General features: G+C 43.0%; 4 protein-coding genes and 1 long non-coding RNA gene across 6 annotated transcripts in view; 2 read left to right on the forward strand and 3 right to left on the reverse strand.

Annotated features, from left to right (window-relative positions):
- The first annotated feature begins 28,332 nt into the window (after positions 1–28,332).
- On the forward strand, positions 28,333–43,944 carry LOC118946519. The gene is made up of 2 exons (XR_005041390.1): positions 28,333–28,490; positions 43,128–43,944. It is a non-coding gene; the product is annotated as an uncharacterized LOC118946519 (long non-coding RNA).
- A 7,895-nt stretch (positions 43,945–51,839) lies between these two features.
- Positions 51,840–55,127, reverse strand: LOC110488126 (ADP-ribosylation factor-like protein 4A). The gene is made up of 2 exons (XM_021560156.2): positions 54,967–55,127; positions 51,840–54,168 (listed from the first exon to the last, which is right to left on the reverse strand). The coding sequence occupies exon 2, from the start codon at positions 54,057–54,059 to the stop codon at positions 53,451–53,453; it is 609 nt and encodes a 202-aa protein (XP_021415831.1). The 5' UTR covers positions 54,060–54,168; positions 54,967–55,127; the 3' UTR covers positions 51,840–53,450.
- A 2,120-nt stretch (positions 55,128–57,247) lies between these two features.
- On the reverse strand, positions 57,248–71,954 carry LOC110488128 (adseverin). Its single transcript, XM_021560157.2, has 16 exons — positions 71,646–71,954; positions 68,455–68,609; positions 67,409–67,570; positions 66,630–66,779; positions 66,342–66,434; positions 66,137–66,269; positions 65,921–66,009; positions 65,567–65,782; positions 65,169–65,290; positions 64,970–65,060; positions 61,915–62,085; positions 61,494–61,671; positions 61,036–61,154; positions 60,823–60,900; positions 60,667–60,727; positions 57,248–59,150 (listed from the first exon to the last, which is right to left on the reverse strand). Exons 1-16 carry the CDS (start codon positions 71,836–71,838, stop codon positions 58,981–58,983), a joined length of 2,181 nt encoding a protein of 726 aa, XP_021415832.2. The 5' UTR covers positions 71,839–71,954; the 3' UTR covers positions 57,248–58,980.
- Positions 71,955–78,963: 7,009 nt separating this feature from the next.
- On the reverse strand, positions 78,964–90,299 carry LOC110488129 (transmembrane protein 106B). 2 transcript variants are annotated; one of them, XM_021560159.2, is made up of 8 exons: positions 90,138–90,299; positions 85,976–86,167; positions 83,332–83,395; positions 83,029–83,188; positions 82,593–82,733; positions 82,269–82,318; positions 81,612–81,665; positions 78,964–81,300 (listed from the first exon to the last, which is right to left on the reverse strand). In XM_021560159.2, the coding sequence occupies exons 2-8, from the start codon at positions 86,157–86,159 to the stop codon at positions 81,159–81,161; spliced, it is 795 nt and encodes a 264-aa protein (XP_021415834.1). In that variant the 5' UTR covers positions 86,160–86,167; positions 90,138–90,299; the 3' UTR covers positions 78,964–81,158. The 2 variants fall into 2 exon arrangements, with proteins under 2 accessions (XP_021415834.1, XP_021415835.1); XM_021560160.2 differs by lacking the exon at positions 90,138–90,299 and adding an exon at positions 89,037–90,123.
- Positions 90,300–129,895: 39,596 nt separating this feature from the next.
- Positions 129,896–144,179, forward strand: part of LOC110489408 (thrombospondin type-1 domain-containing protein 7A) — a 169,279-nt gene continuing 154,995 nt past the window's right edge. Inside the window, exon 1 of the mRNA XM_036971022.1 lies at positions 129,896–130,549. Within this exon, the coding sequence (XP_036826917.1) occupies positions 130,393–130,549 (157 nt within the window). The 5' untranslated portion in view covers positions 129,896–130,392. The remainder of the gene's footprint in view (positions 130,550–144,179) is intronic.

The raw sequence follows: 144,179 nt of genomic DNA on the forward strand, positions 1-144,179 counted from the left end.
ATGCCAAATGGTTGTGTTCCACTTCTAGTCTAATCTGTGATTATATATATATATATATATATATATATATATATATATATATATATATATATATATATATATATATATATATATATATATATATATATATATATGTTTCACTCCTCCACACGAGTCCTTGGCTTAGTGATGAGCTTTGAGGGCACTATGGTGTTGAATGCTGAGCTGTAGTCAATGAACAGCATTCTCACATAGGCACTTATTTTGTCCAAGCAGGAAAGGGCAGTGTGGAGTCCAATAGAGACTGCATCATCTGTGGATCTGTTGTGGCGGTATGTGAATTGGAGCAGGTCCAGAGTTTCTGGGATGATGGTGTTGATGTGAGACATGACCAGCCTTGTGTCCGACTTACTGAGAATTTCCTCCAAAGCCTCTTACTTGGTATACCTGGCTTTAGTCCTATGTTGGCTAGTATGCTTGGTTTTGGCTATCTTTACATCCCTGAGAAGACATTTTTTATGCCAAAAATACTATACTGCGTTCTGGGTGCTTTCTCTCGAAATGCCATAGCAATGGTTCACATTATGTAAAGGAACTACTCAGTCCTATACAGTCCCCCCCAGGGCATATGACTGCCCTTATGAAAGAAGATCGCAGTCAAAGTGCAGTTTAACTGCAGTATGCTACAAATACTGCGTCCAAAATAACACGTTTTTTTTACTGCAGTAATTTTACAGTGTAACTGTAGTTAAAGTGCAGTTACTGCACTTTCACTGCAGTTTCAAAACGGCAATCTTTTTTGTAAGGAAAGGTTATTTTATTGGCTACATGACTGTCCATCTTTCATCTTACCTGCTTCCCAGTCTAAGGCTTCACAAAAGGTTGAATGATAAAAACAACACACTTTTCGTGATCAAAAATCTAGTCAGGCATACATGCAGAGAACATTGACAACAGGCTACTTTTGTTTGTGATAACCTAACGCGTCATTTGACATGTGCCGCCACGTAGCTCTAGCTCAAACAAAGTATAAAATGTACTCCTTGACTCTCTGGGCTGTGAATCGATAATGGTAGGTCACAGGCCAACAAAGAACATATCCTTATTATGTGTGGAGTCTATGCTTTCACCACCTACCAACGTTGTTCTTGATGTACACTACCGGTAGAACACCTACTCATTCAAGGGATTTTCTTTATTTTTACTATTTTCTACATTGTAGAATAATAGTGAAGACATGAAAACTATGAAATAACACATATGGAATCATGTTGTGAGCAAAAAAAGTGTTAAACAAATCTAAATATATTTTATATTTAAGACTCTTCAAAGTAGCAAGCCTACTAGATGGGCTAAATGCCTTTTATACTCGCTTTGAGGCAAGTGACACTGAATCATGCATGAGAGCACCAGCTGTTCTGGAAAGGAACACCTATGTGAGAATGCTGTTCATTGACTAAACACCTCCCTCTGCAACTGGATCCTGGACTTCCTCACGGGCCTTTTGTCACGCTGATCCTCAACACAGGGGCCCCTCAAGGGTGCATGCTTCGTCCCCTCCTGTACTCCCTGTTCACCCATGACTGCGTGGCCAAGCACGACTCCAATACCATCATTAAGTTTGCTGACAACACAACGCTGGTAGGCCTGATCAGAGACCTGGTAGTGTGGTGCCAGGACAACAACCTCTCCCTCAACATGAGCAAGACACAGGAGCCGATCATGGACTGCAAGGAAAAGGAGGGCCAAACACAACCCAATTCACATTGACGGGGCAGTAGTGGAGCGGGTCGAGAGTTTCAAGTTCCTTGGTGTCCACATCACCAACAAACTATTATGGTCCAAACACACCAAGACAGTCGTGAAGAGGGCACGGCAATGCCGTTACTGCAGGAGACTGAACATATTTGGTATTGGTCCCCAGATCCTCAAAGTTCTACAGCTGCACCATCGAGAGGATCCTGACCGGTTGCATCACTGCCTGGTATGGCAACTGCTCGGCATCCGGCCGCAAGGCACTACAGAGGGTACTGCGTATGGTCCAGTACATCACTGGGGCCAAGCTTCCTGCCATCCAGGACCTCTATACTAGGCAGTGTCAGAGAAAGGCCCAACAAATGGTCAAAGACTCCAGTCACCTAAGTCATAGACTGTTCTCTCTGCTACCACATGGCAAGCAGTACCGGAGCACCAAGTCTAGGTCCAAAAGGCTCCTTAACAACTTCTACCCCCAAGCCATAAGACTGCTGAACAATTAACCAAATGGCCACCCGGACCATTTGCCAATGACACCCCCCCCCCCTTTGTTTTTACACTGCTGCTGCTCGCTGTTTATCATCTATGCATAGTCACTTTACCCCTACCTACATATACAAATGACCTCGACTAACCTGTACCCCTGCACATCGACTCTGTACCGGTACTTCCTGTATGTAGCCTTGTTATTGTAACTTTTAAAAACTTTTGTTTATTTAGTAAATATTTTCCTAACTCTATTTTCTTAAAACTGCATTGTTGTAAGTAAGCATGTCACGGTATTCAGAGCATGTGGCAAATGTGATTTGATTTGAATTTATTTCTAAACCAAATAGACTTCAAATCAAATAACATTTTAATTTACACATGCTTCCTAAACAGCTGTAGACTAACAGTGAAAGGCTTACTTACAGGCCCTTCCCAACAGCAATCATAATATTTGCAAAAACATTTAAACAGTGATTACTGCTACTTTCACGTGTCTTGCGCGTTGTGCTAAACTTTGACACTGAGCATCACACAGCCATATCAGCTTGGTCCTCCACATCCATCTTCAGTGTACATTTTGGCACTCTTTTTTGAGATTTAATTAATCTTAGTCACTTTGACTAAAATATCATTTAGTATTAGTCACATTTTTGTCATTTGAATAATACATTAGTCTAGTTATTGTCAAAATGATGAAAACGGTTATTTTAGTTAACTAAATGTCCTTTCATTTTAGTCACATCACATTTGTATTGCCTCATTAACCTATACTAAACATATACCACTGATGTCCATGTGCTCAAACATACATAGCCTTGTCCTACCAACATATTTTTCTGCACAACGTCCTATTCCCAACAGCAGAAATATGACAAACATACTGTATATGAGAATATATAACAATTATCTTGCCATGTAAATTCCTACACAGCCTATACAGCAATTACACATTACATTTAAAAAAAACAGACGCACACGCTTGAGAGTAACACAATCACCAGTGTTACAGACTTTGGTTTTCAATTTTATATTTAGAGGTCGGACGTTAGCACGTGGTGGCGCACAGATTGGTGTCACCTCGTTAGTCAGTCTATTAGAGAGAGGGAAGGTGTTTCACCTTGCTTCCTGTCTTCAAGTTTGGTGTGGCTTTTTCTTTTGTTTGCCTCTTCTTTTGCAAATTTAGTGGGCGCTCATGGTGGGTGTCTTTTAGGTCCCAGTTGTTGTTGCTAGTCAACTTTCCGTGGACGTCCCCATGAGTGTCCTTCCGAACCCCTCCTAAAACTCCACCTGTTTCTTTTAGGTTGTTGTCAGTGACTATTTGTTAATTCCCCTTTTTATTTGAGCAACAATTTTTGGTTCTTGCTGGGGAACGTAACACCAGATGGTGTCTCAAAGTATTGGCAAAGATTGTACCGCCATCACTCAGTCACGTCATTCCCATTGTTATCAACGTTCCACCACAGACGCAGCAGCCACAATGAGGTCCAGGAGTAGAACAGGGGCTAATGACTGCTTTGACAAGTGATGTGGTCGAGTCACTAAATCTTGAGTCCGAATCGAGTCCCAAGTCCCCTGTTCTCGAGTCAGAGTCCAAGTCGGAGTCACCAATGGTCGAGTCATGAGTTGAGTTACGAGTCCCTATGGCTGAAGACCCCGTGCTCGAGTCCTGGTCCAAGTGTTCATGTCTGAATCACTGGGTCCACCTTAACTCAAAATAGACATATAGTGTCGTGGCAAGAGGGATTCAGTCATTAAATAGTTTATCCATTTTCAATTCTTTCTGTGCCACAAAAGGTTTGCATATATGCTGCTGGTAATGTTCCCAAGATAGGCCTGTCTGATCACTCTCCTCGCTTGCTACCCCACAGATCACCAGTGGTGTAGGCTAGGCTACATGTGCCAGGTGTGACAAAGGCCTGCACAGTGGCCTGCACCATTGAGAACAGTATAAACATTGTATAAAGTATTGTTTTTACCCATTGTCCTCTGCAGGCTTGAGACTGACGCTCAGCTCGTTCTCTACATTCTGCTTGCCAGGTCACTAAGCAGACAGACCGACAGACCGACAGAGAGACTGAGGGAGAGAAAGAGAGGAAATGCAGGGTTTTGAGTGAAACACGTGGACCATAACTAAAGAATACCGGTAGTTATCGTGCAAATAAGTTATGACCTTAACACTGTCCTCTGGCGGCACTCTTTTTAGAACATTGACATTAAACAACAATTAAAACTGGACGGCGCAGGAGGGAAGAGCCGCCGTTTTACGGGCTCCTGACTAATTGTGCTAATTTGTCAGGTTTTCTTGCATTGATTTTAAATATTTTTGTGTGACCGAAAATAACAACTGGACATTAGAACAGCAAGTTCCCACTTTGATCTGGTCAAGGATATTTTTTCAACGAGTCGGTTGCCAAGGACATCCTGCTCTTCCCGGACCATACCCAAATTGCAATCATTCGTAAGAAGAGGCCGGTTAATGGGATACCTGATGAGTGGATAATCCAGCTTTATCTACCGTTCTGCTGGCAAACATGCAATCACTGGAAAATAAACTGGATGAGCTCCATTCAAGACTATCCTATTAACGGGACATTAAAAACTGTAATATCCTATGTTTCACAGAGTCGTGGCTGAACAAGAACATTGATAATATATAGTTAGCTGTGTTCTCTGTGCATCGGCAGGACTGAACAACAGCCTGTAAGATCAGCGGGGGTGGGGTGTGTGCCTTTGTCAACAGTAGCTGGTCCGCGATCTCCAATATTAAGGAAGGCTCAAGGTTTTGCCCGCCTTAGATAAGTGGTCAGATGAAGCGGATGCTAAGCTACAGGACTGTTTGGCTAGCACAGACTGGAACACACAGGCACACAGAGACATATGCATATGTTCTGGGATTCATCTGATGCCATTGAGGAGTTCATAGGCTTCATTAATAAGAGCATCGACAACGTCATCCCCACAGTGACTGTAGAGGGGAAAAGGGGAACCCAGTCGCGAGCTGCCCAGTGACTCGAGCTGCCTCGAGTCAGTGACGCGAGCCAACCAAACGAGCTAAATGCCTTCTATGCTCGCTTCAAGACAAGTGACATAGCACCAGCTGTTCTGGACGACTGTGTGATCAAACTCTTCGTAGCTGATGTGAGTAAGACAGGTTATCATTCACAAGACCGCAGGACCAGACAGTTTACCAGGACGCGTACTCAGAGCATGCGCTGACCAGATGGCAAGTGTCCTCACTGACATTTTCAACCTCTCCCTGACCCAGTCTGTAAAACCTACATGTTTCGAGCAGACCACCATTGTCCCCGTGCTCAATAACGCCAAGGCATCCTGCCTAAATGCCTACCGTCCTGTAGCACTCACATGAAATGCCTTGAAAGGCAGGTAATGTCTCTCATTTACAGCATCATCCCGAAACCCTGGACAACTCCTATTTATATACCACTCCAACAGATCCACAGATGATCTCACACACACACACGTCTGCAACGGAGTACAACCACTGCCCCCTCACTTGGCTTGGGAGAAGCCTGTGCTGCCTTTACTACAGCAGTAGGCTGATGGGCGTAATGCAACAACAGCTCAACATCCCAGTCAAACTGATGACCTGCAGCCAAGCAGACCTGCAGTCAGAACAACATTAAGATGAAGACAGAGGAGTCTGAGAGGGAATTGAACAACTATGGAGGATTCTGAGGGTTCATGGTGTTAGTGAGAATGCATACACACAGACATACTGTACACACACACAGACATTGATACATTAATACTGTATATATGTAAAGAAAAACACTTACACATGCATATGAACACACACATGCATACAGACAGACACACAGTGCCGTGGCTTAGGTTTTCTCTGTGTTGAGGTAGTTGAGGGGACAGTTGGCCTCTACTTTAGAGATGGGTCGAGGGGACGACGAGCGGGAACAATTCACCTGGGCACTGCCACCACTACCACTTAGAGAGAGATGGGGTGAGGGATGTAGGAAGGAGAGAGACAAGGAGAGAAGAAAGGAGGAGAAAGAGACCTACAGATTATGATGTTTTTGTTCCAGCCCAGCACTAACACACCTTTCAACTCGTCCGTCATATAGTCCAGGCTGACAGAGGCCTTCCCCCCTGGAGGCAGACTACCTACACGTCTGGAACATGTCTGGACTCTTATTTGTTTCCTCCAATAGGAAGGACTGCTGGCCGGAGCTCAACACATCATCATACTGCTCCCGCACCCGAGAGGGGACAGAGGAACACCGGTACTCATCAGACACAACTTAGTACAGAGGCATTCATACAGGGGAGGGTGTTGTCTGACTGACACTCTAGTCAGGTCAATTTGGTTCACTGGGCCTTCGACAACGCAGTGGGTGGGGAACAGAGGAGGCTGATAGGAGGAGCTATAGAAGAACGGGCTGATTGTAATGCCTGGAATGGAATCAATCTCCTTGCCAAAAACCTCAAAATTAATGACAGATTTCTGGAGTTATCTTCAATTAATTCGGACTATTTTGAGACTGGCAACGTCATCTCAAGATGCCTGACTGGTCCTATCTGGCTGGCTGGCCGGACCGGACCTATCTGGCTGGCCTCTCTCTTTTTCTTTCTCTCTCTCTATTGCTCCTCTCTCTCTCTCCTCTCTCGCTCTTTCTCTCGCTCTCTCGCTCACTCTGGTTTTCTCACTCTATCACTCTCTATATCTCTCTCTCTTCTTCTCCCGCTCTCTCTCACTATCCCTGTGTCTCTTTCTCTCTCTCTTTTATCACTTTCCTTTATTTTTCTCTCCTTTCTCTGTCTCATTCTCTCTCTCTCTCTAACTCTCTCTCTCTCCCCGTCTCTCTAACTCTCTCTCTCTCCCCGTCTCTCTTGCTCCTCGCTCTCTCGCTTCTCTCTCTCCCCTCTCTCACACTCCTCTCTCTCCCTTACCCTTTCTCTCCCTGCCTCTCTTTCACCGTGTCTCTCTCGCTGTCTCTCTTGCTCTCGTTCTTCCTATCTCTCTCCCTATCTCTCTCCCTGCCTCTCTCTCTGTACCTCCCTCTCTCTCTTCTCTCTGTTAGCTCTTTCTCTCTTTTCTTTCTCTTTCTCTCTCTTGTTCTCGCTTTTGTTTAGCCTGTCTCTCGCTCGCCCTATGTCTCTCTCTTTCTCTCTCTCTCTCTTCCTCTTTTTTTCCTCTTTCTCTCATTCTCGCGCTCCCTTACCCTTTCTCTCGCTCTCCCTATCTCTCCATGTTTTTCTCTCTCACTCCTCCTCTCGCACTAGCCCTCGCTCTCCCTGTCTCTCTCCATCTCTTTCTTTCTCTTTTTCTCAGTGTAAACACATTCTGGCCAGGCCACAGCTCCCCTCATTCTCTCACATCAAGCTCCCCCTACAATTCTGTGTTAACATTCTCACTTTGTGATTAGAGAGATACACTTCCAGGGCCACCCACGCCCAACTAACACCACACGCCATCCCCTACATAGAGTGTGATGTGTGTGTGTTCCACATTCAGCTTAAAATCAGACTTCACAAAACCACATTTAATTCCACACAGTGTGCTCTCAGGCTTTAAATGAATGTGTAATCACGTAGCTAGCTGTCGAGTCCAACTGGGAAACAAGACTGGGTTACAGTGAGCCAGGTTGTAGGGTATGTTTTGTGTTTTTTATTCCCTTCAGTCTGTGCATGGCTCTCATCACTACGATCATACAGACTGTGCTAAATTGACAGCAGATAGATCATGTTCCTGACCAAACAGATTTGGGGTTTGGTTTGTTATAGCTTGTCTTGAAATCTAAACTGTGTCAGAGTTAGAGACACATGTGAACTGACCTCAATTCAGTTAAGTTGCGTAACATGTAATTAACATACTCTTACATGTATAATTACATATGGTCTATTTTGTTTCCGTTGGCGTGAATGAAAGACAAAAATATATGAAATAAACATGTGATGACGCAGACTATGATCAATAAATAAATCATGTGAAATATTTGATAAGCGGTTGAACCTTGTAGGGTCTGGACGCAGATTATCTAGGGCAGAGTACTGTGTTATGGTTGCAATGTGTTTATCAGGTCTGCACAGTGTGGCCAAACAAGGGGAGTGTCACCATTATGGTAAGTATGCTCCCTCTATGATTATCTCTCTCCCTCCCTCCTGCCAGGGCTGCTGAATACGTTAGCAACTGACTGTCAGCGGTGTAAAGTAGTAACTAAGTCAAAATACTTCCACACTCTGTAGTATCCGTTGATCATGTAATGCTTCCCTTGAATGTTGTAGTTAACTGTGTAGAATACTACACTACACACTGTAGTATCCCTTGATCACGTAGTGCTTACTTTAGAACGTTTTGCTCAATTGGACTGCTAGCTAGTTACTTCTAGCTTCGTCAATGACGTTTTGATTTTAACTTGCTCATGCAGGGGACTTCCTCTGAGTGTCCCACCTCGATCATGTCGTGCTTACTATAGAATTTTGTAGTATACTTTAGAATTCTATACTTCACACTGTATCCCTTGTTTGATATATATATATATTAACCTTTATTTAACTAGGCAAGTGAGTTAAGCACACATTTTTATTTACAATGAAGGCCTACCCCAGCCAAAACCTCCCCTAACCCGGACGATGCTTGGCCAATTGTGCGCCACAGTATGGGACTCCCGATCACGTCCGGTTGTGATACAGTCCGTGATCAAACTAGGGTCTGTAGTGACGCCTCTTGCACTGAAATGCAGTGCTTTAGACCACTGCGCCACTCGGGAGCCTTTACATTATTTTTTTTACATTTATGTCCATTGTTGTCTTAATTCAAATATGTTTACACATTTACAGCTAACCCACATAAACAAATTCTATGGTCTAAATGCTTTACTATTACTATATATATATATACTATAGTAATGACTGTAGTGTTTTTTCAGACTTTACTATAGTAATCACTGTAGTGTTTTTTCAGACTTTACTGTAGTATTCACTGTAGTGTTTTGCGGACTTTACTGTAGTTTACTATGGTATTCACTGTAGTGTTTTGCGGACATGACTGTAGTATAGTGTAGTATTCACAGTAGTGTTTTTGCAGACTTTACTGTAGTATACTATAGTATTCACTGTAGGGTTGTTGGGACATGACTGCAGTATACTATGGTATTCACTGTAGTGTTTTTGCGGACATGACTGCAGTATACTATAGTATGTTGAACGCAGAACGAGGGAGAGCTCGGTTTACTGCTTTGGAAAGTTTGTTGTTTTGAAAATGTATTGAAAAGTTTCTTAGTAGCTGGCTAAATGTTGAGTTTGGATCAAACTTGTAATGTTTGTGGTGTACCGCAGGTCATCTCTCAAGGCCCTCTACTCATTTCTATGTTTACCAATTACCTGCCACTGGCATAAAACAAAGCATATGTGTCCATGTATGCTGATGATTCAACCATATACGCATCGGCAACCACAGCTAATGAACCCTTAACAAAGACCTTCAGTCCATTTTAGAATGGGTGGCCAGAAATTAACTGGTCCTGAACATCTCTAAAACTAAGAACATTGTATTTGGTACAAATAATTTCCTAAGTTCGAGACCTCCGCTGAATCTGGCAATGAAGGTGTGGCCATTGAACAAGTTGAGGAGACTAAATTACTTGGTGTTACCTTAGATTGTAAACTGTCATGGTCAAACATATAGATTCAATGGTTGTAAAGATAGTGAGAGGTCTGTCCATAATAAAGAGATGCTCTGCTTTTTTGACACCACACTCCAAAAAGCAAGTCCTAGTTAGTCTGCAGCTGGCCAAGAACAGAGTGGCACGTCTTGCTCTTCATTGGAATCAGAGGGCTGATATAAATACTATGCATGCATGTCTCTTTTGGCTGTTGAGTAGAGACTGACTGCATCCCTTCTTGTTTTTATAAGAAACATTGTGTTGAAAATCCCAAATTGTTTGCATAGTCACCTTACACACAGCTCTGACACACACATGTACCCGAACAGACATGCCACCTGGGGTCTTTTCACAGACCCCAAATGCAGAACAAGTTCAAGAAAGTGTACAGTATTAAATAGATCAATTATTGCACGGAACTCCGTTCCATCTCATATTGCTCAAATGAACAACAAACAGACAGCAAAGCTTCACGGCACAGCTCCTCTCCCCTATCTGACCTAGATAGTGTGTGTGTATGTATTGATATGTAGGCTGTGTGCCTTTTTTTATTATTGATGTAGTTCTGTCCTTGAGCTGTTCCTGTCTATTAATGTTTGGTATTATGTCATGTTTCATGTTTGTGGACCCCAGGAAGAGTAGCTGCTGCTTTTGTAACAGCTAATGGAGATCCTAATAAAACACTAAATAGTATTCACTGTAGTGTTTTTGTGCTAAAATGTCACAGCTACCAGACTATGCCAGTTAGTGTTTAATGAGGGGAACACCTCAAACATAACATTAGACACACAGGTTCATGACAGGCCACCTATTGGGTGAGCCAACTGTTCTGAGCAATGCAATGGACTAGACAACTCCGTAGCAAAAATATACCATTTTTATTACAATTCTAACATGTAAATGTTACAGCTTCCAGGCCCATTAAAGACAATACAGAGGAAGATAAAGAAAAAGGTACCTTAATTGAAGCTTAGACGATTAGGTTTGCTTGTGACACATAACACGTTAACACCAAAATCACTTCTTAGATATATTACTTCCACTAGATAGCGTTCTGAAATACAACAGTATTTTAACTGAGATTCAGCTGACCAAGTTCACAAGATGACCAAAAACAGTGCCAAACAACACTTCCCATGGTAGAATATAACAGTTAACGACTGCATGTACATAAATAATTATTTTAGAAGTACAAATGACTTTAGTTAAAGACAGTCACCTTATTGGAGGGCACTGCCAATAAACTGCCTGGACCTCAAACCAGAAAACCTTCAAAATGTAACAAGTCCTTTTGGGTATTATGGAAAATGTATGGAGTAAAAAAATACATTATTTTCTTTAGGAATGTAGTAAAGTAAAAGTATATAAATAGTAAAGTAAAGTACAGATATCCCAAAAATGTACTTAAGTACTTTGCACCACAGCTGGTCAGTAATCATTCAGTTCAATTACTTTCCCTTTCTTCAGCACTGGGATGAATAAAGTCACTGATGGTCAAACTCAACACAAACCACTCAGGACAATCGACCACAACTCCAGCATGGACACAAAAGAGTTGCTCACAGAAATAAACCAACAGCAACGACGCCATACAACCTATACCCACAAAGGACATTCCAAGTACGAAGCTCTCACCTGAACATGACCAAGGAGTGCTTTTATACATTTCCTACATTTCCTGCATGTCTTCCCCTAATAAAGGTGCACAGGGAAACACTGACGAAAACATTGGTTACCAGCCTGTCGCACAATATTCTTCAGTCACAATTTATTGATTTTAGGTGAGGGTTATGGTGATGCCCATCTACTGTGGGACTACAGCTAAAGAACAGGCGGAGGCAGAGATGCAGTTCAGTTTAAGAGTCTATGTAGATTCAGGTAATGGAGATGATACATGGTTGACAGTTGACATGAGATTCGTCTTGAATTGAGACTTGGTTGACTTTGTATGGAGAATGGTTTATCTAAAAGGAGACACAGAAAGGTGCAAATAACGGGCAATAATATATATAATTAATTGGCTGTAAATGGCAATAATCAATGACAATATGCAAATGGGATAAGCATATAAATGTATACATATAGCAGCACTTAACAATGAATGGCCAGAAAGGGGGTGCAATAGCAGGCTAATTTATCAATGTCTACATAGCGTATCATAGCATGGTAAGCAATCAAACGATATAAAACGAACAGAAGTAGAAAGCATAGCCATGAAGCAGGCTTAATAAGCATAATAAAGGGAATGCACAAAAAGTGCAACAATTATTAACATCTGACACTACCATTGACACTACAAGTACCAAAGGTAATAAATCAATATACTCAAAATGGCTGTTTGACTGTGCCGTTAGCATTTCACAGCTATTAGAGCCTGATATCACCTACACAAAAAGCACAATGGTGAAGGAGTCCTCTTCTTATTCTTTTCTATAAGGTAAAAGGTTTGTATTTCCATTTCAATGACGCCTACTGGTTGCTGTTTGTGGGAGTTGTTTGTCGTGCTCAAACGAGTGATGCTACGTTTGATACCAGAGATCTGAGGTATGCGTCAAAATCGCTAAGCAGCTAACTTCCAAGCAGTGTGCTGATGCGTGTTTTATTTGATCAGAAGTATGTTATTAATGACATCTGAAGCTTCGTTTGATCCCACCGATTTTGCCGTGAACCGGTGCTGCTTTCAAACAGTGACCTGTATTGGACACCATACTTACAAATATGGTTAGTTTCATCTGACTGGTAGCTTAGCATGTAGAGTAGGGACATATGGAACATTCAGGGACTTCAGGGTATGAAGGCAAATCCTGTTGAAGGCACACTATTTAGAACATTGTTTTATGTGAAACCACACTTTCTGCACTGTTGTTCAAATCATTTGTTTTATTTAGTATAGTAAACTCAGCAACAAAATAAATGTCCCTTTTTCAGGACCCTGTCTTTCAAAGATAATTCATACAAATCCAAATAACTTCACAGATCTTCATTGTTAAGGGTTTAAACACTGTTTCCCATGCTTGTTCAATGAACCATAAACAATTAATGAACATGCACCTGTGGAATGGTCATTAAGACACTAACAGCTTACAGACAGTAGGCAATTAAGGTCATAGTTATGAAAACTTAGGACACTAAAGAGGCCTTTCTACTGACTCTAAAAAACACCAAAAGAAAGATGCCCAGGATCCCTGCTCATCTGCATGAACATGCCTTAGGCATGTTGCAAGGAGGCATTAGGACTGCAGATGTGGCCAGGGCAATAAATTGCAATGTCCGTACTGTGAGACACCTAAGACAGTGCTACAGGGAGACAGGACGGACAGCTGATCGTCCTCGCAGGGGCAGACCACGTGGGACAGGTACAAGATGGTAACAATAACTGCCCGAGTTACACCAGGAACGCACAATCAGTGCTCAGACTGTCCGCAATAAGCTGAGAGAGGCTGGACTGAGGGCTTGTAGGCCTGTTGTAGTAAGGTAGATCCTCACCATACATCACTGGCAACAACGTCGCCTATGGGCACAAACTCACAGTCGCTGGACCAGACAGGACTGGCAAAAGTCTCAGATTTGTCTCATCAGGGGTGAGGGTCGGATTCGCATTTATCGTCGAAGGAATGAGCGTTACACTGAGGCCTGTACTCTGGAGCAGGATCGATTTGGAGGTGGAGGGTCCGTCATGGTCTGGGGCGGTGTGTCACAGCATCATCGGACTGAGCTTGTTGTCATTGCAGGCAATCTCAATGCTGTGCGTTACAGGGAAGACATCCTCCTCCCTCATGTTGTACCCTTCCTGCAGGCTCATCCTGACATGACCCTCCAGCATGACAATGCCATCAGCCATACTGCTCGTTCTGTGCATGATTTCCTGCAAGACAGGAATGTCAGTGTTCTGCCATGGCCAGTGAAGAGCCCGGATCTCAATCTCATTGAGCACGTCTGGGACCTGTTCGATCGGAAGGTGAGGGCTAGGGCCATTCCCCCCAGAAATGTCCGGGAACTTGCAGGTTCCTTGGTGGAAGACTGGGGTAAGATCTCACAGCAAGAACTGGCAAATCTGGTGCAGTCCATGAGGAGATGCACTGCAGTAGTTAATGCAGCTGGTGGCCACACCAGATACTTACTGTTAATTTTGATTTTGACGCCCCCTTTGTTCAGGGACACATTATTCCGTTTATGTTAGTCACATGTCTGTGGAACTTGTTCAGTTTATGTCTCAGTTGTTGAATCTTGTTCATACATATATTTACACATGTTAAGCTTGCTGAAAATAAACGCAGTTGACCGTGAGAAGACGTTTCTTTTTTTGCTGAGTTTATAAGCTTCTGTCTTAAGCATCCTAAATAATACATATATTCCGTTTTTGAAAAATGGTAAACTTGAAGGATAGAAAGGGAAGCATGATGTAAAACTGGCATTCTGACTGATTATAAGCTACTAAAGCTGACGACTTACCTCTCTGCACCACAGTTTTGATGTGAGCAGTGGAGGAAAAACAATGTCTATCTGATAGTCACACGCTGGTATTTATTGCTGACCAGCAGGTATCACTAATGTGCATTGTGAACTGATAATGAAGCTCCGAGTAATGAACCGTCTTTCGGCACAGAACGCCATGGTTTCCCATCACTAGCTCAACTATTCAGCTCTGTCTGGGTGAAGGACCCGGATTGAAAGGAGGCACCCTCGAAACTGCCCATATAAATATCCTGCCAAAGTTATGTAGTGCCCTCTGTCCCCACATGAGCATAGAGATGGGTAGAGGGCACACCTGCCTGAATGCCCTCCACCGCATCCACGTCACCGAGCAGGAAATTCTGTACAAAGATTAAAAACCAACTGGCGGTTATCTTTTGGCTTTAACAGTATAAATAATCAACATTCATCAGACAATATGGTATGATATGGTATGATATGGCATGATATGGTATGTTACTTGAAGTCCTAAGCATTATGATTGTCTGAATAGAGCAATATGTATTATTAGTTCTCTGATCTGATGTGGCGGACCCACTAAACACAAATACTTGAAAATTATGTTTGAGTGTTGTAGTGTGCCTCTGGCTATCTGTAAGTAAAATGTAAATCAATAATCAACAACATAGTCATGCCATGTGTTTTGCTTAATATATGGAATGTGAAATAATTTAAGAATATTTAAAACCACATACCTTTAGACTTTAACTCAAGTATTATTTTGCTTGGTGACTTTCACTTGTACTTGAGTCATATCTTACCTTTTAAGCAAGTTTGACAATTGGGTACTTTTCCACCACTGCTGACTATACAAATCACATCATCTGCTTCATCCTATGTTCATATCTCTCTCTCTCTCTCTCTCTCTCTCTCTCTCTCTCTCTCTCTCTCTTGTTTGAAGAAGAAGCAGGGGAGAGTCTGTCTTGTTTGCTCAGTCTGATTGCATGGGTGCCCATTATTTCTATATTTTTCCATATCTTTGTGGATGTTTGGCTTTTCCCAGAACAACAGAACCTCCTATATGTTTTGATATGGTTTTGTTTTGGTATCCATTACTGGTCAGGAGAAGATGAGACAACACGGGATAAATCTTTCTCAGATTTGACCTAGTTCCTCTACCTCTGCCCAAACGTCTCTGGAATAAATAGTGTGTGTGAGAGAGAGAGAGAGAGAGACGGGGAGGGGAGGGGAGGGGTGGGGTGGGAGAAAAAAGATATAGATTTTCCTTCGCTTTGGCCCTCCTGCTGAGAAACAGCTGATGAGATGAAAACACAGGGGTAAGAGAGGGGAATTGACACAACCAGGTGGAGGAGAATTCATGTTGCACACAGACCTCTGGCAGAAGGTCATAGAGAGTTAAAATACAAAAATAAATGTTTTGAATAAATAAAAACATTATATACAAGACTTCAGACCTGATGTACCTTTTCTTTGCCGCTACTGACCTTCATGTGCCCAACCAGGGTTTCCCTTACTTCAGAAGGACATATAGACAGCTACTGTATGTGGGCCATGTGGGTACAGTAGATGATAGATCTGCATTTCAAGTGAGCTCATGTCTGTTACCAGGCTGTTTTTGGCAGGCAGGCAGGTGGACAGGCAGGCAGGCTTACAGATGGGCGGATCAACGTGAATAAAGTTCCATGGAGAATCAGATTACAGTAAGTATTTACTGTATGTAGACCTCGTGTTGATTTCACTCTCACATGCCACCCGCAGAAGAGCTACTTTAACACCCCCCCCCCCCCCCTCCCCCCACCCATGCACACACACATACACACACATGCACACACATGCATACTGCACCCACGGCCACACCGCCATGCACGCCTGCACGAACTCTGAGTTGTTGATCCAAATAGGATCATCAACAGTCAGTCGTATAAATACCACTGGTTTTCCCATCCTTTGGAACTTTCCCTCCCATCAGCCAGCATCAGGGAATATATGTTGAACTGCATTAGTAGCTAAAATAGAAAAGTCAATATTAAAATATGCACTTAAATCTTTTTGTGGACATAAAGATGTGTTGGAAATAAAACATGCTGTGACTTTCAAACAACAAATGCATGTCCGTTGGTATGTTATTGCAGGCTTTGACACGTTCCAGATATTTCCCTGCAAAAAATGTATTGAGTTTATTGGTTGCTGTGTTGTGCTCCAGGGTGGGTCACCCTATACTTGTTGTCATCATTGCTATTAATATCTGGAGTGTGACTTGCTGGTGAGGTCTGTGAGGTGGCGTCAGCGCTCGTGACCTGTCAGACAGACAGCTAGCTGCCGTCACTCAAACTGTGATCAGCAGATCTCCAGACCTGGGGCAAATACACACCTCAAACACTTCCAAGCACTAGAGCTGCACGTGGAACCGTTGGAATAGACCTAAATGTGCAAACTAAGCTTAATCAATCACATACTGTACGTCAAAAATATTTGCAACATATTTGATTACATTAAAGTACTTCAAACTTTCCAGCCTTGCATCGGTACCACCTGCCGTGCAGTAGCAGAGAGAAATGTCTACGACTAGGGTGGCTGGAGTCGTCAACAATTTTTAGGAGCTTCCTCTGACACCACCTGGTATAGAGGTTCTGGATGGCAGGGAGCTCGGCCCCAGTAATGTACCCTACGTACCTTTTAAGTAAATACCTGCTCATGTCTGCAACATAGAGTTAACCCTGTTGCTACCCTCATGTCTTTATGATACTGGTCCTTTTATTGTTTAGAAATATGAATAATACTTCTAGAAGTTACACATTATCCCTCTGACCACAGAACCTACTGTGAATTCAGACTGGAGGATTTGACCTCATTTGTACTCTGGTACTGTTTGCTGTAAAGCTCTGTCAGTGATAAATCCCAGTGTGTTTGTGTGTGTGTGTGTGTCAGTGAAACTCCTGCCTATCTGCCATCCTCACAGTCTGGGTGATGGGAGCGACATGTCGACGGCGCCAGGCAGTCGCTGGGACACACACACGCGAGCACACACATACACACGTGTCAGGTGCCACGGCAGAAAATGTTTGTTTCAAAGATGTTTGTTTGTTTGACAACAAAAGGTTTTTCCTTCATTGAAGAACCTTCACGTTCAGAAACACACACAGACATGCATGCGCAAGCCTGCACAGACACATATGTACACACACAGAGACGCACGCAGGCACACACACACACACACACACAGACACACAGACACACAGACACGCACACACACACACACACACACACACACACACACACACACACACACACACACACACACACACACACACACACACACATACAGCCGTCTGGTATTTCAGTGAGGACCCAGGTACAGACTCAGACAGACAGAGCCATCCAGTGTCAACAGCAACCACCGCTACCGCTCTCTCTCTCTGTTTGTGTGTGTGTGTTTTTGGTTTTACAATCCTTGTGGGGACCAGAAATCCTCACAAGGATAGTAAATGAAGGAAAATATTTGGACAAGCGGGGACATTTCGACGGTCCCCAAAAGGAAAAAGGCAATTTTAGGCTTAGGGGTTAGGTTTAGGGTTAGGTTTAGGAGTTAGGGTTAGAATTGAGGTTTAGGGTTAGGTTTAGGTTTAGGTTTAGGTTTAGGTTTAGGGTTAGGGTTAATGTTAAAGTTAGGGTTAGGTTAAGGGTTAATGATTCAGGGTTAGGGAAAATAAGTTTTTGAATGGGAATCAATTGTTTGATCCTCACAGGGATAGTAAAACAAGTGTGTGTGAGTGTGGGTGTGCGTGTGCATGCGTGTGTGTGTGTATGTAGAGAGAGATGGAGAATCATATCATCTCAGATTCATCTTTTTTCACATGAAATATTTCTTGGATCATTGAAAAGGCCAATAGTTCAGAGCTGTAGAGCAGGTCTGAATGATTACATTTCTCAAACAGCATCATTGCATCCACATGTAACATTTAGTAACCAGGTCAACAGAATTACAGACATCAGGAAGGTGAGAAGGACAGTAGAGGCTTGTCTAAGCTCAGAAGTGTGAAAAGGTTACTATATTCCAGAACCAGTGTTTCCCCCTGGAAGCCTCTAGCTGTGTCCGAATGGCATCCTATTCCCTGTATAGTGCACTACTTTTGATCAGAGCCCGATGGGCCCTGGTCAAAGTAATGCACTACTTAGGGAATAGGATGCCATTCGGGGCGCAGCCTCTGTGTGTGTCAGGAGTGAGAAGAACTCTGCAGCACATTTCCTCTGGTCTGATTGACTTCCTGTCTCCGTGCCATTCTCCTTCCTCCCATTCAAGTTCTTTATTTAAGTTCTTTATTTTCAGGCCAGGTCATTGTGTTCCAGAGACCAGTCTGACCAACGTTTTCAGACACTCTGCGTGGTAGTGGACAGGACAGTGGACAGTGTAAATCCAATGCAATTTTATTTGTCATATGCTTCGTAAGCAACAGGTGTAGACTAAGAGGTACATGCTTGCTTACAGGCTCTTCCCAACAATGCAGAAAAAATAATAACAGGAGGAATAAATACACAATGAGTAATGTGGCTATATACACGGGGTACCAGTACCCAGTCGATGTGCAGGAGTAATTGAGGTAGATATGACTAGGCAACAGGATAGATAATAAACAGTAGCAGCAGCATATGTGATGAGTCAAAAGAGCTAGTGCAAAGAGGGTCAACGCAGATAGTCCAGGTAGCTATTTGATGAACTATTCAGTAGTCTTATGGCTTGGGGATAGAAGCTGTTCAGGTTACTGTCGGTTTCAGCCTTTGTGCACCGGTACAGCATGCAGTGCAGTAGCAGGGAGAACAGTCTATGCCTTGGGTGGCTTGAGTCTTTGACAATTTAGGGCCTTCCTCTGACACCGCCTGGTATAGAGGTTCTGGATGACAGGGAGCTCGGCCCCAGTGATGTACCCTCTGTAGTGCCTTGCGGTCGGATGCCAAGCAGTTGCCATACCAAGCACTGATGCAGCCAGTGGTGCAGCTGTAGAACCTTTTAAGGATCTGAGGGCCCATGCCAAATCGTGTCAGTCTCCTGAAGGGGATGAGGTGTTGTCATGCCTTCTTTACGACTGTGTTGGTGTGTGTGGACCATGTTAATTCCTTAGTGATGTGGAACTTGAAGTTCTCGACCCACTCCACTACAGCCCTGTCTATGTGGATTTGTATTTGTATTTATTAAGGATCGATTTGTATTTGTATTTATTAAGGATCCCCGTTAGCTGCTACGAAGGCAGCAGCTACTCTTCCTGGGGTCCAACAAAAATATTACAAGACATTACATTTCACAACATATTAAGTGTATTGTAGGCCACTACTCTACTACCACACATCTACAATACAAAATCCATGTGTACAGAGTACATATGTTTTTTTTTAACCTTTATTTAACAAGGCAAGTCAGTTAAGAACAAACTCTTATTTTCAATGACGGGTTAACTGCCTGTTCAGGGGTAGAACGACAGATTTGTACCTTGTCAGCTCGGGGGTTTGAACTTGCAACCTTCCGGTTACTAGTCCACCACTCTCACCACTAGGCTACCCTGCTGCCCCTGTGTATGTGTATGTGTGTGTCTGTGCCTGTGTGTGTGTGTCTCTTCACAGTCCCCGCTGGTCCGTAACGGGGAATTTTTTATCCGTTTTATAATCTTATTCTACTGCTTGCATCATCTACTTGATGTGGAATAGAGTTCCATGTAGCCATGGCTCTATGGAGTACTGTGTGCCTCCCATAATCTGTTCTGGACTTGGGGACCGTGAAGAGACCTCTGGTTGCATGTCTTGTGGCGTAGCCATGGATGTCTGAGCTGGGTGCTAGTAGTTTAAACAGACAGCTCAGTGCATTCAGCATGTCGATACTTCTTAGAAAAACAAGTAGTGATGAAATCAAACTCTCCTCTACTTTGAGCCATGAGCGATTGACATACATATGGGGCAGCAGGGTAGCCTAGTGGTGAGAGTGGTGGACTAGTAACCGAAAGGTTTGCGAGGGTTAACACGTTTAAATGTTTTACTCACGTTGGCTGCAGTGAAGGAGAGCCCCCAGGTTTTGGTAGCGGGCTGTGTCAGTGGCACTGTATTATCCTCAAAGCGAGCAAAGAAGTTGATTAGTCTGTCTGGGAGCAAGACATCGTGGTCCGCGACGGGGCTGTTTTTTCCGTGATTGACTGTAGACCCTGCCACATACCTCTCGTGTCTGAGCCATTGAATTGCCATTGAATGTTTTAATAGACGCTGTGGGTACAACATCACCGATGCACTTGCTAATAAACTCGACCACACAATCAGCATATTCATCAATGTTGTTGTTGGACGCAATGCGGAACATATCCCATTCCACGTGATCGAAGCAATCTTGAAGCGTGGAATCTGATTGGTCGGACCAGCGTTGAACAGACCTGAGCACGGGTGCTTCCTGTTTTAGTTTCTGTCTATAGGCTGGGAGCAACAAAATGGAGTCGTGGTCAGCTTTTCCGAAAGGAGGCCGGGGGAGGGCCTTATATGTGTTGCGGAAGTTAGAATAACAATGATCCAGGGTTTTGCCAGCCCGGGTTGCGCAATCGATATGCTGATAGAATTAAGGGAGCCTTGTTTTCAGATTAGCCTTGTTAAAATCCCCAACTACAATAAATGCCACCTCAGGATATGTGGTTTCCAGTTTACATAGAGTCAAATTAAGTTATTTCAGGGCCGTCGATGTGTCTGCTTGGGGGGGAATATACACGACTGTGATTTTGATCGAAGAGAGAGATAGAGAGATAATGCATTTGATTGAGAGGAATTCTAAGTCAGGTGAACAAAAGTATTTGAGGTCCTGTATGTTGTTATGATCACACCACGTCTCGTTAATCATAAGGCATACACCCCCGCCCTTCTTCTTACCAGAGAGATGCTTGTTTCTGTCGGCGCGATGCGTGAAGAAACCAGGTGGCTGTACCGACTCCGATAGTGTGTCTCGAGTGAGCCATGTCTCATTGAAACAAAGAACGTTACAATCTCTGATGTCTCTCTGGAAGGCAACCCTTGCTCACGTGCCTGAAGGAAGCACTGTGGTCCTCCCGTAACCTGCTGGTAGCGAAAAACGTAGAGACCACCCCCCAGGCAGTGGCCATGGTAGCCACGGAAGCCCTGGGGTGGTACGGAAGGAAGGGGGCCTCGACCCCAGGCGAAGGGTCCCCCACAACACCCTAGGTCCCGGCGGCCACGGCCTGACAGCGCTGCGGCGCCTAGGGCGATGCGCCTAGGGGAGGGATCTCCTCTGGGCCCCGAAGGACGGGACGATGATCTATTCAGAAGAGCAGGATGAGGTGAGCTTGATAAAGACTCACCCCGCTCCTGTACAAGGGACTGAAGACAGCTTTTTAACAAAGTGGCTTTTTAACATGTTTCTCATGTCCTAAAAATGTTTTTACCTTTGTTAGATCATTAGTACACATTTTAAATGGCTTTTACAGATTTGATGTTTTTACAAGGAAAGGACTTTTATCCATGGTTGTTTTCATTGGTTTTAACAACATGTACTTTTTAACAAATTTAAATGTAACTTTCAAATGCTGTGTTTTATGCTTTGTTGCCGTTTTTTATGTGTATCAATGATGTAAAAAAATGTATGAGCTGTTTTTAAAGGAATTGTGTCAATAAAACTTTTCAAAAAAAAAAAAAAAAAAAAAATCGGAAAAATCGGATTTCGTCTACCTTGTTGTCGAGAGACTGGACGTTGGCTAGTAGTATACTCGGAGCAGTGGGCGATACTCGGAGCGGTGGACCAGAAGACCGCTCCGTCTGGCCCTTCTACGGCGCGGTTGTTTTGGGTCGCCGGCTGGGGTCCGATCCATTGTCCTGGGTGGTGGACCAAACAGAGGATCCACTTCGGGAAAGTCGTATTCCTGGTCATAATGTTGGTGAGTTGACGTTGCTCTTACATCCATTAGTTCCTCCCGACTATATGTAATAAAACCTAAGATTTCCTGGGGTAACAATGTAAGAAATAACACATAAGAAAACTAAATACTGCAAAGTTTCCTAGGAACGCGAAGCGAGGCGGCCATCTCTGTCGGCGCCGGAAGAAACTTTGTTTTATCCTATAGAAATGAAGGAATGGGCCAAAATACCAGCAACAGTGTGTGAAAACCTTGTGAAGACTTACAGAAAACGTTTGACCTCTGTCATTGCCAACAAAGGGTATATAACAAAGTACTGAGATAAACTTTTGTTATTGACCAAATACTTATTTTCCACCATAATTTGCAAATAAATTCATTAAAAATCCTACAGTGTGATTTTCTGGATTTTTTTCCTCATTTTGTCTGTCATAGTTGAAGTGTACCTATGATGAAAATTACAGGCCTCTCTCATCTTTTTAAGTGTGAGAACTTGCACAATTGGTGGCTGACTAAATACTTTTTTGCCCCACTGTATTTGGGCTGCAATCTGAAGTGCAGTTAACTCTGGAATTATCCTCTGCAGCAGAGGTAACTCTGGGTCTTCCTTTCCTGTGGTGGTCCTCATGAGAGTTAGTTTCATCAGAGCGCTTGATGGTTGTCATGACTGCACTTGAAGAAACGTTCAAAGTTCTTGAAATTTTCTGCATTGACTGACCTTCATGTCTTAAAGTAATGATGGATTGTCGTTTCTCTTTGCTTATTTGAGCTGTTCTTGCCATAATATGGACTTTGTCTTTTACCAAATAGGGCTATTTACTGTATACCACCCCTACCTTGTCACAACACAACTGATTGCCTCAAATGCATTAAGAAGGAAAGAAATTCCACAAATTAACTTTGAACAAGGCACACCTGTTAATTGAAATGAATTCCAGGTGACTACATCTTAAAGCTGGTTGAGAATGCCAAAAGTGTGCAAAGCTGTCATCAAGGCAAAGCGTGGCTACTTTGAAGAATCTCAAATATAAAATAGATTTTGATTTAAGACTTTTTTAGTTTCTACATGATTCCACATGTGTTATTTTATAGTTTTGATGTCTTCACTATTATTCGTCAATGTAGAAAATAGTACAAATAAAGAAAAACCCTTGAATGAGTAGATGTGTCCAAACTTTTGACTGGTACTGTATGTACTGAAAAACCTATTGAATGAAAACTCCAAGAGACAATATGTTAGCCAGCAAGTAGGGGGGTTTTCAGCAGTTTAATTCAAATTATTCAGCACGTGCAAGGGAAGCTGCAAAGCCTGCACCTGCATAAGGTAAGTTGGAATACCAACTACTGAGAAGTGCGTAGGAAAGGCGTGCGTAGGAAAGGCGTGCGTACATTTCCCACGTCTGAATTGGGCCCCCGGAGAATATCTCTAAGGGAAAGGCTGCTTTGTGGTATTTGCTGAGACATACACATGCTGTGTGGCGTGTGAGCATGGCGTGTATGTGGGTGGGAACTGCCTTCTTTTTGGAAGCCAGTTGTCTGACTGGAGATATTTTCTCTAGGGGCGCTATTTCATTTTTGGATAAAAAACGTTCCCGTTTTAAGCGCGATATTTTGTCACGAAAAGATGCTCGACTATGCATATTCTTGACAGTTTTGGAAAGAAAACACTCTGAAGTTTCAGAATCTGCAAAGATGTTGTCTGTAAGTGCCCCAGAACTCCTTCTACAGGCGAAACCAAGATGATACGTCAAACAGGAAATGAGCAGAATTTCTGAAGCTCTGTTTTCTAATGTCTCCTTATATGGCTGTGAATGCGACAGGAATAAGCTTAGACCTTCTGCCGTTTCCCCAAGATGTCGGCAGCATTGTGACGTATTTGTAGGCATATCATTGGAAGATTGGCCATAAGAGACTACATTTTCCAGGGGTCCGCCCGGTGTCCTTTGTCTAAATTTGTGCGTAATCTTCAGGTGTGGGCATTTTCTCCTGGGATTCAGGAGAGAAAGCACACTTCCACGAACGATATATCATCGAAGAGATATGTGAAAAACACCTTGAGGATTGATTCTAAACAACGTTTACCATGTTTTCAGTCGATATTATGGAGTTAATTTGGAAAAAAGTTCGCGTTTTGAGGACTGAATTTTCGTTTTTTTTTGGTAGCCAAATGTGATGTACAAAACGGAGCTATTTCTAAGACACAAAGAATATTTTTGGAAGAACTGAGCATCTGCTATCTAACTGAGAGTCTCCTCATTGAAAACATCAGAAGTTCTTCAAAGGTAAATGATTTTATTTGAAGGCTTTTATGTTTTTGTTGAAATGTTGCGTGCTGGATGCTAACGCTAATGCTAATGCTAAATGCTACGCTAGCTAGCTACTTTTACACAAATGATTGTTTTCCTATGGTTGAGAAGCATATTTTGAAAATCTGAGATGACAGTGTTGTTTACAAAAGGCTAAGCTTGAGAGATGGCATATTTATTTCATTTCATTTGCGATTTTCATGAATAGTTAACGTTGCGTTATGGTAATGAGCTTGAGTCTGTATTCACGATCCCGGATCCGGGATGGGGAGATCAGAAAGGTTAATGTATCTATTCCACCTGAAGAAATTGATCCTCAAACAGACAAGCTTGAGTCTAAGGTGAAGGCCTGTAGGTGAAAGGTCAGTGTGTAGAGATAGTTGATCTATTTATCTACAGTTGACCTCGTTTTTGTTTTGCTTTATCACTATTGCTCAGTGTGTGTTTAATGACTCCAAATTATCTTTACTGTAATCTTTTCATTTAATAGCCTCATCATTTTTTTTACATAAACAACAAACAAACAGTTTACTTTATTTTGACTTCGGTTCCCTTGATCTGACATCCAAACTTGACAGCCAAACATCAAAGTGCATTGTTGTTCTCTCAAACACAAAGAGAGCTTGGTGGGGTACGATATGAGACAATACACTTGCCTTTGAGTATCTGATGGTTTAAAACAGGATTCCTCCTAATCCAAGACATTTCCCTCCTCTCTTCTCTCTTAGGACAAGGACAGCTCCGATGCACCATCGTATTTCATCTATAAATGGGTGACACAGTTAATGCAACACTGATCACAGATAATGGGCAAAATACTAATTTCCTTAATTAGTTTATTATCTCTATTATTATCTCTGCCTCACACAGAGAAAGTGCTGATTAATAATGATCGCACTTAGGCGTCACATGACCTACAGTAGTATATGTTGAGAGAAGTCATAAAACTTGAGTGTGTGAGGTGTTCGTAATAAGAAGGTTAAAACAAATTCAGCTTTCCTTTGAGCCTCTCTGTCATCACCTGTGATTAAATGAGCACATTCCTCCCTCTCTCTATTCTTTCTTTCAGGGATACCCTATCAGGTTTCCTGGCCTGATTCTGATTCCTTTACTATTATCCAGGTAAGTCTCACTGAAATGAAAATCTCTTCTTTGAGAGAGACCTGATTTAGGGCTGGATTCAATCCGTGTCGCCTAAGTATTGCGTAATCTTATCTTGTATTATTTCTTACTGTTGTTGCATTGTCGAGAAGGAACCTGCAAGTAAGCCCTTCGTTGGGCAATGTATATACAGTGGCAAGAGAAAGTATGTGAACCCTTTGGAATTACCTGGATTTCTGGATAAATTGGTCATAACATTTGATCTGACCTTCATCTAAGTCACAACAAAAGACAAACAGTGTGCTTAAACTAATAACACACAAATGATAGTATTTTTCTTGTCTATTGAGTACATATTTTAAACATTCACAGTGTAGGTTGGAAAAAGTATGTGAACCACTAGGCTAATGACTTCTCCAAAAGCTAATTGGAGTCAGGAGTCAGCTGACCTGGAGTCCAATCAATGAGATGAGATTGGAGATAATGGTTAGAGCTGCCCTGTCCAATAATAAACCCTCCAAAATTTGAGTTTGCTATTCACAAGAAGCATTGCCTGATGTGAACCATGCCTCCAACAAAAGAGATCTCAGAAGACCCAAGATTAAGAATTGTTGACTTGCATAAAGCTGGAAAGGGTTACAAAAGTATCTCTAAAAGCCTTGATGTTCATCAGTCCACAGTAAGAGAAATAGTCCATACATGGAGAAAGTTCAGCACTGTTGCTACTCTCCCTAGGAGTGGCCGTCCTGCAAAGATGACAGCAAGAGCACAACGCAGAATGCTCAATGAGGTTAAGAAGAATCCTAGAGTGTCAGCTAAAGACTTACAGAAATCTCTGGAATATGGTAACATTTCTGTTGATGAGCCTATGATACGTAAAACACTAAACAAGAATAGTATTCATGAGGAGGACACCACGGAAGAAGCCACTGCTGTCCAAAAAAAACATTACTGCATGTCTGAAGATCGCAGAAGAGCACCTGGATGTTCCACAGCGCTACTGGACAAATATTCTGTGTACAGACTAAACTAAAGTTGAGTTGTTTGGAAGGAACACACAACACCATGTGTGGAGAAAAAAAAGGCACAGCACAGCAACATCAAAACCTCATCCCCACTGTAAAGTATGGTGGGCCTGGGCCTGGACTGCCTGCTATCATCAACGGAAAAATACATTCCCAAGTTTGTCAAGACATTTTGCAGGAGTATGTAAGGCTATCTGTCCTCCAATTTAAGCTCAACAGAAGTTTGGTGATGCAACAGGAGAACGACCCAAAACAGAAATAAATCAACAACAGGATGGCTTCAACAGAAGAAAATACGCCTTCTGGAGTGGCCCAGTCACTGACCTCAACCCGATTGAGATGCTGTGGCATGACCTCAAGAGACCGGTTCACACCAGACATCCCAAGAATATTGCTGAACTGAAACAGTTTGTAAAGAGATCCAAAATTCCTCCTGAACGTTGTGCATGTCTGATCCGCAACTACAGAAACATTTGGTTGAGGTCATTGCTGCCAAAGGAGGGTCAACCAGTTATTAAATCCAAGGGTTCACATACTTTTTCCACCCTGCACCTTGAATGTTTACACGATGTGTTCAATAAAGACATGAAAACGTATACTTGTTTGTGTGTTATTAGTTTAAGCAGACTGTCTATTGTTGTGAATTAGACGAAGATCAGATCAAATTGTATTACCAATATATGCATAAATCCAGGTAATTCCAAAGGGTTCACATACTTTTTCTTGCCACTGTATACCATGCGTATCCCATAATGAAACTTGAAACGTATAGCGCGATTGCAATTCAAAGCAACGCTCACGGAGACTGCTACATTCACAGTAAATGCTGCACCTGTCGTCTCAATCGGAAATGACTTTTAGATTTGCGGATCTTCCGCAATACTTCCGCGATATGGATTGAATCCAGACCTTAGACTCCACAAAAGAGGTGGGGACGATATAAAACAAAAACAAAACTCCAAATTCAGTGAAATTACATTTGGAATTCAGAATTGAAAGTTAAAGAGAAGAACATATTGTAAAGTGACATACTTGCTAAAGTGAGAAATTGAACTTTCCCACATATTCCTACATTATGTTTGTGGGATGGTATTTTATTGCTATATTCCTAAAAAACTGACTTGGGGAGAAGCTGTAAAATATGTGTAAAGGGGGATATATTAATCAGGTTGGATTAACGACCTGGTGATATGCTAATAGGGGCCTGGACATGAACTGAAGAGGAGGAATGGTGTTTCCATGAATAGATGAACAGATGAAGCAGTTTCCTAGGTGTATTTATGGAGGACTAGTTCTGGGCACCGTGCTTCTAGCGTGCGTGCGTGGTTTGAATGATTGACCTGTTCCATAACACTGTCTTTGTAATCAACTTTGGCAAGCAAGACAATACACACGTAGACTGTACATGAGTTTTCTATGTTTAGTTTCTGTGGCATCACTGTGACTGACAAATGTGTTAGGAAGATCAATAGAACCCCACATAGAGACAGGGACAAGCTGTTTAAATCAGTTAGCTGGGGCCTGATGTGAGAGAGCGGATTGTTGGTTCAATAGATTCCAGAGCTGAATGGAAAGTTGGTTTGGGATGTAGGCCACTGGCCTCGTTCTATGTGTCGGTTGGCTGGGTGGTGGTTGATGCGCCACAGATGGGCACAGATAGGGTTTTATCTGCCCAGTCACTGAAGGTTTTCTTGTCAATTCAGTGTCATGCCTTAGAACAAGCCTCTCCTACTCCGCGGCTGCATTGCAGTGCTTCTTGGTGGCAGTGCATGGGTGTGTGTTGAATAATGAATAAAAGCCCAGGGATTTGGAGTGTTGAAGTAATTAGAGATGGATCTTTACCAAGGAAGAGCCGCCAGAGGAGAGCAGACACAGGTCCAGAAACACACACACACACACACACACACACACACACACACACACACACACACACACACACACACACACACACACACACACACACACACACACACACACACACACACACACACACACACACACACACACACACACACACACACACACACACACACACACACACACACACACACACACACACACACACACACGTACCCACAGAGTGCTAAGGGCTAGAGAGTAAAAATAACTTGATGTTTTTGCATCTGTGAACATATGTTTGTGAGGTATTTTGGTGCATAGCCACGGGAAGTAGGGTTGCTAAGGGTGCTGCATCTCCCCCTGATAAATAACACAAATAAATGTATAATAATAATAATAAAATAATTTGGGGACACATTTAGTAAACTAGGCCTTTATTACTTCAGCAGACAGCACTGTATGAGCAATAATACTTTTTTTCTCCCTCAAAGTGATTATTTAGGTGTGATATTTAGGGGTTAGGGCTGATTATTTAGAGGTGATTATTTAGGGGTGATATTTAGGGGTGATTATTTAGGGGTGATTATTTTATGGGTGACTGTTTGTGGGTGATTATCTGGGGCTGATTATTTAGGGTGATTATTTTATAGGTGATTATTTTATGGGTGATTATATCGGGGTGATTATTTAGGGTTGAATATTTTATGGGTGATTATTTGTGGGTGATTATTTTGGGGTGATTTTTTCAAGGTGATTATTTGGGGACTTGACTGCATTTTTTGAATAACCTATAAGAGTATCTAGATTTACCCTGTGAAGTTTGAGATTTTCTTTACGCTGCGATGTGTGTTCATTACACACAACTCCAGGCTGTTAGAGAAATTACTATTTTCTCTCTTGGTTCAGTCAGATTGCTACTCTCTGTAGATAACACATGGTGGTAATCCGAGTATTACAGTTGCCGAGCACATTGTGAAGACGTGGGCTCAGCAGCCTCGGAGACATCTGTAAGGTACAGAATTATTCAACGGGAAGAAAGCAGAGAAACGGAAACAGACAGGTCTTACTGCTCTACTTAGACCCTGTCATCATCTCAAACCCTGTTTATGGGTAGGGGAAGGTGGAGGGAGAGGGGAATGATGGGGAGACAGCGAGAGGAAGAGAACACGCTACTCTACATACTCCAGTTCACCTACAGGCCTTCATGAGAAAAGAAGGGAGATGAGAGGGAAGGTGGAGGGGGATCTGTTGTTTTCTCTTGTGATCTGAGCTAAACAACCCTCCTTAGGCAAACTAACCTTTGACCCTTGAGCTCTCAACTCTCTCCCTGTGAGGTCATCCCTATAGGCTATCTCCATCTCATCACACTGTCTATATCATCTCTTCCCTGTCCTGCATCTCTCTAATCTAACAGATATCCAGTTCAAGATATTGATAATATGGGCCATGCCTGGCTCTCCTCACTACATCACACCACTATGTCACTTAATAGTTAATCTCTTAAGGAGGAAACACATTGCACTGAATGATGGTCTGCCTTTTGTTTGACGTTCATTTGCTGTTCATTTGGTGCAGTGTGTTTCAGGGAGCACCTGCCGCCGGTAGCTGTCTGACTGCTGACATTTTCGCCCATTTCTGCATGTGGAATTGGTTTGCATTAGGTTTACAAATTATGGCCGGCACTCTGTTCAGAGGTGCTGAGTATTCCTCGGGTCGGCAAACGCTAGCGCAGTGTCTATGCCTTTATGGGTTTCAAGATTACTTTATGGTTAATTAAGGGTTGGACCAAGTACCGCAGGGATCAGCAACTGCAGAGCTCACCTAGAAAACTGGATGAAGAATCTTGAACGGAGCAATTAGGTTTGATCAAATCAAACGAGATGAGTCATGAAGAAAATACACAGTATTACATGTATGCTCCTGAACCAGGACACCATATCCAAGTCAAAGAAGTTGGAATGAACAAAACAAACTCTCTAAGGTAATACCTTGCAGTGCTTTGGATGACTAACGAGACCTTTGAATAGCTTTGTTTACCATTGTGTTGCTGTAATCTACCAGGGATGTCTTCTACTCTCCCTGAGTTTGACAACTCAATGACTCACAGATATGCTGTGGTGCCACTGCGGGGATCAACACATCCAGATACACACACACTTTCTGTTTTTGTGAACTGGCCTCATTTCTCCCCAGCGCTCCCTCCACTGAGACAACACACTCCAGGCCAGTGTTTCCCAAACCTTTTCGGTTACTGTACCACCAAATTCCTTTTTACCCCTGAAGTACTGCCTGTGTTTTTTTTTTTACCAGTAGGCCTATGGTATCATGAGTCTTTTTAAATACCCCCTGTGGATAAGCCAAGTATCCCCAGGGGGAACTACTACTCTAAGTTACATAACGGTTGAGATGTTATCATAAAGCCAGTATTCACTCATTAAACTCTGCATCATTCATACCACTTAACTCTCAGCACGGTTTTACATCTCAGGTCGGCTGAAACACAAACACGCAAGCACACACACACACACACACACACACACACACACACACACACACACACACACACACACACACACACACACACACACACACACACATACACACACACACACAGCCCCTGTGTGAACCCAGGGCAGATGTGATGTCAGTGAGGGATGAGGTTCTGGTCTTATCACCTTCCCAGAACGCACTTGTGCTTTATCTACTTTTTCCTGAGAGAAGCAGGCCGCTCTGACGCACCAATCCCACTTCTCTACTGTAAGAGATATGAGGGTTCAAATCAAAGAGATGACATCTCTCTCTCTCCCATTCCCTTCCTGTCCCCTTCTCCCTCTGTCCCAAAGCAGTTTCAGTTAATCAACTGCCCCAGGGCCCTGCAGGCAGGATTAGTTCCACACACTCTAAAATAAGATGAAATGTTTTCTAACTCTGAAAATATAAGGAACGTATTAGGACCTACTAATTGTGTACAGGTACCCTGATGAACCAGACTGATTTCAGATTTCGGGGTGCAATGCAAATAGTCTGGGTAGCCATGTGACTAGATGTTCAGTTGTCTTATGGCTTGGGGGTAGAAGCTGTTTAGGAGCCTCTTGGACCTAGACTTGGCACTCCGGTACTGCTTGCCATACGGTAACAGAGAGAACAGTCTATGACTGGGGTGGCTGGGGTCTTTGACAATATTTAGGGCCTTCCCCTGACACCGCCTTCTAAAGAGGTCCTGGATGGCAGGAAGCTTGGCCCCAGTGATTTTACTGGGCAGTTCGCAGTACCCTCTGTAGTACTTAACACGGGGGGGGACATGCTTGGGCCCCTGACTATGTCCCTGACTCGCTGGTTCTATGGCAGCATCCCAGTCCTGCTGCTCCCCTCTTTCCAGTTTTACAGAGGAAAACACTTCCCTCCCCTTCCCCCAGTCCCCTGCCATTGTTCTCTGAGCTCTGACGTTATTAACATTAATATAAACATGCTGGGCTGACGGGGACGGGGGGACAGGGGACGGGGACGGGGGGTAAGCTGAGAGAGGGGGAGTGAGGGAAAAGGGAAGGAGGAGGAAAGTGGGAAAAAGGTTTTATAAAAGTCGGCTTTAGGGCGGCTCAACCATTCAGTTTTGTTTGCAAACATTTACAGTGGATGGGGTTATTTTAAATTGTAGTGTAGTGTTGGTGAGGTCACTTTAAATACTTTTGAGGATATTTGTGGCCGGTTTTTATGATGGAAATACAACTCAGTTGTCCCATTGTAAAATAATAGCAAACACTGTACAAATACACGCAGGGATTACTATCATATTTAAAGCAGATTTATTTGTAAATGAAACTGACTTAATACTCACTCTATGTGTGTTTCCAGCATAAAACATGATGAGATCGTTCTTATGAGTAATAACAATCTGAAGTGACAGAGGGGACTGTCAGTACAAACTAAAGTCCTTAAACATGGCATGAGAATCAGCCATTACTTAATTTAGGCCTTCCAAAATAGTATTCCTCTGAGCCAGACAGTGTGCTTAAAGCTCAGTCTGCACACACACACACACACACGCACACGCACACGCACACGCACACGCACACGCACACGCACACGCACACATACACATACACGCACGCACACGCATGCACGCGCACACACACGCACACAAACACATACACTTACTGTACAATAGCAGGTGTCTCCTGCTGCAGCACGTTCCAGAGCCTCATTTGGACATACCACAGCAGACACTGTGGAGGGAAATGACACAGTAAATGGCCCTGGAACAGATAACACTGTATGCTGTTCTTCTGTGTCATTTTAGGGCCTCCTGATCTAATCTGTGTACACCATCATAGTTCTACTCTGTTTCATGTCCTCAAACACACACACACACACGCACACACAAACACTGTATTGGATAAGACATAGAATGGACAAGCATTTCCTTTTGAGGAGATGTGATGAGGAACTGAATGTTTTTAAGCTGCTGTGGGATGTAATGCTTTCCAGGTGTGATTTGTTTGTGTCAAATACTTGGCAAGATGAAGTTGGATATCTGAGTGCATTTAAACATGTGCTGCTATTTGAAGGATACCTCAGTGTCTTTGTGTAAACACAGGGTATGTTTGAGGATTATGTGTGCCTGTTTGAAGGTGTGTAAGCTGTTGTTCCTCCTGTCGGTGTGTCAATCAGATGTGACAATGGGGTGTCAGTCAGTAGCTCTCTGCAATGCCCACCCTGGATCTATAATTCAATTCAATTCAATTCAAGGGCTTTATTGGCATGGGAAACATGTGTTAACATTGCCAAAGAAAGTGAGGTAGATAATATATAAAGTGAATATATAAAGTGAAATAAACAATAAAAATGAACAGTAAACATTACACATACAGAAGTTTCAAAACAAGAAAGACATTACAAATGTCATATTATATATATACAGTGTTTTAACAATGTACAAATGGTTAAAGGACACAAGATAAAATAAATAAGCATAAATATGGGTTGTATTTACAATGGTGTTTGTTCTTCACTGGTTGCCCTTTTCTCGTGGCAACAGGTCACAAATCTTGCTGCTGTGATGGCACACTGTGGAATTTCACCCAGTAGATATGGGAGTTTATCAAAATTGGATTTGTTTTTTAATTCTTTGTGGATCTGTGTAATCTGAGGGAAATATGTCTCTCTAATATGGTCATACATTGGGCAAGAGGTTAGGAAGTGCAGCTCAGTTTCCACCTCATTTTGTGGGCAGTGAGCACATCTTCTCTTGAGAGCCATGTCTGCCTACGGCGGCCTTTCTCAATAGCAAGGCTATACTCACTGAGTCTGTACATAGTCAAAGCTTTCCTTAATTTTGGGTCAGTCACAGTGGTCAGGTATTCTGCTGCTGTGTACTCTCTGTGTAGGGCCAAATAGCATTCTAGTTTGCTCTGTTTTTTTGTTAATTCTTTCCAATGTGTCAAGTAATTATCTTTGATGTGATGGCTTTGTTATGGAAGGTTTGGGAATCGCTTCCTTTTAGGTGGTTATAGAATTTAACGGCTCTTTTCTGGATTTTGATAATTAGTGGGTATTGGCCTAATTCTGCTCTGCATGCCTTATTTGGTGTTCTACGTTGTACACGGAGGATCTTTTTGCAGAATTCTGCGTGCAGAGTCTCAATTTGGTGTTTGTCCCATTTTGTGAAGTCTTGGTTGGTGAGCGGACCCCAGACCTCACAACCATAAAGGGCAATGGGCTCTATGACTGATTCAAGTATTTTTAGCCAAATCCTAATTGGTATGTTGAAATGTATGTTCCTTTTGATGGCATAGAATGCCCTTCTTGCCTTGTCTCTCAGATCGTTCACAGCTTTGTGGAAGTTACCTGTGGCGCTGATGTTTAGGCCAAGGTATGTATAGTTTTTTGTGTGCTCTAGGGCAACAGTGTCTAGATGGAATTTGTATTTGTGGTCCTGGTGACTGGACCTTTTTTGGAACACCATAATTTTGGTCTTACTGAGATTTACTGTCAGGGCCCAGGTCTGACAGAATCTGTGCATAAGATCTAGGTGCTGCTGTAGGCCCTCCTTGGTTGGTGACAGAAGCACCAGATCATCAGCAAACAGCAGACATTTGACTTCGGATTCTAGTAGGGTGGCCAGGTAGGGAGGCCGGGTGCTGCAGACTTTTCTAGTGCCCGCGCCAATTCGTTGATATATATGTTGAAGAGGGTGGGGCTTAAGCTGCATCCCTGTCTCACCCCACAACCCTGTGTGAAGAAATCTGTGTGTTTTTTGCCAATTTTAACCGCACACTTGTTGTTTGTGTACATGGATTTTATAATGTCTTATGTTTTACCCCCAACACCACTTTCCATCAGTTTGTATAGCAGACACTCATGCCAAATTGAGTCGAAGGCTTTTTTGAAATAAACAAAGCATGAGAAGACTGCCTTTGTTTTGGTTTGTTTGGTTGTCAATTAGGGTGTGCAGGGTGAATACATGGTCTGTTGTACGGTAATTTGGTAAAAAGCCAATTTGACATTTGCTCAGTACGTTGTTTTCATTGAGGAAATGTACGAGTCTGCTGTTAATGATAATGCAGAGGATTTTCCCAAGGTTACTGTTGACGCATATTCCACGGTAGTTATTGGGGTCAAATTTGTCTCCACTTTTGTGGATTGGGGTGATCAGTCCTTGGTTCCAAATATTGGGGAAGATGCCAGAGCTAAGGATGATGTTAAAGAGTTTTAGTATAGCCAATTGGAATTTGTTGTCTGTATATTTGATCATTTCATTGAGGATACCATCAACACCACAGGCCTTTTTGGGTTGGAGGGTTTTTATTTTGTCCTGTAACTCGGTTCTGGTAGTCTTTAATAGTTGATTCTAAGATCTGTATTTGATCATGTATATGTTTTTGCTCTTTATTCTTTGTTATAGAGCCAAAAAGATTGGAGAAGTGGTTTACCGATACATCTCCATTTTGGATAGATAATTCTTCGTGTTGTTGTTTGTTTAGTGTTTTCCAATTTTCCCAGAAGTGGTTAGAGTCTATGGATTCTTCAATTACATTGAGCTGATTTCTGACATGCTGTTCCTTCTTTTTCCGTAGTGTATTTCTGTATTGTTTTAGTGATTCACCACAGTGAAGGCGTAGACTCAGGTTTTCCGGGTCTCTATGTTTTTGGTTGGACAGGTTTCTCAATTTCTTTCTTAGATTTTTGCATTCTTCATCAAACCATTTGTCATTATTGTTCATTTTCTTCGGTTTTCTATTTGAGATTTTTAGATTTGATAGGGAAGCTGAGAGGCCAAGATTTTCTACTGCCAAGTTTACACCTTCACTATTACAGTGGAACGTTTTTCCCAGGAAATTGTCTAAAAGGGATTGAATTTGTTGTTGCCTAATTGTTTTTTGGTAGGTTTCCAAACTGCATTCCTTCCATCTATAGCATTTCTTAATGTTAGTTCCTTTGGCTTTGATGCCTCACGATTGAGTATTGCTCTGTTTAAGTAGACTGTGATTTTGCTGTGGTCTGATAGGGGTGTCAGTGGGCTGACTGTGAACGCTCTGAGAGACTCTGGGTTGAGGTCAGTGATAAAGTAGTCTACAGTACTACTGCCAAGAGATGAGCTTTAGGTGTACCTACCATAGGAGTCCCCTCGAAGCCTGCCATTGACTATGTACATACCCAGCGTGCGACAGAGCTACAGGAGTTGTGACCCGTTTTTGTTGGTTATGTTGTCATAGTTGTGCCTAGGGAGGCATATGTGGGAGGGAATGCTGTCACCTCCAGGCAGGTGTTTGTCCCCCTGTGTGCTGAGGGTGTCAGGTTCTTGTCCGGTTCTGGCATTTAGGTCGCCACAGACTAATACATGTCCCTGGGCCTGGAAATGATTGATTTCCCCCTCCAGGATGGAGAAGCTGTCTTCATTAAAGTATGGGGATTCTAGTGGGGGGATATAGGTAGCACACAGGAGGACATTTTTCTCTGTTAGGATAATTACCTTTTGAATTTCTAGCCAAATGTACAATGTTCCTGTTTTGATTAATTTAATGTAGTGAGTTAGGTCTGCTCTATACCAAATTAGCATACCCCCTGAGTCCCTTCCCTGTTTCACACCTGGTAGTTTGGTGGATGGGACTACCAGCTCTCTGTAACCTAGAGGGCAACCAGTGGGTCCGTCTCCTCTATACCAGGTTTCTTGCAGGATGACAATGTCTCTATTACCGATTTCTTTGGTGAAGTCCGGGTTCCTGCTCTTTAGGCCAAAGGCAGATGACCTCAGGCCTTGGATATTCCCGGATGATAAAGTGAAGGCTTTTTGTTCCATAGAGTGTCCAATGTTGTTGGTCGTGGTTTGGCCTCAGGCCAGTAAGTGTGAGCAGAGCCTGCTGAGCATCTGGTACATACCATTGGCTTGGGCGAGTGTGAGAGTGGGGGTTGGGACTGTTTGCCCGCTCACTACCTGGGCGTATGTGTGGCTTCCATGTTGAGGCCCTCTTTGCAGGGGTGGGGTGCATGGGTTGGGCAGGAGTGGCATAGGTCTGATCTGAGGGGGCCTAAATGGGGTGTAGGCATGGTTGACGTGGGGGGGTGTTGATTGGTTGGGGTGGGGGTGTGGATGTGTCTGGGGGTGCTGTGGTCTGGATGTAATTCCTCTTGGCGTGGGTCCTCTATGTGTAGGTCCAGGGGTGGGTCCTGCAGGTCTGGGAGGGTGTCTCGCTGGTCTGGGTGGGGTGTCTATTGATCTGTTGCTCCTGTGTGAAGTGTTGGGGATACATTTGAGAGCGATGTCCTTTAGAGTTCGGACAAAGGTGGGCACTGCTGCCTTGTAGAGGTGGACCTGGTCATAGAGGCTGTTCAAGTCCAGGGTGGAGTGGTGGGCCAGGAAAACATTTGGTTTTGAGGCACAGTCACGGGAAATATATCTGGGGGGGTATTTTATTAGGACCCCATTAGCTGTTGTGAAAGCAGCAGCTACTCTTCCTGGGCTCCACACAAAACATGAAACATGACATAATACAGAACATTAATAGACAGGAACAGCTCAAGGACAGAACTACATCAATTAAAAATGGCACATGTAGCCTACATGTCAATACATACACACACACTATCTAGGTCAGATAGGGGAGAGGCGTTGTGCCGTGAGGTGTTGCTTTATCTGTTTTTTAAAACCAGGTTTGCTGTTCATTTGAGCAATATGAGATGGAAGATAATTCCATGCAATATAGCTCTATATAATACTGTACGCTTTCTTGAATTTGTTCTGGATTTGGGGACTGTGAAAAGACCCCTGGTGACATGTCTGGTGGGGTAAGTGTGTGTGTCAGAGCTGTGTGTAAGTTGACTATGCAAACAATTTAAGATTTTCAAACACATTCATGTTTCTTATAAAAATAAGTGATGCAGTCAGTCTCTCCTCAACTCTTAGCCAACACTTGGGTGTGTGTTTCCAGAGAAAACATTGCTCTCTGAGCAGCACGTCCATCGCCCTCCAGCAGGCCTAGCTGGTGTGTCCCTGTTTGGGGTGTACTAATAGGCACAGTATATAAACTCTGTGTGTCTACTGTGTCTGTTGGGAGGCTTAACTGTGCGTGTTTTCACAGTGATCTGCCTACCTGGGCTTTGCCTGATCATTGTGCCAACAAGTGTTGCATAACCCAAGCCTAGCCATTTCCCCTCGCTCTCCAATATGCATAAACCTCACACTCTCTCTATGTGGAATAGAATGGTACCAATTGAAGAAGGCGTAAAGGAAATGGGATCTTTGGTAGTCTCTAAATACTCAAAAATCATTCTGCCTTTATCATTGTGAGTTTGAATCATTGTTGCTTTTAAGGGCCGAGCTAGCAGACTTTCTGAGTCACACCATCACGCCAGGGGGAATGTGGAGGGTGTGAGATGTATCCATGGTTGTGAAGGGAGAAGAAGGAACATTAAAAAGCAGTTTGGTACAATGCCTTTTACTACCTGTGACTTTTTACTGTTTGTTTAATAAGTGGCTGAAAGAATACTGTAAACACCTTGAACACACACAGGCCTTGAAAAATTCTTACCAGCAAGCACAGGGAATGATGAACATGACATTATATAAGGTTCGCACTGGGCACACACTGGATGAATCAACATTGTTTCCACGTCATTTCAATGTGGAATAGACGTTTAATTGACGTCTGTGCCCAGTGGGTTTGGTGGAGAGAGGTGGAGGAAGGTATGGCAAGACAAGTCAGAGCATGTATGCTTCATATTATGAAGCCATCACACCTTCAACTAGATTTTTAGATCAGTTTCATTAGTCCGTTTGGCTACTCGGGGTTTAGGGATACCCTATACTGTAGATAGAAAGATGTTGGGCTCAGTATAGCTGGATAGAAGTATATAACAACATCCCTTTGAGCCTCTTCCTCAGAGTTGAACAGAGTTGCAGTTGTAATGGTGGGACATCCAGAGAAAATCTTAAATCCTGTCAGTCTCCTCTCGGTGGGCTGCCCTCTGTCTGAGGAACATGTCAAAGACGTCACCTCCTAACCCCGGTGTTACCCAGTGGGCTGTGGGTGGAGGCCGGGTCGGGACAAAGAGCAGGAAGCTCAGGACATCCCCACACTGTATAGGAATGATTCTGATTCTGCAAGCTCCTGTTATACTGACCTCCTCTCTACCTCCATACTGCTCTACCCCTCGTCCCTCCCTCCATCACCTCTCCCTTCCCCTCTAGCTCTTCTCACCCCTCCTCACCTATCTTTCTACCACTCCCTTCCTCCAGTTCCTCCCCACCCCTCTTAGTTCTCATCACCCATCCTCAAACGTCCCTCCATCCCATCCTCACCCACCCTTTTTCAGCTATTGCTTCCGCCAGCGTGAGGGAGCGCGGGTTGGATCCTGTCCAGACCAGAGTTTCCTCTAATAAAGCTCAGAAATACTCTGACCCTAAGAGTCTGGAGCCATTAAAGACAAACAGAGAATCAACGTCCTGTCCGCCTCGCCCTATTAAGTCATAGAAATATATATTGTATATTATTATTGCATGCATTATGCTTCTGGAAATCAGGTTGGATCCTGAACATAGTGATAAACAATTTAGTTATTTTCCCAACAAAACATAACTTTATTAATTTGTCCATATTATAGTCAATGTTAAATGTATTTATTTAACCAGAAAGTCGAATTGAGTTCAGATGACCTCTTTCCCAAGGGTTGCCGTGGGCATGTCTTGATATCTTAGGTTTGGTTTTGGATTTTCCCCACTAAAAGGAGAGTTGAAAGGGCCCAATGTACTGTACAAATTAAATCATATGCTCTTTTATCACAGGAACAGGGAACAGGACAAGCTGGTGAGTGACCTTACTTCCTGTCTGGTGTGACTCTTCAGAACTCCTGCTCCCAGACCCACCAAAGTGTCAACTGCAAACTCACACAGTCCCTCCAGCTTTAATGTTCATTTTATTTAACCCTAAAAGTACTACGGTCAATTGACTGAGAAGAGAATAAAATCTGATTCACAGCACCAAAGTGGAGGAGAAAAGAGAGCAGAGGGGTTGGATGAGCCAATTGGGAGGTGGGAATAATTAGGTGATGGTCATGATAGTTTGAGGGTCATGTTGTTTATTTAGCCAGGACACCAGGGTTAACACCCATATTACTACATGTTGTTTATTTAGCCAGGACACCAGGGTTAACACCCATACTTATAGTGACTCGGCTTGACATCTTATTCCTAGGACAACACCGTTTGAAGGGTGTAAGTCCATGACTATCGAGCCACCCCCCTCTAACCTCCCCCACCCTTCCCTCCCTCTTTCCCTCCCTTTCTCTTCCCATTGTCTCAAGGAAAAAGTGAAGCCTGCTTTCTTTCAGAAACAGTCAGACAAGTGTCAACGCCTCCTGTTGATCACATTGCATGTGGAGCACAGCCATGTGGTGAGAAACAGACCAAAATAGTATTCAGTAAAATAAACAACGGCAGCACCCTCTTAATGCTTTAAGATTGCCTGTAATTGAAGTTAAATAGAGAGACGATTGCTATTGTTAAACTATCCTCTAAAGAGGGAAAATAATAATGCTGGGACATCCAAATTCAGGCTCTAGTTATGTAACGGAGTAAAGTAAGACTGTTTGGGTCTGAGGTGTTCCTCCTTTCGCTCCACCACCTTTACACACACACACACACACACACACACACACACACACACACACACACACACACACACACACACACACACACACAAGCACACACACGCACACACACCGCATTAGTTGAGCCAGTCTGTTTACTTGAAAGATAACATTCTGCATGTTGTGTTGACATGAGTCAGATGTTGCACTGCCGTTCAACTCAAAATCTAATAAATATATGAGAAAATATCTGAGTTAGGTTTCAATCCCTCAGGGCATTTGAAAGGTTTACCTTGCAGAAAACAGGTCACAGATTCCAGAGCGTATTGCTCCCTGATATTATCTACTCAACAATGAGCTTCATTTCCTGCTATTATGAAAAACAAATTAAAACGCTTCATTGAGCCTTATTATGCAATTTACACAGCCATTAGTTGTTATTAAGGAGTATTTAAGCACAGAAACAATTTCGAATCTGATATTTGTTCACCTTAAAACAAACGAGAGGGGATAATTGATGTTTCACAACATTACACTGTGCTTTTCCAAAAATTACCATGGACTAAAATGTCTTAAATTGTTATTATTGATGCCAGTAAAAAATTGCGCTGATGCATGAGAAAACTGAGGGGAAAGGTAAGACAATAGGCCACATTTGTAAAGAAGGAAAAACATTTCCCTACACTTTGCAAAGTGTGAAAAGCTCTACTGTAATGTCCTGAGTGTTAGCAAGGGCGAGCAGATGTAGGCCTCCTCTCAGGAAAGCCATGCTGCAGGGAGTGGTTACTCTGGTTCCTCTCTTATCAGTGAGTCCCTTCCTCTGCCCGACGGCCTCCCCAGCCACACCCTGGCTGCCACAATTCACACACACTGGAGGTGAGGGAACAGCGGAGCTTCACACACACACCCATCCAACAGGAATGATTCCACTCCAACATTCACAGCTCTGGAGTATTGACTGTGCCAAACCTGAGACAGACAGGCTTCATATGACTGGTAATAGTGATAGAAATACCATAATACAGAGATTATTCTGGTAATACCTGTCCATCTCCTCAACCACAGGAAGCCATCAGATCAGACTTGTCTGTTGGCGGACTACACAAAAAGCCTATCTGTTAACTTGAACATAAAAGTGCTAATTTTGAGTGAGTGGACTATCCTGGTTAAATAAATACAAATGGCATGAAATTAAATGAGGAAGTAAAGGGTGGACATGGTGACTGGGACTTCATGGGAGTGTGAGTTTGTCTCTCGTCATTTAGAACATAGCAGAGAGGAAGGTACAGTAAAACATCTGGTGCAGAGGAAAGCATTTACAGTCCAGATCTGGCTCGCCATTACATTCCTCCACGGAAACACTTAATGACCATGTGCAGAGTGTTTTTTATGGCTTCGAGCTGCTCTTTTATGACCATAGTGTAGGCCTTGTTCAGTGTCACGCAGGAAGACTGGAGGGTGTGGGGGGAGTGGGTCAGGGAGGGGGTGTGACTGGAACAGGGTTTGACATATAGCTTCTGAATCAGCTAGTTCTGAGGGCAGGAAGAAAGCCCATGACGCAGGGACCTGGTCAGCAGGTGCGCTTGATTTATCTCAGAGTCTGCACTTTTGGGACTAATCCATTGGTTCCATCATGCAGGACAAATTAAGCATCCTGACTGGTTGCATCACTGCCTGGTATTGCAACTGCCCGGGCTCCGACCGCAAGGCACTACAGAGGGTAATGCGTACGGCACTGTACATCACTGGGGCCAAGCTTCCTGCCATCCACAACCTCTATATCAGGCGGGGTCAGAGGAAGGCCCTAAAAATGGTCAAAGACTCCAGCCACCCTGTCATAGACTGTTCTCTCTACTACCACACGACAAGCAGTACCAGAGCGCCAAGTCCAGGTCCAGGGCTTCATAACAGCTTCTAACCCCACCCCTATTTTATGCTGCTGCTACTCTCTGTTTATTATCTATGCTAGTCACTTTACCTACATGTACATATTACTTCAATTACCTCAACTATATTGTGCCCCTCCACATTGACTCTGTACCAGTACCCCCTGTATATAGCCTGCACATTGACTCTGCACATTGATAAGTAAAAAAAAAAATGTTGTATTCGGCACATGTGACAAATACAATTTGATTTGATTTCAAGCGCAGCTCAAGTTGAAGGGGCTTGGAGACCATGCTTTTTTATTTAGCCCACTAATAGCATATTACTTACATCAAAAGATTAGAGGGCAAGGGCCCAGGCAGGTGTTGTAGTGGTACAGGGAAGCAGGAAAGTAGGAAGATAGGGAGAATGATAGGATGGTATTGGAACGACTGATCCCTATACCCCAATGTGATAAATAAACTGTGTGTGTGTCTTTGTTTTTCAACAGGACAATGACCCTGTCACACCCTGATCTGTTTCACCTGTCCTTGTGATTATCTCCACCCCCCTCTAGATGTCACCCATCTTCCCCATTATCCCCTGTGTATTTATACCTGTGTTCTTTGTTTGTCCGTTGCCAGATAGTCTTGCTTGTCAAGTCAACCCGCGTTTTTGTCCTCAGCTCCTGCTAATTCCAGTCTCTCCTCTTTCTCGCCCTCCTAGTTTTGACCCTTGCCTGTCCTGACTCTGAGCCCACCTGTAACGGCTCTCGTTGGTAGAAGGAATACTGGACCAAAGCGCAGCGTGGAAAGTGTTCATGATTTTTATTTTCAAAAAACACTCAAACAAAAATAACAAACTTGAAACCGAAAGCACACAGTTTTGTCAGGTACAGACACTAAACAGAAAACAAGATCCTACAAAACCCAAAAGGAAAATGACAATTTATATGTGATCCCCAATCAGAGACAACGATAGACAGCTGCCTCTGATTGGGAACCACACACGGCCAAACACAAAGAAATAGAAAACATAGACTTTCCCATCCGAGTCACACCCTGACCTAACCAAACATAGAGAATAATAAGGATCTCTAAGGTCAGGGCGTGACACCACCTGCCTGACCGCTCTGCCTGCCCCTGACCATGAGCCTGCCTGCTGACCTGTACCTTTGCCCCACCTCTGGATTTGTCACGCCCTGATCTGTTCCACCTGTCCCTGTGATTGTCTCTACCTTCTCCAGGTGTCCCTGTGTTTCCTGTCTCTCTGTGCCAGTTCATCTTGTATGTTTAGTCAAGTCAACTAGTGTGTTTTTTCCCAGTACTCCTTTTTCTATTGTCTTTTGCTAGTCTTCTCGGTTTTGACCACTGCCTGACTCTGGACTACTTTCCCGCCTGCCTGATCATCCTGCCTGCCCTGACCTTGAATCTGCCTGCCCTTCGGTACTTATTGGACTCTGAACTGGTTTTGACCTTTTGCCTGTACACGACCATTCTCGTGCCTACCCCTTTTTGGATTAATAAACATTGTAAGACTCCAACCATCTGCCTCCTGTGTCTGCATCTGGGTCGCGCCTTGTGCCTTGATAGGATTGTTGATCTCTGCCTATCCTGAGCCTGCCTGCAGTCCGGTACCGTTGCCCCACCTCTGGTTTACTGACCCCTGCCTGCCTTGACCTGTCTATTGCCTGCCACTGTTGGAATATGAAACCATTGTCAATTCGACATATTAGACGCATCTGGGTCTTACCTTGATTCCTGATAGACCCAATACACCGCCAGGCTGTGTAAGGGCTATTTTACCAAGAAGGAGAGTGATGGAGTGGAGCATCAGATGACTTGGCCTCCACAATCACCCCACCTCAACCAAATTGAAATGGTTTGGGATGAGTAGGACCGCAGGGTGAAGGAAAAGCAGACAACAAGTGCTCAGCATATGTGGGAATTCCTCCAAGACTGTTAGAAAAGCATTCCAGATGAAGCTGGTTGAGAGAATGCCAAGAGTGTACAAAGCTGTCATCAAGGCAAAGGGTAGATATTTGAATAGTCTGAAATAGAAAATATACTTAGATTTGTTTAACACATTTCTGGTTACTACATGATTCCCTATGTGTTATTTCATGGTTTTGATGTCTTTAATATCATTCTACAATGTAGAAAATAGTAAAAATAAAGAAAAACCCTTGAATGAGTATGCAGTCTAAAACTTTTGACTGGTAGTGTAAGGGATTACAAAAAACGATAACTGTAATCCATTATGTTACCAGCAAAAATTTGTCATCGGATTTATTTTTGAAAAAATATCTGATTACTTAAAATAGCGTGTTTGCGAAAATAAATCTTTGACACTTTGATGACATTGAAATCAGAATTGAAAAAAGGCGCAAGTTTAAGTTTGTTCCACCTGAGCGAGTTAAAATGACACACCAAATGTGTTTGATCGATCGCGGAAAAAACGCAGAAGAAACTTTTGTAGGCTACAGTCCAATGTATGTCTTCCAGTGGTGCGACTGCTGTCGGCATCCAAAGATTATACAATTTGAATAAACGCTTGGAGGTAAGGATGACAGCAGGGGGGTAGTCTACGACGATACGGATATCACTTATTGATATCTACATGGCGCATTGATATGAATCACACTGCTGCTCTATCATTTGTCTATTTGCGATTTACGGATTGTAGTTGTTGTGGATGGCTGTTCACACATCCAAATGTGTATTTGAACCCAATAATGGTTGAATTCAATAAGTGTTTATGCTGCCTATCAAACATTGTTTTTGAAACCAGTGAACAGGCAGTGAAAAATGTGCTCTTGCAACAGCTGCATACTGCGGATCCCAGTTTATGGAATCAAAATTGGGCTTTTATTTCTCAATCTAATTCATGCTGATAAAAAAATAAAATCTATAGGCCTAACGGACATATGCTCAAACTCGCACACGTTTGATAAACTTAAAGGGGTAATCTGTAGTTGCTACATCTATTTTTTTTACTTAAAAATTATATATATATATACAGTGCCTTGCGAAAGTATTCGGCCCCCTTGAACTTTGCGACCTTTTGCCACATTTCAGGCTTCAAACATAAAGATATAAAACTGTATTTTTTTGTGAAGAATCAACAACAAGTGGGACACAATCATGAAGTGGAACGACATTTATTGGACATTTCAAACTTTTTTAACAAATCAAAAACTGAAAAATTGGGCGTGCAAAATTATTCAGCCCCTTTACTTTCAGTGCAGCAAACTCTCTCCAGAAGTTCAGTGAGGATCTCTGAATGATCCAATGTTGACCTAAATGACTAATGATGATAAATACAATCCACCTGTGTGTAATCAAATCTCCGTATAAATGCACATGCACTGTGATAGTCTCAGAGGTCCGTTAAAACCGCAGAGAGCATCATGAAGAACAAGGAACACACCAGGCAGGTCCGAGATACTGTGGTGAAGAAGTTTAAAGCCGGATTTGGATACAGGTGGATTGTATTTATCATCATTGCAAAAGGGTTTTCTAATGATAAATTAGCTTTTTAAAATGATAAACTTGGATTAGCTAACACCACTTGTCATTGGAACACAGGAGTGATGGTTGCTGATAACGGGCCTCTGTAGATATTCCATAAAAAATCTGCCGTTTCCAGCCACCAATAGTCATTATCAACATTAACAATGTCTACACTGTATTTCTGAACAATTTTATGTTATTTTAGTGGACAAAAAATTTGTTTTTCTTTCAAAAGCAAGGACATTTCAAAGTGACCCCAAACTTTTGAATGGTAGTGTATATACAGTGGAAGTCAGAAGTTTACATACACTTACTGTAGGTCGGAGTCATTAAAACTAGTTTTTCAGCCACTCCACAAATGTATTGTTCACAAACTATAGTTTTGTCAATTCGGTTAGGACATCTACTTTGTGCATGACACAAGTCATTTTTCCAGCAATTGTTTACAGACAGATTATTTCACTTATAATTCACTGTATCACGATTCCAGTGGGTCAGAGGTTTTCATACATTTCGTTGACTGTGCCTTTAAACAGCTTGGAAAATTCCCGAAAAGTATTTCATGGCTTTAGAAGCTTCTGATGGGCTAATTGAAATAATTTGAGTCAATTGGATGTGTACCTGTTGATGTATTTCAAGGCCTACCTTCAAACTCAGTGCCTCTTTGCTTGACATCATGGGAAAATCAAAAGAAATCTGGCTGATTCACTGCTGAACAATTAATCAAATGGCCACCGTACTATTTACATTGACCCCCCCCCCCCTCACACACACTGCTGCTACTTACTTTTGTTTATTTAGCAAATATTTTCTTAACTCTTTCTTGAACTGCACTGTTGGTTAAGGGCCTGTAAGTAAGCATTTGACGGTAAGGTCTACTACACCTGTTGTATTCGGAGTATGTGACAAATCAAACTGGATTTGTTTTGCTTTGAGTAGGGCAGCTAACAGTGGTGGAAAAAGTAACCAATTGTCGTACTTGAGTAAAAGTAAAGATACCTTAATAGAAAATCAGCCAAGACCACAGAAACAAAATTGGAGACCTCCACAAGTCTGGCTCATCCTTGGGAGCAATTTACAAATGCCTGAAGGTACAACGTTCATCTGTAAAAACAATAGTACGCAAGTATAAACACCATGGGACCACGCAGCCATCATACTGCTCAGGAAGGAGATGCATTCTGTCTCCTGGAGGTGAACGTACTTTGGTGCGAAAAGTGCAAATCAATCCCAGAAAAACAGCAAAGGACCTTGTGAAGATGCAGGAGGAAACAGGTACAAAAGTATCTATATCCACAGTAAAACGAGTCCTATATCGACATAACCTGAAAGGCCGCTCAGCAAGGAAGAAGCCACTGCTCCAAAACCGCCATAAAAAAGCCAGATTGCGGTTTGCAACTGCACATGGGGTCAACAAAGATCGTATTTTTTGGAGAAATGTCCTCTGGTCTGATGAAACAAAAATAGAACTGTTTGGCCATAATGACCATTGTTATGTTTGGAGGAAAAAGGGGGAGGCTTGCAAGCCAAAGAACACCATCCCAACCGTGAAGCACGGGGGTGGCAGCATCATGTTGTGGGGGTGCTTTGCTGCAGGAGGGACTGCAGGAGGCACTTCACAAAATAGATTGCATCATGAGTATGGAAAATGATGTGGATATATTGAAGCAACATCTCAAGGCATCAGTCAGGAAGTTAAAGCTTGGTCGCAAATGGGTCTTCCAAAGGGACAATGACCCCAAGCATACTTCCAAAGTAGTGGCAAAATGGCTTAAGGACAACACAAAGCCCTGACCTCAAACCTTAGAAAATTTGTGGGCAGAACTGTAAAAGCGTGTGCGAGCAAGGAGGCCTACAAACCTGACTCAGTTACACCAGCTCTGTCAGGAGGATTTTGCCAAAATACACCCAATATATTGTGGGAAGCTTGTGGAAGGCTACCCAAAAAGTTTGACCCAAGTTAAACAATTTATTAAAGGCAATGCTACCAAATACTAATTGAGTGTATGTCAACTTCTGACCCACTGGGAATGTGATGAAAGAAATTAAATTTAAATAAATCATTCTCTCTACTATTATTCTGACATTTCACATTCTTAAAATAAAGTGGTGATCCTAACTGACCTAAGACAGGGAATTTTTCCTAAGATTAAATGTCAGGGATTGTGAAAAACTGAGTTTAAATGTATTTGGCTAAGGTGTATGTAAACGTCCGACTTCAACTGTATACATATCCATTAATTCTGAAAGAATATAACTTATAAATGTTCAACTGTCAAACTCCATGAGAACCCAAAATATAAACATGTTTTTCTCCAATGTTTGTAAACATTGTAAATGTAAACAAACACTGTATAGCCTCATAACATGGTTAAAACCATACTTTTGATATCATGGATGGTCGGTCCTTACATCCATAGCTCTGTCTATTCATCTGAGAGTGGTTACATTTCTCAAGGCCCATCCCTCAGCTTTTTACCAAAATAGAGGCGGGTGACCATTTTGTTATTGTTTCATCTGTGGATTTGCCCTTTAAGTAGCTGCATATTATCAAGATATCTAAATGTCACCAACAAAAAGGTAAACAATAGGCCTACAGCAAATGCAGCATATGGCATTCATTTTTCACATGTAAATAGCCCTTTTCAGTAGTGCTCAAAGCATGCCATTCCATGAGCTTAGCAGTTCTTTTTCAACTCAAATCATTGAGCCCAATCAGTCCACCATGACGACAAAATCATAAACAATAGAGTAAGGCGCTACAGAGGGGAGTGCGTACGGCCCAGTACATCACTGGGGCAAAGCTTCCTGACATCCAGGACCTATATACTAGGCGGTGTCAGAGGAATGCCCCAAAAATTGTCAAAGACTCCAGTCACCCAAGTCATAGACTGTTCTCTCTGCTACCGCATGGCAAGCGGTACCGGAGCTCCAAGTCTAGGTCCAAAAGGGTCCTTAACAGCTTCTATCCCCAAGCCATAAGACTGCTGAACAATGAATCAAATGGCCACCGTACTATTTACATTGACCCCCCCCCTCACACACACTGCTGCTACTTACTTTCGTTTATTTAGTAAATATTTTCTTAACCAACAATGAGTTCAAGAAAGAGTTAAGGGCTTGTAAGTAAGCATTTGACGGTAAGGTCTACTACACCTGTTGTATTCGGAGCATGTGACAAATCAAACTGGATTTGTTTTGCTTTGAGTAGGGCAGCTAACAGTGGTGGAAAAAGTAACCAATTGTCGTACTTGAGTAAAAGTAAAGATACCTTAATAGAAAATTACTCAAGTAAAGGTGAAAGTCACCCAGTAAAGTATTACTTGAGCAAAAGTATATTTGTTTTATATACTTTAGTATCAAAAGTAAATGTAATTGCTAAAATATACTTAAGTATTGAAAGTAAAAGTAAAAGTATAAATCATTTCAAATTCCCTATATTAAACAAACCTTTTCGAGTTTTTATCTATTTACAGATAGCCAGGGGCACACTACAACACATCATTTACAAACTAAGCATTTGTGTTTAGTGAGTGTGCCAGATCAGAGGCAGTAGCAGTGTCCAGGGGTGTTCTCTTGATAAGTGCGTGAATTGGACCATTTTCCTGTCCTGCTTGCCATGCAAAATGTACTTTTGCGTGTCAGGGAAAATGTATGGAGTAAAAAGTACATTATTTTCTTTAGGAAAGTAGTGAAGTAAAAGTAAAAGTTGTCAAATATATAAATAGTAAAGTAAAGTACAGATACCCCAAAAAACGACTTAAGTAGTACTTTAAAGTATACTTTACACCACAGCTGGCTATTAAGTCCTATGTTTTGGGTTATGTTCAGGTAAAACAATTTGGTTAATCTATACTTCCATATTTCCAAGTACTATTCTTGAAGATCAAGGGATAAATCATTTATTGGAATGACTGGAATTCTGATAGACTTTAGTTTTTAATGTAAAGATATCATTTAATCTTATGACTATGTAGTATATAGTAATGTAATATGTAGTATGTAGTAGAAAGCAATGGGTTAGAAGAAGCCTACATAACGAACCCATAAAGTAAAATGTAACATCCATATATGGCCAGCTATGTAAAATGTAACATTGATTTATCCTGCAATAGATGTCGTTCAATTGGTAACATACATTTTTGTTTTCTTCTAACGCCTCTTAAAGGGAAAGTAATCTAAAAGTAACTGAATGTAATCAGATCACATTACTGAGTTTGGGTAATCCAAAAGATACATTACTGATTACAATTCTGGACAGGTAACTAGTAACTGTAACAGATTACTTTTAGAAAGTAACCTACCCAACCCTGTGTGTGTATATGTGTGTACCCCTGTCCATGGGAACAGAGAGGCCTTAACCTCTGGTGCCACACAGACCTGTCTGACGTCACTATGATGGAAACATTGACATGGGCACTGGGCAAATGGCCATTTTGCCTGGAGAAGGGATGTCACAGAAAGTGCCACCATTGACATGGCAAGGACCTAGCCGGTCGTTCAGTCATTTACACATGTATTAGGAAGTAAAACTTGGTTAGGTGTAGTATTGAAATGTTTCATCCCAACGTTTACAGCAGAGTAGTATGGAGCTTTACAAAGCCAAATCAATATCATTTATGTTCCCTGCTGCTTATTTAGTTGCAAAAATGTTCATGTTGCTCCTCCATTAAATTAATAATACATTCTTTAAAATGTTGGTGCAGGACCAGGTTTTCTGTAGACAAACATGCAGTGAGAGAACATGCATACAGAGAGAATTTGTTTGCATATTTCATTACAGTGCAGCGCACAAATAACCCAGCGTCGTCCGGGTTTGGCCGGTGTAGGCCGTCATTGTAATTAAGAATTTGTTCTTAAAACTGACTTGCCTAGTAAAATAAAAGTTACTTTTTTTTTATCTCTGAAACAATTAACTGTGAGCCATTTTCAGTTTCACCTCCATTATCCATACCTGTCAGATAGATACCTGGGTGACCTGGAGCCGCTGTGTGTGTGTGTGTATATGTTTGTGTGTGTGTACCTGTGGGCGTGCCTGCGCATGTGTGTGTTTCCTCCCCTCATATGACTGTGCCCTCACCTCCATCCAGCCAATAACCAGGAAAGGGCTTAACAGGGGAAACCTTTCCAGAGAGATCACTCCTTACTGGGTCATCTCTGACCAATGCCCCCTCTCCTCCCTCCCTCTATTAACCTGTTATTGTTCTGAGGTAGTCAGGTTCTCCTGGGCTAGAACTGTCCGCTTGTCTCTTCTCCAAACACAGTCACCAACACCAATGAAACCAGCCCCAGATAAGACAAGACATTTCAACAGCTGGTAATGAGAACGTGTTATACTGTTTCTTCTGTTCTGTAAGTAGCCTCGATCCCAAGACCACTTGAGCCAGTTCTGTGCCCAGCTTAAAATCCCACCACTAGGACCCTGTCCATTATGCATATCAGGCTTTTCCTTGTGTTTCTCAGGAATATTCATGAGCCTTAGAACACCAGCCTCAATTCTAGCTAACAGTGAGAGGCTGTTGAACCGGAGTTTGTTTCACCACTGAATTCAGGGGGTTTGGGGCGTAGGCAGTGAGATCAGGTTGGTGAAAAGTGAAAGTGTGTGTCTGAACAGTAAAGTAGATGGTGTAATGAACACACTTGATTCTGATTGTAGTGCAGCCGCTCTAGTTTGTTATTCTCCGTTTCTACACTGAACATGAGGGCAGGAACCTATTGCATGAGGAAATAGTGAGTGGACATGTTATTTGCCCCCAACACCCGATGCAGTGTAAATGCATTATAACTGCTGATAAGCTAGGACAGAAATGCAACTTAAATATTCTTCCTCTGAAAATAGTATTCAAACCTGTTACCCAATGTCTGAATCCATCTAGGAAATTAATTTACCACTTAGATGAGAAAAAAAAAAATGTTCAATATCATGTTAGTGTTTAATTGTTGCTTTATTCAAGGTGAACACATTTATACAAACAAATACATAAATATGAGCACCTCTCCCCCTCACACAGAGTAAACCAGGGGGACAACTGACATTCCAATGTGATAACAGCATAACAATATTAGTTAACGCTTCCTTCGAAGCAATATCAACATGTCACTTCTTTAAGTATCATAACAAACCTCATACAAAAAGCTGATGCAAGTTCTAAGGTCAGAAAACAGACCAATAAAGTGCCTTTATTTGACTGTCTAATCGACATGGAAGTCCATGGGTGCGTTCCAGGTACACAAACTCTGCACAAGTCTGAGATCTGATCAGATCTTTACATCTGCGGAACTATTTCATGTCTTAGGAACCACATCAACATGATATAACAATCCTATAAACTGCAAGGACCTAAGTAGAATGAGTATCTGGAACACACCCAAAGTTTTAGGTAGATAGCGAAGGAGGGCTAAATCTACAGATCCAGCCCTACTTCGCCATCTATCTAAAATTTTGGGTGCGTTCCAGATACCCTCATTCTACTTAGGTCCTTGCACCCAGTCTTAGGCTGGTACTAGGACTGGATCTGACAGATGCCTGACACTTGGAGTACAGGGTCCAGATCAGACAGCTAGCCAAGCCAGGAAAGAATATTCAGGGTATGCTGAGCCAACCAGCATGTCAAATCAACAGAATTACACAAGACAACCACACTGCCTGACAGCTTTTTTTTACCCCTACCTCCCACCTAACCCAAATGACAGTCACATTAAATAGCCCAACTGCTGTAGATTATCATTTATCGCTGATGAAACAATAAGGTTGTTACATATCGTTTAAAAACATCCATCTCTGTATTCTCTTCTCAGTGAATCATCAAGCTTATGCTAAACTCGTCTATCTAGACCCTCTCGACTTCCATTGAGCAACATGGAGACAGAATACTGACTGATTGTAAGACTAACTTTGAGGTCACACTAACAAGTGACTGACTGCAACTTGATTGTCCTTTGTGTTTTCCACATGTAATCTCATTGTCAACACAGGCTTTGGTAAACCGACCATTTCAATGTGTTTTCATGCTTCAAACTGATTGAAAAGCAGGCTACATACATTTGTAACACTTAAGAGTGTAGACAGAACACAATACATTTGACTTCTGACACTTCAACAGTGTTTTGATTGTTTTGTCTCTGAGAACCCCTGTGTGCCTCATGGTATAGAATAACACTTCCTTTAAACATACATTAGTGTCCACTGTCCTGTGATGCTGTGCCAGCCAGGATAGTTGCCATCCAAAGTCCATGAAAATCTATTCCATCAGTTCCAGTGAGGACAGCGTGACAACAGCCCTGAACAGACTTAGTCCCATTCCATATGACTAATACAACTCAGCCACCAGACAGGCAGGCAAGCAGCGGACCCATCACTGAGGGCTCCACGAGACACTGAGCATTGTGGGTACTGTAGTACATCATGCTACAGTCAACACCACGTGTCCTGCTCATGGTTACCACCACAACAGGTGAGTCCCCATCCACCACCATTGTTAGCTTAAGTCCTTGTGTAGCTCCAACAAGATGGCGGTTGTGTGCGCGACCATTCAGATCATCTCTTCTTCTGTTGAGCTTTCTGTGTCTTCTTCCGTTTGTTGATCATGGCGTGGAGCTTCTCCAGACCTTCCTGTAGCCCCTCCCCTATGATAGCGCAGGCGGGCTGCAGGTGCCAGGGTGTTCCATTACCCAGCTCCCCTAGCGCCAGAGAGCGCTCCATCTCGTGAAGCGGCAGAGAGTTCCTCAGGTCCTGCTTGTTGGCCACCACTAGAACCGGCACCCCCTGGTTCTCCGCTAACCTCGTGATCTTATGGAGCTCCGTCTTGGCTTCCTCTAGGCGCTCGATGTCGACGGAATCCACCACGAACACAATGCCGTCAGCACACCGCGTGTACGAGCGCCACAGGGGGCGGAGCTTCTCCTGACCACCCACGTCCCAGAAGTGGAACGCCGCTTTCCGCCAGGACTTTCCGCCCGCGCTCAGGGACACTTTGATCTTCTCCGTGTTGAATCCCTTAGTGGGGACCGTGTTCACAAACTCATTGAAGCGAAGGCGGTAGAGGACAGTGGTCTTCCCGGCGCAGTCCAGACCCAGGATGACAATATGGAGGGCCTGGAAGGAAGGAAGGCTGGGGAAGATCTGGTCTGATAATCCATTCCCCATCTTGTTATTCACGTTGAGGGAGACAGGGGAGTGTCGAGCTGGTGCTGCGTCAACAAATAATCACAAGGCTTCTCATTCCCTTCAGAGGGGGCTGTGCTGCAGCATTCACCTGGAAATAAAGGAGAGGATACAATGTAAGCAGCTGTGAAAAGCACTCAACAACCAAAAAGAACAGCAGTCTACTGCTTTATAATTGGAGGGGCTTTAAACTGAATTGTGAATATAGCCTAGGCCTATAGTCTCTTAATTCTCTTTCTCATTGTAAGTGAATATACTCACTCTCTACCCCTCTTTCTTACGGATTTACATCTAATATTTCGGGACGTAGGAGATGAATAAGAGGAGACTATTTGCACATGTAGCGTATTGATTAGCGCTCGGGGCTCGGTGGATTTCATACGCTAATTCTCATTCATACCCAGTAGGCTATCGACATTGAATGACAAGTACGCCGGCGCGCTCCCAACCAAAATCCTATTTGAACTGTCTTCGGGGTTGATAATCATTGCCGTTAGCACAAGAGCATGGAATGGCATTATTCTGCCAAATCCTAAATTGAGAGAATTATCTAGGCTACACAAGACTGACTTGCTGGCCATCAAGAAGCGGCAGCATCAGCCTACTACCACTAATGGTAAAACAAATGACTTGACAAGCAGACAGGTGTTATGCCAACAAGTGCTATGAAAAAAAACTATGAATCGAATGCTCTGATATATTAGTAGGCTATTGCTAGTTTGCTACTCAATCATCTTGCACTCAATAACAGGCAGTCTAGGTAGACAAGCCGTCATGAAAAACTGCCGACGATGGGTTGGGTATAGGCTAATTTATTCCACATATTGTACTGTATATAATCTCCATGCATGGAGAAAAAATATATATCATTTGTAGACTGCACACCTACCTTTGTGATGTAGGCATATGGACTTTCCAAAACATGAAAGAGAAATCGTTGCAGGGTTTCCTGTATGATCTCCTCTCTCTTGCTCACTATCACGACTACTGAAAGATAAAAGTAGACGGACTCCCTCTCTATTCCATTCCCGCACCCCAGGTTCAACCCAGAATGTTTCTAGCGCGAGCTCTGGGTGGTTAACGTCCCAGCGCGCTCCGTTTTCTCCTTGTCCGATTGGTGGAACATTTTCTCCTTGTACGATTGGTGGAGAGCCGTGCCTGTCTCTTATCTGGAACTCAGCTATAGGCTACACGTGTGGCTGGTGAGAGATTTAGCTCATTTTTCACTTTCAAGATTCTTTGATTGCAACAAACGTCACGAATATGAAGAATATGAAGATCTATATATATATTTTTTAAAGATGTGTTCTGCCTAACTTTATATTTTTAAATAAAGATAGGGCCAATGTATGACGATTTTTAGAAATCATTTTATAATTAGATCCGAATATCTGTGCAATGTGAGAAAAAAAGCAATCATGCAAGATCATAGAGCAGGGTGATTTCCTTTATTTAAGGAGGCGAGGACCATCAATAACACATTTACTGTGGTTTGGGTGGTCTCTCAGATCTGGTCTGATCTCTTAGCGGTTTCAATAGTTCTATCTGAAATTAGGCTCCTCAGACGCCAGACACTGGAATGGCGGGAAATTGACCTTTGAAATGAGAATGCAGTGAAATCCCACAGGTCACACACTGGTTGAGTCAACATTGTTTCCACGTAATTTGACATTGAACCAACGTGGAATAGATGTTGAATTGACGTATGTGTCCAGTAGGATGGTGCACTCAATTTACTAGTGAAACTGATATCCCCCATTGGAAAGCCTATGTCCCTCTTTCAATATCGTAAAGTGATCAAAAGGGACGTTTTCAAGTTCTAGATTATTGTCAGATATGAATTACAAGTTAATTTGACAGGCTATCTACACTAGGGGGTTGCATGATATGAAAATGGGGTCATATGAGAATTTTAAAAATCTGGAGAGAAAAAAATACATATATTATAATATTGTCCTTATATCTCAAAATCATTGTAATGTGGTTAACCTTAAAAATCTTTATTAAAATGATTAAAATCTAAAAGATAAAATTCAGCTACAGTGCACTAAAAGATCATGGAAAAAAGGTCGCACTTGACCAAGGCACTTAGCCATTCCCATGGTGAATGTCTAGGTCCGCTACGCTACGAAACCATACACTATTACAGAGACTGATATTACCGCCTGCAATTGACATGGTGAAAACAATTTCCAAAGTCAGATAACGCTGTTAAACAAAGAATTTATGCAATCAAGAGGAAACTCCCCAGCTTACAGTGCATTCGGAAAGTAATGAGACCCCTTCACTTTTTCCACATTTTGTTACGTTACAGACTTATTCTAAAATTGATTACAATTTTCCCTCAGCAGTCTACACACAATACCCCATAATGTTAAAGCAAAAACAGTTTTTTTAAAAATTCTTGCAAATTAAAATAAATAAACTGAAATATCATATTTACATAAGTATTCAGACCCTTTACACAGTACTTTGTTGAAGCACCTTTGGCAGCGATTACAGCCTTGAGTCTTCTTGGTTATGACCCTACAAGCTTGGCACACCTGTATTTGGGGAGTTTCTCCCATTCTTCTCTGCAGATCCTCTCAAGCTCTGTCAGGTTGGATGGGGAGCGTCACTGTACAGCTATTTCCAGGTCTCTCCAGAGATGTTCGATCAGGTTCAAATCCGGGCTCTGGTTGGTCCACTCAATGACATTCAAAGACTTGTCCCGAAGCCACTCTTGCATTGTCTTGGCTGTGTGCTTAGGGTCGTTGTCCTGCTGGAAGGTCAACCTTTGCCCCAGTCTGAGGTCCAGAGCGCTCTGGAGCAGGTTTTCATTAAGGATCTCTCTGTACTTTGCTCCGTTCATCTTTGCCTCGATCCTGACGAGTCTCCTTGTCCCTGCTGCTGAAAATCATCCCCACAGCATGATGCTTCCACCACCATGCTTCACCGTAGGGATGGTGACAGGTTTCCCCCAGACGTGATGCTTGGCATTCAGGCCAAAGAGTTCAAATCATGTCCAATCAATTGAATTTACCACAGGCGGATTCCAATCCAGTTGTAGAAACATCTCAAGGATGATCAATGGAAACAGGATGCACCTGAGCTCAATATAGAGGTTCATAGCATAGCGTCTGAATACTTATGTAAATTAGGTTTTTCTGTTTTCTGTTTGTAATACATTTCCAAACATTTCTAAAAACCTGTTTTCACTTATGTCATCATGGGGTATTGTGTGTAGATTGCTGAGGAAATTGAATACATTTTAGAATAAGGCTGAAGGCACTGCAGAAGGTAACTTAGATTGGAAACTACATCAAACCACATCCATTGCGACCACGCCTGTTCACAAAACTATGTGGAGATATGGGGTCTGAGCATGACAATGTCTTCTTTCACACAGAGGCTTGGTGGTTATCGAGGGGGGTTTTCGCATTGAGAGAGGAAATGTTGTCATTCACAATGGATTTAATGTGTGTCCTTGCCTATTTTAAGAGACATTTTGGTAAACTGAACGCAAGCATACAGGGGAAATAGAAAAACCTTCTACAGATGAGAGACCAAATCAGTGGATTCAGAGGAAAGAGCTCTTTAGAGCAACGAACCGGAGCAACTCCTTTTTAGGGACTTTTTCCTAGCCACTGTGCTTCTATACCTGCATTGCTTGCTGTTTGGGGTTTTAGGCTGGGTTTCTGTACAGTACTTTGTGACATCAGTTGATGTAAGAAGGCTTTATAAATACATTTAATTGATTGATTTAGAGTCTTTCAAAAGCAAACCATGCTCTCATCTGCATTAAAACCAAATATCGACCCAGGTTGGATGTGTCAGCAGGGATGAGCACAGTCTGAGCTTGACCACTGTTGACCAAGCCCCCTGACTATGAGATGCTCCGACGAGACATTCATCTAGCACACCCATCTCATTAGTGATGGTGATGTTAGGGACATTATATGTCAGACTAATTTGCAATTGACTGTCATAGCCTCCCATTAAAAGTATGTTATGGTGAGTTGAGAAGACAATCAGAAATACTGTTAGAATGTTTTTCAATTGTCTGCCACAGAGTCAAATAAGAAAAGTTAACATTGGCTGTTTTTTTCACACGGTTGGGGTCACAAGAATATTCAGATATCAAAACGGTGTTGTGGGCCAAAACATGTTGGGATCCCCTGGGTTAGACTTTTAGCCTCGTAATTACCAGACTGATGATCAAATCCTTCACATAAGCTCGCGAGGCGAGGCTAGATTGGAGAACAACTTCAGAAATGTGAAATTAGAAGAAAAGCTCTCAGCAGGCTTTATGAATTTTCTATCATAAAAAAAAGCAAATAGCAACATTCATTTCCAGACAGTTATAGAAGTCCAAATGTAAAGACCTGCATTTAAATCAACATAATATATCATATATTTTCGGGTTTCATCTTTGTAACGAGAAAAAAATAAAAAATAAAAATAAACAACAAAGATGTCCAAGCAGTGCACCTCAGATGATGTCCCGTTTGCTCAGCTGGTAGAGCATGGTGCTTGCAACGCCAGGGTTGTGGGTTTGATTCCCACGGGGGACCAGCAAGAAAAAAGAAAAGAATGTATGCACTCGCTACAGTATGTTGCTTTGGATAAGAGCATCTGCTAAATTACTCAAATGTCAAATCAAATGACACATAGCAGGCCTAAAAGTAAAGCAAACAAACACAAATCAAATGACACATAGCAGGCCTAAAAGTAAAGCAAACAAACACAAATCAAATGACACATAGCAGGCCTAAAAGTAAAGCAAACAAACACTAGTCCACAAATGACTAGTTAACCCTCATTTCACACTAGTATCTGTAAACCCTTGGCTGAATACAGAGTGAATGTTATAAATGTCTAAACTGTGTTATTACAGTGTTATAACTGTTGGGATTCATTTATGCTAAATCTGCAGTGTCTTCATGGTCCTGGCCACGGTGTGTGAGTCCCAGCGTGCCGTGTCCCAGCCCAGGAACCACCCTGTGAAGGTGGGGGGTTCATGACCCTGCTTCACCATCACTATGGCGGTCCTCTTATCCCGAACCCCCGGATCCGTCTCTATGTATGTCTTGGCTGTAAGGAAGGGAGCACATAGACACTGTCAATCAATGGGATAAACCATAGTGTATTTTTTATTTTATTTTTTATTTTACCTTTATTTTACTAGGCAAGTCAGTTAAGAACAAATTCTTATTTTCAATGACGGCCTAGGAACAGTGGGTTAACTGCCTGTTCAGGGGCAGAACGACAGATTTGTACCTTGTCAGCTCTGGGAAGTGCTGGGAGTGGGAACACACTCTTTTCTGAGTGTACAAAACAGACAGGAACACTTTCCTAATATTGAGTTGCCCTCCCCTTTGCCCTCAGAACAGCCTCGGTTCGTAGGGGCATGGACTGTGCAAGGAGTCAAAAGCTTTCCACAGTTGTATCAAGTTGGCTGGATGTCCTTTGGGTGGTGGACCATTCTCGATACACACAGGAAACTGTTGAGTATGAAAAACCCAGCAGCGTTGCAGTTCTCGACACAAACCAATGTGCCAACCTACTACTATATCAAGTTCAAAGGCACTTAAATCTTATGTCTTGCCACTCTGAATGGCACACATACCCAATCCATATCTCAATGCTCATCTCCACTGATTGAAGAAGATTTAACAAGTGATATCAATAAGGGATCATTGCTTTCACCTGAATTTACTTGATCAGTCTTTGTCATGGAAAGAGCATTAATGTTTTGTACACTCAGTGTATATTAAAAGGGAAATACTGATATATATATATATATATATATACACTACCGTTCAAAAGTTAGGGGTCACTTAGAAATATCCTTGCTTTTGAAAGCAAAACACGTTTTTTGTCCATTAAAATAACATCAAATTGATCAGAAATATAGTGTAGACATTGTTAATGTTGTAAATGACTAATGTAGCTGGAAACGGCTGATTTTTAATGGAATATCTACATAGGCAAATTATCAGCCCATTATCAGCAACCATCACTCCTGTGTTCCAATGACACGTTGTGTTAGCTAATCCAAGATTATCATTTAAAAAGGCTAATTTATCATTAGAAAACCCTTTTGCAATTATGTTAGCACAGCTGAAAACTGTTGTTCTGTTTAAAGAAGCAATAAAACTCGCCTTCTTTAGACTAGTGGAGCATCAGCATTTGTGGGTTCGATTACAGGCCCAAAATGGCCAGAAACAAATAACTTTCTTCTGAAACTCAGTCTATTCTTGTTCTACGAAATGAAAGCTATTCCATGTGAGAAATTGCCAAGAAACTGAAGATCTTGTACAACGCTGTGTACTACTCCCTTCACAGAACAGAACTGGCTCTAACCAGAATAGAAAGAGGAGCAGGAAGCCCCGGTTCACAACTGAGCAAGAGGACAAGTACATTAGAGTGTCTAGTTTGAGAAACAGATGCCTCACAAGTCCTCAACTGGCAGCGTCATTAAATAGTACCCGCAAAACACCAGTCTCAACGTCAACAGTGAAGAGGCGACATATTAAACTACACATTAAACTTACTATACGAAAAATTAACTACCATATACACACATAAGATAAAGACCAAAACTCACCAGATTTTACAGATTCAGTTTTCTCAACTTCATTGGCGTCTTTGCCAATCCAGATGAACACCTATCACAAAACATTAACATCAATATAATTCAACCTCCATAGAGGTAAAAATGGGCTGAACATTTTAATTTGGGGAAGGGTAACAAGCTCCATACCTGATCCCAGACATCCAACAGCATCACGTCATCCTCTGCCAGGTCCTCCTGACTGAACTCTCCTGGAACCTCCTCAATCTGTAGACAGCATTTATAATCTATCTAGCTAGCTATCTATTTGCGTGTGTGTGTGTTTGTGTGTTTGTGTGTGAGCGTGCGTGTGTGTGTGGGTGGGTGAGCATGTGTGGGTGAGCATGTGTGTGTGGTACTCACTATGAACCTGCCAGTCTTGTTGGAGCAGGCGAACAGGCGAGGTTGTTGAGTGCGGCTACTCTCCAGTCTCTCTGATGTCTGGTACTCCTTCTTCCCCCCTAACGCTGCCCAGAGGTCCGCTACAACCAAACATAACACATCTGCTTGAGTTTCTGTGCATCTTGAACTGGTGATATTCATTTTAGGACTAAAATCCTCAATCTGCCTCAAAACTTTCCTTGTCTCAGTGTGCCCCCTGGTGACTCTCCTAAGTACTACATCACACATCATTATCATGGTGCCATATCAGGGCCCATATTCATAAAGCTTCTCAGAGCAGCAGTTCTGATCCAATAGCAGGACCCTGTCCATATACTCTTACTTATTATGAGTTAAAAGGAAAACTGGTACTGGATTAGTACTCCTCCCCTGAGACGCTTTCTGAATATGGGCCCAGGCTAAGGAATCTGTGTTCTCACCTGGTTCCTGTCCCTCTACGATGCGTTGCGTCTGACACTTCAGCACCTGACTCAGGTACCGGGCTCCCCGCTCCTCGTCCTCGATGGCGCCCTTACCCACCCACAGGTAGCTCTGCCCCGCGGGCATCTTCAGCAGGTAGGCATCGTTAGAGTTCAGGCTGCCAGCCTCCGCCTCCACCTACCACAACACACAACAGACAAGGCAACTGGGATCTAGTGGCGAGAATAAAAGCTGAGGAAATGCTGACCTCCATCTAGATGACAGGAAACGACAAACGAGCATCATAAATGTAATTTAGCATGATCGGTGAATAAACCCTTTTCAGAAAAATGTGTGTAAACTCCATTTATGTGTGTTTACCTTCCATCACTGCCAATGAAACAACCAGAGGTGTGTGTCTGTGTGGGAGAACATTCTAACCTCTGCGATGCGTGTGATGGTGCCCAGGTTACATCGGACCTGGAACAGGCGTGTGGGGGCCGCAGGTGCCTGGCCTCCGATGCGTGAGGTACCACTCTTGTACACGATGAGGGGCTTGTCTTTGAACAGACTCAGGAGATGGGCAGGCTCTTTACCTTGGGAAACTCTCACCTAGGAAACCAAAATAGATTATTAACGCATATGCAATTTGGTACAGAAGGTCATGGATAGCGAAGCCATTGCTGGAGGGCAAGGTAGAGACCTATGTTGTACAGACAGTCATTATGGGGCACTATAACACATATACAGTGGGAGATTCTCATTTGGCCAAAAAGAACGTCCTCTCCTGGACTCCTCCGTCCTCTCTCCTCCATGACCCATAAACTAATAAGTGGTCAATTCGTTAGTAGGCAAACAAAGGTGTCTGCTCCACTCCTCAATTACCTTCTTTGACAGAGGATGCACAAGAGCATCCTCACGGCATCTAGCACAGTGTTTTACAATATGCCACACACCTTTGAATCAGCTGTTGTTTTCTTGATGGAGAAAAGCATGCACACATTTGAAAACAATATTCTACTTAATATTTATCTATACAATGTCTGCCACAACTAGCTTCATTTGTTGTATCACTTTACACATTTATTTTGGGAATCCTCCCCTGTAAACATAATTTTGAAAGTTTGGGCTAAAAGGTTCCATCTGTATTTTTGTCCAAATTCAGCTATTGACATAGCCTTGTTCTGTTCAATGTTTATCTACAGAATATACAGTTGAAGTCGGAAGTTTACATACACTTAGGTTGTAGTCATTAGAACTCGTTTTTCAACCACTCAACAAATTTCTTGTTAACAAACTATAGTTTTGGCAAATCTACTTTGTGCATGACACAAGTAATTTTTCCGACAATTGTTTGCAGACAGATTATTTCACTTATAATCTACTGTATCACAATTCCAGTTTACATACGCTAAGTTTACATACACTAAGTTGACTGTGCCTTTAAACAGCTTGGAAAATTCCAGAATATGATGTCATGGCTTTAGAAGCTTCTGATAGGCTAATTGACATCATTTGAGTCAATAGGAGGTGTACCTGTGGATGTATTTCGAGCACAACCTTCAAACTCAGTGCCTCTTTGCTTGACATCATGGGAAAACCAAAAGAAATCAGCCAAGACCACAGAAAAATAATTGTAGACCTCTGCAAGTCTGGTTCATCCTTGGGAGCAATTTCCAAACACCTGAAGGTACCACGTTCATCTGTACAAACAATAGTATGCAAGTATAAACATCATGGGACCACGCAGCCGTCATACTGCTCAGGAAGGAGGTGTATTCTGTCTCTTAGAGATTAACGTACTTTGGTGTGAAAAGTGCAAATCAATCCCAGAACAACAGCAAAGGACCTTGTGAAGATGTTAGAGGAAACAGGTACAACATATCTCTATCCACAGTAAAATGTGTCCTATATCGACATAACCTGAAAGGCTGCTTAGCAAGGAAGAAGCCACTGCTCCAAAACCGCCATAAAAAAAGCCAGACTACAGTTTGCAACTGCACATGGGAACAACGATCATACATGTTGGGGAAATGTCCTCTGGTCTGATGAAGCAAAAATAGAACTGTTTGGCCATAATGACCATCGTTATGTTTGGAGGAAAAAGGGGGAGGCTTGCAAGCCGAAGAACACCATCCCAACCGTGAAGCACGGGGATGACAGCATCATGTTGTGGTGGTGCTTTGCTGCAGGAGGGACTGCAGGAGGCACTTCACAAAATAGATGTCTTCATAAGGTAGGAAAATTGTGGATATATTGAAGCAACATCTCAAGACATCAGTCAGGAAGTTAAAGCTTGGTCGCAAATGGGTCTTCCAAATGGACCAAGCATACTTGCAAGCAAAGTTGTGGCAAAATGGCTTGAGGACAACAAATTCAAGGTATTGGACAATCACAAATCCCTGACCTCAATCCTATAGAAAATTTGTGGGCAGAACTGAAAAAGCGTGTGCGAGCAAGGAGGCTTACAAACCTGACTCAGTTATACCAACTCTGTCAGGAGGAAGGGGGCAAATTCACCCAACTTATTGTGGAAGGCTACCCGAAACGTTTGACCCAAGTTAAACAATTTAAAGGCAATGCTACCAAATACGAATTGAGTGTATGTAAAATTCTCTCTACTATTATTCTGGCATTTCATATTCTTAAAATAAAGTTGTGATCTTAACTGACCTAAGACGGAATTTTTACTCTGATTAAATGTCAGGAATTGTGAAAAACTGAGTTTAAATGTATTTGGCTAAGGTTTATGTAAACTTCCGACTTCAACAGTAGCACTGTAAATTCCCTAGGTCATGTAATTGAGTTTAAAATAATACAAGATAAAAATTGCTGATACCATGCAAACCAATGAGTGGTTGGAACTTTAAAACCAAACATCTCAGAATCATCTTTTTGCAGATAGAACCTTACAGTCCTACTCTCTTGGTTTGCTTGATGATGCACGAGCGGAGAAGGAGAGTCTCATTTCATACAAGTGAATTTGTTTCCACATTTCCTTTCCTCCCCTCCTCTTGATTACCTTTCAACTTTTTCAAAAAATGGAGGGGACAAGGGAGTTAGTAAAACCAATTGAGAATCTCCCAGTGTCTCTCTACAAGCAGCACCCTGTGCTACCTGTTGGTCATAAATCATTGAATCAGATTAAGGGATGCCAATTTCACATTCAGAGAAAAGATTCCGTTCTGCCCCCGAAGGCATGGAAAGTAAACCCTGATATGGCAGTCAAATTAGGGGATTTAATACACAGTAGACTGGAGAGAATAACATCCTCTAGTATCACACTTTACTGCTGTGATATAAAAAACATCCATTTACAAACTTTATACAGTTTTGACACATTTCCACCGAGGCGATCTGCTCCAACCTCTTCAGCCTCAGTGTGTGTGTGGGTGTCTTTCAGAGGGGTTGGGATAAAGCCGAACACACATTTCCATTGGACATTCATAGACACTGAACAATAAGAGATGCTCATCTTAATTTGGGTTAGTCCTACCTGAACTGCGTTCCCTCCCAGAGAGCGATCCAGCTCCACAGTTAGGAAGGCTGAAGCTGTGAGCTCATCTAGAGTGCTGCTAGCCCCCTGCCTGCCACAGGAAGTATTGGGATCAATCCATCCATACACCCACCCATCCAACCAACCAACCAACCAATCAATCTAATTGAAAATATAAGTACAGGTCTACCAGACTCACCAGGTGTAGATGATCTGTCCTCTCTTATATGTATAGAGGATGATGTAACAGTCTCCTCCATAGAACTGACCATACGTCTTTGGGTCAACTGGGACTCGACCACTGCTCTCCACTCTAAAGATCTGGAACATGAAACATACTTTAGCTGGGGTTGGCTGGTTATTCTACTATAATTTGTTTATCAATCTATGTGATTGGGATTGTCAGTGGAATAAAACACCTGACTCATTTGTACATTAGCATGTATTAGGATATGTGCTTATTCACTCCTTGTAACACTTGGCTAATGAGGAAGCTTGCCTGATACCTGAAGGCCTGTGTTAGTGTCCCGACCTATAGCTCAGACCTTAGCTCAGTGGGCTAACCACGTCTTGTGGTGGTAACACTTGGTCCTGTACCTGAGTGTCCCCTGTGCCGTCGTCCACCATGTTATGCTGGGCTGCCATGCTTTGGGACTCATGGAGCTTGGAGGCATCGAACTCCACCTGATGTATCTTAGCAATCCTCTCGGTCACAAATACTTTCCCGAACCCCTCGCTCTGGTTCTTATCCCTCCACCCCTGGAAGAACTGTTTGAAGATAGGAGTCTCCCCACCCTCTGGAAGTACCTGGATCTGGAGATAAAGAGTTCAGTCCCGATCAGTTTAGCAGGACGTGAACTGACATGATATTTGAGTCACGAGTTGATTCAACCAAATTATTCAAACATAGCAATTATGACTGATGCTAGATGGATGATAACGAGCATGAACCTGTGTGTTAGGTGGGTAGCCCATCTGCTTGATGAAGCCCTCAGCAGTCTTCATGGCAGTCTTCCTCTCGCTGGGGTTGGCGTTACGGCCTTTATGGGTGATGTTGGATGATTCATGCAGAAGAAGAGGTACATAAAAGGTGGGAGGTATAAAGGGATGAGGGATGATTTTAGATGATTTGTCAAGATAAAGATGTTCAGCAGTTTAAATACGTACCTTTCCAGATGAAGATCATCCTGCTCTTCCCGTGGTCCAGGATGAAGCACTCGTCAGACAGCAGATGGCTCTGAGAGAACGGGTTCTCCTCTGAGACCAGGGTCACCTGCATCGCTCCGGATGCATCAGATACCTGGAAGGAGCAACAACGAGATGAGTTTGAATGTGTGTGTGTGTGTGTGTGTGTGTAAGAGTGTGACCATACCATGTAGAGTTTGGCCATCTTCCTGTTGGAGATATCTGCCACCATATCGTCATTGTCATCACCTTCTGGTAGTTGTGGCTTGTTGCCGAGTACCTGTTAGGGTTGACAGGTAAAAACACAAAGACAAAAACCACGAAAATAACATTGACAATGGAGATAGCGAAATGATGGCACACAAAAGTAGATTACTTAACTGTCATACAGTTTTGCAGCTAATTTCAATTCAAGAGTGCAAACACTAGACTAGGGAATGAAAGTTAAATGTTGTGTTGAATGAACATCTGTCACCTCAGTTAACGTAGACGGCTCTCTCCCTTCCTCCACGACAACCAGTTTTGCTCGGCCATTCCTCTCATTGTCACGGATACCGGCAGCCACCTGTGCTGCCTTCAGGAGCTCAAACTTGTTGCACTCTGAACCGCACCACTGGTAGATAACCTAGAGACAGGTAACAGATATGGTTCAGTTGGAAAGAGGGCTGTTGCACACTTTATGAAGTTCCAGGTGCATAAAGGCTTTAGCTTCGAGGGCTAACTAACACAATCTTGTGGCAATCAGACAACCCCGGTTCAAAACCAGTGGGTCACTGTTGGGTCACTGCTTCTGGCAATATTCAAACAGAAGAGAATAGCTTTCGAATTTAATTAGGTAAACATTAGAATACCTTGTATATCAAATTATCTTGATACCCACCTTAGGTCAACATACCACAGGCCTTCATATGTTTGGGATTTAATAAGAACTCAAGCCGAACGGACAATGTTTGTGTTTCAGCAGAATTTGAAGTTTGCTTACACAGTGAAGTCTAGGCAATGAGTCAGATTTCTCAGGATAGTGACAGTCAAACAAATTAACTGTTGTTACAGGGCCACTGAGGGCACTACCATATGTGCCATGAAAGTCTGGACCTCTTGGCAGAGGCAGTGTTACTACCATAGACACTATATCATTGATACATGTTCTATATCTATATGGTAAACTCTCACATAGAGGGAGGCCAGAGTACAATCTACCGATCCATCAATGACTTAATCAGTCAATCGGTAGATCAATCAATCAAAACATACTGCTCCCAGGTCCACGATGAAGCAGTCCCCTCTGTTGAAGCTGGACCAGTTGAGGGTGACCTCGGTTGCCCTGACGACACGGCGACCTTTGATGTGGAATAGTCTCAGAGCTGACAGGTCGTTGGTGACCACGTGATGGAACCCAGAGGCCACGCCTCCGGCCTAGAATAGAACAGGATAGAATAGAATAAAATAGAGTAGAATAGAAAAGAGTAGATTAGGATAGAATACTTTATTGCCCTCGAGAGGGAATTTGTCTTGCTCAGTTTAAAAGCAGTTCAAGACGCAGATGTACATACGTATTATACATCACATACAAAACGAGGTACACAGTTACGTAGTACCCAACACAAACATCCCTGAGACAACATACAAAACGAGGTACACAGTTACGTAGTACCCAACACAAACATCCCTGAGACAACATACAAAACGAGGTACACAGTTACGTAGTACCCAACACAAACATCCCTGAGACAACATACAAAACGAGGTACACAGTTACGTAGTACCCAACACAAACATCCCTGAGACAACATACAAAACGAGGTACACAGTTACGTAGTACCCAACGCAAACATCCCTGAGACAACATACAAAAGGAAATGTCAGGGCCTATAAGTACCCTATGAGGTTGAACAAGGGTAGCGTGTCAAGTATTTCCTTCTAGCGATTAGGCAATATTACGGAAAACCACAAGATGTTCAGGACCAAGAAAACAAACAACGTGTGGAACACAGAACTGTTTTCCTTTTCCCTCTACACCAAGCTCCTTTTCCATCCCATGAGTCACTGTTGCTGCCCATGGTCAGGGCCAAACAAAACGTTGCAACAAGTGATTATTTAATAGCACACCTTCTGCATATGATGCCCAGGGTCTGAAATGTAAAATGTGGCAAATGGAATGAATGTTCACTGCTAAAAAATAAGTGTGCGTTCTGGTTCAGTATAACACCATATACTCTAGTAGTAAATAGCAGTAACACAGATAAAGGAACAAATCTAATATTAGTGAAATAAAATGCATCAGTAAAACAATACCATACTTTGTATGTGATGCCTCCCTTGAAGTATCGTGTGAAGGCAGTGGACTCGAACCCCTGCAGTTCTCGGTACTGGACAGGCTTCCCTCCTAGGAAATCGTCCAGCTGAACAGTAAAGATGGCCGCCGCCGTGCTCTCGTCCTGGCTGCACTCCTTACCTGAGGAGAGATCATGAGTGGTACAGTACTTAAATACAATGTGATAAATGTTAGTATGAAATGAGAGACTATTCAAGTTTAGACAGAGGAACTTTAGCACATGACTCTAATGCTCATAGTATGCTTTATTTTAGTACTTCAATGCATTTTCACTCTGCAACAGAGTCTACCAGCTTTGTATGTTGCCATTGTAAATGTATGGGTGGCTGTACACCACCCATACATTACAACAACATACTGTAGTTCAGGCAGTAGGATGCTCTCTCACTCATTTATATGCAGATTATACAGTATTATACTCAGCTGGCCCCTCCCAGGATTTTGTGTGAAACACTCTACAACAAAGCTTTCTCAGTGTCCAAAAAGCTTTCTCTGCCCTTAACCTTGTTCTGAACACCTCCCAAAAAAAGGTCATGTGGTTTGGTAGGAAGAATGCCCCACAGGTGTGATTATTACATCTGAGGGTTTAAAGTTTGAGGTAGTCACCTCATACAAGTACTTGGGAGTATGGCTAGATGGTACACTGTCCTTCTCTTAACACATATCAAATCTGCAGGCTAAAGTTAAATCTAGACTTGGTTTCCTCTATCGTAATTGCTCCTCTTTCACCCCAGCTGCCAAACTAACCCTGATTCATACCATCCTACCCATGCTCGATTACCAAGATATAATTTATAGATTGCAGGTAAAGGTGCTCTATAGCGGCTAGATGTTATTTACCATTCGTCCATCAGAATTGCCACCAATGCTCCTTATAGGACACATTACTGCACTCTATACTCCTCTGTAAACTGGTCATCTCTGTATACCCGTCGCAAAACCCACTGGTTGATGCGCATTTATGAAACCCCCTTAGAACTCACTCCCCCCTATCTGAGATATCTACTGCAACCCTCATCCTCGACATTCAACACCCGTTCTGCCACTCACATTCTGTTAAAAATCCCCAAAGCACACACATCCTTGGGTCGCTCCTCTTTTCAGTTCACTGCAGCTAGCGACTGGAACGAGCTGCAACAAACACTTTCTTCATTCAAAGACTCAATCATGGACACTCTTACTGACAGTTGTATCTGCTTTGCGTTATGTATTATTGTCTCTACCTTCTTGACCTTTGTGCTGTTGTCTGTGCCCAATAATTGTTTTATTTCCCAATAATGTTTGTACCATATTTTGTGCTGCTACTGTACCATGTTGTGCTGCTGCCATGTTGTGTTGCTACCAAGTTGTTGTCATGTGGTGTTGCTACTGTACCATGTTGTGTTGTCATGTGTTGCATGTGCTGTCAGGTCTCTCTTTATGTAGTGTTGTGGTGTCTCTCTTGTCGTGATGTGTGTTTAGTCCTATATTTGTTATTTTAAATCCCAGCTCTGTCCTTGTAGGAGGCCTTTTGCCTTTTGGTAAATAAGAATTTGTTCTTAACTGACTAGTTAAATAAAGGTTAAATACAAAATAAACACCATTACAGAGGTTTAATCCCAGGATCTGGCATCCTGTTCGGGATACCTTGAAGGCCTCGTGGTTAACAGTCCATGTCATACCAAGTCATAATGAGGAAGAAATTAAAGCCCATAGCAGCAAACAAAATGGCAAGGAAACCTATCGGAGGCCCATTAGTGTCGTTACTGGTTAATGATTCATGATGATGATGATGGGGGGGATGCGGGAGGAGAGGAAGGACAACCTAACATTTTAGTGGTGCTATTGATGTTTATATTCAGATGGGAGTTGGTGAGTGGGGAGAGAGAGAGAGGATGAGAGAGAGAGCGAGATGTGTCAAGGAAGGAAGCTAGTGTTACAGATCAGTAGACTTGACTTGCATGGTTCCATAGCTCCACCACAACAGCTGTACAACACCATGTGTCTACAATAATGTACCTTAATCTGACAGTACTTTCAGGTAGTGTGTACTCTGAGACAGCTGAACAGAGTAGTTACTCAAAGGTTCATGAAACGCCTTGATTGTTTTCCAGAGTGGTTATAGTCCTGATAGGAAGGGAAAACATCACCGTCCCATGATGTGTGCAAAGATGACTGATATAGTTTATGACCTCTGCCTGGAATGTCCTTATCTCAGAATCTTAAAATCTGAGAATTGTCCAGGAAGCGTCAGGATATGGCAAATCGCCTGGCCTTTAACCAGATAATCACTTTTGTTTCCTACTTCAGGCAAAACCTTTTTTTTTTTTTTAGCTCAGCTGATGACAAAATTGTTTGACTTTCTTCTGTCTACAGTAACAGACAACAGCACCTCGAGGGCTCACACAGTTGTGAAATGACAGTGACACTACTATGGGGGACAATAACACATACACTGAGTGTACGAAACATTAGGAACACCTCTTCTTCCTTGACATAGACAGGCCAGGTGAATCCAAGTGAAAGCTATGATCCCTTATTGCTGTCACTTGTTAAATCCTCTTCAATCAGTGTAGATGAAGGGGAGGAGACAGGTTAAAGAAGGATCTTTTAGCCTCGAGACAATTGAGATATGGATTACGTATGTGTGCCATTCAGAGTGTGAATGGGCACAGAGTATTAACTGAAACATTTAACTGAAAACCACATAATAGTGATTATTGTATCCATTTCTCAACCATCTTTCTCAACATCGTTAGCATCCTATATCTGAATTTGTGGTGTCACCATTCCTTCTCCAATACAAGCCAAACCATCTCTCTTGTTCTGTCTTGTATGTACAACCTGTTCTTCTCCTATATGAATACATCTACACAGATATGATCCTATGACGAACTGAATGTGTTATAACACCGTTAGTACCGTATGGCCTTTGATGCTAAGTCGTTTTCTTTTGCCAATGTATTTATTAATGTTAATGACAATATTATGATAAAATGATGCCGTTGATTTCAGCCTGTAGATATAAAACGTGAACATCTATGAGGCACTCCCTAAAATATGTTCACATTCATCTCCAATGTTTGATAAGCCTCCGTCAGTAAACAAATCATCCAGCATGTGACATCCTGAACAGCCTGAGGAAACACGCACTAAAGCACACACACACTCTCTCACCCAGCCAGTAGTGCAGATCGTAGAAGCAGCTCTCCCGCTGTTTGACAGTGTGGAGGACCACATACGCGTCCCCAACATAGAAGTTCCCGTGCAGGTTCTCAGGCACAGGGACCAGCTCCATCTTCTCTATCCTCCATATCTGGAGACCGGCTGCCTTGCCTGCCTTGTCAAACTCCCTGTGGTAGAGCACCATGGTTCCTTTGGTTGTCTGATAGCAGAAGAGGGATGGCTGGATGTGGATCCCAGGTGTGGTGAGATGAGCGTAGGGTGAGAGAGGAGCTCGGACTGCTGCTCTGTTCTCTGTTTGGTCATGGGGAGGAGTGAGTCAATAGCAGCAGTGTGCAGGGCTATAAGTTGGAGGCTGAGAAGGGGTGGGTGTGTCTTAGATGCTGCCAAAGTACACACACAGTCTGGTTTTTACACTTGTTTTTACTATACATGCATATTACTGTCTATTCATACTCAGTGTTTCCAGTTAAGGTGCTGCTCTAATAAATGTATCATAATATTAGGCTTTAAATAACTTGCATTCAGATCGATAGAGATGTGTCACGATCATCGTCGTAAGGAGCGGACCAAAATGCAGCGTGGTGTGTTCATGATGATTTTTTAATTAAAGAAAGCACTGAAAACAAACTATACAAAACAATAAACGAATCACAACCGTGAAGCTATAATGAGAACTGTGCTGACACAAGCAACTAACATAGACAATGACCCACAACCCACAATGACAAAACAGGCTACCTAAATATGGCTCCCAATCAGAGACAATGACTAACACCTGCCTCTGATTGAGAACCATATCAGGCCAAACACAGAAACAGACATCCAACATAGAATGCCCACTCAGATCACACCCTGACAAAACAAAACATAGAAACATACAAAGCAAACTATGGTCAGGGCGTAACAGTACTTCCCCCCGCAAAACCTGAACCTAGAGGGGAGGGTCTGGGTGAGCATCTGTCCGCGGTGGCGGCTCTGGCGCTGGACGTGGCCCCCACTCCACCATAGTGGCAGCTCTGGCGCTGGACGTGGCCCCCACTCCACCATAGTGGCGGCTCTGGCGCTGGACGTGGCCCCCACTCCACCATAGTCTTAGTCCACTTTAGTAGCATCCTTTGAGCGGCAACCCTCGCTGCCGACCTAGGACTGGCAACCCTACTAAAGGACCCCACTAGACTGAGAGGCAGCTCCGGACTGAGGGGCGGAGGCTCTGGCGCCTCTGGACTGGGAGACTCCGGCGGCGCCGCGGGAGACGGCCAGCTCAGGGCAGACGGCCAGCTCAGGCGGCGCCAGGCAGACGGCCAGCTCAGGCGGCGCTGGAGAGGAAGGCAATGGCAGCGCTGGACAGGCGGGAGCACCTGTAGGGATGAGACGGAGAGACAGCCTGGTGCGGGGGGCTGCCACCGGAGGGCTGGTGCGTGGAGGTGGTACTGGATAGACCGGACCGTGCAGGCGCACCGGAGCTGAGCCTGCCCAACCTTACCTGGTTGAATGCTCCCGGTCGCCCTGCCAGTGCGGCGAGGTGGAAAAGCCCGCACTGGGCTGTGCTGGCAAACCGGGGACACCATGCGTAAGGCTGGTGCCATGTACACCGGCCCAAGGAGACGCACTGGAGACCAGATGCGTAGAGCCGGCTTCATGGCACCTGGCTCGATGCCCGCACTGGGGACACTGTGCGCTCCACAGCATAACACGGTGCCTGCCCGGTCTCTCTTGCCCTCCGGTAAGCACAGGAAGTTGGCGCAGGTCTCCTACCTGGCTTCGCCACACTTCCTGTGTGCCCCCCCAATAAATTTTTAGGGCTGACTCTCTGGCTACCATCCACGCCGCCGTGCTGCCTCCTCATACCAGCGCCTCTCCGCCTTCGCTGCCTCCAGCTCTTCTTAGGAGCGGCGATATTCTCCTGGCTGTGCCCAGGGTCCTTTACCATCCAACTCGTCCTCCCATGTCCATTCCTCCTTGCGCTGCTCCTGCCTGTCACCACACCGCTTGGTCCTGTTGTGGTGGGTGATTCTGTCACGATCGTCATAAGGAGTGGACCAAAATGCAGCGTGGTATGTGTTAATGATTATTTTTTTTTGTAAATAAAGCACTGAATACAAACTATACAACACAATAAACGACTGTGACAATATAACGAGACCTATGCTAACACAAGCAACTAACATAGACAATCACCCACAACCCACAATGACAAAACAGGCTACCTAAATATGGCTCCCAATCAGAGACAATGACTAACACCTGCCTCTGATTGAGAACCATATCAGGCCAAACACAGAAACAGACAAACTAGACATCCAACATAGAATGCCCACTCAGATCACACCCTGACCAAACAAAACATAGAAACATACAAAGCAAACTATGGTCAGGGTGTGACAAGATGTGTATCTTGTAGTTTCAACACAGCTCAGCAGTGTGTGGTTATTTGTCGCTGCACTTATGAATATAGAGAACCAGAAAAAAAATCCCCACAATTGGATCAGTTTAATATTAGACTGGTCTCTGAAGGTTATGGCTTAGGGGAGTTCAAGGTGTCTGCAATGGTATTTGAAATGTATAGATTTACCAGCCATACCTGTTCCATTCCAACACATTTCGCAAGCATTTTCCTCACAAGTCTTGAAAGACTATGATAGTGTGTAGTACAACTACTCACTACTAACTACTACGTAAGTGTTCGATTACAAGACCGATCTGTTAATGTTGTGTAACAAATCTGTTTTGAGTATTGTTTTTTTCTTCCCCTAAAAATAATTGTATTTTCATGTCGGTGAAGCTTGTGACCAGTTTCCACTTAGTGTCTATTAATGTGAGCGATAGAAGAGGAGGAGACAGTCAAGAGATGGATCCTTTATCATGGATTTATTTTTATTTTTTATTTTATTTAACCTTTTTTTAAATAAATTACCAAAATAAACTACCAAAAGGCAAAAAAGCCTCCTGCGGGGATGGGGGCTGGGATTAAAAATAAAATATATATATAAATATAGGACAAAACACATCACGACAAGAGAGACAACACAACACTACATAAAGAGAGACCTAAGACAACAACATAGCAAGTCAGCAACACATGACAACACAGCATGGTAGCAACACAACATGACAACAACATGGTAGTAACACAACATGGTAGCAGCACAAAACATGGTACAAACATTATTGGGCACAGACAACAACACAAAGGGCAAGAAGCTAGCGACAACAATACACCACGCAAAGCAGATACAACTGTCAGTAAGAGTGTCCATGATTGAGTCATTGATCGAAAAGATTGAGATAAAACTGTCCAGTTTGAGTGTTTGTTGCAGCTCGTTCCAGTCGCTAGCTGCAGCGAACTGAAAAGAGGAGCAAACCAGGGATGTGTGTGCTTTGGGGACCATTAACAGAATGCGACTGGCAGAACGGGTCTTGCGACATGTATACAGAGATGACCAGTTTACAGAGTATAGAGTGCAGTGATGTGTCCTATAAGGAGCATTGGTGGCAAATCTGATGGCCGGTTCCACGTACCAGGCCTCCAGTATGTCTCCCCAGCCTGGTAAGACCTGTGGCAGCACATACCAGGTTTCCAGTACGTCTCCTCAGTCCGGTGAGACCTATTCCGGCTCCACGTACGAAGCCTCCAGTGATAATCCATGGCCCAAAGCCTCCAGTGATAATCCATGGCCCGGAGCCTCCAGTGATAATCCATGGCCCGGAGCCTCCAGTGATAATCCATGGCCCGGAGCCTCCAGTGATAATCCATGGCCCGGAGCCTCCAGTGATAATCAATGGCCCGGAGCCTCCAGTGATAATCCATGGCCCGGAGCCTCCAGTGATAATCCATGGCCCGGAGCTTGCAGTGAAAATCAAGGTCATGGAGCCTCCGGCGACAGTCCCCAGTCCAGAGCCTCCGGCGGCGGTTCCCGGTTCGGCGCCTCCGGCGGCGGTTCCCGGTTCTGAACCTCCGGCGGCGATTCACGGTCCGGTTCCTCCAGCGACAATCCACGGTCCGGTTCCACAGAAGCGGAGGGATCAGCGTAGGGAGCGGGGGCTACGGCCCGAACCGGAGCCGCCACCGAGGGTAGATGCCCACCCGGACCCTCCCCTATAGGTTCAGGTTTGCGGCCAGAAGTTGTGGGATCTTGTCTTTGGTTGTTGCATGTGTTTGCACTCCTAGCTTTACGTTCGTTGAGTTGTTTATTGTTTTTGGTGGAACATTTATAATTAAAAGGAAAATGTACGCCTACCACACTGCACCTTGGTCTTCATTTAACGACAGATATTACACGCAGTAAAAGTCTGTGTTAGAGACAGACAGGCTGTGACCACTCCACCAGTTAGTGATTACGTGCAGTTAAACAAACAAGTTCTCAGTCGTGTCATCTATTACAAGTATTTTAGATGGCTCATTATTAATCATTCATTTACTGGAATTCAATAACTTCTTACTGGCACTGTTTCAACGTAGAGAGGAACATCAACATCTGCTGGGAATTGGATCTTTGAGAGGTTTAATTCCTTTTGTAAAGAACAGCTACGACATCATAAATACCAGCTAAATTCCAAACATCACCATACTGAATCTTACCCATTGAATAGGCATAACACTCGGTGCTCGACTTGGGTAGGAGCTTACCGGAGTTCCTACACCTCACATTTTCTAATACTTGAGCCCCTATTCCTCTTCTAGAATATTAGTTAAAAAGTATTGTGGAGCTCCTGTACCTAAATACAGTATAAACAGTACCAGCAAGCAAAATGAGTACCGGCGCCTATTTCAGTCCATGTCAAGCACTGATATGTTATCATCATTGCTGCCTGATATCAATCGTAAATCCACCAACTACATTTCATCTCCCTGAGACATGGAGATATCAAAATGACTAACAGTGTGACGGTATGTACACTAGCTAATCTATTATGATGGTATTATATTCTCTACAACAGATTATATAAAGTGCAAACAAATGTACATTAGATTAGAATTAACAACAGCAGAGCGTTGCCTTTATTCCAAATGTTTATTGGTGAAAAATCACAATACAATTTCCTGAGGTTAATGTTCCGTAGTCACAGTCACTGTGTTTCCGTCAGTGAACATGTCCAGGTAGCGCTCCAGTGTGAAGTCCTCTCTGTCGGCCAGTGGGTTGTGCTCCAGGCAATATAACGTCATCCTGGCTGTCTGCTGCCTCAGTCTCTGGGCCTCTCTCTTCATTGGCTCCCTCTCTACACTCAGCACTAAAGGCTGAAGCTCTGGCTCTGGGGAGGAGGCAGGCTCAGGGGAAATATAGTCAGACTCCAAAAATTGGCTAACCACATTGTCAGGCAAGGCAATGTATTGGTCTTCCAAATGGTTGCCTGTATTGGTGTAGTCACCTGGCTGCAGGGGTTCTGGAGTTATAGCTAAAGGGTTGCCAAAACGGCTGTAGATATTGGTGTAGTCGGAATCACCTGGCTGCTGAGGTTCTGGAGAGGCAGGATAGTGGTCCTCAAAATGGCCAACTGTATTGGTGTAGCTGGCATCACTGGGGTTGCCATGGGTGACCCAGTCGCAGTGGGTAGATGGTGTGAGTAACTCTGGAGTCTCTCTATAGACTGGGCCGACGTCAGGTCGCAGAAGGAGGAAGGAGGGTACGGGTAAGGGCGGAAGCTGCGGATGGGGGAACATGTTCATGAGAGTGGCATATTGTGAAAGGGTCATGTTGCTCAAAGCTTCCTCTGAGAGGTCTGGGTATCTTGGAACCCCTGAGAGCTCTTCCAACACTTCGGCGAGCAGGTCTTCCTCATCATTGCCCTCTGCTGGTAGGTAGAATAACCGCTTCAGTGCAGGCCCAACGGCATGTGTCTCCAGCAGAGATGAGGATATGTCAGATTGCTGAAAATCTCGGTTTAGTCGGTTAGCCTGGTTTCGGCTCCTACTTTTCACTGTTGCTTTTTTCACTTTGATGCTCTGTTTTTTTCCTTTACTCACTGCTCTCTTTCTCCTCATTTGATTCACAAGTTGGTCAGACTCACTGTCAGTGTCTGTTAGTCCCCTAGTCCCTGTCTCATCCACCACCTCTACCCCGTCTTTCCTCAGCAGTGACATTATCCTCTTGTACTTCTCTGTAGTGCTGTGTTCTTGGCTGGTCCAATCAAAGCTGCCATGTGGGTTCCTCTGTTTAGGTGCAGCATGCTTCTTCTTCTTCTTTCTCTTCCTCTTGAGTGGCTCAGGAGACTCTGAACTCTGGCTCAAGTCTAAAACGTCCTGATGCTGGCTTGTCTCAGGTGTTTCAACAGGACCCATAGGAATAGTCTCCCTGTGTGTCTCTGAAGTGATCAAGGCCAGCTGGTGAGGTGGGGAACCTTGGTACACAGGAAGACCGTGCCAGGAGGCCGATGGTGCTGCGTGGTACATCTGGTATACCCCACCTGCACTGTAAGGGGCAGCATTGTTCACAAGTAATGTCACTGCTGATCCTGCATACACAAAATGCAAAAATAAATGACAATATGTGTAATATACAATACTATTCGCAGAAACATTCCTTTCATATTCGCTGTCAAAGCAAAGGACCCAACCTGACACACGCACCACACACACGACAGGCTGGGAGCAGCATAGGGTCAGCTGGCGGTAAGTGCTTTGCCCCAGGGCACAATAGTCCTGGGTATAGAACATATTAAATTGAAGCCAGCTACTCTCTGGATGCAAATTCCTCCAGATTTCCCTGTTTGCCCTGGGATTCAAACTCTGGTTACTAGCCTGGTCCAGGATCTAGTGGTACTCTTGCTCCATTGCTGTCAAGCCAAACAACCTTGAGGCTACAGCCATGTTACAGCTCATCTGACAGTGTACAAGTCATTTACAATACAAGTTTGCATCAACATGTCATCAGTAATATCAACTTACCATGATCTAGCTGTAAGGCAAAAGAAAGATCCTCTTCCAAATTGGGCTGAAAGTGCATAGTTACCAACGTACCTTCAGCCACCTAGGGAAATTAAATGTACCAAATGCCACCGAAACAGGCTATTTATGCAGACAGGTGTTTGACGTCACATATGGTGTTTATGATGTAAAAACTGTCCCCACTGGCTGTCAACTGTCCCCATGGTAACATTGTGTGAGTTCACTTCTGCTCAGGAGACAAGTTTTGCAAACATGCAGTCAGAATTCCAGTATTATTACAAATCGATGGGTTCATGAGTGCATTGTGATGTCACACTGATTCATGTGCTAATTTGCTTGTGAGTGTTCCATTTCTTACCAGTTCCTCTGAGGTTGGTTAAATAAAAAGGCATGAACAAAGACAGAAGAAAATACAAGACAGACAAATGAGATGTCGACAACTTTATTCACGCTTTCAGAAAGGGTAACCATGCAATTAAACTAGGTAGGACAAATCGTGATCACCCATTTTGAATGTATCATGATGAAAAGCAAATAATAAAAACATCAACTACATTAAAAAATTGCTTGTATTTACATTGTCAAATACCGTTAATCAAAATAAATGTCAGTACCCCACAGCAGATGTAGACATTAGGAAAGAACAACCTAAATCAGATAAACCACTTTTCTAGTTGATGTGTCAGTAGTACTGCAAGTCTTCACTCAATCCTAACATTCATTCAAAAGCTGATCCACTCTTCCATACAAGATTAATTGATTAGGAACAAACGACTGTACACATGTTAAATGTTGTGCTCTACGATAACCCAGGAAACTGCTAATTAGATATCCACTCTTCCATACAAGATTAATTGATTAGGAACAAACGACTGTACACATGTTAAATGTTGTGCTCTACGATAACCCAGGAAACTGCAAATTAGATATCCACTCTTCCATACAAGATTAATTGATTAGGAACAAACGACTGTACACATGTTACAAGTTGTGCTCTACGATAACCCAGGAAACTGCTAATTAGTTAACGGCAAACTACTAAGTATGATAATTCATAAAGAAATGAAAGGTATATTTCTATGACAGAGGGTAGTTTCTATTTGAGTTGTACATTTCAAAAAGGTTTTCCTCAATGTGGGTAGGAATCATATTACAAACGTGGTATTAAATCTAGGTAGTTCTAAACTCTCCAACTGAGTTTGATATGCAGGGAAGTCATTTATCAAAAATGTACAAAGTCCCTTGCAGGTTATTCTCTTCATGCATGTAAAAACTAAGTTGGTCGAATTCAAGTCAGCAGTAGGTCGGTATCACAAAACATTATGCGAGTCCCTCGTAGGCACGAACTCAGAAGGAAGAGGTCAATTACTGATAATGAATCACTATCAATCAATCTTTTTATTGTACCAATTGGGAACAGAGTGGTGGAAGGAACTTTTAACATCTTAATTTCTTTAAATAACTCAATTTTAGGGACATAAGCCTTTTAATTCAATCAATGGATCACACATTAACACAGTTGGATCACCCAACTGTAATATTAGTAAACAACTGGTCCAAATCCAGATTGTACAGAGAGCCCTCTAGAGGAGAGCCCGGTCATTACAAGCTTATACATATGAGAAATGCCACATTCTGACTTATCCCCTATACCAGGGGTATTCAACTCTCTCTACGAGGTCCGGCGCCTGATAGTTTTTTGTTCTACCTGATAATTCAATTACACACACCTGGTGTTCCAGGTCTAAAATCAGTCCCAGATTAGAAGGGAACCATGAACAAAGCACATTGGAACTGGCTTCAAGGTCCAGAGTTTAGTTTGAGAAACCTATATAGCGCACTACCTTTGGCTAGAGGCCTAGTAGTGTGTGCTATAGTCATATAGGTGTCATTTCAGACTTGGCTCACTGTGCCTCTGACTTTTCAGCAGAATTAAATAATACACTAGATCCACCTGTCAAAATAATACACATTATTAATGTGTTACGTGAAGTACGACTTTGAGAATAGTTGACTGGTCCCAGATCTGTTGGTTCAACTCCTTCGACTATCATAGAGATACAGATTTGAGACCAGCTTACTGAGAGAAGTCTGAGGTCATCCTCATCCATAGATTGAGGATTATTAGTTCAGACATCTACAGTTCAAGTGGTTTGGAGGAGTGTGGAGTGGCTTCGTAACATGTTCCATTAACACAATGAGAAGTTAAATGCATTAATAAAGTGCATAATGGTTTGGTACTGAAACAGTATGGTACTTAGTGTTTAGACATTAAAAACAAATATTTTTGTCTGTAGACACATCCCCCCCACCGCACACCTGGCATATACTCCCAACACAATGGTGAGCGAACACAGAATTACATGACATCTACAGTGGGGTCTTCATCGGTAGAGGGGTGGTGGAGGGAGAAACACAGTGATCCATCTATGGCTGGGGTGGCCAACTCTCCTCCTGGAGAACTACTGGGTGCAACACGTATCCCTGCTCGAACATACCACCTTCAATTGACCAGCTGTGTTAGAGAAGGGCTGGAGCACAAGCCTAAACAACCAGTAGTTCTGCAAGATCTCTGATGTTAGCTTCCAAGGAACTTCTCCAGGTCAGGTAGGGCAAGGGGGTTACTCTGGGGGTATTGGGGCATTAGACACCTTGGGCTGCGCCCCCCTCAGAGTGGTGGTGTTACCTCCACAGTCTACATACTGGTACATCTCCTGCGTGACCTGCTCCATGTGGCCAAAGTACATCGTCGTCACCGTCACCCTGAAAACAACAAGAGGATTTAATTTCATTCAAATGGCTTTTTTTGTACCCTTTAGGAGAATAACAAGCAGGGATGTGATCACATCCAGTCAATATAGAAAAATACAAAAGAGGATATTGGTTGGATATGGGATTAGGTCTATTTCCATTCTGTATGAATAGAGGACGGTATCAGAAAAGTTCCTTATTAATAAAGGGAGGTCATTAACCACACAGAACAAGGTTGACTAACTGTTCTGAGTACATTAATACGTATGACATGGGAGAAAGGCCTCGTGGTCCTGTGAGAATGATAAAAGGGAGGTACTTACTGCATCATGACAACGATGTTGTGAACCTTTATGGTCTGCAGGCTGCAGTAATCACTAGGACACAGAGGAACAGACACTTCAGTCAGTTTCATGTGATGAACAAAAAGTTACATTTGTCCACCAGCCGGCTTTTACTCTGTCGAACCGTCTGGTTTCATTGGGTTTCAGAAATGGACTTGAATGGAGCCTATGGCAAGAGTGGGAAAAGGTCCCGCTGGATTTTCATTGGCTGATGTCTCAGTCCATCACCATCTAGCGTAACCCTTGAACCTCCCCTCCATGTTGTGGATTTTAAAGCAGGAGCAGCACAAGTGATAAGCTAAACAATGAACGAAAGGGAGTTGGGGAAATCAGAAAGTATGAATCTAAGAATTTGTTTTCACATATAAAGTTTATATGCCCAAATTCATCTAATCCAGCTATGGCAGGCTGTCCCTCTCCCACCTCAACTACAACATGCCCCTTTCAAGTCTGACTTTGTTCCACACGGTTTTCAGGCTCTATATGAGCCTGGGGACAAGGTTAAGCAAAAACTAAAAGCAGGCTGCAATCTGTACTCACATAGGATTTATTGAAACAAAGTCTCGACCATGAGGTCTTTATCAGGTTCCGTGTTCTCAAAAAGCTATGTGCTGTGTTGGGGTGTGCTGTACTTACTACATGTAGCTCATCTCATCTGCTAGGATGGTGGGAACCATGTAATCAACCTGGGAACAACACACAGGGTTATGATCAAAAAGATGACCAGGAGAAAGTATTTGAAGTGCCAAAATACATAATGTGACAAGTTGAGCAACTTAGGACCAGGAATAGGGGTCTGAGTCCACTAAAAACAGCTATGGCTTGTTGGCTCTTGAATTTAGTGAAACAGGACTTTCTGCTGCATGTCCAATAATGATGATAGAGTTGTTACCACAACTTTTACATTGTTGCTAGTGCGCTGTTAACGCCCTGTTGCCATGCTATTACAGAGTTGTGTACCTGCTCCATGCCCAGAGGACTAATAGCAGTGATGTTATTGATGCGGGACTTCCCAATCACTGTCTTGGAGAACTGGACTTGGGCTGTGACGTTGGACACCTCTACACTGTAGTAGTTGTTATTGGTAATGTTCAGAGTGTTCTGGAAGGAAGAAGAATGAATACCTTATAATTTTACCCTCAGAGAAACACACACACTGAGCAGTTTGAAGCCAGAGTTGGCCAGTGCGGCAAACCAGGAACAGTTTAGGAGTTAATACAAAATTACAGGGGATGGCAGAATACCTAGAGTCCTGCAACATTTGTGACCAAACTCATTTGCCCAAACATGGCCAACTTTAGGATAGTACAGGTTGATAAGGAAAAGCAGTCTCCTCCTGTGACTGTCCACAATGTGACCCAAATCATCATGTAGTTAGACCAGAGGAGAGGCTCACAGTCACGTTGAGATAGACAATCCTCTTGTCCTCGTCATAGGTGACGAAGATCGACTTGACGCCCACGTAGGAGACGTCTATGGTACGAGGGAACAGGAAGAAGACAGCCAGGCTGGACAGCAGCAGACACACAACCACCGAGGACATCACATACAGCTTTCTGTGGAGAGGCAGGAGAACAAATGGCAGGGTCAGCAGTTAAATAGCAGTTTGACAATGGCAGGGTACAAAGAACATTATAACAAGAAAGGAACAGCTACGTTTAGCCTAGAGATATCAACCCAACCACGACATTACACTTACGTTCTCCTGGGCCTGAGTCTCTGGTCACTGTATGGGATCAATGCTACAAGCTGGTTCTCTTGGCCTGCATAATGCAAGGAAACATTTACAACACTTAGGCTAATCATCGGACACAACTACAGCACAACATAACAGCAACACTAGGGATGTAACAATTCACTGATAAACCATTGATCCAGGGACCGATGCCTACGATACGAGTGCATCGGTTCGCAGGACCCTAAACTGATCCAAATGTGGCGTGAATCAGTCAGAAAATCGTTTAAAATGTTATGAGTAAAAAACAGTGAACCGGCAATTCATAACCTATTATTTCCCTAATACGAAAATACCTAAATCTTTTGTGACCGAATTGATGCGGCCTCTCCTTCAGTAGCTATTTAAATAAGCATGTCAGTCATTGACCTCCAAGTCAGATAACTGTACAGAGCTCAGCTGCTCGCACCAACGAGAGCCTCTAATATCTGCGCAGCACCTTCAGCATTCAAATTATTGTAAAATGGCTTTGGCAATGTAAAATCATAGGCTTTATAAGTTGGGTGACTTTTTCGATTGCCAGGTTCACCATAAAATTGTTTTGCTTTTAACAGTCAGTGCATTTGGTCATTTTTACATGAAGTTGTAATTTCATAACAAGGACACCAACCATTTTTGTGAGCTGTACTGTAGGCCTATAGTCAGAGCGGGAGAAGAGCAGCTCTCATCTGTAAAGTTCTAATGAAATCTGAAGCTGTGCTATATTAATTCATAGCAAGAACCTGACTGATAAATAATTTCACCGATATTATTGGCAAATAAGGCTATTTTACCAATTGTTCGAAACCGGCCGATAATTCCACCGATATTCGATAAATAAATTAAACTGTTTACTTGATAATTAAGGTTGGGAGGCTTAAAGAAGAGGTCATTACAGGACAGCAGGAAAACACACAGCAAAACCTCAGAGATAGCCTGGTTCCAAATATGCATGTGCTTCAGAGAGGAGAACAGAGCTGTGAAGTAGCACAGACAAGTTATTTGTCATGCAGACATGAAGGCGTGACTTCACAGCTGCAGTGTTTTTCCTATAAAACCCAGGGGTTATTAATAATTGTGCATGTTTGTGTTCATGTTGTGCCAGAATCTGTGTGTGGGTTTTGGTCTGTGTTTCATCATGTGGTGTTCCTAGGGTTTGGTTGATTTTTCTCCTATGCTATTGGCACCTGTGTCGCCTTGGGAGGGAAAATAAAATCTCAAATAGCTTATTATCCATTAGATTGGTTTCATTAAAATTGTGAAATAATTTATGACTGTTGTGAATATAGGTATATACTGATTCTTGGCATTATGACAGTCAAAGGGAGAGGGAGTACAAGTTCCAACAGTCTTACTGCCCTGACAGTTTCTCCCTAGGCTACAAAACCCCACGCGGTACCCATAGTTTTGTCACACAAAACAGAAAAGTATTTGAACTTTGGAACAAGATATTCATACACTTGTTTGAGGATATTACGGCATGTCACATCACACCCACCAGTGGAGACTACCTGTTCTAGCAGTTGGTTTTAACCACCAACTGATAGACTATAAACTTAGGGCTCGACCGATATGTAGTTTCACCGATATCATCGGTTGATATTGGCCTTTTACTGAAAGATAGCTATATCGGCCCGAAAATTGCACCGATATATAGGATGACAAAGGGAATATCATGCTTATCAGAATACTTGCAGCCCATCTAATGATCTCATTATTGTCACAAATTAACATTTGGAGCACAATGGCAATTTATGAGAACTTAGTGTGGGAAAATGTCACTTTTTCCTCACTGTAAAAACAGTAGGCTATAATCAGCAGATATATATTGATATTGGGACGTTTTGTCCTACCAAAAAATCATAGCTAGTCATAGCTAAGTTCTACACATAAATATAAACATATTACTTTCAACACATTTTTGATGTGATAAAATGACAAGTTAATCAGTCGATGGGGATTTCAGATACAAAGTGGGGGACAAAAGGCCTAAATGCTCAGTCTGCCCTATGGCTCAGCTCAACATATAACTCATTCTCTGACACACACACACACACGCACACACCTCAGAGAAGTAATCTCAGACAGATCCAGCTCAAAGAGGTCCAACTTGATCAGGATCAGATTTGAATTTTACTGAATCGATTCGTTCCACTTATCAAACCGAATCGTTTCAGACTAAAAGTATTGTTCCTGTATTGTGTCAGAGCTAACGTATTTATCTAGATACTTATTGAGTCATGCTTGAAATAAGAGATTCACATCCCTAGGCAATACTGTACAACATTATCCCTCAGAGGGGAAATTCACCAGGCTCTGGGGATAAAAATCATGAACCACAAACACCGCAGCTTGATTACAGTGAGTTTACAGGCAAAGCATGAGTCATTCATATGCCAAATTCAGTCAATGTTTCCCTCAAGCTCACAGAGTGATTCTATCACACACATCATCAACTGCAGTCTGACTGTGACACTGAACAGAACAAAACTCTTACCCAGTCATATTCATTCAAATGGTATAGCATCTTAAATCCTGTTTACCTCCAGGTATCCAGTCTGTACCCTGACAGCTGGGACATCTGACGCTGTCCCTGCCAGTGAACTCCACATAGGTGTGTGTTGCTCACCTCTAGGTATCCTCCCAGTGCCCTGGCAGCTGGGACATGTGACGCTGTCGCGGCCTGTGAACTCTACGTAGGGGAACTGGGACACATCCTCTCTCTTCCCATCATCCTCCTGGGTGGTGGTCAGGCTGTCATGGGAGTCTTCATGGCATGCCTGCTTGGGCAGGAGGGAGAGGGCTTTCCCCATGGTGACAGCTGGAGGGTCAGAGGTTACCGGTTGGCGTTTGTTTGTCATGTTTGAGGCAAACACACACACAACACAAAAAAGAAAAGTCCTCTCACTGTCAACAGTGGTATTTTCAGAAAACTTAACATGTAAATATTTGTATGAACATAACAAAATTCAACAACTGAGACAAACTGAACAAGTTCCCCAGACATGTGACCAACAGAAATTGAATAATGTGTCCCTGAACAAAGGGGGAGTAAAAATCTAAAGTAACAGTCAGTATCTGGTGTGGCCACCAGCTGCATTAAGTACTGCAGTGCATCTCCTCCTCATGGACTGCACCATATTTGCCAGTTCTTGCTGTGAGAGGTTACCCCCACTCTTCTACCAAGGCACCTGCAAGTTCCCAGACATTTCTGGGGGGGGGGGGGGGGGGTGTTGCCCTAACCCTCACCCTCCGTTCCAACAGGTCCCAGATGTGGTCAATGAGATTGAGATCCGGGCCCGTCGCTGGACATGGCAGAACACTGACATTCCTGATTTGCAGGAAATCACGCACAGAACGAGCAGTATGGCTGGTGGCATTGTCATGCTGGAGGGTCAAGTCAGGATGAGCCTGCAGGAAGGATACCACACAAGGGAGGATATCGTCTTCCCTGTAACGCACAGCGTTGAGATGGCCTGCAATGACAACAAGCTCAGTCCGATGATGCTGTGGCACACCGCCACAGACGATGACGGACACTCCACCTCGATCCCGCTCCAGAGTACAGGCCTCGGTGTAACGCTCATCCTTCGATGATAAACGTTAATCTGACCATCACACCTGGTGAGACAAAACCGCAACTCGTTAGTGAAGAGCACTTTTTGCCAGTCCTGTCTGATCCAGCGACGGTTGGATTTTGCCGGTGATGTCTGGTGAGGACATGCCTTAACAGACCTACAAGCCCTCAGTCCAGCCTCTCTCAGCCTATTCCGGACAGTCTGAGTACTGATGGAGGGATTGTGCGTTCCTGGTGTAACTCAGGCAGTTGTTGCCATCCTGTACCTGTCCCACAGGTGTGATGTTTGGATGTACCGATCCTGTGCAGGTGTTGTTACACATGGTCTGCCACTGCGAGTAAGCTCAGCTGTCCGTCCTGTCTCAGGCATTTCACAGTACAGCCGTTGCAATTTATTGCCCTGGCCACATCTGCAGTCCTCATGCCTCCTTGCAGCATGCCTAAGGCACATTCAGACAGATGAGCAGGGACCCTGGGTGTCTTTTGGTGTTTTTCCAGAGTCAGTAGAAAGGCCTCTTTAGTGTCCTAATTTTTCATAACTGTGACTTGAATTGCCTACCTTCTGTAAGCTATTAGTGTCTTAACGACCGTTCCACAGGTGCATGTTCATTAATTGTTTATGGTTCTTTGAACAAGCATGGGAAACCGTGTTTAAACCCTTTACAATTAAGATCTGTGAAGTTATTGGATTTTTACGAATTATCTTTGAAAGAGGGTCCTGAAAAGGGGACGTTTCTTTTTTTGCTGCGTTTATATACACACATACAGTTGAAGTCGGAAGTTTACATACACCTTAGCCAAATACATTTAAACTCAGTTTCACAATTCCTGACATTTAATCCTAGTAAAAATTCCCTGTTTTAGGTCAGTTAGGTCACCACAAATTCCCTGTTTTAGGTCACCACTTTATTTTAAGAATGTGAAATGCAAGAATAATAGGAGAGCGATGTATTTATTTTATATATTTCTTTCATCAAATTCCACTGGGTCAGAAGTTTACATACTAATTGAGTGTATTTGGTAGCATTGCCTTTAAAAATGGTTTAACTTGGGTCAAATGTTTTGGGTAGCCTTCCACAAGCTTCCCACAATAAGTTGGGTGAATTTTGGCCCATTCCACCTGACAGAGCTGGTGTAACTCAGTCAGGCACACGCTTTTTCAGTTCTGCCCACAAATGTTCTAAAGGATTAAGGTTATAGCAACTCCAATACCTTGACTTTATTGTCCTTAAGCCATTTTGCCACAACTTTGCTTGGGGGTCATTGTCCATTTGGAAGACCCATTTGCAACCAAGCTTTAACTTTCTGGCTGATGTCTTGAGGTGTTGCTTCAATATATCCACAATTCTCCTTCCTGATGCCATCCATTTTGTGACGTGCCGCCTGCAGTCCCTCCTGCAGCAAAGCACCCCCACAACATGATGCTGCCACCCCTGTGCTTCACGGTTGGGATGGTATTCTTCAGCTTGCAAGACTCCCCCTTTTTCCTCCAACCATAACGATGGTCATTATGGCCAAACAGTTCTATTTTTGTTCCATCAGACCAGAGGACTATTGTTTGTACCGATGAACATTGTACCTTCAGGCATTTGGAAATTGCTCCCAAGGATGAACCAGACTTGTGAAGGTGTGCAATTTTTTTCTGAGGTCTTGGCTGATTTCTTTTGATTTTCCCATGATGTCAAGCAAAAGGCACTGCATTTGAAGGTAGGCCTTGAAATACATCCACAGGTACACCTCCAATTGACTCAAATTATCTAAATTAGCCTCTCAGAAGCTTCTAAAGTCATGACATCATTTTCTGGAATTTACCAAGCTGTTTAAAGGCACAACTTAGTGTATGTAAACTTCTGACCCACAGGAATTGTGATACAGTGAATTACAAGTGAAATAATCTGTCTGTAAACAATTGTTGGAAAAATGATTGTGCCATGCACAATGTAGATGTCCTAACCGACTTGCCAAAACTATAGTTTAACAAGAAATTTGTGGAGTGGTTGAAAAACGAGTTTTAATGACTCCAACATAAGTGTATGTAAACTTCCAACTTCAACTGTACATACACATACCGAAATGCCACGATAATAAAAGCATTTTAAATCATATACTTTACCTTTGTTTTCTTCAAGAGTACCTTGTTGGGAAAGGTAAGTCCCACAATAAATGTTTTCAAAAGTGTTCGTTAACTAAGTGACGGCCTTCATCCCTATATGTTGTCTTACTGGATGCGTATTAGAACAGGGCTAGATAAAAGAAAGCCTTTACTGTACAGCCAGCAGTAGCTCTCCAGGAGGAGGGTTAGCCAACCAATGCTGTGCTCGTAGCTAACTGCTACACATCAATCGGCATTTGACAAACTGAGACAGAAATAGAAGTTAGTTAGCTATCTAGACATTGATTGGGTAACATTGGCAGGCTGACTTCTTCAAATCAACAAGAAATCGCCAAATAACAAGGTCTATAGCTAGCTACAGGTTCTATAGCTAGATAAGCTAGCTAACATGATTTGGTTAACAAACGGACAAGTTAATCTTTGTTTAAGTCACTGGTCCACTCATCGTGCAAATTATGCTAACTAGCTAGTTGTATGGCATTGCCATTCATTAAAATTACTCATCAGTTAGCAAGAATGTCAGTTGACTGTCGACTGGTTTGTAAACTAAGTTAGCTAGTAAATGAACTATCATAACAAACTGGTTAACTAGCTAGAAAAAAGGAAGCAAAAGGATAACGTTAGGAGGCTAGCCAACGATAGCAGCTGTTAGCGGGTGGGTATAATGTGTGGAACGTTCCAACAGGAATCTGTTCCAAAAACTTGGTAAAGTACAGGGTTGCCAGCAAACAACGCATAACGTTATATAAAGTAGCATGCTCAATTCGCCTAGCTAACTAGCTGCCGAATAGGCATCACCGTAGCCTATTCTTAATGTGTGTCCATAGGCTACCAAAGTAATGACATACATTTTTTTCGGAATAAACGTGGTGAGTGAAAAACGTAATGAAATAGCCCACTTCCTACCCGGTATCTTATTCTGCCGCTATACAACCTTGTTATTTAATTTTTGGAACAGATTCCTGTTGGAACGTCCAACCCGCTGCTAGCTAGCATCAACAAAGCAGGTCAGTCTTGTTTGCTATACGCGCTGGAATAAAATATATTTAACAGCATACTATTTATTCTACGGTGAAGTGAAATTATTATTGTCCGTCTTACCAGAAAACAAGTTGTTTTTCCTACCAATCCTTTCAGGTCATGCAGTTCTTGTTGTCAACCAACCTGACATGCGCAGTACGTTTCAGATGATGACGTCTTTGTCAGCTGACGAGTAGTCAGAAAATAAATAAAAGTTTTAGTCACCTCGGACAACGGGATATAGCTAGAAGGGATCCCGTTTTTGTCAAGTTAATGCGTTGTAGCTAACCAGCAACGTTAATTATCCTAACCTGCCACGAAAAGTCAAATCTGACGTTATTTGACAAAAGCTGGATCCCTTCTAGCCATGAACCGATCAACGCCTACAACAAACAATACAAATCCATAACTTCGCGTTGCAAAGTTTTTTTTTTTAACCGCGACTAAATTGACATGTCGATTGGTCCTCGCACTAAATTTAAAAATATATAAAGTAGAAGAAAGTACTTCTATATGTCCTTGTTACGTTTTGAGGTAATAATATTAAAAAGCAGTACTATGCTATTTCAGGCATTCCTATGACTAATACATGTCCTCCAAAATCAGCTAATTATTTTCAATTGTCGCTACAATTGTAGACCTACTGATTTGAAATGTTCATAACCAGGCAAAACGTCAGTATAGAGGCAAAGTGGAGTCGCAATTCATAGGCTCAGACACCAGACATAAATGGCAGGGTCTACAGACCACGGACTACAAAGGGAATACCAGCCACCTCTCTGACACTGACGTCTTGCTAGTTAACCCTTGCAAGGCTGCTGGCCCTGACGTCTGGATGGAGTGTTTACGGGCATATTCACTCCCCCTATCCCATTCCATTGTCCCCCATTGTTCCTGTACCCAAGAAAGCAAAGGTAACTGAACTACATGACCATCAACCCTGTACCACTCACTTCTGTCATCATGAATTGCTTTGAAAGACTAGTCAAGGATCATATCACCTCCACCTTACCTGCCACCCTAGACCCACTTCAATATGCTTACGGCCCCAATAGATCCACAGACTATGCAATCGCCATCGAACTGCACACTGCCCTAGCTCATCTGGACAAGATGAATACCTATGTAAGAATGCTGTTCATTGACTATAGCACAGCATTCAACACCATAGTGCCCTCCAAGCTCATCATTAAGCTTGAGGCTTTTACCGATGCACAATTGAGAGCATCCTGTCAGGCTGTATCACCGCCTAGTACTGCAACTGCACACCCGCAGGACTCTCCAGAGGGTGGTGCGGTTTGCTCAATGCATCACCGGGGGCAAACTACCTGCCCTCCAGGACACCTACAGCAGCCGATGTCACAGGAAGGCTAAAAAGATCATCAAGGACAACAACCGCCCGAGCCACTGCCTGTTCACCCTGCTATCATCCAGATGGTGAGGTCAGTACAGTTGCATCAAAGCTGGGCTGAGAGACTGAAAAACAGCTTCTCTTTCAAGGCCAGAAGACTGTTAAATAGCCATCACTAGCACATTAGCGGCTGCTGCACTGCCTTGCAAAAGTATTCATCCCCCTTGCCGTTTCTCCTATTTTGTTGCATTACAACCTGTAATATAAATATATTTTTATTTGGATTTCATGTAATGGACATACACAAAATAGTCCAAATTGGTGAAATGAAATGAAAAAAATAACCTGTTTAAATAAAATTAAAAAGGGAAAACAGCTGCGTGCATATGTATTCACCCCCTTTGCTATGAAGCCCCTAAATATGATCTGGTGCAACCAATTACCTTCAGAAGTCACATAATTAGTTAAATAAAGTCCACCTGCGTGCAATCTAAGTGTCACATGATCTCTCACATGATCTCCGTATATATACACCTGTTCTGAAAGGCCCAGAGTCTGCAACACTACTAAGCAAGGGGTACCATCAAGCAAGCGGCACCATGAAGCCCAAGGAGCTCTCCAAACAGTTCAAGGACAACGTTGTGGAGAAGTATAGATCGGAGATGGGTTATAAAAAAGAACCCACCAAAACTCACGGACCAGGCAAGGAGGGCATTAATCAGAGAGGCAACAAAGAGACCAAAGATAACCCTGAAGGAGCTGCAAAGCTCCACAGCGGAGATTGGAGTATCTGTCCACTTTAAGCAGTACACTCCACGGAGCTGGTCTTTATGGAAGAGTGGCCAGAAAAAAGGCATTGCTTAAAGAAAAAAATTAACAAACGAGTTTGCTGTTTGCCAAAAACCATGTGGGAGACTCCCCAAACATATGGAAGTAGGTACTCTGGTCAGATGAGACTAAAATTGAGCTTTTTGGCCAAGGAAAACGCTATCTCTGGCGCAAACCCAACACCTCCCATCACCCAGAGAACACCATCCCCACAGTGAAGCATGCTGGTGGCAGCATCATGCTGTGGGGATGTTTTTCATCGGCAGGGACTGGTCAGAATTGAAGGAATGATGGATGGCGCTAAATACAAGGATATTCTTTAGGGAATCTTGTTTAAGTCTTCCAGAGATTTGAGACTGAGACGGAGGTTCACCTTCCACCAGGAAACATTTAAATGTCTTGGAATGGCCTAAGACCCCAATCCAATTGAGAATCTGTGGAATATATTTACCAAAATAAATGATCTAATGACTCTGCCCCCTCGCTGAAAAATCTGCAGAGTTGGGAAGATTGTATCCACCATATATATATATATATATATATATATATATAATTCTACTGGTTGCAAGAATTTTGTTTAGTAATTTAAATTGAAAAATTCTAAGCTTTGAATCCGGCCCCATTTTGCGTGTCAATTGATAAACCATGTGCCATGGATTCGGTACATAGAAAATCTCTTACCAACTATTTGGCTATTTATATACCACAGCTGTCAATTTTTTGGTTTTAAATGTAACTGGTATATATTTTTATTTATCACAATTTTCTTTAACCAATTTGGGGTTTTAATGCAGGGCCAACAGACAAGTTGGTACTTTTCCCCCCTTCCACTTTTGTCGTAATGCTGCAATTAGTTGGTTGTAATTTTGGGTAGAGCAGATATTTACATATGTCTGTGTTAGCTGCATGTGTAATATGACGCCACCAGTCCTATTTATTATTTAATTGACAAGAATTATACCTCTTTTAAAAATGTTATCAAAAAATAAAGTTTTTTAAATAAATTAGTATGTTTGTCTTTTCAGGTGGATTAAACTGAAAATCCAACCAACTTTCTATGGCTTGTTAAAAAATAACGATATTTTGGAGATGATTTAAAGGGGAAAAGGCCATTCTTGAACATGTGGTGAGACATTCTTACTGATTTACTACAAAACCATTTTGGATTTAAGTATAACTGATGCCTTTAGTGAGAGGGCTAATGCTTTAATATTTAATCATTTCTGTCAATCCGAATTCATATTCATTATTTAAATAGGCCCTTCTAATTTTGTCTGGCTTGCCGTTCCAAATAAAATTGAATATTTTTTGCCCATATAATTTTAAAAAACAGGTCGCTAAGGGGTAAGCAAAACCATAAGAAAATAGGTAACCTGGGATGTGACTAAAGAGTTAATCAGGGTGATTTTTCCACAAATAGACATGTATTTTCCTTTCCATGGTAGCAAGAACTTATCTAATTTTTCCTAACTTTCTATAACAATGCATTGGAACGAGATCATTTATTTCCGGAGATGTCCACATCCCTGTCAGATTTTATTGGTAAACTACCCGGTAATGTAAAAGTTGTATTTTTTTGTGATCCAATATGTAATATAGTTTATCATAATTTGGTTTTAATTCAGAGGTTAGAAAAAACATCTAGATCCTCAATGAGGCTGTGGGGGGATTCTAATTATGGATTTAGATATTACTGCACTGTTAGAGCTACAAACACAAGCATTTCGCTACACCCGCAATAACATCTGCTAAACACTTGTATGTGACAAATAACATTTGATTTGATTCTTGCAAACTATGTCTTTATTAATTATTGAGCTGCAGTTCTGGTTTTATCCACATGGTGGCAGTAGTATTTAGTGTTTGAAATCCACCCACCACTGCCTAATGTGCTAATTTACTGTGATCCGTGTTTTGATTGTGCAACAATAATATTATAGGCCTATATCTTCTGAAAACATGTGGCTTTTAATTCCTGTTATGTCAATGTTTACCAGACCTCATTCCTTTGTTATCACTTGACATCACCCAGTTAGTACAGCATTGATTACCATAAAGCCTGCCACACCATAATAAAGAGCATATCTTTCCCCCATACATCAAATCAAGTTGAATGTTGCTGCAGTGTTATAGTCAATGTTTATTTTTGACTTAAATAATATACATAATAGGATAATCTATATTCAAACTAGTAACAGTGTCTGTATTCCTCATAGGAGTGAAATGTACAAAGCAGTTAGGCTTAACTAAAACACACAGAGGAGAAGTGGGGTGGGGGCAGCAGACTGCTATGGTGCAGTGCACTATACACACCAAATGTAATCAGTTGACATGCAATTATGCACCAGTAAGAGGTTTTAATGGCCACGCTTATAACAGTGTGTGTTGGAGCCCAATATTACAATTTCCCCATCTCTGTTTGCATTGCTGTCTCCGCCCTCATTTGTCCCACTCACACCACCGGATGGGTCTTTGTAGTGTGTGTGCGTGCGCGCGTGCGCTGAGCTGGGTTCAGTGGCAGCGCTACTAAACACTGTCATCATTAAGTTCTCTCTCTTTTCCTCCGCATTAGGAGCAGTAGTGTAATGAGTCTCTAGTTAGTCTGTCATGTTGCATTTTTTTTTTTATGTCATGTTTATCCCTGTCCTTGTTTACTCTCTTTACATAACAGCATGTTTGTGGTTTTATTATCCATTACTGAGATGATACAAAGAGAATGTGACAAAATATTTAATCCTGGTTTCTCTCTTTTAAGCTGGCATTGTTTTATGTGGGGCCTGTTCTGCTTTTATGTGGATCCTGACCTTTTTTTTCAGGTCAGGATTATTTTGTTTTAAGTGCAATGTTGCATGATTCAAAAGGAAAGCAGACATGATATCACACAAGTTTAAATCTTTTTTTATTGTGGAAAAAGGACAAAACAAACAAATGTAGACACATCCTATCACAGCCACAGTACCAGGGACAAACTATACCGAGCCTCAATTTCCAGTCTGTCATATAGTTGTAGGTGTTTGTAATATTTCAGAAACAATTGATGATGAATAAAAACAAGGTTCAATATAAGGCAGTTATAGATGACCTTGAGCTTGGCTTTAAAGAAAGCATTTGATTTGTGTTAAATACTAAACTAAACCTTTAAGTAAACATACAAAACACCAGTTATAATTGCCTATATCGTGTAGACTTAGTATGTAATATCATAAAGTATTAAATTAAATGTGCCTTTACAGAGGGAAAACAGTTTAAATGAATCTGGAATTACGATCAAGGCAAAGGAAAGTGATCGCACAACTTTTTGGCGCTCATGAATATGTATGTGGCCGATGTGCTGGTGTTGGTGTGATGATTAGAGAAATGCAGACCAAACTAAACTCTTGAATAGTCAAATAACTTGTTTTCACTCCATTTACATACTTGGAAAATGCATTGTGGGCTGAACGAAAAAAAGACAAATGTCATATAGCACTGTAATGTAACCCACTACTATAACCCACAAGTAACTGAGAAAGAATGGAAATCCCAACGTCATAAGCAATGTTTAGTGAAAAAATTAAAAGGTAACCATTTTAGACTGTTCATGCTTGAGATGGTTGGTTAGTTCTGCTTCCTGCCAGGCCCTACTCCTTTTCTAGTCTAACCCAAAGGCCCTGGTCTTCTGCAGGACAGGATGACTGCCTGTTCTTAATGAGGGGAGTGACTCAGCTGTGTGTTAGAGGCTTATTAGTAGCTTATAGTCCATCAGTGCTTTGGTCTGACCCCTAGGGTCAACTCTGATGGTATGGACCATGTATTATATTTCTATGGTATGGATGAACCCTCTGGCCAAGCTCTGAGCTCCCCCCACAGATTGCCATGAACAATGTGGTTTATACAGTGTATAAGGATTTTATAGAGAATGCTTAGAAAAGAAGAAGGCCCTGTGAAGATAGAGAAGGCCTGTTTATGGCCCCATTGGACAATGTCATGCGTGAATAGAAGCGCTGATGTAAGCTACTGTAGCATAGAAATATATGCGACTGTTCTCTCTCTCTCTCTCTCTCTCTCTCTCTGTTTCCCCTTCTCTCTCTCTCTCTCTCTCTCTCTGTCACTCTCTCCACTATGGTTGGCACAGCTGGAGTTTGGAATGAGCAGCACGTTGTCACTAGTTGGTTCCCCCAACGTCAGAGAGGTGTATTTTATATTTACTGGATGTGTGTGTGTTTCATGCTCTTCTGATAAAAAGCTGTCATTATTCATAGTCCGACATGTGACAGGACGGCTCACTCCGTATAAAAACACAAAACGTATGACCTTGTCCTCCACCACAGTCAACTGTCATATAACATATAAACACTTGTCACGGGAGGAATAACCTGCTGTCACACGCGAGGGGCTGGTCATCGACTCTGTCGACTCTGTCTAGCCTAGAGTAGCAGATCATTTCTGGACTGTTTTTGTACTTGAATGTCTTGTGTTTTCAACCGTGATGTCGGTCAATTGAAATGCGGTCATGCGGTTGCTCTGTTGGTCAATCCTCCATATTCTGTATGACTATGATTAATTAGTCTACTACTAAATTGTGCATGCGCGTGTGTGTGTGATCCGTTTATGTTGTACAGTATGTTCTGCAGAATACTCTAATATAGCAGATAAAACAATGCATAGGTGATATTGCTCAGTAATGTAGGGGACCTGTGAACCAGGCTGAAGATAAGGTTAGACATGATATTTGGTGGGTTTCTAACATGTTCAAGGTCATTTTCTCTTAACCCGTGTCTGGCCCGGAGAGGAGTGGAGCATTAATCTATTTTTTTTGCAGCGTCAAGACAAAGTTTACTGGCTCTGTGAGTGTATTGATTCCCCCTCCCCCATCTCTCATTCTCTCTCTCCCCGTTTCCAGTTCAGTTCTCCAGTAGTGAGATCGTCATTGTAGATCTCTGCCTTTTCTACAGGGAACACTTGTGCGCCGAAGTTGAAAAATGTAGGAGCATACAGAAATGTAGGAGCATACAGAAATGTAAGAGCATACAGAAATGTAGGAGCATACAGAAATGTAAGAGCATACAGAAATGTAGGAGCATACAGAAATGTAGGAGCATACAGAAATGTAAGAGCATACAGAAATGTAGGAGCATACAGAAATGTAGGAGCATACAGAAATGTAGGAGCATACAGAAATGTAGGAGCATACAGAAATGTAAGAGCATACAGAAATGTAGGAGCATACAGAAATGTAGGAGCATACAGAAATGTAGGAGCATACAGAAATGTAAGAGCATACAGAAATGTAGGAGCATACAGAAATGTAAGAGCATACAGAAATGTAGGAGCATACAGAAATGTAAGAGCATACAGAAATGTAAGAGCATACAGAAATGTAGGAGCATACAGAAATGTAGGAGCATACAGAAATGTAAGAGCATACAGAAATGTAAGAGCATACAGAAATGTAGGAGCATACAGAAATGTAGGAGCATACAGAAATGTAGGAGCATACAGAAATGTAGGAGCATACAGAAATGTAGGAGCATACAGAAATGTAAGAGCATACAGAAATGTAGGAGCATACAGAAATGTAGGAGCATACAGAAATGTAAGAGCATACAGAAATGTAAGAGCATACAGAAATGTAGGAGCATACAGAAATGTAGGAGCATACAGAAATGTAGGAGCATACAGAAATGTAAGAGCATACAGAAATGTAGGAGCATACAGAAATGTAGGAGCATACAGAAATGTAGGAGCATACAGAAATGTAAGAGCATACAGAAATGTAAGAGCATACAGAAATGTAGGAGCATACAGAAATGTAAGAGCATACAGAAATGTAAGAGCATACAGAAATGTAGGAGCATACAGAAATGTAGGAGCATACAGAAATGTAAGAGCATACAGAAATGTAAGAGCATACAGAAATGTAGGAGCATACAGAAATGTAAGAGCATACAGAAATGTAGGAGCATACAGAAATGTAGGAGCATACAGAAATGTAAGAGCATACAGAAATGTAGGAGCATACAGAAATGTAAGAGCATACAGAAATGTAAGAGCATACAGAAATGTAAGAGCATACAGAAATGTAGGAGCATACAGAAATGTAAGAGCATACAGAAATGTAGGAGCATACAGAAATGTAGGAGCATACAGAAATGTAAGAGCATACAGAAATGTAAGAGCATACAGAAATGTAGGAGCATACAGAAATGTAAGAGCATACAGAAATGTAAGAGCATACAGAAATGTAGGAGCATACAGAAATGTAAGAGCATACAGAAATGTAGGAGCATACAGAAATGTAGGAGCATACAGAAATGTAAGAGCATACAGAAATGTAGGAGCATACAGAAATGTAAGAGCATACAGAAATGTAAGAGCATACAGAAATGTAGGAGCATACAGAAATGTAAGAGCATACAGAAATGTAAGAGCATACAGAAATGTAAGAGCATACAGAAATGTAAGAGCATACAGAAATGTAAGAGCATACAGAAATGTAAGAGCATACAGAAATGTAAGAGCACAATGAAAAATATTTGATGTTACAAGCTGTTTTCTTTTTTTTGTATTTTATATTGTATTATATTTCTTGGGGGGGGGTGGATCAGCTTCAATATTGCAGATAGATAGTGCCTTATCAATGTAATTTTCTGCATCATTTCCAATCGGCAATATATTTTTTGCGGGGGTAAATATATATACACGGTACCAGTCACAAGTTTGGACACACCTACTCATTCAAGGGATTTTCTTTATTTTTACATTGTAGAATAATAGTGAAGACATCAAAACTATAAAATAACACATGGAATCATGTAGTAACCAAAAAAGTCTTAAACAAATCATAAAATACATTTAAAGTTGGAACTTTACATACAGTGCCTTGCGAAAGTATTCGGCCCCCTTGAACTTTGCGACCTTTTGCCACATTTCAGGCTTCAAACATAAAGATATAAATTGTATAAACTGTATTTTTTTGCGAAGAATCAACAACAAGTGGGACACAATCATGAAGTGGAACGACATTTATTGGATATTTCAAACTTTTTTAACAAAACAAAAACTGAAAAATTGGGCGTGCAAAATTATTCAGCCCCCTTAAGTTAATACTTTGTAGCGCCACCTTTTGCTGCGATTACAGCTGTAAGTCGCTTGGGGTATGTCTCTATCAGTTTTGCACATCGAGAGACTGAAATGTTTTCCCATTCCTCCTTGCAAAACAGCTCGAGCTCAGTGAGGTTGGATGGAGAGCATTTGTGAACAGCAGTTTTCAGTTCTTTTCACAGATTCTCGATTTGATTCAGGTCTGGACTTTGACTTGGCCATTCTAACACCTGGATATGTTTATTTTTGAACCATTCCATTGTAGATTTTGCTTTATGTTTTGGATCATTGTCTTGTTGGAAGACAAGTCTCCGTCCCGGTCTAAGGTCTTTTGCAGACTCCATCGGGTTTTCTTCCAGAATGGTCCTGTATTTGGCTCCATCCATCTTCCCATCAATTTTAACCATCTTCCCTGTCCCTGCTGAAGAAAAGCAGGCCCAAACCATGATGCTGCCACCACCATGTTTGACAGTGGGGATGGTGTGTTCAGGGTGATGGCTGTGTTGCTTTTACGCCAAACATAACGTCTTGCATTGTTGCCAAAAAGTTCCATTTTGGTTTCATCTGACCAGAGCACCTTCTTCCACATGTTTGGTGTGTCTCCCAGGTGGCTTGTGGCAAACTTTAAATAACACTTTTCATGGATATCTTTAAGAAATGGCTTTCTTCTTGCCACTCTTCCATAAAGGCCAGATTTGTGCAATATACGACTGATTGTTGTCCTATGGACAGAGTCTCCCACCTCAGCTGTAGATCTCTGCAGTTCATCCAGAGTGATCATGGGCCTCTTGGCTGCATCTCTGATCAGTCTTCTCCTTGTATGAGCTGAAAGTTTAGAGGGACGGCCAGGTCTTGGTAGATTTGCAGTGGTCTGATACTCCTTCCATTTCAATATTATCGCTTGCACAGTGCTCCTTGGGATGTTTAAAGCTTGGGAAATATTTTTGTATCCAAATCCGGCTTTAAACAGTATCTCGGACCTGCCTGGTGTGTTCCTTGTTCTTCATGATGCTCTCTGCACTTTTAACGGACCTCTGAGACTATCACAGTGCAGGTGCATTCATACAGAGACTTGATTACACACAGGTGGATTGTATTTATCATCATTAGTCATTTAGGTCAACATTGGATCATTCAGAGATCCTCACAGAACTTCTGGAGAGAGTTTGCTGCACTGAAAGTAAAGGGGCTGAATAATTTTGCACGCCCAATTTTTCAGTTTTTGATTTGTTAAAAAAGTTTGAAATATCCAATAAATGTCGTTCCACTTCATGATTGTGTCCCACTTGTTGTTGATTCTTCACAAAAAAATACAGTCTTATATCTTTATGTTTGAAGCCTGAAATGTGGCAAAAGGTCGCAAAGTTCAAGGGGGCCGAATACTTTCGCAAGGCACTGTACACCTTAGCCAAATACATTTAAACTCAGTTTTTCCACAATTCCTGACATTTAATCCTAGTAAAAAATCCCTGTTTTAGGTCAGTTAGGATCACCACTTTATTTTAAGAATGTGAAATGTCAGAATAATAGTAGAGTGATTTATTTCATTCATCATATTCCCAGTGGGTCAGAAGTTGACATACACTCAATTAGTATTTGGTAGCATTGCCTATAAATTGTTTAACTGTATATAACTGTATATTTTCCTCCTTTATTATTTACTCATAACCCTAACACCCCTCCCCTAATTGAAGTAAACTAATGGACAACAATACTTATGCAAAACCTGGAAGTAGACGCCTACTATATACATTTTACAGACAGTATATTTTACATTAGTCATCTTTATTAAATATTTTTTGTCCTACTGTTCAGCTACTCTCTGAATACCATCCAGTTTTGATTTCTAATTGCCATATATTTGTCACACAAAGCTTCAGAACCTTTCTATTCTCAGTTTATACATATTGCAATTTTTTTTTGAATTGCTACGAGTATTATTATAATATTGCTCGATTAACTATGACTTTTCAAATCACCCAACAGTGCTATTTGAAGAGTTAGCTCCAGGTAAATGTTGCACTTTTTCAGCCATTCCTGGACCTGTGACCAAAAACATGATGTCTCTTCACAGCAAAATCTGGGATCGTTGTACAAGCTGTTTTCTTTGTAGTAATGGTAAAAGCATGACATTCATGCATCTGCACTCAGTGTATCCTAAATAAAAATGCCAGGTCGCTCAGTAAGGTATTTAGGCGCATATGCGAATAGAATGGTCACACTGTAGAGCCCTGATAGGGGAGGAAAGAGGAGTCCTGTCCATTAGTTGATGCACTTGGATGATTCTGTATATGCTGGGTTGGCAAAGCAGTGTTTCCAAATCTCATATTCTGTTTCTCTCTCAGTGATGACAGTGTTGAAGCGTGTGTGTGTGTGTGTCCACCAGCAGTCAGATGAGGCCAGGGGAGATAAGAACAGTCTAATCCCCAGTGTGTCTGTGTGGTTTGTGTCCTACCGTGACATGGCTCAGTAGTGACAAGGCAGTGAGAACATGAATTTAGCATAGAAGTAATAATAGTAATAAGTACATTATCTCTACATCTTTGGTCACAACACATGAAAAGCTATGTTCTGTTTGGCCACAAGTCATCATGATGTCATGGAGGATGTGATATACGCTATTTCCACTGAGAAGCGACTGTAGAGTTCCAATCAGAGAAGGGTGGGTGCTATTCATTACTACTGATGAACACATCAATTAAATTGGCCTCAGGCACATAACAGGCCTCTTACGAAATGATAGTGAATGTGTATTGGCTGAAGATGGAGTTAACAATGTTGTTCCCTATATAAAGTGCTACAGTGATTGTAAAGGACCTAATGGATATAATGATGTTGTTGTTCCCTGTATAAACTGCAGTGATTGTATAAAGATGGGGCAGGTTGGTATAATCAGTACCTTGGAGAGCGAACGGTGGACCAGACCTAAAAATGCACACAGCAGCAGATATTTTCTCACCTTCACAAGAGAGGGACACAATGGCCCTCCTTATAGTGGGGTGGGGGAGGGGAGAGAAGCAGAGGAAGGTTTGCCGTGTGTTTGTGTCTCTGTGTGTGAGTGTATAAGAGTGTACACATGTGTTTGTCTCTGTGCGTGTGAGCTGTGGTTTTTGAGCTCAGGTTAGGCTAACTACCCAAGTGCTCAGTTCTTCTTTGTCTGACTTCCCCTCTTCTCCCCTCCTATAACAAGTATATAGTGGTTGTGGTAATTAGCAGCTGGGAGAGGTTAATGATTGTCAGCCCTTCTCTCGCTGTCTGTCATGCTCCATCAGAGTGTGTGCGTGTGCCATGCTGCTGTGAATAAGATGGTCGCCATGGTGGCAGAGGGTGACGGCCACTCCTTTTGTTGTCTACTTCCTTTGGGATGTGTAGTTTATAGAAGGACTGAAGAGACCAGGATGCCATTGTACGGCAGGCCATAATGACATCACCAGAGAGACTGAGACTCCAGTCATCTCTCTCATCAACAAAGGTCATAAAGGATACAGACAGAAACAGACAAACACACACGCCCATTAAATAGCTCCGGCATCGCTATTGTGATGAGGGCCTCTGATTTGTTACGAGAATTCATATCAAAATGGAAAAACCTGGGGTAAAATATTTGAAGATTAACCCAGTGAAGAGTAGGTTCTCACTCCCTGTTCTGCCCTCTATTAAATCAGAAACATTTCTCTGAATGTCTCAGAAGGATTTACGCCCTAAGCCAAATCACACTGAAACTGTGGGTTATCAAGGCTTCTCAGGACACTTCTCATATCCGTATCAGCCATACATTATGGTGCTAATCAGAGAATCAGGATATGAGACAGCTGATAATGCTTATTTTTTACTTTTGGAATTGAAATGAAAATGAAATAAATGATTGAGCGCTGCCCAATCCAATCTTGGCTGGTTGAATAATCACTGTGCTTTAACGTGTTTAACTTAGACAAATATGAACTGATCTGGTAAGGCCGGGCTTTCTGTCTCCAGACCAATTGAAAAACTGAAGAGAATAACAATGGAAAAATGGGCAATTCCACACCAGGACAGATGAAAATATGTCTCAGATTGTTCTGGCAATTCTCACATAGGAACTTAATTGGGAGGAAGGATGTTTGACATGCTTTTTGTATTTGTATCACAATTTCTTTCTTGAAAATCCATGGGGAAAGTGGCTATTTTAGGCCCAATTTTATTTTGTACAAAATTAAAAAGGAAGTTTTTATCACTATTAGGAGTATAATGACACCAAGATGTTGTATGTATCATGTACAGTTAACAGATCATAGGGTCTTACAGTATAATGACACCAAGATGTTGTCTGTATCATGTACGGTTAACAGATCATAGGGTCTTACGGGAGGCATGTATTGTATTGGTCTAAAATGGACACTTTCATCATGATTGAAAAATATACATATTTTTGATACTAATTTAAAAGGCATGTCAAACATCCTTCATCACAATATCGTTTGTGAAAAGTCCTAGAACAATCTAAGATGCCCACAAATATTTTTGGACTGTCTTGGCGTGAAATTGCCGAATATGATTTTATTTCCACCTTATTAGACCAGACATAGAAAGAGGGAGTATGGAGTAAAAGAGTGTGAAAGTAGTGAAGGAGAGAGAAAGAAGTCATTATCCCTCATACCTTTTACATTACCCCTCATACCACACTGTAACAGAGGGAGGACATGTAATGCAGTTGTTCAGTTTTAGCTGATGATTTTGGATCATTTGATGACATTGTGAATTAAACAGAAGACTAAACCCAACACTTCACATCTAGTGCATTTCTTGTGAATTATATGGTCAGGCATATAAAAAAAAAAGATTTACATAAACAGGACAGTTGTCATCATTTTGTTTATAACATCAGGAGGGTGACATTGATGATAATGAACAACCTGCAAAGGCTCATGGGAATAAGGTGGTGTTAATAATTGAGCGGCCGTTCACCGTCTCTCCTATCAGCACCACGGGTCACATGGGAAATGAGCCGACCACCCAGCGCCCCACTACCCACAATTCCCTGTAGAATTGACGTCACAGGTGGTGAACTGAGAAAATCATTACCCTCCAAAGGTTGTGGTTGGCTAATGCAGCTGTAACCTGTCATTGTGGCCCTATCAAAAAGCACTCTGGGGTTCCAAATGTGATGTAAATCAAATTAGCATCAGCTCCCACCTCGGACCGGGACGACCTCATTTTACATTTCAATTGATCAGATGGCTGATATCTATCTCGACCCAAAGTAATTACTGTAATTTGTCTTGGGCACTCTCTCCTCGCCATTAAACTGAATGCAATCAATTTCCTTGCATGGTTACGGCAGTCAGTGACGTGAAGGTTTGAACCTGCTTCTCTTGCGTAAGACTGTGTTTGCATGCTGAGCTAAAGCCTAGGCACTGAGACACCTCTGTTAACCCATTTGTTCCCACATTTTCCCCAGACATGCCACTATGCAAATACTGTGCCATTCGTAACCCGAACATGTAATCCATATTGCTTTCATAAATATAAGTATGTAAAAAAGCACATTTTATTCTCGGTCAAAATTGCAACCGATGGGAAGATACAGTGCTCTGCGTATAGTAAAATGAACAGACATTTACCTCTATTCCTCAGCACCAATATCTATATAACTCAGCCCACTTTCCCACACACTTAAACCCAGTGACCCACACACCCCAGCCCTGTTACCCCCATGCCCTAACCCAAACACCCACATGTCAATATCCTAATAGTGATACAATCAAGTACAGATACACTCACATCCTAGCCCTAAATACCTTATGTTACTCATAGACCCCAGTTCCTTTGCCAAAACACCTAATCCCCTCCTCCCTCAGCCCTGTTACCCACTATCCTTAGGCCTGTATTCCCAACTATTTGCTGCACACACCAACCCTGTTGTTTGCATATTTTAGTCCTGTGACCTCTGACCATAGATAAACTAATAGTACAGTGGTTTAACATATGTTCCCCAGCCCCATTCACTTTTTCCTACCACAAACTTGTGCCAAGTATTTGAATCCATACCCATCACCGGTATGAGCCTTGTGTATCCTACACCTCATTACTCATATAAACACTGTTAATCCATGGGCATTCTCATATAAAACAGATCTACCCCAGTGCCCAAGCCTCAACATTCATACAAACCAGGTGTACACCTGCACGTCTAACCCAATATTGATTACAAAAAAACAGGTCATCTGCTAAGTCATTCCCAATTATCATAAAAATAGGTGTACTCCAGCATTTCAGCCCAAATATCTATACAAGCCAGGTCTACTCCAGCATTTCAGCCCAAATATCTATACAAGCCAGGTCTACTCCTGCATTTCAGCGCAAATATCTATATAAGCCAGGTCTACTCCTGCATTTCAGCCCAAATATTTATACAAGCCAGGTCTACTCCTGCATTTCAGCGCAAATATCTATATAAGCCAGGTCTACTCCTGCATTTCAGCCCAAATATCTATACAAGCCAGGTCTACTCCTGCCTTTCAGCCCAAATATCTATACAAGCCAGGTCTACTCCTGCATTTCAGCCCAAATATCTATACAAGTCAGGTCTACTCCTGCATTTCAGCTCCAATTTTCATACCTCAAAGTCTGCACCTGTGCTTGAATCCAATTAGTCAACTAAGCTAGGTCAAAGTAGGAGAGAGAAAGAAGTCATTATCCCTCATACCTTTTACATTACCCCTCATACCACACTGTAACAGAGGGAGGACATGTAATGCAGTTGTTCAGTTTTAGCTGATGATTTTGGATCATTTGATGACATTGTGAATTAAACAGAAGACTAAACCCAACACTTCACATCTAGTGCATTTCTTGTGAATTATATGGTCAGGCATATAAAAAAAAAAGATTTACATAAACAGGACAGTTGTCATCATTTTGTTTATAACATCAGGAGGGTGACATTGATGATAATGAACAACCTGCAAAGGCTCATGGGAATAAGGTGGTGTTAATAATTGAGCGGCCGTTCACCGTCTCTCCTATCAGCACCACGGGTCACATGGGAAATGAGCCGACCACCCAGCGCCCCACTACCCACAATTCCCTGTAGAATTGACGTCACAGGTGGTGAACTGAGAAAATCATTACCCTCCAAAGGTTGTGGTTGGCTAATGCAGCTGTAACCTGTCATTGTGGCCCTATCAAAAAGCACTCTGGGGTTCCAAATGTGATGTAAATCAAATTAGCATCAGCTCCCACCTCGGACCGGGACGACCTCATTTTACATTTCAATTGATCAGATGGCTGATATCTATCTCGACCCAAAGTAATTACTGTAATTTGTCTTGGGCACTCTCTCCTCGCCATTAAACTGAATGCAATCAATTTCCTTGCATGGTTACGGCAGTCAGTGACGTGAAGGTTTGAACCTGCTTCTCTTGCGTAAGACTGTGTTTGCATGCTGAGCTAAAGCCTAGGCACTGAGACACCTCTGTTAACCCATTTGTTCCCACATTTTCCCCAGACATGCCACTATGCAAATACTGTGCCATTCGTAACCCGAACATGTAATCCATATTGCTTTCATAAATATAAGTATGTAAAAAAGCACATTTTATTCTCGGTCAAAATTGCAACCGATGGGAAGATACAGTGCTCTGCGTATAGTAAAATGAACAGACATTTACCTCTATTCCTCAGCACCAATATCTATATAACTCAGCCCACTTTCCCACACACTTAAACCCAGTGACCCACACACCCCAGCCCTGTTACCCCCATGCCCTAACCCAAACACCCACATGTCAATATCCTAATAGTGATACAATCAAGTACAGATACACTCACATCCTAGCCCTAAATACCTTATGTTACTCATAGACCCCAGTTCCTTTGCCAAAACACCTAATCCCCTCCTCCCTCAGCCCTGTTACCCACTATCCTTAGGCCTGTATTCCCAACTATTTGCTGCACACACCAACCCTGTTGTTTGCATATTTTAGTCCTGTGACCTCTGACCATAGATAAACTAATAGTACAGTGGTTTAACATATGTTCCCCAGCCCCATTCACTTTTTCCTACCACAAACTTGTGCCAAGTATTTGAATCCATACCCATCACCGGTATGAGCCTTGTGTATCCTACACCTCATTACTCATATAAACACTGTTAATCCATGGGCATTCTCATATAAAACAGATCTACCCCAGTGCCCAAGCCTCAACATTCATACAAACCAGGTGTACACCTGCACGTCTAACCCAATATTGATTACAAAAAAACAGGTCATCTGCTAAGTCATTCCCAATTATCATAAAAATAGGTGTACTCCAGCATTTCAGCCCAAATATCTATACAAGCCAGGTCTACTCCAGCATTTCAGCCCAAATATCTATACAAGCCAGGTCTACTCCTGCATTTCAGCCCAAATATTTATACAAGCCAGGTCTACTCCTGCATTTCAGCGCAAATATCTATATAAGCCAGGTCTACTCCTGCATTTCAGCCCAAATATCTATACAAGCCAGGTCTACTCCTGCCTTTCAGCCCAAATATCTATACAAGCCAGGTCTACTCCTGCATTTCAGCCCAAATATCTATACAAGTCAGGTCTACTCCTGCATTTCAGCTCCAATTTTCATACCTCAAAGTCTGCACCTGTGCTTGAATCCAATTAGTCAACTAAGCTAGGTCTAAATGTGCCAAAGCCTGAATACCCATAAACTGTAAACAAGGTGTACTCCAGCATTTCAGCCCAAATATCTATACAAGCCAGGTCTACTCCAGCATTTCAGCCCAAATATCTATACAAGCCAGGTCTACTCCTGCATTTCAGCCCAAATATCTATACAAGCCAGGTCTACTCCTGCATTTCAGCGCAAATATCTATATAAGCCAGGTCTACTCCTGCATTTCAGCCCAAATATCTATACAAGCCAGGTCTACTCCTGCCTTTCAGCCCAAATATCTATACAAGCCAGGTCTACTCCTGCATTTCAGCCCAAATATCTATACAAGCCAGGTCTACTCCTGCATTTCAGCTCCAATTTTCATACCTCAAAGTCTGCACCTGTGCTTGAATCCAATTAGTCAACTAAGCTAGGTCTAAATGTGCCAAAGCCTGAATACCCATAAACTGTAAACACGGTATACCCCTGCACCTCAGCTCCAGTACACCTACAAACCAGGTCTACACTTTTGACTGAGTCCCAATACTAATATAAACCAGATCTACACCTGCATATCTCAGCCCAAATACCCATATGGAACAGGTTCACACTACCAGCTCTCAGTCTCACATCAGTATTAGACGTTCAATAATGTTTCTCAAACGTCAAATTTAGCAGTTGTTCCAAATTTCAAAGTGTTTAAGGTTAAATTTAGGCATTAACTGTGAATTGTTTTAATATATATTTTTTAATTTCACCCCCCTTTTCTCCCCAATTTTCGTGGTATCCAATTGTTAGTAGTTACTATCTTGTCTCATCGCTATAACTTCCCGTATGGGCCCAGAGTCTCTGGTGGCACAGCTAGCATTGCGATGCAGTGCCCTAGACCACTGCACCACAACAGTGAATTCTTAAGCATAGGAATGGTTAAGGTAAGGGTCCACAGCGCAAGGGCCCGGTCAATTAAATTCCCTGTGGCACCGGGGCCCACTAGAGATGCAGAGACAATACATGAGGAACAGAGAGCCAGTGAAATTGAAACCAGAAAGGGTTTGGCGGAAAGTGATGATGGAATACTCACATCTACCCCGTGAGATGGACGACCCCGTGATCATCCCGCTGCCCTCGTGGACCCCTGATTGGGACGCACCGGACACAGTTGAAGCTGGTGCTCATCCTGACCTCAATAGGAACAGAGCCCCAGCTGTCTCCGGCGGTGTCGCTCTGCCCCGGGGAGGTGTGTGAACCCTCCCTCCATGGGTTCAGGCTTTGTCTCAGGACGGCCAAAGGAGGAGGGCGAGAGGCGATGGAGGTGCCGACACTCCTGAAGAAGGTTATCCAGACGGATGGCCATTGCTATGAGTGCGTCCAAGGAGAGGTCATCGTCTCTACACACCAGCACCATCTGGACCTCTTCGCACAGTCCTCTTCTGAATATGATGTGGAGCGCCGTCTCAATCCATCCGCTGGATTCCGTACTTCGCAGCGGTCAGGGCGTACTCTGCAGCGGTCTAGGCACACTGCCATAGTTGGAGTAGGCTCTCACCTCCCTCTCAGTGGATGATTGAAGACCGCCCTGAACAGAGCCATGGACCTCTCATAGGAACCCAGCTCTTTCTCTTTACGAGACGGTCCTGACACACTCCAACGCCTGTCCGGTCAGCAGGGAAATTACCATGGTAACCTTGGACCGCTTAGTGGTAGGGGCTCCCGTTTGATGGGCGAAATAGAGGGAACACTGGAGTAGGAATCCCTGGCATTTAGATGGAGTCTCGTCATATTTGTTCGGTAGGGACAATTGGGCATCGCTGACCTGGGCCGACTGCTGGATGGGCTGGGAGACTGGCTAGCTTGGACGACTCGTTGTAGAGGGTCCCCTGCTAGTTGGAGGTGATGCCCCACGGGTGATGTAGAGGCGTTGGAGAACGCGGAGGACCTCATCCATAGCCGTACCCTTTTGCACCAGTTGGCTGTGATGTTGGCGGATTAGGTGTCCTTGTTCGCTGACCTTCTGGGAGATGTCTTCATTTCCTGCTGCTTCCATTTGTTGAGGCAGTATTCTGTAACGTAGACACAACAAGTGCAGTTGGTGAGTTTAATAACAAGGACCATGATGATATACAAAACAAGAGAAGCATACTGGACATGAAAACAAAACCAATATTGTCTGAAGACTGAGGCTACTGAGGGCTGAATAAGGGAGACTAATAAAGTTTATGAAGTCCAGGTGTGCATAACGATGGGGAGCAGGTGTGCGTAATGATGTTTGCCAGGTGTGCGTAATGATGTTTGCCAGGTGTGCGTAATGATGGTTGCCAGGTGTGCATAATGATGGTTGTCAGGTGTGCGTAATGATTGTTGCCAGGTGTGCGTAATGTGGGTTGCCAGGACCGATGGTTCGTAGAAACGTCGAGCACCGGAGCGAGAGAGCGGCAATAGGCATGACACAACTTTCCTTTCGCAACTATTCTGTTACACAACTCCAACATTGTCCTTTTTGCCTCCGTGGATCTTTTTGTTGCCTATTCCCAAAAGCATCTAATCCCGCTCATCACTAATCTAAACATATGTAAAAGTGAATGGCTAATGGTAAAATCATCTGTAATATCATCTTGACCAAGCATATCCATAACCCAACTCAACTTCAATCTAATGAAAAAATGATGAATCTACTATATACTGAACAGTATATAATAAATTGAATCCATGATGCTGATGGTATATGACAATACAGTGGCCCTAATGTATTGAAAATGAAGGCACATGTTGTATGTAAACTAGACCCTTTAAATATTATATTCACAAAAAAAAAACAGTTTTTATTCCAACAATGTTTTTTTAAGCTGTTTGAATGCAGACCTCTGGTGTCAGATTTGTCTGCAAAAGTACACCCTGGAGATTTGGACTTGTGGTCTTGTGACCATTTTGAGAAATCATATGACCTAAGTGGTGTGTGTGTAAACTATTACGACCTGTGTGTGTGTGCATGTGTACGTGTGTCCCACCACATTTATCACTGTGTCTGTGTAATTGATTTTGCTCACGCCAGCCACGCCAGTCCCAGCAGGTGTGTGTCTTAAAATGGCCGGATGGCAGATTATCCCTTAATCGCAGGTCACAGGCCTCTCTCACTCTCAGCTTGTTGTGTATACCCTCCTCTGCCTACAGTACATCCTGTTGCTCCAATCACTGTCCCTGTGTCATGTTTCCCTAATGTCACAGTGTGTGTAGGCAAGATGTCCTGCACCTTTCTACAGCTCTCAGTCTACAGTGCATCTAATCCTTTATGTCCCTGTATATTGTGTCTATGTGTGTGTGTGTCCCTGTATATTGTGTCTATGTGTGTGTGTCCCTGTATATTGTGTCTATGTGTGTGTGTCCCTGTATATTGTGTCTATGTGTGTGTGTGTCCCTGTATATTGTGTCTATGTGTGTGTGTCCCTGCATATTGTGTCTATGTGTGTGTGTGTCCCTGTATATTGTGTCTATGTGTGTGTGTCCCTGTATATTGTGTCTATGTGTGTATGTCCCTGTATATTGTGTCTGTGTGTGTGTGTCCCTGCACAGCCTATCTGTTTCCTCTGTCTTTTCAAGACATGCTTCCCTACATTTCTTGTACTCACAGGAAAAACTTCGTAAATGTTCATTCATGCTTTTAAGCTGTAACAAAGCTTCATACTGGTTGGATTTAAAGTGTTACCATGAGTTTTTCTTCTTTATCTCCCTATCAAGCCCCAGCTCTTGAACACAATCTCCCCCCTCTTTAACACCTCTCCTTTCATCCCTTCTTTTCTTTCCTTCCCTCCTCTGAAACATCTGTCTTTTCTTTCCTTGTTCATGTCCCTTCTGTAGCTCAGCAGTAGATGTCTCTGATTGTCACGGTGAGCTGAGCTGGTTAAGAGATCAACGATACAACAGGCAGGCTGGGCGCCTGTGGACATCAATTACCTGTGTGTGTGGTGTCTGTGTGTGTGGTGTGTGTGTGTGTGTGTGTGTGTGTGTGTGTGTGTGGTGTCTGTTTGTGGTGTGTGTGTGTGGTGTGTGTGGTGTCTGTGTGTGTTTCTGTGTGTGTGTGTGTGTGTCTGTGTGTGGTGTGTGTGTCTGTGTGTTGTGTGTGTGGTGTGTGTGTCGGTGTGTGGTGTGTGTGTCGGTGTGTGTGTGTCTGTGTGTGGTGTGTGGTGTGTGTGTGTGTCTGTGTGTGGTGTGTGGTGTGTGTGTGTGTTTGTGTCGCCATGCTGAAACAAGTGGCTCCTATTAACCCTGCTGTGTTCTTTCAGCTGGCGGAACACTTCCATTACCCATACTCCTCTTGGTGAGGATTGAGAGGTCATTTCTAGGCGGGAATCGGGAGGCGTACAGTACGGTACGGTAAGCCCTGCCGGACAGAGGCGGTGTGCGGCAACACTCCTGGAGATAGCTACTTCCTTTTGCCTTCGAATGCAGCTAGGATCTAATGAATTTCCCCTTATCATGTTGCTTGGATCAAAGAAATGGAAAGGGTATGCAACGGAAGAGAGACACAAACAATTTTGCTCACCTACTTGTCAGGGGATCTGGTTTCAAATGAGTTGGCATATTTCTCTCTTTACTTCTGTGTCACGGGCTTGTGGTGTGGTTGAGTTGATCTGAAAGAGAAGGTACTGCTGTTCTCACCTTTCCCTGACCTGATTATAGCCTTCTAGGCTATTGCTGTGAAAGGAAAAAAAACAACCATATTGTAGCAGCGGACATTGTGGCCCATCTGTTCAGAGACATCCCTTAGGCTGTGTCCCACATGGCATCCTATTCCCTTTCATTTTATAGTGTAAAGGAAAGGAGGAATATAAAGAGTATAGAAAGGGGAATAGGTTGCCATTTGGGACACAGTCTTATTAACTTTAATGATGTAGAGTACGTTACAGCCCTGCAGTGACGAACGGCTTTGTTGTGTTTCACTATCTTTATTAATGTCATTGTTGTGGCTTTTACACTTCTCCCAATGGATTTCTGAAATACAGTATCTATTATGAATTCACAACCTAATGTAAACCCCTCAGCTCACATCATTTCCATCAGGAGATGATTTTCCCCACAACAGAGGATGAATTGAATGAAAGCTAGAAATAAAATGAAATGGAATCTCCTTTCCACACAGATGGTATATTGTTCTGTTGATACTGAATGGATGTTGAGCTGATTGCACCTAATCTACAGGCACTTGTGTTTCCTTTATGACCCAAAGCAGGTCGAGTAAGACCTGTGTGTGTGTGTGTGTGTGTGTGTGTGTGTGTGTGTGTGTGTGTGTGTGTGTGTGTGTGTGTGTGTGTGTGTGTGTGTGTGTGTGTGTGTGTGTGTGTGTGTGTGTGTGTGTGTGTGCGCGCGTGTGTTTTTGCGTGCATGTGCATATGCCATAGCAGGCGGAGATATAATACGAGCCAACGATGAGCTGAACGGTATTGATCAGAAAAGTCCTTGAGCGGACTTTCAAGGCTCAGTATCCATCTCAATAGGAACCACAAGGAGCTAACATTCCCAATCACAATCAAAGACAAGAACAATGCTCAGAATCATACACCGGAATGTAACAAACATAACTCCCATTATTTATCTGTCTGTGCTGTAAGTGAGCATGGCTTGCTTTGCCTGTCTTTCACCAGGCTCAGGCAGTCGTCATGCCTGTGGGTAGTACCTAACCAAAACTTGAAAAGCCCCATATTGTGCGCTTTGCCAAATGGGAGATCTGGGATGCGGAATGCGCCGGGGTAGCAGCATATGATTGGTGTTAAGCTGCGTGACTGGCAGAACAGAACGAGGAAGGGGTTGCTATGTAGCCGAACTAGAGGTTCCCCTGTCTCCGGGAAGGAATGTGGAACGTAGAGCACTCATTGGCTTGGAGTGCTGGGCTGAAGATTCCGGGGGTCGCGGTGGTTGTGGTGTGGGGGCACATGTTGGGGGAGGGCGAAAAGGGAGGGAAATGGAAAGACTAAGGAAGATGAAAAAATGCCTTCTCCATGCGCTTCTCTCGTTCACTCGTTTGTTCATCCCATCCTTCCTCCCTCGTTGTCTTTCTAGCCATAATTAAAGGAAGGGACTTAGGAGGATTTTTTTACGTCTGTCACTTTGGTCTCCTAAATCTGAAATAAGCTCGATCCTCCATCAGCTACAAGAAGCACCACCTTTTAGAAAGGATTCCACATACTGAATATATTGATGAGCACACGTTGATGTGTCACAGCTTCTCTTGATCTCACCCGTATAAACATTATTAATCACATTTCATCCGCCATTCTTTCTTTTTTTTAAATGTGGCACATGGGAATGTGGTTCATGTTTTTTGGCACATGGGAATGTGGCTCATGTTTTTTGGCACATGGGAATGTGGTTCATGTTTTTTGGCACATGGGAATGTGGTTCATGTTTTTTGGCACATGGGAATGTGGTTCATGTTTTTTGGCACATGGGAATGTGGTTCGTGTTTTTTGGCACATGGGAATGTGGTTCGTGTTTTTTTGGCACATGGGAATGTGGTTCATGTTTTTTGGCACATGGGAATGTGGTTCGTGTTTTTTGGCACATGGGAATGTGGTTCATGTTTTTTGGCAAATGGGAATGTGGTTCATGTTTTTTGGCACATGGGAATGTGGTTCATGTTTTTTGGCACATGGGAATGTGGTTCATGTTTTTTGGCACATGGGAATGTGGTTCATGTTTTGTGGCACATGGGAATGTGGTTCCTGTTTTTTGGCACATGGGAATGTGGTTCATGTTTTTTGGCACATGGGAATGTGGTTCATGTTTTTTGGCACATGGGAATGTGGTTCATGTTTTGTGGCACATGGGAATGTGGTTCATGTTTTGTGGCACATGGGAATGTGGTTCATGTTTTTTGGCACATGGGAATATGGTTCATGTTTTTTGGCACATGGGAATGTGGTTCATGTTTTGTGGCACATGGGAATGTGGTTCATGTTTTGTGGCACATGGGAATGTGGTTCATGTTTTTTGGCACATGGGAATGTGGTTCATGTTTTTTGGCACATGGGAATGTGGTTCATGTTTTTTGGCACATGGGAATGTGGTTCATGTTTTTTGGCACATGGGAATGTGGTTCATGTTTTGTGGCACATGGGAATGTGGTTCATGTTTTGTGGCACATGGGAATGTGGTTCATGTTTTTTGGCACATGGGAATGTGGTTCATGTTTTTTGGCACATGGGAATGTGGTTCATGTTTTTTGGCACATGGGAATGTGTTTCATGTTTTGTGGCACATGGGAATGTGGTTCATGTTTTTTGGCACATGGGAATGTGGTTCATGTTTTTTGGCACATGGGAATGTGGTTCATGTTTTGTGGCACATGGGAATGTGGTTCATGTTTTGTGGCACATGGGAATGTGGTTCATGTTTTGTGGCACATGGGAATGTGGTTCATGTTTTGTGGCACATGGGAATGTGGTTCATGTTTTTTGGCACATGGGAATGTGGTTCATGTTTTGTGGCACATGGGAATGTGGTTCATGTTTTGTGGCACATGGGAATGTGGTTCATGTTTTGTGGCACATGGGAATGTGGTTCATGTTTTGTGGCACATGGGAATGTGGTTCATGTTTTGTGGCACATGGGAATGTGGTTCATGTTTTGTGGCACATGGGAATGTGGTTCATGTTTTGTGGCACATGGGAATGTGGTTCATGTTTTGTGGCACATGGGAATGTGGTTCATGTTTTTTGGCACATGGGAATGTGGTTCATGTTTTGTGGCACATGGGAATGTGGTTCATGTTTTGTGGCACATGGGAATGTGGTTCATGTTTTGTGGCACATGGGAATGTGGTTCATGTTTTGTGGCACATGGGAATGTGGTTCATGTTTTGTGGCACATGGGAATGTGGTTCATGTTTTGTGGCACATGGGAATGTGGTTCATGTTTTGTGGCACATGGGAATGTGGTTCATGTTTTGTGGCACATGGGAATGTGGTTCATGTTTTTTGCGGTAATACATTTCCAAAATACATCTAATGAAAACTGCACTGAATGTTCATTTTTTTGTAAAATATCCTTGTTTCCCCTAATTGTCTTCATCAGCACCTCTCTGTTCCTGAACTTATTTATACTCAGCAGACAGGTTGCTTTGTCGACAGAAAGTTTCCCTCGAAGTGACTGAATATCAACCAAAGTGACAAGTAAAGCTTTTCTTAGGCAGAAATCCTTTTTGACACATAAAACAATTGTAGGCCGAGTATGATTGGTGATAATACATGGCACCAGCTCATTCTTGTGAATGACGACCCTTATCTGTTAATTTAAGGTGTGAACTCACATTCATTAACCTTTCTGATCTCCCCATCCCGGATCCGGGTTCGTGAATACAGACTCAAGCTCATTACCATAACGCAACGTTAACTATTCATGAAAATCGCAAATGAAATGAAATAAATATGCTAGCTCTCAAGCTTAGCCTTTTGTTAACAACACTGTCATCTCAGATTTTCAAAATATGCTTCTCAACCATTGCAAAACAAGCATTTGTGTAACAGTATTGATGGCTAACGTAGCATTTAGCATTAGCATTCAGCTGGCAACATTTACACAAAAAAACAGAAAAGCATTCAAAAAAATCATTTACCTTTGAAGAACTTCAGATGTTTTCAATGAGGAGACTCTCAGATAGCAAATGTTCAGTTTTTCCTGAAAGATTATTTGTTTAGGACAAATCGCTCCGTTTTCTGCGTCACGTTTAGCTATGAAAAAACCCCTGTATCCAGGATTGTGTAAATCTATCAGCAAGCTCATTAGCATAACACAACGTTAACACACCTAGTAACTAGGTCTGGGAAATGCCAGGGACCCCCGGTACAATATTATCACGAAACATAAGTGCCTTTGCGATATGTATTGAGATTCTCCCGATTTCCATATGTATTAAGATTCAATACTGTGATTTTTATTGCGATTTGATGTTTCAAACTTATTGCTCACTAAATTTCTGCTGCAGAGGGACAAGAGAAAGCATGAGAAAATAAAAAAAACATGTTGGCTCACTGTTTAAAACGAAGATGGACAAGAAGCTATATGAAAAATACCGATTTTGGAGCTAGAGCTAGCTAACGCTACCTAGCCAAAACAATTATCTTACAAAAATCACAATATGTGACTGTATTGACTTTTTCCCCACCACTACTAGTAACACCACTAATGCAACAAATAACCCCATTGCATTATCAACGTACAGAGAGCGTTTCCACAAACCTGCAACCAGTATGACTTCTAGCCACTTTGCTGGTCGACAATACATCCGTAAAGAACACTTACTATTTCTATTGTCTGTTTTCTTAACCCCTCCCCTCCTTGCCCCAGCCTGTCAAGCAGAGTTGTATCAGAAATCAATCGGTGGATCTTGTCGGTCCAGGGTAAAGTGGCTGTGACAGCTGTCGAGTCAGCATCTTACCCCTAAATTGTGTGTGTGTGTGTGTGTGTCTCTCTCTCTCTGTGTGTGTGAATCTACCCCCATCTCCCCCTAAATTCCACTGGGAATTGAAAACCGACCATCGGACCGGATGGCGGGGGGGGGGGGGGGGGGGGGGGGGGGGGGGTTGGGCCCTGTTTGTGCAATTAGAAATCAATCAATCAAAAGCCGCATGTGCTGAGATAAGATAAGGGGAGTGAGAGAGGGGAGCTGTGTATTCACATTGGGTGTGGATGTGCTGAGATAAGATAAGGGGAGTGAGAGAGGGGAGCTGTGTATTCACATTGGGTGTGGATGTGCTGAGATAAGATAAGGGGAGTGAGAGAGGGGAGCTGTGTATTCACATTGGGTGTGGATGTGCTGAGATAAGATAAGGGGAGTGAGAGAGGGGAGCTGTGTATTCACATTGGGTGTGGATGTGCTGAGATAAGATAAGGGGAATGAGAGAGGGGAGCTGTGTATTCACATTGGGTGTGGATGTGCTGAGATAAGATAAGGGGAGTGAGAGAGGGGAGCTGTGTATTCACATTGGGTGTGGATGTGCTGAGATAAGATAAGGGGAGTGAGAGAGGGGAGCTGTGTATTCACATTGGGTGTGGATGTGCTGAGATAAGATAAGGGGAGTGAGAGAGGGGAGCTGTGTATTCACATTGGGTGTGGATGTGCTGAGATAAGATAAGGGGAGTGAGAGAGGGGAGCTGTGTATTCACATTGGGTGTGGATGTGCTGAGATAAGATAAGGGGAGTGAGAGAGGGGAGCTGTGTATTCACATTGGGTGTGGATGTGCTGAGATAAGATAAGGGGAGTGAGAGAGGGGAGCTGTGTATTCACATTGGGTGTGGATGTGCTGAGATAAGATAAGGGGAGTGAGAGAGGGGAGCTGTGTATTCACATTGGGTGTGGATGTGCTGAGATAAGATAAGGGGAGTGAGAGAGGGGAGCTGTGTATTCACATTGGGTGTGGATGTGCTGAGATAAGATAAGGGGAATGAGAGAGGGGAGCTGTGTATTCACATTGGGTGTGGATGTGCTGAGATAAGATAAGGGGAATGAGAGAGGGGAGCTGTGTATTCACATTGGGTGTGGATGTGCTGAGATAAGATAAGGGGAGTGAGAGAGGGGAGCTGTGTATTCACATTGGGTGTGGATGTGCTGAGATAAGATAAGGGGAGTGAGAGAGGGGAGCTGTGTATTCACATTGGGTGTGGATGTGCTGAGATAAGATAAGGGGAGTGAGAGAGGGGAGCTGTGTATTCACATTGGGTGTGGATGTGCTGAGATAAGATAAGGGGAGTGAGAGAGGGGAGCTGTGTATTCACATTGGGTGTGGATGTGCTGAGATAAGATAAGGGGAGTGAGAGAGGGGAGCTGTGTATTCACATTGGGTGTGGATGTGTTGAGATAAGATAAGGGGAGTGAGAGAGGGGAGCTGTGTATTCACATTGGGTGTGGATGTGCTGAGATAAGATAAGGGGAATGAGAGAGGGGAGCTGTGTATTCACATTGGGTGTGGATGTGCTGAGATAAGATAAGGGGAGTGAGAGAGGGGAGCTGTGTATTCACATTGGGTGTGGATGTGCTGAGATAAGATAAGGGGAATGAGAGAGGGGAGCTGTGTATTCACATTGGGTGTGGATGTGCTGAGATAAGATAAGGGGAGTGAGAGAGGGGAGCTGTGTATTCACATTGGGTGTGGATGTGCTGAGATAAGATAAGGGGAGTGAGAGAGGGGAGCTGTGTATTCACATTGGGTGTGGATGTGCTGAGATAAGATAAGGGGAGTGAGAGAGGGGAGCTGTGTATTCACATTGGGTGTGGATGTGCTGAGATAAGATAAGGGGAATGAGAGAGGGGAGCTGTGTATTCACATTGGGTGTGGATGTGCTGAGATAAGATAAGGGGAGTGAGAGAGGGGAGCTGTGTATTCACATTGGGTGTGGATGTGCTGAGATAAGATAAGGGGAATGAGAGAGGGGAGCTGTGTATTCACATTGGGTGTGGATGTGCTGAGATAAGATAAGGGGAGTGAGAGAGGGGAGCTGTGTATTCACATTGGGTGTGGATGTCCTGAGATAAGATAAGGGGAGTGAGAGAGGGGAGCTGTGTATTCACATTGGGTGTGGATGTGCTGAGATAAGATAAGGGGAGTGAGAGAGGGGAGCTGTGTATTCACATTGGGTGTGGATGTGCTGAGATAAGATAAGGGGAATGAGAGAGGGGAGCTGTGTATTCACATTGGGTGTGGATGTGCTGAGATAAGATAAGGGGAGTGAGAGAGGGGAGCTGTGTATTCACATTGGGTGTGGATGTGCTGAGATAAGATAAGGGGAGTGAGAGAGGGGAGCTGTGTATTCACATTGGGTGTGGATGTGCTGAGATAAGATAAGGGGAGTGAGAGAGGGGAGCTGTGTATTCACATTGGGTGTGGATGTGCTGAGATAAGATAAGGGGAATGAGAGAGGGGAGCTGTGTATTCACATTGGGTGTGGATGTGCTGAGATAAGATAAGGGGAGTGAGAGAGGGGAGCTGTGTATTCACATTGGGTGTGGATGTGCTGAGATAAGATAAGGGGAGTGAGAGAGGGGAGCTGTGTATTCACATTGGGTGTGGATGTGCTGAGATAAGATAAGGGGAGTGAGAGAGGGGAGCTGTGTATTCACATTGGGTGTGGATGTGCTGAGATAAGATAAGGGGAGTGAGAGAGGGGAGCTGTGTATTCACATTGGGTGTGGATGTGCTGAGATAAGATAAGGGGAGTGAGAGAGGGGAGCTGTGTATTCACATTGGGTGTGGATGTGCTGAGATAAGATAAGGGGAATGAGAGAGGGGAGCTGTGTATTCACATTGGGTGTGGATGTGCTGTATCATACGCTGTTTTGACTTTTTTCCTCTTTTTGGACACAGTAAATATTTTCTGTTTTCCCATCGGCTTATGCAAATCTAGATTTGATTTGCGGTGATTTAGAATGTTATGACGCAGGGTGTCGAGTTTCTCCTGCGAATGACAGGGATGAGGGCCTTGTCGGGCGTCTGAATTAAATCCTTCCCGTCTGACTCGTTAAAGAAGAAGTGTTCCTCCAGTACGAGGTGAGTAATCTCTGTCCTGATATCTAGAAGCTCTTTTCAGTCATAAGACACGGTGGCAGAAACATTATGTACAGAATAAGTTACAAATAACGCAAAAAAACACACACAGTAGCACAATTGGTTACCGGATCGTAGCCATCTCCTTCGGCGCCATCCGGGGGGATTTAGTCCTCAGCTACCTATACTCCTTTCAGGTACACGTACCCAAGTGCACAAGCATTCACACACACTCGCTCTATTTCTCCCATCTCTCTCTCTCTCTCTCTCTCTCTCTCACTGAGATAGTAGACAGTAAGACGAAAGCCATGGCTGGCTGCCCATACAGTATTACCACAGACAGTGATATGCTCGATTGTGTGTGTGAAGGACTCCATCTCCTTGCTCTTATGTAAAAGCAGGAACAATTCTGAATGTGTCATTGAGTTGGACATTCAGAGTACGTGCCAATCAGTGTCACGCAAGCTTGTCCTTTTGTGTGTGTGTGTGTGTGTGTGTGTGTGTGTTAGATGTTCCGAGCTGTGTCACACAAACCTCTTGGTGTGGTTTCCCAGGCATCGTTTGCTGTCACGGTCACCGGTGGGCGGGTGGCTGCCCCCGTCATGCCAAATCTGTCAGGAAGTAATCAGGAAGGAGATTTCACCAGTCTCACCTTTACAGGTTAGACATGCTCTACAGGACATGGACTATACCACTCAGAGCCTTTTCACTGGAGGAAACAGAGAAGTCTCTGAGATGAGAATGTCTAGGTGGCCATTCATTCAACAGACAGTTGCTGTGTATGCAACCAAGGTGTTCGAAATGAGAAAAAATTGTCCCCATAGGCAAACTCTTTTTGGTTACAGGTTCTACCTGGAACCAAAAGGGTTCTACCTGGAACCCAAAATGGTTCTTTAAAGGGACAGCCGAAGAAACCTTTTAGGTTCTTGATAGCACCTTTTCCTTTAAGAGTGTAGCTCTGCCTGCCTGCTGAGGGATATCTGAATCTCAGATCAGGCTTTGTATAGCAGCTAGAACAGATGTTGTGGTCTAACCCCAGCTAGAGCTCATCCCCTCACTCTGACAGCACAACCTGAGTACTTCAGGACCAGTGGAGTGCACCTGACACACACATGTTCCCTGGGCCCTGCCTGCAGACACCTGTCTTCTGTCTCCAAGAAAGGGTTAGAGTTTGGACGAGAGGTAGAAAGATCTTCCTGCTACCACACTACTTCATGTAGACAAGGTCATTACAGCAGGAATCTATTGAACACAGAGGCTGACAGTCACATGGGGTTTAGCAGTTTCTTGTTCTGAAGGATACAATGGCCAAATGGGAGGGGGGAGGTTAGAATCTCTCTGCCCTCCAACTCCTCTCTCAAGTTCATATTCAAATTGGCATGAAAGGGATAAATCCAAAACCACCTCTCCCTTTCTCTCTCTCAATTCAATTCAAATGGCTTTATTGGCATGGGAAACATGTTTACATTGCCAAAACAAGTGAAATAGATAGAAAAGTAAACAGTAAACATTACACTCACAAAGGTTACAAGGGAATAGAGACAATTCAAATGTCATATTATATCTATAAACTGTGTTGTAACGATGTGCAAATAGTTAAAGTACAAAATGGGGAAGAAATAAACTGAAATATGGGGTTATATTTACAATGGTGTTTGTTCTTCACTTGTTGCCCTTTTATTATGGCAACAGTTCACAAATCTGTGGAATTTAAACCAATAGATATGGAAGTTTATCAAAATCTGATTGATTTTTGAATTCTTTGTGGGTCTGTTTAATCTGAGGGAAATACAGTGCATTTGGAAAGTATTCAGACCCCTTTCACTTTTCCATATTTTGTTGTAACAGCCTTTTTCTAAAATTGATTAAATTATTTAAAAACATTTTTTAAGGCGCATGACAACCCGCTTGTAGTTTTCCAAAAGCCACCTAAAGGACTCGAACCATGAGAAACCACATTCTCTGATCTGATTAAACCAAGATTTGGCCTGAATGCCGAGCGTCACGTCTGGAGGAAACCTGGCAACATCACTACGGTGAAGTAAGGTGGTGGCAGCATCAAGCTGTGGGGATGTTTTTCAGCAGCAGGGACTGGGAGACTAGTCAGGATCGAGGGAAAGATGTACGGAGCAAAGTACAGAGATCCTTGTTGAAAACCTGCTCCAGAGCGCTCAGGACCTCAGATTGGGGCAACAGTTCACCTTCCAACAGGACAACGACCCTAAGCATACAGCCAAGACAACGCAAGAGTGGCTTTGGAACAAGTCTCTGAATGTCCTTGAGTGGCTCAGCCAGAGCCCGGACTTGGCAATTTCCCGATCGAACATCTCAGAGACCTGAAAATAGCTGTGCAGCGACACTCCCCATCCAACCTGACAGAGCTAGTTTGGAGAGAAGAATGGGAGAAACTGCCAAAATATAGGTGTGCCATGCTTGTAGCGTCATACCCAAGACGAATCGAGGCTGTAATCGCTGCCAATGGTGCTTTAACAACGTACTAAGTAAAGTGTCTGAATACTAATGTAAATGTGATATTTCTGTTTTTTATTTTTAATACATTTGCAAAGACATGTTTTTTTTCTTTGTCATTATGGGGTTTTGTTTGTGGATTGATGATAAAAAAAAACAACATTTTATTCAATTTTAGAATAACGCTGTAACATAAGTCAAGGGGTCTGACTACTTTCCCAAATGCACTGTATGTGTCTCTAATATGGTCATACATTTAGCAGGAGGTTAGGAAGTGCAGCTCAGTTTCCACCTCATTTTGTGGGCAGTGAGCACATAGCCGGTCTGCCTCTCTCAATAGTAAGGCCATGCTCACTGAGTCTGTACATAGTCAAAGCTTTCCTTAAGTTTGGGTCAGTCACAGTGGTCAGGTATTCTGCCACTCTATACTCTCTGTTTAGGGCCAAATAGCATTCTAGTTTGCTCCGTTTGTTCATTCTTTCCAATGTGTCAATTCTTTATCTTATTGTTTTCTCATGATTTGGTGGGATCTCTCTCTCGCTCTCTCAGATGGTTAATAAATGACCTCCACCACCACCGTCTCTATTTGCATATCTGTTTTCAGCACATTCATTGTGAATTTATCTACCACATCTAGGTAATTATGTTAGAATATGACAATTGGAAGAAAATTGTATGACAAGGATGGACAAATACTGTCAGTGTAAGCAAGGAGTTATGAGCCATGCTGACGAAACAGATTGTTCACCGATTTTAACAGTGAACAGTTGAACAGATTGCTCTAACATTATGCAAAGGAACCTACCTATTCGGTCACATAGACCTTTGTCAGGCATCACATGTTGACCCCCCAGACAATACCTCTGTTTACGTTGTTGTTTGTTGTTTACGTGAATCTCCAGGGGTTGGCCCTAACCCCTTTAAATCCTCTTTGGGGTGCTTTAAATCCTCTGTGTGTGTGTGTGTGTGTGTGTGTGTGTGTGTGTGTGTGTGCGTGTGCGTGTGCGTGCGTGCGTGCGTGCTTGCGTGCATGCAGGCTAAAAGCAGGGTGCTTTGGTCGCTTTGTTCCCCCAATCTAGGAAGCGCTCTAAACCAATGGAGCAGAAGACAATGGGACCATTGGTTGGGCTGAGGGTCCGTAGTCACACAAACACTCGCGCATGCACATACACACTTATGCACATGCATGTACACACACACAGGTCCTGGGATTCCGCCTGAGTGAACTCATTTCAGGGTTGATTTGCCTTGACGGATATGAGCTGTTTGGATTAGTGTTCAGTCTCTTTGTTCCTGATTGGGAAGGGGTCACAACAACCCTCACACACACAATACACCCATCCACCCCCCATACACACATATATACACACACACGCACACACACACACACACACCTTAAATAACAGATGCCCCAATTGCTTTTCACACCGCAAATTATAATTTTCACGCCATTGTTGCTGCACATATCTGTGTCATGCTGCTCATATCTATGCATTTCCTAGTGCAGTGGTATTACCAGACTTCTGAAGAAAAGGGCTAAAGTAGGCTCTTTCTGCTTCCTTAGATACAATACCTCAATCTATAAGCCTGTGTGCAACCTGTTTTTTTATGTGTCTATATACACAGACACTCTGGAGAAATAAATGGGTCAAGTCTCAGTATAATACAGTCAAGTCTCTCAGACTTTGTCTTAGTGCTCCAAGTCATTAATGCTGTCATTGGTCTTATGATCTTAATATATGAACAAGTCACTGTCTTGATAGTGAATGTGTTTGTGCCATGTTTTAATGTGCAGGATATGATGGTCTGTGATGGTCTGATGGTCTCACTCAGTTTATATTCTCCTCAAGGTACAAGGTAAAAATCTGTCGTTCTGCCCCTGAGCAAGGCTCTCTTCCCCGGGCGCCTAAGACGCCGTCCGCACCTCTCTGATTCAGAGGGGTTGGGTTACATGTGGAAGACACACTTCAGTTGAATGCATTCAGTTGTACAACTGACTAGGTATCCCCCTTTCCCTTCCCTCTTCCTCTAAATGCTTTAATTGATTTCTGGAGTGTGTGAAACAATAGTCAATAGTTAATTACATTAGGTGAGGTGTCGCGCTGCTCTTTTTGTTGTTCTCCCTCATTGTCTCTCTGTTCCTGTTCTTTAACCACAATGCATCCCTTTGATAACATTTGCATATTTAAATTGGATCAGCTCAACTGGGCTGGCCTCTCCCGCCAGATTGGTCGAGTCTCCCTCCGCCCTCTACCCCTCCCCCTTCCCGCTCAAGCTGTTACGTTACTGCTAAACGCTCAAGTGGCACTCTGGGAATTCTGTGTAGCCAGGCCATGCTTTCTGCAAGACTAAAACAAAACAGAGAATAAGAAAGCAAGGCCATAATGTTCCGTAGTATTGGCTTAGGCCATCATAGCACAAAGCCAATGAAGCTATACGACAGTTCATGTCTATTGTCTATGTGGAACTGAAACAGTTCACGAGGCAGCAATAGTCTTCTCCATGTTCCTATCCCTGTGTAATATCTGGGTACATGTTTTCACAATCACATGTCACTCCAATTCACCGGACAAAACTGTAATCTAACATTTCCTGTTTTGATGACGCTCCTTTAATGGAAGCTTTAATGACTCTCCGTGTGTGTGTGCGCGCATAGCATTGAGCTGTGTATAGTAGAGTGGACTGCATGGTGGTCTTTGTTGTATGGTGTTATATGATGATGTTCAACCCATTGTGACAATAATTACAGAATGTAGCTGATAGGATAACAGAATTAAACAATGGATGTAATGTGCTGTGTTCTACTGAATTTGCATTAGTTATATGGTACAATGGTAGGCTATGTACACTTCCATTCAAAAGTTTGGGGTCACTTAGAAATGTCCTTGTTTTTGAAAGAAAAGCAATTTTTTTGTCCATTAAAATAACACCAAATTGATCAGAAATACAGTGTAGACATTGTTAATGTTGTAAATGACTATAGTACCTGGAAACTGATTTTTTTCTACTTAGGCGTACAGAGGCCCTGTCATGACGTGGCCCCTTCTGGGTATAGATTGTGGCTTCCCCCTCTCTCTCTCTCTTACCCTCTCCTACATCCAGGTTCTGTTATCTCAGGTCATAAATTCCTGGTGGAGACTCTCTCCCCCAGGAGAGAAGCCAACTATGACCTGATCCGTTTTGTTTCATGTTTGTGACCTCATGAAATAAAATACAGCCACATTACCCTAACTCCGTTTATACAGGTTCCTCAGTTATGAGATTTGCATCTAATTATTGTATAAAATGAATGAGTAAAGATGAAACTATTTGTGAAACGATGTGATGTTAAACCTTTAATGTGAGAGAATTGTATTCCCTTTAAAGTTTAACTAAGTCATTGGCCCGCCCCCGTGAGCACAGATATGATTTGGCGTCATGGAACAGCCCTTTCCTATTGTTACGAATAAAAGTCTTTCCCGCTCTCTCACAGTCCACACCTACTTCCCTTTGTCCACCAAGCCATCATATCGGCTTAGCCCACTAGGAAATCTTCCCTATCCTTGTAACCAATATCTACTGTTTGTTTGTTTATGCAGTTCTGTGATTATTTAGTTAGTTAGTAAATAAAGGATTAAGCCAATTGGTGTGTGAATGATTTATAGCAAAAGCTGGGTTTGTGCAGATAACGTTTGACGTTTGGATAGAGACTGACGTGAGTTAAAGAATCATTAATTAATAGAAGACCAATTGATCACATATTAAAATATCTGAAGAGTTATATTCGGAAAATTATAACTTTGTAATCTGAAGACATCCTAGTTAACTACTTTTACATGATTAGTTTAATCACATAATAATAATTACAGAGAATTGATTTGATAAAATAACAGTCTTCACTTTTAATGATGCCAAAGACACGACAGCCACCATCACTCCTGTGTTCCAATGGCATGTTGTGTTAGCTAATCCAAGTCTTTCATTTTTAAAGGCTAATTGATCATTAGAAAACCCTTTTGCAATTATGTTAGCACAGCTGAAACTGTTTCTCGCATGGAATAGCCTTCATTTCTCAGAACAAGAATTGACTGACGAGTTTCAGAAGAAAGTTCTTTGTTTCAGAAGAAAGTTCTTTGTTTCTAGCCATTTTGAGCCTGCAATCGAACCCACAAATGCTGATGCTCCAGATACTCAACTGGTCTAAAGAAGGACAGTTTTATTGCTTCTTTAATCAGGACAACAGTTTTCAGCTGTGCTAACATAATTGTAAAATGGTTTTCTAATGATCAATTAGCCTTTTAAAATGCTAAACTTGGATTAGCTAACACAACGTGCCATTGGAACACAGGAGTGATGGTTGCTGATAATGGGCCTCTGTACACCTAAGTAGATATTCCATAGAAAATAAGCTGTTTCCAGGTACTATAGTCATTTACAACATTAACAATGTCTAAACTGTATTTCTGATCAATTTGATGTCATTTAAATTGACAAAAAATGTGCTTTTCTTTCAAAACCAAGGACATCAAGTGACCCCAAACTTTTGACCGGTAGTGTATATTTTCTCTCATTCTCTGTGTGTGTGTGTGTAGCTCTGTGATGAGTGCATGTGGTGTTGTGCTGAAAGTCATTACGCCCAACTCTCCTTAGATATCCTCCCATTACACAGCACTATCTTTCAAATGCTGATTCTCTCCATCCCTCTTTCGCTCTCCCCTCACACCTCTACCCTCTTTAATGTCTCCCTCTCTCCCTGCCCTCTGTGTCATTCTTCCCTCACCTACTTTTTCGCTGCCTTTATCTATTCCCACTCTCTCTCTCTCTCTCTCTCTCTCTCTCTCTCTCTCTCAAGTGCTTAGCTGTTAATGTATTTGTTGAGACTGCAGAGGCGGCCAGTGTTAGTGATGGCCATGCCACAGGGAGTCTGGTATCGTCTCAGTCTGTCTCTGTCTCTGTGCCCAGCTCTGTTTGTGAGTTTTAAATGAGAGCGGCTGAATCTGTAATCCACCCAGCTGATTCTTTCTAATCAGGGTTGTGCACAAAACCCTTTAAACCTCTGGTAAGCCCTCTCTGTCTTCCTCCCACTCTCTCTCCCTATTTTTTATCTCTCTCTCTCTCTCTCTCTCTCTCTCTCTCTCTCTCTCCCCCTCTCCCCCTCTCTCTTGGCGCTGCTGTCCGGCTTTAGACTGTCGTTGGCTTGAGAGAGTGAGGCCAGAAGTTCAACTAGGTGTTAGGATGGGGGGTGAGGAGGGGTGAGGAGACTGTTGGAAGTGCCTGCAGAGGAGGGGAGGATAAGAGGACAACTTCTTCGTTTCTAAACTAAATAAAATTACCAATGTCATCATTCAGACAGCTGTCTGTTGTCATCAATCCCACAAAGCTTGACACAGTATGTGTCTGTGTGTGTGAAGCAGCACTGCACGCATTTGTTTGTCCGTGCATGTGTCTGTGTGTGTGTGTGTAAGAAGCAGTGCTTAGGGAGCAGAGCTGGTGAATAGAGTCCTTCTGGCTCTGGCTTGGCTAATTTGTTGAGCGGCGTGGGCTTCCTGGTTACAGCTAGCAGGGGGTGAGATCTCCCTTTATTAACCTAATGGCTGTGAAACTACCACATCGGATGGTAGGCTGGGGAAGAGGAGGGGTGAGGAGGGGGGAGAGGATAAGGGGAATGGGGAGCAGAGGAGTAGGGTGCAGGGGTTGTGGTCAAGGACATTGGGGGAGGGAGGGTTGTCTTGAGCCACTTGGCAAAAGAGGGTGTGGATGACTGGGACCATCTATATAGAGGCTATACATACAAATAATGAATGGGTAAATCTGATAAAAGAAAAGGTTTTCTATTTTGTATTTGTATTTGCCAATGCAGCAGCTACTCTTCCTGGGATCCTGCAAAACGAAGGCAGTTATACAATTTTAAAAACATTACAATACATTCAGTACAGAATTATCAACACACTAGTGTGTGCCCTCAGGCCCCTATTCTACTAACACATATCTACAACACAAAATCCATGTGTACTGTTTTCCTGTCTATTCTAACATATTTATTGTTCAAATTTAGCTGGAGTTTTAGATCATGAAGTACAAACATTATGATGATGTTGGATTTGTTTTCCTGTCTTTATGTGAGCTGCATTATGGGTAGAATGAGCAACAATTACAGTATGTCTGTTATATTGTCAGATTAATTTCCCAGCCTCCTTCTATAGGGAGTCACATTTATAGCCTGGTTTCATTGAGTGACCTGTTCCTCTCCTGTGTATGATACGGAAACCAGGAGTGTGTAAGGGTGTGTGTGTGTGTGTGTGTGTGTGTGTGTGTGTTTGTGTGTGTGTGTACAGATCGTAGGATCTTAATTTGATCACTCCTTTGTTGCTTGGAATTTGCAAACTTGTAGTGTACTTGATTTTTAAAAAGGCTTTTAAAGTTTGTAATTTACACTTAAAAATTTCAGATTGATTTTCCCTAACGAAAAATGTACCCACCCCTACAAAAATAATTCACATTCACTGTTGCTGCAGGATTATATTCCTGTTGAAGCGAACTGGCTCAAATTAAGATCCTACTTCTGTATGTGCGTGTACGTGTGTGTGTGTGCACTGCAGGATGTTGGGTCTCTGGTTTGAATATCATACAAGGTCAAACCCAGCTGACATCAATAATTCATTGTTTTATTTTACTATGACTCATTCAGATGCTCTTTATCCCCCCTCTGTACTGTTTTCAGAGTTCTATCCCCTTACCTCCCTCCCTCTTTCACACACACACACACACACACACACACACACACACACACACACACACACACACACACACACACACACACACACACACACACACACACACACACCCCTCTCCCCACCCTCTGTCCAGCTGCCTGCCTCCACTGATGGGAGCATAGAGCACCAACTAAAAAAACAAGGGTATGAAAGTATGATCAAGACAGCGAGAGGGAAGAGCCACAGAGCGAGAGGGAGGGCAAGTTCGATGGAAAGCAAGAGGGGGAGGGCAAGTGAGTGAGCGAGTGATAGAGCGCGAGAGAGAGAGAGAGAGAGAGAGAGAGAAGGAGGGAGAGAGAGGGAGGTGCTGCATCAGCTCGGCACACACAGGACGCAGCAACATCAGCAGCCTCGTCTTAGAGGTCTATTGTTCCCTGTTTTCATTACGGACAGACCTCGTTGTCCCTCGCTGACCTAGCCACCACAGAGAGAGAGAGAGCGAGAGAGAGAGAGAGAGAGAGGAGGAGAACCCTTCATTCACCCAGGATTACTTCTTCTTAGAGGAACGTACAGAACAACCCTTGTGTGAGAAAGGGACAAAAGCAAAGGGAGCAGAGTACACTTCTCCGCTGTGTCTGCCCGCCTCCTCAGCGTGTTTTTCTGTCTCCGTTGTGTTGCCTTCTCGTCTCTTTTTCTATTTGGTTTTCTGTTATTGTGTGGATACTATCCACACGGTCCCCTTGCAAGAGCCATGGGGTTGCCCGGTGGAGTGAAGGGGATGCTGGGTGTGTGGAGGGAGTTACTTCCCTCTCACTGGAGACTGGTGCTGATCCTCTTCTGGATCTCTGGAGCCACAGAGGCACAAACTGCAGCCGACACCAAACCAACTGTCTACGTCTGGCAAACAGGTAATGCTGCTACTACTGCTGTGCTGTTCATTCATTCGGTCACCACGCTGAAAATAGAGGGAGTGTCGAGAAAGATATCATCCTCTGTTACTAGATGTACAGTGCAGCAGACTTCTCTCTCTCTCTTTCTTTCTCTCTCTCTCTGTCTGTCTGTCTTACTCTTGAGGGGTAGACTGGAATCTCTTCATGAAATATTGATTTGAAGATGTTTGTTGATGTTGCTGAGTGGTGGGGATTGTTTATCGTGGAAGGGCTTGAGAGTGTTACTGTATGTTGTACTATATAACTGTACCTACCTGAACCTGTTCAATCTGCTTGTCTGAGTCCCAAATAGCCCTGATCAAAAGTGGTGCACTAAGCCTTGTACTTTTGTTGTCTATGTTTTCTTATTGCTTTTGCTCACTGCTTGCTTTTGCTTACTGCTGATACAGTTTAGACTCTGACCATTTGAATCAAGAGCATTTGAGAAGAATTGGGCATGTTTTTAGAATGAAAAGAAACAAAGGTACTACTCCCTCAAGCCGGATTCACACCTGCTGTTTGCAGAATAGAGAGACAATAAAACAGGCTGCATGTGTCAGAGGGTTAAGGCACTGGAGATCCTTTTTGCCACATCGTGGTATGTGAACATATTTACTGCAGTCCCTGAGGTGAATCCCCAGCCCGCTCTGGCTGTTGCTGAGGGGAGGAGGAGGAGAGGACTGGAGATTGTGGGACTGTGCTTTTCCCCATTCACTCCCATTCACAAGGCTCACAGTGGCAGCTGGTACTGCTCCAACCGCTACAAACCGCTGTTGGACACATTTATCACAATCTGACACATGCAGTTGACGAGTTGCATTACCGGTGGGGTGGTGGATGCTGACGCTGTGTGCATAGGTTCCCTTATGAACATGTGTTTGAACTATGAACCTGCTTGTTGCAAACGAGTGAGCTGCACGTTAGAATGATGTTGATGACCAATACATGTTCATACATTTTTATTATGCTACATATGAGCAGTTGTATAATTGCAGAAACATAATTTATTGTCTCTGTGTTATAAGGTACTTTATATATACAAAAGTAAGTGGACACGCCTTCAAATTAGTGGATTCGGCTATTTCAGCCACACTCGTTGCTGACGGGTGTATAAAGTCGAGCACACAGCCAAGTAATCTCCATAGACAAACATTAGCAGTAGAAAGGCCTTACTGAAGAGTGACTTTCAACATGCCACCTTTCCAACAAGTCAGTTCATCAAATGTCTGCCCTGCTAGAGCTGCCCCTGTCAACTGTAAGCGATGTTATTGTGAAATAGAAAAGTCTAGGAGCAACATCAGCTCAGCCGCGAAGTAGTTGGCCACACAAGCTCACGAAATGGGTGCTGAAGCACGTAGCACGTAAAAATGGCCTGTCCTCGGTTGCAACACTCAATATCCAGTTCCAAACTGCCTCTGGAAGCAACGTCAGCACAATAACTGTTTGTCGACAGCTTAATGAAATGGGTTTCCATGGCCGAACAGCCACACACAAAGCTAAGATCACCATGCGCAATGCCAAGTGTCGGCTGGACACTTGGACATTGGACTCTGGAGCAGTGGAAACGCGTTCTCTGGAGTGATGAATCACGTTTCACCATCTGGCAGTCCGACGGACGATTCTGTCCCAATGCATAGTGCCAACTGTACAGTTTGGTGGAGGAGGAATAATGATCTGGGGCTATATTTCATGGTTCCCCTTAGTTCCAGTGAAAATAAATCTTAACACTACAGCATACAATGACATTCTTGACGATTCTGTGCTTCCAACTTTGTGGCAACAGTTTGGGGAAGGCCCTTTCCTATTTCAGCATGACAATGCCCCTGTGCACGAAGCGAGGTCCATACAGAAATTATTTGTTGAGATCGGTGTGTAAGAACTTGACTAGCCTACACAGAGCCCTGACCTCAACCTCATCAAACACCTTTGGGATGAATTGGAATGTCGACTGCAAGCCAGGCCTAATCGCCCAACATCAGTGCCTGACCTCACTAATGCTTTGTGACTGAATGGAAGCAAAGGGGGAAGGGGAGTGATGGGGAAGGGGGAGTAAAGGCGGAGTAAAGGCGATGGGGAGGGGACCGATGGATGTTGGATGGGAAGGGCATAGAAGGGGGAAGGAGAGAAGGGGGAGATAAGAGGGTGATGGGGGAAGGGGATGGATGAATGCTTGTATGCTGACCCTGTGGAACAGGATGGGTCCTTGGGATACGCTGGGAAAGATCAATGTCCTATTAGACTGCTGTCTCACCAGGAGATGTCCCTCTCTCTCTCTGGCTTTCTCTCTCTCTCTCTCTTTCTCTCTCTCTCTCTGGCTTTCTCTCTCTATATCTGGCTTTCTCTCTCTCTCTCTGGCTTTCTCTCTCTCTGGCTTTCTCTCTCTCTGGCTTTCTCTCTCTCTCTCTCTAGCTTTCTCTCTCTCTCTCTCTCTCTGGCTTTCTCTCTCTCTCTCTCTCTCTCTGGCTTTCTCTCTCTCTCTCTCTCTGGCTTTCTCTCTGGCTTTCTCTCTCTCACTCTCTGGCTTTCTCTCTCTCTCTATTTCTCTGGCTTTCTCTCTCTCTCTCTCTCTGGCTTTCTCTCTCTCTCTCTAGCTTTCTCTCTCTCTCTGGCTTTCTCTCTCTCTCTCTCTCTCTGGCTTTCTCTCTCTCTCTCTGGCTTTCTCTCTCTCTGTCTTTCTCTCTCTCTCTCTCTAGCTTTCTCTCTCTCTCTGGCTTTCTCTCTCTCTCTCTCTCTCTCTCTGGCTTTCTCTCTCTCTCTCTGGCTTTCTCTCTCTCTCTCTCTAGCTTTCTCTCTCTCCAGCTTTCTCTCTCTCTCTCTCTCTCTGGCTTTCTCTCGCTCTCTCTCTGGCTTTCTCTCTCTCTCTCTGGCTTTCTCTCTCTCTCTCTCTGGCTTTCTCTCTCTCTCTCTCTGGCTTTCTCTCTCTCTCTCTCTCTCCCTCTGGCTTTCTCTCTCTCTCTCTGGCTTTCTCTCTCTCTCTGGCTTTCGCTCTCTGGCTTTCTCTCTCTCTCTGGCTTTCTCTCTCTGGCTTTCTCTCTCCCTCTCTGGCTTTCTCTCTCTCTCTCTCTTTCTCTCTCTCTCTGGCTTTCTCTCTCTATCTCTGGCTTTCTCTCTCTCTCTCTGGCTTTCTCTCTCTCTGGCTTTCTCTCTCTCTCTCTAGCTTTCTCTCTCTCTCTCTCTGGCTTTCTCTCTCTCTCTCTCTCTCTCTCTCTGGCTTTCTCTCTCTCTCTCTCTCTCTGGCTTTCTCTCTCTCTCTGGCTTTCTCTCTCTATCTCTGGCTTTCTCTCTCTCTCTCTGGCTTTCTCTCTCTCTGGCTTTCTCTCTCTCGCTCTCTAGCTTTCTCTCTCTCTCTCTCTGGCTTTCTCTCTCTCTCTCTCTCTCTCTGGCTTTCTCTCTCTCTCTCTGGCTTTCTCTCTCTCTCTCTGGCTTTCTCTCTCTCTGGCTTTCTCTCTCTCTCTCTAGCTTTCTCTCTCTCTAGCTTTCTCTCTCTCTCTCTCTCTCTCTCTCTGGCTTTCTCTCTCTCTCTCACTGGCTTTCTCTCTCTCTCTCTGGCTTTCTCTCTCTCTCTCTGGCTTTCTCTCTCTCTCTCTCTCTCTCTCTCTCTCTCTCTGGCTTTCTCTCTCTCTCTCTCTGGATTTCTCTCTCTCTCTCTCTCTCTGGCTTTCTCTCTCTGGCTTTCTCTCTCCCTCTCTGGCTTTCTCTCTCTCTCTCTGGCTTTTTTTCTCTCTCTCTCTCTCTCTGTCTTTCTCTCTCTCTCTGGCTTTCTCTCTATCTTCATCCCTTTCCCCTTCACAACTCCCCCCTTTCTCTCCCTGCCATCATCTCCCCTCCCCCTCTCTGTTTTTAATTAATTGTGTCACGATACTGAAATGCACCGCATTTGTTTCATATTGGCCTGTATTATTTCAGTGTACAGTGTGCTACTGTTAGAGAGATCTGCAACTTCCACAGTATCCTAACAGTCTGCATTGTGATGCTAGTTTGTCTTGCTAGTGTGGATGGATGTGGTAGTATTCAGAAATGCGATGGATTTCTACGGGGAGGTTTTTATATTCCTGTATTGTAGCGGTCTACAGTGTGTTATTGTTTTGGAGACCGTGTTGAGAGATCTGCATTGACGTGGCACGTTGATGAGGTCTCGGGGGTCTCTTGGTGACCCGTTCTGCCCCCGACGTACAACACAATTACACTGTTTTGTCCAAGCTCAGCACATCTGTCTGGTGGTGTGTGGGATTGTAGACTATGGATTGGAGGCTCATCTGGACCCAACCTGATTTATAAAGAAAAGGGTTGGGTTGCGAGCAATACATATTCCTCAGTGATTTTTCTCTCAATGACAGTACATAGATGTACAGTATATCTGTGCAGAGATACATGGAGGAGAGATGTTTTGGGGAGAAGAGAGGGGAGGGGAGTGGTGGATTCCTATATTTCCCAGAGGAGGAAGATATCCATGGGGATGATATGTTAAAGGAAGGAGGAGAGAGGGGAGAAGGGAGGTTCTCCTGAGTGCAGTATTCCTGGTGTCCCTGGCATCGCATGGAGAGGGAAGACATCGAGGGAAAAATCTCAATGAATGTGTAAATGCGCTGAGAGATTTTGAGAATGTATTCCACCTAATTAGTGCATCCAAGCTGCAAAAGCAAACCATTTGACACCAATAGCATCTGTTATATTAGTTAGCAGTAAGGTGTGTCTTTCTTTCCTTGTGTTTCCATGTTTGTTTTAGCCATACCTTTGGGGTCTATCACATCCTGTTTTGCACATGCCTGGGGTAAGTCCCAATAATCTCTCCTTCTTCCTGCTCGTTCACTACTCCCAACAAATTCAAAAATCATTTGATTGGTGATGGCATGGGCTAGAGGAATTTTCTATATACCAGTAATTTCCTTTCAAATCCAGGAAGGGAAGTGAACAAGTGCACATTTAAGGAGGAAGAAGAGATAATTGTCATGCACTCCTGGTAGTAATTGACAGGGTAGTTCCATAGCTGTCTGCTCCTCTTTGGGGCTTCAGAAAGACCGTAGTAAATGGAGGCTGTTCTATTGAATCCTACAAAGAGTCTGTCTACAACCGCCCGCCAGCCATCACCACTTCATCCTCAGAGATGGACACTTGGTCGTTCTATTGTCCCTAGCATGGCAGTGCTAAGGCTTCTGTGACAGATGCTGTACTGTCTTCTGTCCACAGAGAAAACACAATGGAATCCCTTTACCTCTCAGTCCTTTGTTCCTGCTCCTCCTCCTCCTCCTCCTCTTCCACCTCCAATGGAACAACTGCCTAGTGCCTACCCCCACCCCCTCACGCGCACACACATGCACAGATGCACAAACACACACGCATGCGCATACACACAGCCCTCTCTCTGAGGCCTGACCTCTGACCTCTGAGCTAGGAGGGGTCTCGTGAGGGCATCGCTAAGAAATGAGGGCCGGGATGTGTGTCAAGTACTTAATTCAAGCATTTCCACTTGGCTGGTAGCCTGTTCCTATGTGTTTGTGTGTATGTTTACATGTCTACAGAAAGCCTACTGGAGAGCACTCGACCTGTCCTTGTGTTCCATTGTGTGAAGCAGCCTACCATTAACAGGAAGCATGCAGCTCTCAAAAGAAAACATAGGCACATTCACAAATGATTAAAGCCGTTTGTTGTTCACAATTACACTCAAACATCAGATTGCATTGTGCTAAAGACTGGAGGAGCATTATGCTATCAGGGTGTAGATGGAAGGGGATGAAATGGGATTGCTTCCCCAATGACACCCTATTCCCTATCTAGTGCACTACTGTTAATGCACTAAATGGTGAATATGGTGTAATTTGGGACACAGCCCCTCACGTCTCCCTAGGATTCATCAAGTGCCAAATTGCTGCTATTATTTTGGCGGGTTTAGCAGAAGAGTCCAGCTGTTCAGCTCTAGCATGGCTGCTCGCCCCAGGTGGAGGATGGACTGAGACACACACATTCGCAGACAATTAGGCATGCACACCGTCCTCTAAGCTCAACAGATTTGGTCTTTGTCTCCCCTTTCCTCTGTCTCAGTTTCTTTCTGTCTCTGTCACTCGCTCTTTCTCTTTCAAAGCTGAGAGTCCTTCTGCTTTCTAAGTGTAGCTGTCTGCTCCTCTGGCATCGTCGTATTCATGCTTTAATTTCTCCTTCTCTCCTGACAACCGAGGAAGAATTCCTAATCAGTAGCTTTGAATATTCACGCTGGTAGACAAAAGGAGAGAGACAGTGTGACAGTGAGATTCAACTTACACACACCTCCAGTCTAGCACTTTCTTTCTAAGACACACACACACATAGGCCTACAGAGAGAGAGAGATTCAAAGACACACTTGCACCCATACACGCACCAACCTAACTCACACACTGCCATCCCATCCTGTGTAGTACCGTGCATGCTCTAACGACACGCCTCATTACTCTGTGTGTGTGTGTGTGTGTGTGTGTGTGTGTGTGTGCACTAGTAGTGGGTGGTTGTTGTGTGTTTGGAGCTGTCACCACTACACCTACAGGCCCTGGACATGGGGAGGCTAAGTAATTACATGGACTTGGTTCGATCCTGCTGTTACTGCTGGCTGTGGCCACTGTGTGTGTTTGTGTGTGCTTGTTTGTGTGTGTGTGTGTGTGTGTGTGTGTGTGACAGGGGGCCGGGTCAGGGCCAGTTTAACACGACAAGCCCATCAGTCGCCCATAGCACGGTACCTGTCAGCTTGCAATGGCAGCTGGGTAATTACAAGCTGTAGCAATTATAGAGGTGAGGTCATGGGGATGAAGACGTGCAAATGAAAACGTTGAAGGAAAAGAGAAATGCCTGCAGACTGTTGTATGCACTGTAATAACATATGGCGATGAACAACATGAGCATACAACTGTGCAGTTCATATATTTCCCTTGTGACATATTTAGTACCTTACACTGTGTACGCTTCTTCTGAACAATCCAACAAGCACGCAAATACATTGACTGTTAATGGACTCCTTCCAAATAGGTCTGTGTGTCTGTGTTTTGGACAGGACAGCCGTGACTGTTATCCTACTGTAAATTTGTGGTCCACTGTAACACTGCTAACCAGCTTACCATGCTTAATAAGGTAGGAACCATTCATTCCCTAAAGGTCCCTGGAACAAATCGGTTCCGTCCTGGCCACTCACATTCCCTCCAGAGGCTGGTTAGCTGAGCTAAAACGTGCTGCTTGACTCTGCTAATCACTAAGCTTAGCTAAGGAAACTGCTTTAAACCAACACCTGCGCAATCTGCCTCCGCTCACTATGTTCTCCTTTCAGCGGCTAGCTAGCTAGGCAGCGCTCCTCACTCTGTGCTCTAAAGGTTAGCTGTAAGTAGCTAGCTAGCAGTCCTCTTTCTGTGTTCTAATCTCACAGGCTATCTAGCTAGCTTTGAGAGGATACCTCCTGCCTGTTCTAATTAGAGACTTGGTAGCTAGCTAGCCCTCCTTTCTTTGTACTGTACTCTGAGGCTAGCTAGCTAACCCTGCTTTGACATATGATCATAGAGCTGAGCCCTGTAGTTCTGTGCACAAACCCACAGCACTGTATGTTTTCCCAGAGCTACACACACACACCAGGCTGAGAGGAAAGGATATGATGTCTGTAATGAATTAATCATCATAAGAGGGTGTATATGGAGGAAGGAAAGGTCTGCTACAGTAGGTGGAGAGGAGGCTGCATAAGTGACCGCAATAGCTCTGTGGTACTAGCATTAGCACAAACACATACACCCGGTCACACACACACACACACACACACACACACACACACACACACACACACACACACACACACACACACACACACACACACACACACACACACACACACACCCCTCTCCCCACCCTCTGTCCAGCTGCCTGCCTCCACTGATGGGAGCATAGAGCACCAACTAAACAAATAAGGGTATGAAAGTATGATCAAGACAGCGAGAGGGAAGAGCCACAAAGCGAGAGGGAAGAGCCACACACACACACATAGTATGCATTCTTGGCCAGAGGAGCGTGTGTTGTGTGATATATATACTGAACAAAAATATAAATGCAACTTGCAACAATTTCTAGGATTTTACTGGGTTACAGATCAAATAAGGAAATCTGTTAATTGAAATGAATTCATTAGGCCCTAATCTATGGATTTCACATGACTGGGAATACAGTTATGCATCTACTGGTCACAAATACCTTAAAGGTAGGGGTGTGGATCAGAAAACCAGTTAGTATCTGGTGTGACCACCATTTGTCTCACGCAGCGCAACACATCTCCTTCACATTGTGGCCTGTGGAATGTTGTCCCACTCTTTTTCAATGGCTGTGCGAAGTTGCTGGATATTGGCGGGAACTGAACGCTGTCGTACACGTCGATCCAGAGCATCCCAAACGTGCTCAATGGTTGACATGGCTAGTTGTTAAGGTTTTCTTCCGTCGAAGGAGAGGAGGACCAAAATGCAGCGTGGTTATTTTGATTCATCTTTAATAAAAGATAAACACGAACAATACAAAACAATAAACGTAACGTGAAAACCTGAACAGCCTTATCTGGTGCAAACAAACACTGAGACAGGAACAATCACCCACGAAACACTCAAAGAATATGGCTGCCTAAATATGGTTCCCAATCAGAGACCACGATAAACAACTGCCTCTGATTGAGAACCACTCCAGGCAGCCATAGACTATTCTAGACAACTATACTACACCACAATCCCATGACCTACAAAAACTCCAAGACAAAACACACCACATAAATAACCCATGTCACACCCTGGCCTGACCAAAATAATAAAGAAAACACAAAATACTAAGACCAGGGCGTGACACTAGTGAGTATGCAGGCCATGGAAGAACTGGGACATTTTCAGCTTCCAGGAATTCTGTACAGATCCTTGCGAAATGGGGCCGTGCATTATCATGCTGAAACATGAGGTGATGACGGTGGATGAATGGCACGACAATGGGCCTCAGGATCTCGTCATGGTATCTCTGTGCATTCAAATTGTTATCGAACTCTGTTCACAACGTTGACATCAGCAAACCACTTGCCCACACGACGCCACGTCTTCCATCTGCCCGGTACAGTTGAAACCGGGATTCATCTGTGAAGAGCACACTTCTCCAGTGTGCCAGTGGCCTTGAGCATTTACCCACTGAAGTCACTGACAACTTCGAACTGCAGTCAGGTCAACACCCTAATGAGGACGACGAGTACGCAGATGAGATTCCCTTAGTTAATGACAATTTGTGCAGAAATGATTTGGTTGTGCAAACCCACAGTTCCATCAGCTGTCCGGTTGGCTGGTCTCAGACAATCCCATAGGTGAAGAAGCCGGAAGTGGAGGGCCTGGGCTGGCGTGGTTACACGTGGTCTGCGGTTGTGAGGCCGGCTGGACGTACTGCCAAATTCTCTAAAACGACATTGGAGGAAGCTTATGGTAGAGAAATTAACATTAAATTATCCGTCAACAACTCTGGTGGACATTCCTGCAGCCAATTCTGACAGCCAATTGCACACTCCTTCAAAACTTGAGACATCTGTGGCATTGTGTTGTGTGACAAATCTGTGCATTTTAAAGTGGCCTTGTATTGTCCCCAGCACAAGCTGGACAATGATCATGTGTAATGATCATGCTTTTTAATCAGCTTCTTGATTTGCCACGCTTATCAGGTGGATGGAGAAATGCTCACTAACAGGGGATATAAACACATTTGTGAACAAAATTTGAGAGAAATAAGCTTTTTGTGAGAATGGAACATTTCTGGTATCTTTTACTTCAGCTCTTAAACATGGGACCAACACTTTACATGTTACATTTATATTTTTGTTCAGTGTACATGGAGTACAGGGGTGCATAGAAGATAAGCTGACAGGCAATAGGCTCACCTCTGGCAGTCAAGTCAATGCAGCAGGATGAGCGAGAGAGAGACAGAGTGTGATGGAGAGAGAGAGAGATACATTGAGAAAGAGGGAGAGAGAGAGGGATATATTGAGAAATAGAGAGAGAGAGAGAGAGAGAAAGAGAGAGAGGGGGGGATAGATTTAGAAAAATGAGAGAGGGATAGATTGAGAGAGAGAGAGAGATGAATAGTTAAAGAGGTAGATGGGTTTAAGCCAGAGTAAATAGGCCAGGTTTACATAAGGCATAAGGACTGGAGGTAAACAATCTGTCCTGTCTTTATATCATCATCGACACTGGCCTCCTCTGTGCCAGCTAACATCCTACAAACCCCTTAACACCTACAAAACCCCTTAAACGCCCTTTAAACACATTAACAGCTGCTTATTACTACATTATTCATGATAGTGAAACAAAGGGAGCTCATTCCTCTCAGGAAATAAAGCCCAGTCGCCGATAGCAAGACACCTCCAGCTTTACAAGGCCCTAAGGAAGTCCACCAAGTCACAACATGACTGGTAGTGGAAGTGGTGGGGAATTTGGAACAGGGTCAAAGAGACACACTTTCCCATTACTAAATTATGCAACCAAAGCCTCAGAGATCTGAGTTGAAGAACGAGGAAAGTTCTTTCCCCTGTAACTTTTCCCGAGGTCGTTGCTGTAAATGAGAATGTGTTCTCAGTCAACTTACCTGGTAAAATAAGAGTCAAATTTATATTTTTATACATTACCTGTTTTATGAATGAGAGGGTAAACCGAGGTCCTCAGTGTAGTAGTAAAATGTAAGATGTGTGCATGCGTTCACACACACACAAACACACACATGCACACACGCACACACACACACACACAAACACACACGCACAAACACACACATGCACACACGCACACACACACAAACACACACACACACACACACACACTTCCTATCTGTCTCTGTAAATCTCCCCATCCAATCAAGTAAGATGACATTAGCTAATTGAGATCTTGATCCCATCTCCGGTTAGATGTACAATACCAGTCACAAGTTTGGACACAACTACTCATTCAACCGCTTTACTTAAATTTTTTACTATTTTGTACATTGTAGAATAATAGTGAAGACATTAAATAACTCATGTAGTAACCAAAAAAGTGTTGTTGAACAAATCAAAACATATTTTATATTTTAGATTGGTATTGTTATTCTCTCAACCAGCTTCACCTGGAATGCTTTTCTATCAGTATTGAAGGAGTTCCCACATATGCTGAGCACTGGCTACTTTTCCTTGTTGGCTGCTTTTCCTTCACTCTGCGGTCCAACTCATCCCAAACCATCTTAATTGGGTTGAGGTTGGGTGATTGTGGAGGCCAGGTCATCTGATGCAGCACTCCATTACTCTCCTTCTTGGTCAAATAGCCCCTTCACAGCCTGGAGGTGGGTTGGGTCATTGGCCGGTTGAAAAACAAATTATGGTCCCACTAAGCGCGAACCAGATGGGATGGCGTATCGCTGCACAATGCTGTGGTAGCCATGCTGGTTAAGTGTGCCTTGAATTTTAAATAAATCAGACAGTGCCACCAGCAAAGCACCACACCATCACACCTCCTCCTCCATGCTTCACGGTGGGAACCACATATGCAGCGATCATCCGTTCAGCTATTCTGTGTTTCACAAAGACACGGCGGTTGGAACCAAAAATCTCAAATTTGGACACATCAGACCAAAGGACAGATTTCCACCAGTCTAATGTCCACTGCTCGTGTTTCTTGGTCCAAGCAAGTATCTTCTTCTTATTGGTGCAATTTAACCATGAAGGCCTGATTCATACAGTCTCCTCTGAACAGTTGATGTTGAGATGTGTCTGTTACTTGAACTCTGTGAAGCATTTATTTGGTCTGCAATCTCTGAGGCTGGTAACTCCAATGAACTTAATCTCTGCAGCAGAGGTAAATCTGGGTCTTCCTTTCCTGTGGTGTTCATCATGAGATTTCATCATAGCGCTTGATGGTTTTTGCAACTGCACTTGAAGAAACTTTAAAAGTTATTGAAATGTTCCGCATTGGCTGACCTTCATGTCTTAAAGTAATGATGGATTGTCGTTTAACTTTGCTTATTTGAGCTGTTCTTGCCATAATATGGACTTGGTCTTTTACCAAATAAGGCTATCTTCTGTATACCACCCTTACCTTGTCACAACACAACAGATTGGCTCAAACACATTAAGATGGAAAGAAATTCCACAAATTAACTTTTAACAAGGCAGACCTGTTAATTGAAATGCATTCCAGGTGACTACTTCATGAAGTTGGTTTAGAGAATGCCAAGAGTGTGCAAAGCTTTCATCAAGGCAAAGGGTGGCTATTTGTCACGTTCTGACCTTAGTTCCTTTATTTTGTCTTTGTGTTAGTTTGGTCAGGGCGTGAGTTGGGGTGTGTAGTCTATGTTCTTTGTTCTATGTTGTATTTCTGTGTTTGGCCTGGTATGGTTCTCAATCAGAGGCAGCTGTCGATCGTTGTCTCTGATTGAGAATCATACTTACAGTAGGTAGCCTGTTTTCCCCAGTTTGGTTGTGGGTGATTATTTTCTGTTTAGTGTTTCTTCATCACCTTACAGGACTGTTCGTTTGTCGTTTTTGTTGTTTTGTTCGGTGTTCAGTTGTCTTATTAAAATAATGGACGCTTACCACGCTGGGCATTGGTCCTTCTCTCTTTCTCCGGATGACAACCGATACACTATTGGAAGAATCTCAGATATGAAATAAATATTGATTTGTTTAACACTTATTTGGTTACTAATTGATTCCATATGTGTTATTTCATAGTTTTGATGTCTTCACTATTATTAGACAATGTAGAAAATAGTAAAAATAAAGAAAACCCCTGGAATGAGAAGGTGTGTCCAAACTGTTGACTGTGTTTCATCCAGTCTACTGACACAGCAGACGGTTCTATTGATGTGGACGGCTCTTTATACAGTCACATAAATTGTTTCACTTTTAACCCTTAGTTAAACAAACTTAGCTATAAAAGAACAAAGAACATGTCAAAGCCGATCACTGATGTCTAAATGTTGTCTATCCCATTACAAGCTTTCTGTTGTCTATCCCATCAGTTTGCTGTTTTGCAGCAGGTGTGGATGGGGTCAGCAGGGTAGTAGAGCTTACTTAAGCCATGACAACTGGTGCCACATGGAGTTGGCAGGAGACCAGCAGACCCATCCAGATCAGTGTCAAAGAGTTCCCAGGGATTGTGTGTGTGTGTGTGTGTGTGTGTGTGTGTGTGTTTGCACAGTAGTGTGTTTGTGGCCAGTCTTTTTCCGTGACCTCGATTCTCTAAGTTTGGCAGTAGGATTGGCGACGTCTCTTCTCATCCACCAATTTATTTCCTTATACAGAGTTTTGTTCCCAAAGTGTGTTCTAGATTGGTTTTCTGGGATCCTGGGAACATCCCTACCTTGAACCCTAACCTTAAGCCCTACCCCAAACCAAACCTAACCATAACCCTTACCTAACCCTTTCCTTAACCCATACCTTAACCATTTAATATTTTAACTTCAATGGTTATGTCAGAGTGGGGATGTCCCACAGATCCAGTCTAGCAAGGACCGTTCCAGATTATGGGGTTGGACAGATCTACATCCTTTGACCTTTGGCCTTCTTCCTGCTTTAAAACACTGACACAGGAGCGTGTTCAGGGAGGTGAAATGTACAGAATGTCACAGATAGTA

This window comes from Oncorhynchus mykiss, chromosome 32 (assembly GCF_013265735.2).
Source record: "Oncorhynchus mykiss isolate Arlee chromosome 32, USDA_OmykA_1.1, whole genome shotgun sequence".
Taxonomy (NCBI): domain Eukaryota; kingdom Metazoa; phylum Chordata; class Actinopteri; order Salmoniformes; family Salmonidae; genus Oncorhynchus; species Oncorhynchus mykiss.

Bases quoted from the DNA above. Each gene is read 5' to 3' on its own strand.
- LOC110488126 (XM_021560156.2), bottom strand. From the start codon at position 54,059: ATGGGGAATGGATTATCAGACCAGATCTTCCCCAGCCTTCCTTCCTTC.
- LOC110488128 (XM_021560157.2), bottom strand. From the start codon at position 71,838: ATGGTGCTCTACCACAGGGAGTTTGACAAGGCAGGCAAGGCAGCCGGT. The intron at 66,780-67,408 runs GTATGTTTTGAT...ACCTGTCTCTAG, and splicing joins TCATCGTGGACCTGGGAGCA to GTTATCTACCAGTGGTGCGG. The intron at 65,061-65,168 runs GTGAGTCTGGTA...TTCCTGTGGCAG, and splicing joins GGACAGATCATCTACACCTG to GCAGGGGGCTAGCAGCACTC.
- LOC110488129 (XM_021560159.2), bottom strand. From the start codon at position 86,159: ATGGGGAAAGCCCTCTCCCTCCTGCCCAAGCAGGCATGCCATGAAGAC. The intron at 83,189-83,331 runs GTAAGTGTAATG...GCCTCTCCACAG, and splicing joins AGACTCAGGCCCAGGAGAAC to AAAGCTGTATGTGATGTCCT. The intron at 81,666-82,268 runs GTAAGTACAGCA...TCTGTGTCCTAG, and splicing joins GATGAGATGAGCTACATGTA to TGATTACTGCAGCCTGCAGA.